This window comes from Ambystoma mexicanum, chromosome 6p (assembly GCF_040938575.1).
Source record: "Ambystoma mexicanum isolate Mex_15411 chromosome 6p, UKY_AmexF1_1, whole genome shotgun sequence".
Lineage (NCBI taxonomy): Eukaryota > Metazoa > Chordata > Amphibia > Caudata > Ambystomatidae > Ambystoma > Ambystoma mexicanum.
Genome location: NC_090935.1, coordinates 1,184,738,297 through 1,184,882,475, shown reverse-complemented (window position 1 = coordinate 1,184,882,475; position 144,179 = coordinate 1,184,738,297).

Below are 144,179 nucleotides of genomic sequence, written 5' to 3'. Positions count from 1 at the left end.
TATGCATATTTTCTATATAGTACATGTACAATTCTTATACATTCATATAAACAGATTAACTGACTTTTAGCTTGTATAACCTATAAAATGAACTTACTGTCATGTTTCCCATCTGCTATAATAAACTGTCACTTCCAAACCTATCTGTTATTTAATTTCTTTTTACACACACATTTGCAAAGCATGTTGAACTAACATATTTAAAGTAAAATATAAAGAGTGCACATAGTCAAACAAAATTGCATGCACACACTATGTTCAAATATCAAACAACAATACTTGTACAAAAACATAAAAAATCAATGTCTAAATGAACATCAGTGCTATATACAAACAAAATTACGAATTTGTTTTCTTTACAATTGCAGTGAAGACCACTCTCCTGAAAAGCAGCAGCAGAATTTGAAGTACAAACAACAACTAAGAAATAACCTGCTCATTCCACAAAAAAGTAAGTTAAATACCACCATAATATTTGTACTATCACTCAAACACACTGTAGGGTTAATTCATGCTATTTATGTGCCTATAAACAGAGATTGTGCATCATTCTGTCCACAAATCCCCATTTGTTAAAAAGAGATTTACAGGCAGAATGGCGCACAAATTCCCATTTTTCGGCGCACAAATGACATAACTCAGCCGCTAGAATTTTAATATTATAGAACAAACAACTGTTTTAATTGTATACCATTAGATTTGCTATTTGTGCTTCTCCTCACCACTAGCTTACTTTCTACTGTGATCTGAACCCCAGTTTAGTAGCACATAAATTCAAGAATACCCATCCCAACTACTTGTAGTTGCCCAATGCACAATCACAAACCATCACATACATATTTATCATCATACTCAGACACTCATGCACACAGCTCACATACATTGCAGAACACCCCAACCCATACCTTCTTTATTTTTTTCAACAGACCATAAAGAATGCCTACCAAAAATCAAGTCCGTTGAAAGCAACGCAGAAGTACAGCAAATGAAAATAGAAGTGTCCAAAATAAGCATCCATCTCTAGCAGAGTTTGTAAAAAAAAAAGTTCAATCAAAACAGCTAATACAGTCATTTAGCGAAACAAAACAAGCTTCAAGTTCAGAAACTTTGCCTCCTCTATCAAAATGTAAAACAAAACAGAAAACAATTAACAAGAATTCAGCTACCACTACTGATAAAACTGCTCCTATAAATCTTGATAAAGCGCCAAGTAAGCATACCAAAATAAGTATTTTAGCAAAAATGTTCCGCCACAGAGTCCTTCAAAATCTTATAAAAACAGGAGCGAAATCATGCACAACCCTTAAAACCTACTGTAGGAAATTAATCTTAGAAGCTTTGATAGACAGTGCAATCCTTCTCAAAAGAAAGTTATTTATTTTAGTGTTAAACAAAATGAAACCACTAACAAAACTAATGACTACATTACAAAAAAGACTTCTCAATAAACGAAATGTCAACAAAAATAACATCTTAAATATCTGTGGCGGTGAGTGGAGTCACACTACAAGCACAGAACCATATTTTAATGAAGCATACAAACAAAAGCAAACAAATACAATTGCCATACATAGCAGTGGACGAGGTTATGAAAAAGTTAATAATACCATAATGGAACAAGAAATACTGCTTACAAAAATATCCCCAGAAAACTTAGAATTACCTCTCCATTCAACTGAATCAGAACGTCTAGTATACAAATGGCCATGCACGTCAATGTGTAACATTCCCAAAAAATCTTTCAAGTCTTTACGCCAATTCCTCAATCAGTATGTGAAAGGCAAAGACAAAATCAAAATTAAACTACTGCAAAATATGGATACCTGTCCAGTGCGCAAGTACACAGGACTACAAGGACATTCATTGGCCTGCATTTCAGGACCTACTTGCAAAACCACCTTCCATCATATCAAAATGATATCAACACATTATTCAACTATAAGATATCTAGTCTATAAACTGTACTATGCTAAAAGTCCTGCTTTAGCACTAGCCAATTTAAATAACATTCTTCTACATGGTACCGCAAAAGACCTACTTGAAGAAATCGACTATATCCAGAAAAAATATTTTGGAAGTGAAAGGCACTTACAGAATGAAATAGCTTTAAAACAAATTAGTAACAATTATATGCATGGCAACCTTCTACTACACACATACAAAAAAGAAATATTAAAATTTAAAAGTACATCTGCTGAAGTACCAAACCATGTGTGTGTATGTTGCCGCAGACCTTTTTTTTATAAAAGTAACACAAAAACTGTAGACCTAACATACAAAATAGAAGACAATGAAGATTCTAAATGGTTTGAAATAGCTCTCTACCTTATAGCAGAAAACAAATATGAAATAACTGACTCCTTAATACTTTGCAGTTAATGCACTACAAAACTTGACAACAACCAAACTCCTTCACGTGCTATCACAAATAATTTCGAATTATTCCCACTACCAAAACCCCTACAACAACTCAATTTATATGAGAGCATCATAATTCAAACAGTGCACTCCTTTCAAGCAATAATACGCCTTCAACCAAAAGCAGCAAAATTACCTCCCTCTGAATTGGTGAAAGGCATTCGTGGAAAAGTAGTGTATTTATCATTAGATCTAAAACAAAATGTGCACACTCTGGGAGTGCAACGTCCAATGGAGCAATCTTTAATTATCTTAGTAAACGGTGTACCTACAAAAGACAAAAAAAAATGACAACAACTGGTAGATTTACATAAAGTTAGACAAGCCTTGCAAAATCTAAAAGACAATAATGAATACTACAAAGAAATTAATATTGAAGAAAACTTGAAGGAAACCACTGAAACAATTGAAGAGTCACCAGTAGCTGGTCAATTTGAGCTTCTAGATCATGCTACAGTATCCAAGACTTTAGACGTTTATACAATTCATCCATTGCACTCTAATGACACCGTATAAGATGCACTAGGAACGTACCAAATGCGACACACAAAAAGATCAAAAAAACAGCATATGGAAAAAAAGTATAGAAACACGTGCTTTTCCTCTACTCTTTCCTACTGGCAAAGGAGGAAGGTACGATGATAGACCTATTCAAATAACAGCATCAGAATACCGCTCGTTACGGATGTATTCTGAAGATCCCAGTGTTACCACATCACTAACCTGGGGCAGGGGGCGCACCTGTAGGTCCCGGCGCGCCCCATCCTGGCGCTTCTATCCCCGATACCGGCTGGGGGAACCGCGGCCTTTTGCGGCACTCGCCGCTTCTGGGTTTCCCGTGTCTCTGTTCTCGCGCATGCGCGGAAGGCCGTGTTTCGCCCTTCGCGCATGCGCCGTCCACAGAGTGCTTGGGAAGCCGCAAGCTTGCTTCCCAAGCCTCGTTCTGGGCACGGCATCACCCGGGGACAGCACGGCTTGTGTTCCAAGCCTCCCGGGTGCTGCCGGCCCTATTTTAGGGCCTGTATCTTGAAACTCACTGCGTCTCAACGCGGTTTGTTTCCGGATCGCGTCCTCGCCCCTGTAGCTCCTGCTGCTACACCTACCTACCTTAGCCTGGTTCCTTGCTTACTTCCTGGTTTTCCATGTTGGTTCCCTTGGGTCTTGGCCCTCCTCCTCTTTGGTCTCCCCTGGGTTCCCATCTTAGGCAGTCTTGGGTCTAGTCCAGTCCTGTTCTTCTCAGCCATTGCTTCTGGCCCAGTCCTGCCTTTTTGCCTGCTGCCATTTCCAGGAGCCTTTGCAGCACTCTGTTCTGGACAATCATCCCAGCCCTGCCTTTTTGCCTGCTGCCATTTCCTGGAGACTTTGCAGCTCTCTGCTGTGGACAATCATCCCTGCTCTGCCTTTTACCTGCTGCTATTTCCTGGAGCACAGCAGCCCTCAACTGTGGACAATCATCTCTAACCTCAGCCATTGCCATCTACCATTTCTTGGAGTCATTGCTGAAGTATTCATCTGTGGACAGTCTTCACTGTATCAAGAACCACCTTCCCTGACAGTGCTTGCCATGTCCCGACGTCACGAAAATCAGGGAAGTGCGCATTCGTGGCGTTGGGAGCAGGTTCACTCCTGACCCTGTTGATTCCAGGGTGAGGGTTGTGCCAGTTTTTCGCGTCACACCTTCTGCATTCATCAGTCGGACAGCCTGGTGACCTCACCAGGATCAACTACCAGAAGTTCAGGTATTCAGCGCCCACGAGACGCTTTCCTTAACAGATTGAGACACCTGCCTTCCGACTCTGAGATGGATGAGGCTCAGGAACTTCGGGAAGAGATGCGGGTTCTTCGGGCCGAGATGACTGCACTCCGTCAAGAGAACATTGGTCTAAGACAGATGGTGACACAAGGTTCAGGGGCTGCGCCGCAAGGTGAAGGAGCTATGTCCCATACCGCACCTATCAAGTTTGATGGTGATTCAAGACGTGTGGCAGAGTTTTGCAACCACTGTAAGATACATTTCCTCTTTAGAGCCTCCTATTTCAATTCTGACAAGGCCAAGATTGGATATATACTGGGAAATTTGACCGGGAATGCCCTTGCGTGGGTAGCTCCATTGGTGTCCGCCAATAGCCCCATTCTTAATGACTTCGCAGCCTTTGAAAAGGCATTTTTGGAGGTTTTTCAATCACCAAATCTGGCTTCCGCAGCACAGAACCAATTGATGGACCTTAAAACAAGGATCTATGGACATTATAGCCTACATAGGTCACTTTCGTCAATTGGCAACTGATTCTCAGTGGCCTGAAATAACCCAGAAAGCATTGTTTCGAAGAGGATTGAGAGAGGAGTATAAGGACGAGTTACTGCACATCCCAGAGCCTGCCACCCTGCATCAACTTGTAGAACAAGTTTTGCGCATTGACCATAGATTGGCAGAACGGAAGGGAGAGAGACGTCGAGCAGAGCGGATGTTCTCAAGATCACCCAACACTCAGACCGGAATTTCCGGGTCTTCGGACCCCAGCCCAGAACCCATGCAGCTGGGAGCCGTGAGGGGTCCGCTGTCCGAAGCAGAACGGAAACGCAGAAGAAGTCTAAGACTTTGTTTGTACTGTGGGGCCGCTGGGCACTACTTGGGTTCCTGTCCTCTACGCCCCCAAAGGAAGTCGGAAAACTAGAAGGCCTGTCGTCTGTAGGAAAGGCAACGACAGGTCCTTACTCGTACTCAGTCCTTTCTGACTTCAGTTCCTTGCTCCAGCCCATGCGACCGGCTGGCCTACTGGTTTTGAAGATCAAGCTGACATGGTTAGACAAAGAGGCGGAAGTTCTTGGTCTATTAGACTGTGGGGCTTCCGGAAACTACATAGACGAAGCATTCGCAGCATGTCATGGCATACCTTTGTTCGCCTGGAGAAGCGTCCTACCTTTAGAGGTGATCGATGGGACCCCTTTATCTTCTGGGCCAATTCATCAACAAACCATGTGCTTACTTATCCAGATCAAGGAACATGGAGAGAGAATCGCCCTGGATGTCATCAGATCACCCTGCTATCCAGTTGTCTTAGGATTGCCCTGGCTTCTTCACCACAATCCAACCACCAATTGGGGAGCTCGCACCTTGGATTTCTCTTCTGCTTATTGCCTCCGTAATTGTTGCTCGCCTGGCGTGCCTCAGAAGGATATCATCTCCATACCCCTTACGAGGAGTACTGGTCCACCAGGGTTTTGTTCACTGTTGCCAATCCCTCAGGAATACGCTGACTTTCAGATCATGTTTTCCGAGCCTGGGGACATACCTCTGCCACCTCACCGAACTTTTGACTGTTCCATAGATCTGGTACCTGGTTCTGTGATACCCCATGGGAAGGTATATGCCTTGTCCCTAACCGAGAAGACGGCCCTACAAGAATACCTGTCTGATTGCATCAAGAAGGGATACATTGCTCCCTCAAAATCACCTGCTGGTTTTCCTTTATTTTGTGTGAATAAGAAGGAAGGAACACTACGACCCTGTATCGACTATCGTCAACTAAACGACATCACACGAAAGGATAGATATCCATTGCCTTTAATTCGGAATATCATGGAATCTCTTCGAGCGACCCAGGTTTTTACCAAGTTGGATCTGCGAGGCGCCTATCATTTAATTCGAATCAAAGAAGGCGATAAATGGAAGACGGCTTTTAAGACTCCATTTGGGCATTACGAATACCGGGTCATGCCATTCGGTTTATGTAATGCCCCGGCCGTTTTTCAGCGCTTTATGGACAACATCTTTAGCGATTTGATCGGAATATCAGTTTGGGTGTACGTCGATGATATTCTCATTTTTTCTGCTTCCCTGAAACAACATGTGGGACACGTTCGGGAGGTGCTTCGACGGTTGTCCCAAAACCAACTGTACGCTAAAGCAGAGAAGTGTTCTTTTCATCAGAAAAGAATGGAGTTTCTGGGTTATGTGATCAGTGACACAGGTATCTTCATGGATCCAGCCAAGGTACAAGCCATTCAGAACTGGACTCGACCTTCCGACCTGAAGTCCCTTCAACGATTCTTGGGATTCGCCAATTTTTATCAGCAATTTATACCCCATTTTTCACAACTCACGGTTCCTTTGACTCAACTAACCAGCAGCAAAGTACCCTTTCTTTGGAACTCGCAGGACACCAAGGCCTTTGACACCTTGAAGCAAGCTTTCAGCACTGCACCCATTTTGCATCATCCAAATGACGAGATGCCATACATCATAGAGGCCGACGCTTCCGATTTTGCTGTTGGTGCCGTTCTCCTGCAGAAGGAATTCGGAACAGACATACAACACCCTGTGGCATATTTCTCCCGCAAGCTCTCTTCTAGTGAACAGAATTACGCAGTAATTGAAAAGGAGTTGTTGGCCATAAAAGCTGCATTCAAAGAATGGAGGCATCATCTCCTTGGGGGGCGACATTCTGTGGAAGTACGCACTGATCACCGTAACTTATTACTAAATAAGTTTAAGTTCTATAATTAAAAAGTATTTGAAGTCTCTTCAGTGCCGAACCTCTCGTCAAGCTCGGTGGGCCTTCTTCTTCTCCCACTACGATTTTCATATTACGTACATCCCCAGTGCTCAGAACTTAAAGGCCAACGCTTTATCCCGGTCTTTGGAAGAAGACGTAAGAAGTGAATGCACGGATATGCCACTAATATCTCCAAAGCATTTTCTATTCACACTTTCACCTCATCTCCAGACAATTCTACAGGACATTATATCTGATCCAGCACGGGAAAGTCTCCTGAGGCAATCTCAGATCACTGAACGTAATGGGTTGCTTTTCTATCAGAACAGGTTATACATCCCCACAACCTCTCTTCGAACTCTTGCACTTCAGGGGTTTCACGATTCCCGAGTGGGTGGACATCGTGGGGTGAGAGCCACCCGAGAATTGATATCCAGACAGTTCTGGTGGCCAGGATGGGCCGATGAAGTTGACCGGTATGTTAAGAGCTGTCATGTGTGTGCCCAGGTTAAGACACCTAGGAAGAGACCTCTGGGATTGCTTCACCCCACGGAGATACCTCCTTACCCGTGGCACACCTTTGCGGTTGATTTCATCGTTGAACTACCCCCATCGGAAGGATATACCTGTATCATGGTTGTTGTGGACTGTTTTTCTAAGGCGGCCCATTTCGTTCCATTTTCTAGGATACCCACTGCATCTCAGATGGCTTTGGCATTTCTTCACGATGTGTACAGGTTACATGGATTACCAGAAAAGATCATATCAGACCGTGGATCCCAGTTCTTGTCATCTTTCTGGCGCCAATTGTGTGGTCATCTTGGCATTCACCGAGCACTTAGTTCGGGTTATCATCCTCACACTAACGGCCAGACTGAAAGGACTAACCAGACTCTGGAACAGTACCTTTGGTGTTTTGCCAATGCCACCCAATCAAACTGGAAGACGCAACTGGTTTTGGCTGAAGTCTCCTATAACAACACGGTTCATTCTGCTACCAGTCTGAGTCCGTTTTTCTGTTTGCCTGGTCTGCATCCTAGGCTGGTGCCCTTTTGTCCCGTACGACCCAGTGCGGTTCCTTCTGCTGATCATCTTATCACTACCATCCAAGATCAACACTCCTTGGCACGCAGAACCCTGGCTGAGGCACAGGAACGCATGAAGCGACGGGCTGATAAGGGGAGGACCACGGAACCCGCTTTCCAGGTGGGGGATTTGGTTTGGTTGTCCTCCAAGAATTTACCAGTACGTAATTTACCTACCAAGTTGGCTCCCCGCTACTTTGGCCCGTTCAGGATTTCTAGGCGTTTATCTTCTGTAGCATTTCATTTACATTTGCCTCATTCCTGGCGGGTACATCCAGTTTTCCATGTTTCCATTTTAAAGCCATACGTGGTCGACACTTTTGGGCGGTCTCCCCCTCGTCCTGCTTCAGTTGTTGTCTGAGGTACCCCAGAATTTGAAGTGCAGGAGATTTGCGATTCGCGCATAAGACGGGGGGTTCTCCAGTACTTAGTGGACTGTGTCTGTGATCGCACTTGCGAATCGCGTAGTTATGTACATGCTCCCTGTCTGGTTCGTGAGTTCTATCACCGTTTTCCTTGGAAACCCGGGCCACCTGGCCTTCCTGGGAGGGGACATAGTGTTACCACATCACTTACCTGGGGCAGGGGGCGCACCTGTAGGTCCCGGCGTGCCCCATCCTGGCGCTTCTATCCCCGATACCGGCTGGGGGGACCGCAGCCTTTTGCAGCACTCGCCGCTTCCGGGTTTCCCGTGTCTCTGGTCTCGCGCAGGCGCGGAAGGCCGCGTTTCGCCCTTCGCGCATGCGCCGTCCACAGAGTGCTTGGGAAGCCGCAAGCTTGCTTCCCAAGCCTCGTTCTGGGCACGGCATCACCCGGGGACAGCACGGCTTGCGTTCCAAGCCTCCCGGGTGCTGCCGGCCCTATTTAAGGGCCTGTAGCTTGAAACTCACCGCGTCTCAACACGGTTTGTTTCTGGATCGCGTCCTCGCCCCCGTACCTCCTGCTGCTGCACCTACCTATCTTAGCCTGGTTCCTTGCTTCCTTCCTGGTTTTCCCCTGTTGGTTCCCTTGGGTCTTGGCCCTCCTCCTCTTTGGTCTCCCCTGGATTCCCATCTTAGGCAGTCTTGGGTCTAGTCCAGTCCTGTTCTTCTCAGCCATTGCTTCTGGCCCAGTCCTGCCTTTTTGCCTGCTGCCATTTCCAGGAGCCTTTGCAGCACTCTGTTGTGGACAATCATCCCAGCCCTGCCTTTTTGCCTGCTGCCATTGCCTGGAGCCTTTGCAGCTCTCTGCTGTGGACAATCATCCCTGCTCTGCCTTTTGCCTGCTGCTATTTCCTGGAGCATAGCAGCCCTCAACTGTGGACAATCATCTCTAACCTCAGCCTTTGCCATCTACCATTTCTTGGAGTCATTGCTGAAGTATTCATCTGTGGACAGTCTTCACTGTATCAAGAACCGCCTTCCCTGACAGTGCTTGGGGATCAGGGAAGTGCGCATTTGTGGCGTTGGGAGCAGGTTCACTCCTGACCCTGTTGATTCCAGGGTGAGGGTTGTGCCTGTTTCTCGCATCACACCGTCTGCATCCATCAGTCGGACAGCCTGGCAACCTCACCACGATCAACTACCGGAAGTTCAGGTATTCAGTGCCCACGAGACGCTTTCCTTAACACCCAGATTTAGACAAAATGTGGAATACATATTCCACCTACTCCTTAAAATCAGGAACCCACTTTCAAAATATGTCAGCTACACAATTATTTAAAAAAGTGCAACAAAAAGATGAGGTTTTACAATCATGTATTACAAATCTATTAGCAAACATGTGTGGTACTAAAGAGTACTGGTTCTGACGTCATGGAGATGTACCTTGTATGATAAAAAACCTTGGCCCCCCACTTGGTTTGTTACATTAAATTATGCAGAATATGCATGGGAAGATTTACATGATTTCCTACGCATATCAAACAAAAACAAAACAAACATAGACATACTAACACCTGGAGAACTTTGTTCTCTACATCCTGTTAATGTTTCAAGATATTTTCACCATCGCTTCATAGCTATGCTACACTTTATTTGTAATAAAACTGTTCCTCCCCTCGGAGAAGTGCAACACTTCTTTTGGAGAAAAGAATACCAAGCCAGAGGAGCACCAAATATCCAAATGCTTTTATGTATTAAAGATGCTCCTAAATTTGGTCAAGACAATGATGCCACAGTTTATTGAAAAATATGTCACTTGTGAAATTCCATCGGAAGCAACAAGTAGTGATCTTCATGCACAAATTTTACAATTTCAAAGACACAAATGTGGCAAATATTGTCGTCACAAATACAAAAACAAAGGGAAATACTACACGAAATGCCGCTTTGGTTTCCCTAGACAAGTTACAAAAACAGGTCAAGTAAACAACTCCATGTCTTCAGTTAGACATAGTGTTAAAGGTAAATCACCTAAAAATACATATTACATAAAAAGAACAGAAGAAGAAAAATATATCAATGATTACAATGCAATCATTGCCCACTTATGGAATGCAAACATAGATGTGCAGTACATTGCAGACAATTCCACAGCAGTTGCACGATATGTTACAGCATACTTAACCAAAGCAGAAAAAACAGAGCTCCAAGACCTCTGGAATGACCTGTCATCAGACAAAACACTGTCTCAAAAATTATACAGCTTGGGCATAAAAATGCACTCCCATAGAGAATGTGGCTCCTATGAAGCAGCAGATCGTTTCACCGGTACTGCTTTTTATGGAAAATCTGAAAATATGGTATGGCTAAGTCTTGGTCCTGCTAAATCTAGAAAAAGAGTTCTGAAATCATATGATGACATAGAAACAATAGCCAAACATGATACCCACAGCCAAGACATTTAAAAAAAACTATTTGCTGGGCACATAATACCCAAACAGAAGTACCACTTTGGAAACCATGTGTCTATACCACATAGCCCAAAACTTCACATACAAAAATAATATAAAACCCGATGAAAAAAAAGGTAGATACAGAGTGTCAAATTGTGAAGGCAGATTAGTACAACTCACCAAACCAAATTTAATTAATCATATCAAATTGTCATTAAAGACTCCTCAACATAAAGAACTATATTACATGTCCCTGCTACAACTCTTTAAACCATGGAGAAAAGAAGAATACATACTAGATAACTATGACTCCTACGAAGACGCTTTCAAAGCAAATGAAAGCACTATAACCGATGTAAACTTTACACACGACAAAACAATGTTGCACAATGAACAGCAACATGAAGAAGAACCCCAGGCCCAACTAGATAAGGACACACCTGACAGTAGTCAACCTTTTGTAACAGGAAGCCAAGAAGCAGTGGGACAGCCACTAATAACAAATGAGGCACAATTAGCTATGACGGAAGTAGAAAACACCATGTGTCAGTATGAAGATAAAGAAAACTTAACTATACTACAATCAAAACTAAACAATGAGCAATGTATCATTTTTCAAGAAGTAACAAAAGAAATTGCACATGGTGTACAACATGAAAACAAAGAATGCACCTGCCATAATTACAAACCTATACTACTGTACGTCAGTGGTGAAGCTGGTTCTGGCAAAACATTCTTAATCAAAATCATCAGCAAATTCCTTCAACAATTGACAAACAACAAACTGTCAGCTGTTGTCACTGCCCCCACAGGTTTAGCTGCCTACAACATAGGCGGTGTCACTTTACACCGATTACTACTCCTGCCAGTAGAACACCAAAACAAATGAGACTATTACAAACTTTCTACAGAAGCTGCAATGGAACTATGCAGAGTATTAAAACAAATGAAAATGCTACTAATAGATGAAATGAGCATGGTCTCCAACTTAATGTTGGCTTTGATTCACCTCAGATTACAAGAAGTACTCAAAACAAACTACGAAGAGCTCTTTGGAGGAAAACACATTATTGTTTTCGGAGATCTTCTTCAATTGACACCAGTGAAAGGTGAGCCTATTTTTAAAACCTTAGGACACAAACTCTGCCGTAAAACTGTTGGCAGCATAGGAAATGTCAACCTTTAGCAACATTTCCAATACAGAGAATTAACAAAAAACATGCGTCAATCTGCAGATCTCACTTATGCCAACATCTTAAAAAGTATTAGAGTTGGTATACTATCTCAAGAAGCACAAGCAACATTGAAAACCAGGCACATTCATGCACTTTATGGCGATAATGCATGTGCTACGGATGTTATGGAACAATTAGCCCACACAAGTGTCAATTTTAGGGCCTTAATGTCAACTCTTGCAAGCTGTTTCAAATTCAATGAAACAATGTTAAAAAAAGAAATGCAACCAATAATTGAAATTAGTGCCACAGACAAACTAGACATACATGGTATGACACTACCCATGTGTGAACAAGCCACAACAAGACTAAATAGTTTAGAAAATGTAATCTCCAACACAGCTGGATTGGAAAAAATATTAAAATTATCCTTAAATTGCAGAGTAATGCTTAAACGTAACCTTGACGTGGATCAAGGACTAGTTAATGGAGCACTGGGTACAGTTGTTGGCTTTCAAACATACCCACGTGACAACAACATTCAGTTTGTCAACATTCTCTTTGACAAACTTTCAGAAATGAAAAGGATAGGTCGCTCAACAGCTCGATTCCTTCTCTTCAAAAACATGTATGTACGCAGAGAACAATTTTCTCTAACTCTCGCATACGCAGTCACCATTCATAAATCACAAGGTCTTACCCTAGACAAAGCATTGATAGACATTGGTAACACAGTCTTTAAAGAAGGCACTATCACGCTTACGTTCACTTGACGGTCTATTTCTAATCAACTTTGATGCAAACAAAGTAAACGCTGATACTGATATTCTTTGCATTTTAGAATACAATAGACTTCGTTCACTATACACCCCCATCTAAAAACACATCCTGTTCCACAAAAAGTAAAATGTTGTAAAAGAAAACTAAATCAAACAGAAAGGCATCAGGATGTCACTGCACATCCTCCAAAGAGTAAAAAAAAACGAATACTTCATCAAGTACCACAAACAAAAAAGAAACTATTAGGGAAAGTAAACCAGATACTTCTTCAAAGAAGGAAGACAAACAAAAAAAAGCACTCAGATACAGAACTACCTGGTCCATTTAAACTTTCAAATATAATTGGTGTAAGTTGCTATGCAAATGTAGCCATGAATATTCTATTTCAATTACCACCAATTGTTGACAACATTTACTTACACAGCACAGACCAGTTTTGTTTGCAAATGTTTGTACTTCATAGAAACGCAACAAACAATCCTGACAACACGTATAGTGTTTATGGAATAAGACAAAAATTGGACTACTGTGCTGGAATGGTTAAATTCACTATAAACTCACAGGAAGATCCACAAGAATTTCTAATGTTCTTACTACAATTACTGGAAAACAAAAACATACCTATAAATGAAATATTACAGTTATGCTGCGGTGGTTGTGGCCAGGGCATAGAGTCTTGGGTGCATGGCCATACTCCCAATACTCTATGCCCTGGCCACAACCACCACAGCATATCACACCCATAGAGTCAAACATTTAACTATGCCATATGGGCACTTTTAATGTCCGTGAACATGACGTGTGTTCTTAGAACAGTTTCAATTTGCCCACGAACAGTACGGACAGGTATAGCGTCCTCAGGACACCCCCATTTCGTTTACTTACGAACATTTCAGAACACTGCACGTGTTCTTAGAACAGTTTCAACTTGCCTGCGAACAGTACGGTCAGGCATAGTGTCCATAGGACACACCTATTTTGTTTATTTATGAACATCCCAGGACACTTGATGTGTTCTTAGAACAGTTTCAACTTGCCTGCGAACAGTACGGATAGGTAAAGCGTCCTCAGGACACCCCCATTTTGTTTATTTACGAACATCCCAGGACACATAATGTGTTCTTAGAACAATTTCAACTTGACTATGGACAATACGGACAGCGTACTCAGGACAACCCCATTTCGTTTATTTACGAACATTTCAGGACACCGCGTGTGTTCTTAGAACAGTTTCAACTTGCCTGCGAACAATACGGACAGTCATAGCATCCTCAGGACACACCCATTTAGTTCATTCACGAACATTTCAGGACACCGTGTGTGTTCTTAGGACAGTTTCAGCTTGCTTGCGAACAATTCGGACAGGTCTAGCGTCCTCAGAACACCCCCATTTTGTTTATTTACAAACATCCCAGGACACTTGATGTGTTCTTAGAACAATTTCAACTTGCCTACGAACAGTACGGACAGGTATAGCGTACTCAGGACACCCCCATTTTGTTTATTTACGAACATCCTAGGACACATGTTCTTAGAACAATTTCAACTTGCCTACGAACAATACGGACAGCGTCCTCAGGACACCCCCATTTCGTTTATTTACGAACATTTCAGGACATCGTCTGTATTCTTAGAACAGTTTCAACTTGCCTGTGAACAATACGGACAGTCATAGCATCCTCAGGACACACCCATTTAATTTATTTACGAACATGTCAGGACACCGCGTGTGTTCTTAGGACAGTTTCAGCTAGCTTGCGAACAATTCGGACAGTTCTTGCATCCTCAGAACACCCCCATTTTGTTTATTTACGAACATCCCAGGACACTTGATGTGTTCTTAGAACAATTTCAACTTGCCTGCGAACAGTACGGACAGTCATAGCGTCCTCAGGACACCCCCATTTTGTTCATTGACGAACATCCCAGAACACTTGATGTGTTCTTAGAACAGTTTTAACTTGCCTACAAACAGTACAGACAGGTATAGCGTCCTCAGGACACCCCCATTTCGTTTATTTTCGAACATTTCAGGACACCCGTATTGTCCGCGGTCAGAACAAACACAACAGGGGTGCCTGCCACCTAAATAAATACAACATTTAACCCATCTCTTACTCCCCCACCCTCCCCAAACAGTCTTACACACCAAAACACTTTACTAACTAGTATTTTTCCCCCAAGTTTCACTGCGCTGTCCGCGGACAATACGAATCCAAGATGGCGGGCGTTTCCAAAAATCTGACGTTCTTCACCGTCCAATCAGTGAACATGTTGCATGTCCGCGGACATGACGCAAGCCGATTGGCCAATCAGGACACTGTCCGCGGAGCGAACAGGGAAGTGTGTCTGCGGACCTAACATAGATATCACTAATTTTTTGTGACCTACTTTTTGGTAATTTTTAAAAAAAACTACTGGATGGATTTTCACCAAATTTGCAAAAGCACACTTTTGGGACCAAGCCGCTGCTCCTGGTCCAAATTTGGTGGAAATCCGTCCAGCGGTTTAGGCTGTAGGCATGAGCAAAGTTTTTTCCCCATTCAGTCTATGGGAAAAAAAAGAAGTTTTGGGCCCCCCCTTTAACTTTATCCCCACCCTGGACCAAACCTCACCAAACTTTGCAAAAAAATTCAGAGTGACCCATATACATTTTTTGCAAAGTTTGGTGAGGATTCGTCCAGGGAGAGCAGAGTTATAAGCCGCCCAAAAAGGGCTCTTCCTATGGAAACAGCAACTTAACCATTACTGGCTGTCCTGGGTGTTAGTCTTAGTAGTGGCTGTGTAGTTATGGTTAAGTTGCTGTTTCCACAGGAAGAGCACTTTTTGGGCGGCTTATAACTTCGCTCCCCCTGGACGAATCCTCACCAAACTTTGCAAAAAATTATATGGGCCACTCCGATTTTTTTTTGTGCAAAGTTTGGTGATGTTTGGTCCGGGGGGGAAAAGTTATAGGGGGTTCCCAAAGCATCTTTTTTTCCCATAGACTGAATGGGGGAAAAACTTTGCGCATGGCTACATGCCAAACCGCTGGATGGATTTTCACCAAATTTGCGGCAGGGGCTTGGTCCCAAAAGCGTGCTTTTGTAAATTTGGTGACAATCTGTGCAGTACTTTTCTTTAAAATGACCAAAAAGTAGGTATTGTATTGTATTGTTTTTATTTGTAGCGTGCTCCCTCGGGCCCGGAGGCATCAGGGCGCAACTTAGACAGGTTACATAGCAAACATACATATATTCAAACTATAGGTTCAATGCAAAGTATTCAGAACATACAGCTATATACATAATTAGAGATTAAAGATTAGCGCGGGCACATTACAGACACCTCAGCAGTCAAAATTTCAGGACTGATTGAAGAGCCAGTCTTTTGTTTTGGCCTTGAAGGCACTGAAGCATTCTTCCGATCTAATGGTAAGGGGGGAGAGCATTCCAAAGCTTGGAAGCTAGGACGGGGAAGCTTGATCCACCCGCTTTTTGTAGTTTAAACCTGGGGATGGTTAAACAGTGGGTCTGGGCGGTTCTTTGAGGGCGGGTAGGTGTGTGGCGGGATAGCCGTTTGCAGAGATACAGGGGGTTAGGTTGGCTAGGCATTTGTGGGTGAGGCCTAAAGCTTTCAGTGAGATTCTCTGTTTGACAGGTAGCCAGTGTAGATTGAATCTGGATTCCGAAATGTGGTGGTTTCTTGGGATATTTAGAGCCGCTCGAATGGCGTTGTTCTGAGAGATTTTCAATTTGTGCAGATTCTCTTGGCTAGTTCCTAGGTAGAGGGCACTACCATAGTCGATTTTGGCCATGATGAGGGTTCTGGCCAGTGTGACCGTGTTTGGCATAGACAGAAATGGCCTGCAGGCTGCAATGAGTTTGCATGTGTATGCAGAGGCTGATCTAACTGCATTCGTTTGTCGGGCTAGGGATAAGGTGGCGTCAAGGTAAACACCTACGTTTTTTGTGTCTTTCGAGACTTGGATGATGTTGCCACCGATGATGAACGATTGGTAAGACGGTTCAAGTTTCCTAAGACGTTGCGTAGTGCCCAGGATGAGGAGCTCAGTCTTGTCATCGTTGAGGCATAGTTGGTGTTGTGCCATCCAAGCTTGGATGACTAAATAGACATCATTCAGGGCCTTGGTGTCAGCCAAGTAGTCTCCAGTGATGGGGATGAGTATCTGGGTATCTTCCACGTAATTCGCATAGGAGACACCCAGATAGTCAAGTACATCAAAGAGCGGTTTTGTAAAGACATTATAGAGAGTTGGCGACACGCAGAAGCCCTGGGGGACGCCACAATAAATGGGAGAGGGATCAGCAGCTGCAGATTGAGAAAAGACCTGCATAGATCTATTACTCAAAAAAGATTTGATCCAAGCTGTAGCTGACGGGGAGAAATGGGCGGCAGAGTGCAGATGCTTGCATAAGATTTGGTGATTGACCAGATCGAATGCCGCAGAGAGGTCGAGTAGGAGTAGCAGGGCCAGTTTGCCGTTGTCCTTTAGAACTTCAATTTGAGTTTTTAAGTCTAGTAGAGCTGTCTCAGTTCCGTGTCTGGGGCAGAAGCCAGATTGCCTGAGACCTAGGAGATTATTGGCTTCCAAGTACTCTTGGATTTGCAGGTATGCTGCGCGGTCAAGGATTTTAGCAAGAACGGGACAGTAGTAATGGGTCGGTAGTTGGTGGGTATGCTCGGGTCCAGGGAGGGTTTTTTGAGCAGGGGGATCACCCATGCGTCCTTGAGGTTGTCAGGGACTGTTCCTGTTTTAAAGGAGGCGTTAATGAAGGATGTGATGAATGGGGCCAAATCATGGGCCGAATCCTTAATGATTGGGGCAGGACAGGGATCACCCTGGCAGTTGGATGGTTTGAGCCTCAGGAGAATATTTTCCACCTCAGCAATGGTGAGTGGAGTGAAGGCAAACCGTTTGAGATTGGGTAATTCAGGGGAGAGGGCCCCAGATGGAATGGGAGGGCGATTGTCCAATTTCAGGCTGACTTGTTTAGCTATACTTTTAGATTGGAGCGTAGTGATTTTGCTCAGTAATGCTGCCTGAGTGTCAGAACACCATTTGCTATCTTTGATGCAGGTGTCGGGGGTAGGGGGGGTGACGGGAGTTTCAAGCTCTTTTAGGATCTTAAAGAGTTCCTTGGAGTTGGAGTCTGCTTGCAAGATGCGATTATTGAGCGACTCTTTTTTTGCCTCTATAATGGCTGCTTTGTAAGTAAGCGAAGCCAGGAAAAAATCGTCTTTGTGCGTGTCAGAAGGGTGACTTTTCCAACGATTTTCGGCACAGAGTTTGGTTTTATGGAGTGCTCTTAGCTGTGGTGTGAACCACGAGTTAAGGTGTGCCCGTGGTTTGGCCTTCCTCAGTTTGATAGGGGCGATGACGTCTATAGCTGTGAGCATGCTGGAGTTGTAAATGTCAGCTAGAATGGTGGGGTCATTGCTGGAGTCGATGGCTGTTTTAAGCGAGGGGAGTAGCAGAGGGAGAAGTTTCTCCTTGGTTATGTCCTTTTTGTTTCTGGTCGGGAGGGCAGGTGCTATCGAGGTCGGGATGCGAGGGGAAGCTTCAATATTAAAAGTGATGATGTGGTGGTCCGTCCATAGGCATGGGGTATTAGACAAGACATTAATATTGCAGTTAGAGCTGGCTAGCCAGTCAAGGGTCCTACTTTTGGAGTATGTGGGCTCTTGGATGTGCAAGGTGAAGCCAGAGTTAGAGAGGGCGTTTTCCAGGTCTAATGCAAAGGGGTCTTTGGGGTCGCCAAGTCCTAGGTTGAAGTCCCCAAGGATAATGATTTGCGAGTTAGTTTTTGCGTTGTCAAGGAGGAGGGTAGAGATTTCGCAGACGAAGGAGGGTGCGGGGCCTGGGGTCCTGTAAATTAGGTGAAGGGTGGCTGTTTGATTAGGAGTTAGTGAGAGTTTGACTGATAGTAGTTCAGCGGACTCGAGTTTGGTGTTTGTCGATATTCTTAGGTCGAGAGTAGTTTTGTGGATTATGGCTAGGCCACCACCTCTGGTGTGTGAGGTGGAGGTGCGGTCGCATCTCATGATGTCGAAGCCGGGTGGTATGGCAAGGGATAAGGAGGTACCAGATGCCGCATGTAGCCAAGTTTCAGCTACGGCAATGAAGTCGAGATCAGATGATATTATAAGGTCTGCAATGTCTAGCGCGTGTGCTGGGAGGGATCTGGCGTTGATGAGGGCGCCCTTGATGATTGGCAGTTTCACCTCCGTAGAGGGGGATTTGCTATTGGTGGGTGCAGTAGATGAGCATGGTGGAGTGTGTTGTGTTTGTTTGGGGAGATTACTACGGGTAGTGCGTATGCGGAATCTGGTGCCTAGTCTTTTGTTTCTGAGAGATAAGGTGCACGGTTGATTCGGAGTAGGTTTACTAGCGAAATGTTTCAGCCAGAGGGCTGGGTCATTAAAGTATGGGTTAATGTCAGTGTTGGGGTGCTGAAGGTCTGTGGTAGGAGTCATAGGTTCCACTGTGGGGGTCACCAAGCGCAGAGTTTGAGGGACAAGGCTAGGGTTGAAATAAGGTGGCTGATGGCTGGGGGTGTGTTGGCCGTATGAATGGCTGGGTTATAATTGCTACTTCAACAGGCAGGATGTGGTACAGTATGAAGAGTGCCCTAAGGAGCATGGTAGGTAGGCACCTAGGAGGAGGTGCGTCATGGTAGTAGGCAAATTGATTATACTAAGGCGGAGCAAAATCAACAGTAGGCGGGTTCGAGTTTCACTAGGCAATGCAAGTCAGCAGTAGGCCGAGATGCACAGGGCAGGGTAGCACCTAGGTTTGACACAGCGCAGTTAGGCTAAAAAGCACAACGCAGGGCACCATCTAGATTGCAGTATCACAGTTAGGCTAAAAAGCACAAAGCAGGGCACCATCTAGATTGCAGTATCACAGTTAGGCTAAGAAGCACAAAGCAGGGCACCAACTAGAATTGTAATGTCATAGTAGGCTAACTAACACAGGGCAGAGCAGCACCTAGATTTGACATAGCACAGTTAGGCTAAAGAGCACAAAGCAGGGCACCAACTAGAATTGTAATGTCAAAGTAGGCTAAAAAACACAGGGCAGAGCAGCACCTAGATTTGACATAGCGCAGTTAGGCTAAAGAGCACATAGCAGGGCACCATCTAGATTGCAGTGTAACAGTTAGGCTAAGAAGCACAAAGCAGGGTACCATCTAGAATCTAAAATTGTAATATTAGATAAAGTATCTAGGTAGTACATATTATTTTGCACAGATAATCAGCAGGAATTAACAGAGGTTCAAGGCAGGAAACACAAGTTAATATCAAATAACAGGTGAGCTTACCAATGGTACAGCCATGGGGCAGGTGATACAGCGGCGTGGTTTAGCACACAGGGATTAGGGAGTAGACAGTACAATGCTTTTGAGGCGCAGATTGGCCGTAAGGGATAGTTACGAGTGGTTGCTCATCGAGCCTCACGAATGTCTGATATAGTTGGTACGTGCCCATTCTACATAACCCAACATTCACAACTGGACACCCCCTCACGCTCCATGGCGCGAACAGCGTGCAAACAGGGGCCTTTGTATGGGCCTTCGTGTGGCCGGCGCTTCCGCCTGCCGGCGGATGTGTGGAGAAGAAGTTGGTGCTAGTATCCTAGCAACGAGGCCTCAGCCTCGGTTTCATGCCGCACGGCGCCCGGCATAGTAAGGTCAGGCGGGAGGGTCAGGCAGTGCGGGATCGAGGGAAGTCTGCCCGTTAGCAGCAAAATTTCGGTGTTGCAGGTGGAGGGAGGGTGAGGTTGGGGGTTTTAGGTCTTACCCCAAACAGAGCAGGTCTTCCGAGGCTGTCGATGCACGGTGCCGTAGATGTGGAAGCCAAAGCACGTGGTGTGCTAGAACTGCTTCCTGGATGCTGCTGCGCGTGAGGAGGGGCTCCTGCCCTCTCCTCGAGTGAGCTTCTGGCGAGATGACTAGGCTCCAGGGGCAAACAGCGGCCTTTGTATGGGCCTAAAAAAATTAGTGATATCTATGTCCGCTCCACTGTCACACTTCCCTGTTCGCTCCGCCAACAAGATACCGATTCGCTAAGGGGCTGGCGCCGTGACCCCAGACACGCGACATCTCTGCCGATTGGCTGCAGTGAGCCGTGTTCTGCGTCAGATTGTTTGGATGCGCCCGACATCTTGGATCCGCTGACAATCAGCAGTGACCAGCAGCAAAATGCTATTACGAAAACTGTTTTGCTCTGTCAGGGTGCCTGGGGAGGTTCAGACACTAAGAGATGGGTGACAAACTGTATTTGTTCAGGCAGTAGGTGTTAATGATGTATTCCCTATGCCCGTCTTGTTCGGGGTGTTTGTAAGTACAGAAAATGAGGGGTCTCATAAGGGTAGTATTTCAGTCCGTGCTGTGCGCAGGCAACTTGAAACTGTTCTAAGGACACGCGTGGTGTTAGCGAACATTGAAATTGAGTACATGCCGTAATTAAATAATTTTTTTCTATGGGTGTGCTATTGATTTGTACGCCGCCATGGGTGTGACATGATGCAGTGGTTGTGGCCAGGGCCTAGAGTCTTGGATGCATGGCCGTTTGCTATGCTACAAACTATTTCTTTGTTTTCTTTGAGTGTTTCCTTGTTCTTTCTGATTAATGTTATGTCTGTTGCCTTGTTGCAGATTTTTAACAACAGTTAGATAACTGTTGGCGTATTCTAACTGTGCATTTGTTGTTACGGATCTGTGGTATCCATTTATCTGTGTGGTTCTTATACACTCTTGGGCAGTTGGATACCTGTTGGCGTATTCTAACGGTTTATAGTCTTTTGCTTGATTTTTTGGTAATGTTGAAGTACACATTAGTTATTAAATTTTGGCTTTAAGAAGATTAAGTACGCATTTGTAAGATTAGCTGGCAATCTCTGCTTTAGAGTAATGGTGCTATCATTACATTCAAACCATCCACATTTCTTTTTAATGTATGCAGTGTAGTGACCTGCATTGGTTGTAGCTCCAGCGTGGTAGATTATAACTATTGTTGTAAAGGTTTTCTTTCCAAGTGACACTTGACCATGTGTGAATCCAGTCAGCTTGCAGTTGTTTTTGGTACCATCTGCATTATAACGTAGAAGCATAAGTATTATGTAGTTACTATGTGTTTGTATCAGTAAGGTGGAGCGATTGTCTGAATTGCACATAGTACATAATCTTCCATGGTTTGCATTCTGCCCAAGTTGTTGAAATAGAATGGATTCACAATTAGGTATGGATACATTCACAAATCGTTCATTTGGGATTTGTTCCTGTATCACATTGTTACAGAGAGTGCATGTATGTTTCCACATGTATGAAATCTGGAAGATTTCATTTATAGGTATGTTTTTGTTTTCCAGTACTTGTAGTAAGTACATTAGAAATTCCTGTGGATCTTCTTGTGAGTTTATAGTGAATGTCACAATTCCAGCACAGTAGTCCAATTCTTGTCTTATTCCGTGAACACCGTACGTGTTGTCAGGATTGTTTGTTGCGTTTCAATGAAGGACTAACATTTGCAAACACAATTGGTCTGTACTGTGTAAGTAAATATTGTTAACAATTGGTGGCAATTGAAATATAATATTCATTGCTACATTTGCATAGCAACTTACACCAGTTTCATTTGCAAATTTGAATGGACCAGCTAGTTCTGTCTGAGTGCTTTTTTCTGAGTACCTGATTTACTTTCCCTAATAGGTTCTTCTTTGCTTGCGGTAATTGATGAAGTTTTAGCTTCTTTTGTTTTCTTTGAAGGATTTGCCGTCAGATTGTGTTGCATTTCTGTTTGAATTAGTTTTCTTTTACCACGTTTTACTTTTTCTGTAACAGGATATTGTTTCAGATGGGGGGTGGACAGTGAACGCAGTCTATTGTTTTAAAAAATGCAAGGAATATCAGCGTTCAGTTTACTTGCATCAAAGTTGATTAGAAATAGACCGTCAAGTGTACATACGCGTGATAGTGCTATGTAGCTCATGCCATCTTTAAAGACTGTGTTTCCTATATCTATCAATGCTTTGTCTAGGGTAAGACCTTGGGATTTATGAATGGTGACTGCATATGCAAGAGTTAGGGAAAATTGTTCTCTACGTACATACATGTCTTTGAAGAGAAGGAATCGAGCAGTTGAGCACCCTATCCTTTTCACTTTTGAAAGTTTGTCAAAGCGAATATTGACAAACTGAATGTTGTTGTCACGTGGGTATGTTTGAAAGCCAACAACTCTACCCACTGCCCCATTACCTAGCCCTTGCTCCACGTCAAGGTTACGTTTAAGCATTACTCTACAATTTAAGGATAATTTTAATATTTTTTCCAACCCAGCTGTGATGGAAATGGAATTTTCTAAGGTATTTAGTCTTGTTGTGGCTTGCTCACACATGGGTAGTGTCATACCACGTACGTCTTGTTTGTCTGTGGCGCAATTTTCCATTATTGGTTGCATTTCTTTTTTTTAACATTGTTTCATTGAATTTGAAACAGCTTGCAAGAATTGGCATTAAGGCCATACAATTGACATTTTTGTGCGCTAATTGTTCCATAACATCAGTAGCACATGCATTATCACCATAAAGTGCATGAATGTGCCAGTTTTTCAATATTGCTTGTGCTTCTTGAGATAGTACACCAACTCTAATACTTTTTAATATGTTGGCATAAGTGAGATCAGCAGATTGCCGTCATGTTTTCTGTTAATTCGCTGTATTGGAAAAGTTGCCAAAGGTTGACATTTCCTATGCTGCCAACAGTTTTACGGCAGAGTTTGTGTCCTAAGGTTTTAAAAATAGGTTCACCTTTCACTGGTGTCAATTGTGGAAGATCTCCGAAAACGATAATGTGTTTTCCTGCAAAGAGTTCTTCGTACTTTGTTTTAAGTACTTCTTGCAATCTGAGGTGAATCAAAGCCAACATTAGGTTGGAGACCATGCTCACTTCATCTATTAGTAGCATTTTCATTTGTTTTAATACTCTGCGCAGTTCCATTGCAGCTTCTGCAGAAAGTTTGTAATATTCTAATTTGTTTTGGTGTTCTCCTGGAAGGAGTAGTAATCTGTGTAAAGTGACACCGCCTATGTTGTAGGCAGCTAAACCTGTGGGGGCAGTTACAACAGCTGACAGTTTGTTGTTTGTCAATTGTTGAAGGAACTTGCTGATGATTTTGATTAAGAATGTTTTTGCTGACTCAGCTTCACTACTGACGTACAGCAGTATAGGTTTGTAATTTTGGCAGGTACATTCGTTATTTTCGTGTTGTACACCATGTGCAATTTGTTTTGTTACTTCTTCAAAAATGTTGCACTGATCTTTAAGTTTTGCTTGTAGTACAGTTAAGTCTTCTATATCTTCTTCATAGTGACACATGGTGTTTTCCAATTCTGTCATAACAAATTCTGCCTCATTTGCTATTAGTGGCTGTCCTAGTGGTTCTTGGCTTCCTGTTACAGAAGGTTGACTACTGTCGGAAGTGTCCTTATCTAATTGGGCCTGAAGTTCTTCTTCGTGTTGCTGTTCATTGCGCAACATTGTTTTGTACTGCGTAAAGTTCACATTGGTGATAGCGCTTTCATTTGCTTTGAAAGCATCTTCATAACAGTCATAGTTATCTAGTATCTCTTCCTCTTATCTCCATGGTTTAAAAAGTTGTAGCAGAGACATGTAATATAGTTCTTTCTCTTGAGGAGTTTTTAATGACAATTTGATATGATTAATTAAGTTTCATTTGGTAAGTTTCACTAAGCTGCCGTCACAATCTGTCACTCTATATCTACCTTTGCTTTCATCTGGTTTTATATTCTTTTTCTATGCAAAGTTTTGAGCTATGTGGTATAGACACATGCTTTCCAAAGTGCTACTCCTGTTCGGATAGTATGTGTCCAGTAAATTGTTTTTTAAAATGTCTTGGCTGTTGGGATCATTTCTGGCAATTGTTTCTATGTCATCATATGATTTCAGAACTCTTTTTCTGAATTTAGCAGGACCAAAACTTAGCCATACTATGTTGTCTGATTTTCCATACAAAGCAGTACCGGTTAAACGATCTGGCACTTCATAGGCACCACATTCTCTATGAGAGAGCATTTTTATGCCTAGGCTGTACAATTTTTGAGATGGTGTTTTTTCTGATGATAGGTCATTCCAGATGTCTTGAAGCTCTGTTTTTTCTGCTTTTGTTAAGTAGGCTATAACATATCGTGCAACTGCAGTGGAATTGTCTGCAATGTACTGCACATCTATGTTTGCATTCCATAAGAGGGCAATGATTGTATTGTAATCATTGATATATTTTGATTCTTCTGTTCTTTTTATGTAATACATGTTCTTAGGTGATTTACCTTTAACACTATGTCGAACTGAAGACATGAAGTTGTTCACTGCACCTGTTTCTGTACCTAGTCTAGGGAAACCAAAATGGCATTTGGTGTAGTATTTCCCTTTGCTTTTGTATTTGCAATGACAATATTTGCCACATTTGTGTCTTTGAAATTGTAAAATCTGTCCATGCAGGTCACTATGTGTCCATTGTGAAGGGATTTCACAAGTGACATATTTTGGATGAACCGCAAAACAGTGGCATCACTGTCGTGGCCAAATTTAGGTGCACCTTTGATCCATAAAAGCATGTGAATATGTGGTGCTCCTCTCGCTTGGTATTCTTTTCTCCAAAAGAAGTGTTGCACTTCTCAGAGAGGAGGAACAGTTTTATTAAAAATAAGGTGTAGCATAGCAATGAAACGATGATGGAAATATCTTGACAGATTAACTGGATCTAGAAAAGTTCTCCAGGTGTTAATATATCTATGTTGGTTTTGTTGTTGTTTGATATGCGTAGGAACTCATGTAAATCTCCCCATGCATATTCTGTAACAAACCAAGTTGGTGGTCCAAGGTTTCTGATCATACAGCGTTCGTCTCTGTGCCGTCAGAACCAGTATTCTTTTGTACCACGCATGTTTGCAAACAAATTTGTTTTACTTGATTGTAAAACCTCATCTTTTTCTTGTACTTTTTGTATTCATTGCGTAGCTGACATATTTTGAACGTGGGTTCCAGATTTCATAATGTGTGCAACTCAGTAACATAGGGTTGCTAGTTCACTTTCAAAGAGTAGGTGGAATATGTATTCCACATTTTGTCTAAATCTGGGATCTTGCAAATACATTTGTAATGAGCGGTATTCTGATGCCGTAATCTGAGTGGGTCTATCATTGTATCTTCCGCCTTTGCCAGTAGGAAATAGCAGTGGAAAAGCACGTGCTTCTATACTTTTTTCCCATATGCTCATTGGTGACCCTTTGGTTTGTTGCATTTTGTAAGTTTCTAGTGCATCATCTATGCTTTCATTGGAATGCAATGGATGAATTGTGTAATAGTCCAAAAGAGTGGATACTGCAGCAGGATCCAGAAGTTCAAATTGACCAGTTTCTGATGACTCTTGAATTATTTCAGTTGTTTCCCTTAAGCTTTCTTCAATATGTATTTCTTTGTAGTATTCGTTATTGTCTTTCAGATATTGCAAGGCTTGTCTAACTTTATGTAAATCCACCAGTTGTTGCCAATTTTTATTTTATTTTGTCTTTTGTTGGTACACCATTTACCAAGACAAATACAGAATGCTCTATTGGACGTTGCACTCCTAGAGTGTGTACATTTTCTGTTAGATCTAATGGCAAATAAACTACTTTGCCACGAATGCCTTTCACCAAATATTGCTGCTTTTGGTTGAAAGCGTATAATTGCTTGACATGGGTGAACTGTTTGAATTATGATGCTCTCATACAAATTGAGTTGTTGCAGGGGTTTTGCTAGTGGGAACAATTCCAAATTATTTGTGAAAGCACGTGAAGGAGATTGGTTGTTGTCCAGTTTTGTAGTGTAGTAACTGCAACATATTAGGGATTCACTTATTTGGTATTTGTTTTCTGCTAAAAGGTACAGAGCTAATTCAAACCATTTGGAATCTTCATTGTCTTCTTTTTTGTATTTTATGTCTATATTTTTTGTGTTTTATTTGCTCTATTTCTGCGTTCCTTTCTACAGACTTGCATTTTGGTAGATATTCTTTGGGGTCTGTTGAAAAAAAGAAGGCATGGTTTGGTCTTTTGTACAATGTATGTGTGATGTGTGAATGTGTGCATGAGTTTGATGGGGAAGCTCTTTGTAGTGGTGTGTGAATGTGCATTGGGCTGTTACAATGATTTGGGAAGGCTATTTTTCTGTTTCTATACTACTACAATGTGCTTCATATGAGAGTACAAAGTGAGCTAGTGGTGAGGAGAAGCATTAATAGTAAACGTAATGGTATAAAATTGAAACAGCTATTTGTTTTCTAGTACTAACATTCTAAGGCTTCTGTATGTTATTTGAGCTCCAAAAACACAGGGATTTGTGAGCCATTCTGCCTGTTATTCTTTGTTTAATAAATGGGGATTTGTTCGTAGAATGGTTCAGAAATCAATGTTTGTTTTGGTGCGCAAATTAAATAAATAACCCACACTGTCTCTTTGAGGAACAGTAAGAATATAAAGGTAAAACTGTACTTACTTTTTTTTGCAAAATTACCATGCTTCTTCGGATTTGTCAGTGTATTTAAAGCAGTGATGTTACTGTACACGTTAATTTTGCATCTTTCGTCGGAGTATTCTCCTTTGATATCTCAACACAGTGCATGTGTGCATTTCACTTCACTATGTGCTGCCTTTGTATGTTATTTGCAGTATGTTAGTTGAACGTGATTCTCAAATGAGTACAATACTTAGTTTATGAAAATGCCTTGTTTTTTTTAAGCTGTGTTGTCCATAGCAGAGAGGTTTGTAAGTGATAGGTCATTATAGTGCATGGGAAAAATGTCACTACTTTCATATTATAAGTACGAATAGAAAAAATCGGGAGACCCTCAGAGGGAGATGTCACTACAGCAATCGGGAGCGTTTATTTTTCTCATACGATCGCATTGGAAGTAGCATTAATGTAGGCGGTACACAGTAAAAAATTGTGACATTTTCGAATGGAAAATCGAGTTTTGCGCTAAGTAGGGAGGATTGTTACATATGTATAGGTTATGCGGGAGACAGTAAGAAGTAGTGCGGTTTGTCAATAAAAAATCAGAAGTCTTGCACTTAAAGGGGGAGCGTTGGTATGTATTGGCTATGCAGATTTACTGGCATTAGTTTGTTTAAATAAAAATAATAAGGGTTGCACATGTTTTCTGATTAAAATATGCATACCTGTACTTTATACTCATGCATGTGCGCATGCATGGAGCTGTATGTAGAAATCCGCGACTCTTGCACAGTAGTTTTTGAAGTAGGTGCTTTGCAATGATATGCGACTTGCATTCAGAGTGATCAATAGTACATTTGATGTGCGAAATTTTGATGACGGAATTAGATGTAGAGATGTTGAATGTGATTGGTGGATGGTTGTGTGACTGCTTAGCTGTGTCCAATGAGGGAATGGATTCGCGAGTGATGTGGAAAGGGTAGAAAGACTGGCTAAGAGTTACGTGCCGCATGTAGACAACGCTTGACTGTGGGTAGGGCGTGTCACATACGGGGTTCTACAGCAAATCCAGTATAGAAAGGGGACTGTAGGCATCAACCAATCAGATGTTCACATTGCTCTTTTGTGTCAAAAGACGGTGCATATACTGAAGATGGCAGAGGTGGAGAGAGTCAGCGTTTTGGTGGTTGGCAACATTTTTGTCCATGGTTTACAGCACTATTCCGAAAGTAGGCATGTGGCACACAATTTCGATGTGAGAGGAGTGGAGGTGGTATGGAGCGCTGAGATTGATCTCAATGTTGTGGCAATTCTCCAAGTTTGCAGAGACATGCGTAGGATGACCACTCCCCATGTGGTACTTTTGCACTATGGTGCTTTCCATATGGGCTACGTGAGTTCACGTACTTTGTTGGAAGATTTGGAACAGTAGGTTCAAGCAGTCATGAACATCTTTCCAACTGCAAAAGGAATTTTTTCTGGGTTACCCCTTAGAGGAAAATGGGACAACAGTTCTGTTTTCTGTCCTGATCAAAGTATTGGGAGGTGTAACATCAATCGCGGCATGCATGCTTTCATGTTACGCGCTGGTATGTTTTTCTGCAGCCACGAGAACATTGTTCCCAGTAATGGGGCTTATTTTGAAGCAGATGGTGTTGCGTTATCTTCTTTGGGAAATGCCATGTTCTTTTGGAATGTAAGGCTTGCTTTGAAGAAGGTTCTGTAATGATTGAAGGAGTAAAGTAAGAAGACAAATTATTTTAAAAAAAACAAAAATAACATGTTTCTGTAAGGCATTTGGCCAATAAAAAAATGGCTCTTTTCACAGCCCACCCTAAAGGGGGAAAAGGGGCATAATATTTAAATGTAGAGTCGTCACGCTCTGATCCTCTAAGTGTCTGCGGACATGGCGGTAGTTTGCAGGCAGCGCGTATTACCAACAGGGATTCTGGGGTGGAGACGCATGCAAATGAGAATGTGCGAAGGTAGGGATTGGTCAGTAAAGTTCAGTGGGTGTGTTCTGAACGGATACATTTAGTGAGAACGTCTTTTCCCTGACAGGAGACCAGACAGCCATGGCTCTGTGTGCTCGAAAACAGAGTATATGGATTTTGGGAGACTCATGGATACATTGGTTGAAGGTGCATGCAGAAAGTTGAGGTCTATCTGCAGATCTTGGATTTCCTCATGTGGAAGTGCACTGGCATGGCGTGCGTGGAATGAGGTGGCTGGTCTTGGTACCTCTCTGTGCTACTTTACAGACAGAGCTTCATCCAGATATAATTATCATTCATTGCGGAGGAAACAGTTTAGGCCATGTCTCTGGAATTTCTTTGCAATTTGCAATGAAGGAAGGACTTGCGAAGGTCATGGTCCACAAATGGAGAAAGCGAGGCGCAATGTTAATAAGGCTGTTTGTGCCTTTCTAAGAGATGTTGGCATGTCCTCATTCCACAATGAAAACATTTTGTTTCGCAGCACTTTCATTTTTCGCAGAGATGGAGTCCATCTCACATATGCTGCCAATCATATTTTTCTTCGCAATGTACAAAATGCATTGCAGCCTTTTTTGGATTCATAGTCACCTATTTGGCAATCCGTTTTTTTCAATCTACAGTTTTTGAAACACAAAAAACACCACTGAAAGGCTCTTTTCAGAGCCACCAATTACTCCCAGCGAAAAGTGCATTGGTTTTGCTCCGCTTGCACCCTCCATTTTTGTGCATCCTACGACTGTCTGTGGACTTTTTGAAAAATGCGTGGGACCTACAACGGTCACTTGATAGTTCTATTGTTAAACTGAGAAAGGCGGCTCTGAAAAGAGCCTTTTTTGTAATTTTTGTTGTTTTACAGTTTATTGCTTTTGAGCACATGACACACTAAGAGAGGAGGGCAAAGGAGGTACGGAAGAGACACTAACTCTGGGGATAAGAAAGGGAGGGTACAGAGAGAAAGATGTAGGGTGGGCTTTACTTAGGTAGGGAGCAGTTCTTCTGGTGCTCCGTGACGGTAGCCTCAAAAGCACTTCGAAGACTCTCCCCTCTGCAGAGTACTGTGTCGCAGTACACACACAATATTGTGACCCTCAAAAGGTAAGGGTCAATAGCATCGCAAATGGCTTGTGAGGCAGCTGGAGGGATGCGCTCCCCCACAGGAGTGTCTCTTGTGGTGAGAGCATCGGACACGGAGGATGCTATGGAGGAACTCAATCTACTACGTTCTTCACATGGCACCACCTTGCAAATGTCCGCACTGTAGAATGAAGTTAGGTGTCGCTTCATGGTTGTTGTACCAAAGCTGTTCGCACCAGGTCTCCCACAACTCAGCACCAACTTGCACTGGTTACACCTGAACTGGTTCGCACGTGCTTTTGGTACGTTCCCATAAACGGTAAACAACCGCCACACCCACGACTCCCGGTGAGTGCTTGTAGTGCGCAGTTCCTCCACCTCATTCTCTTCTTCCTCTTCTTCCTCGCTCTCTGCATCCTCACCTGTATTTCCCTCTGCAGGCCCTTGGGGAGGTGGTGGGGGTGGAGGGTTTGGGGGGGTGCTGAGGCTAATGAAGCAACACTAGCCATGGATGCCATAAGGATTAGTTGGCTAATGTCCACTACAGCAGTAAAGGCAGCACTACTCAATCTGCTATAGCCAGAAGCACAATGAAGATGAGCTCGGGGGTGTGGCTATTTATAGGGGTGGAGGGGTGCGACTTGTGACCATATTGATCACTCAAAGCGTTGCAAAAATTCTAAACAATACGTTCAAAGCTAGGGCCATTGTATGGGACATGTGAAATGGTGATTTTATACTGTAAAATATTTCCCCATGTTTGTATAAGTTCTTTTGAAATGTTGCGCAAGCAGACAAACTGCGCAAATTAGTCCACACGCTCAGTGTGGGTGGGGTCACATGATGACGTCCTGAACACATCCGTGAGGGAAATGGGTGCCCGCTGGACAGCAAATGCAGAGTAACGGACGTGCGCATGTGTGCGGGTGTTCTACGGACAGTGTTCGGGTCCTGAAACTAATTAAAAGTGCGACACAAGTGACACGGACAGTTACGGACAGGCACGATGTTCGCAGTACTTATGGGTGTATTGTGCATGTGCGTACATGATCTGCTGACTGTACGGCCAGATACAGTGTCCTTAGGACACCTACATTTTTTTTTACTACGGACATGCCGGCCACCGCGCCTGTTATACGGACAGTTCCATCTTGGCTGCAGACGGTATGGACAGGAATAGTGTCCTTAGGACACTCCCATTTTTGTTCATTTACAGACTTCCCGGACACCTGGTGTGTTCTAAGAACATGTTTTATGTCGTTTGTGAGCAGTACGGAGAGGTATAATGTCCTTAGGACGTCCCATTCTGTTCATTCACGCAGAACTTGAAAAGATGGTGTGTATTAAGATCAGTTCCATCTTGGTTGCCATTGGTACGGGTAGGTGTATTGCCGTTACAACATCCATATTCTATTGCTTACGGCTAGCTCGAACAGGCGCGCTGTCAGCTGACATTTTAACTCTTTTAAAAAAAAGTTTTGCCTCAAATCCTTCCACCACAGCTAACATAAAAATACACACACACATACACATCAATCAAGAGAAATAGAGGGGGAAGCAGATATGAAACAAATATAGGGGAATTAGGGTTTATCACGGGCTGGTTGTGAGGGGATGATTTGTGAGGGGATAAAGGGATGGATGTTTCATCAAAACGTTTATTTTCTTCTTGAAGGTTTGGGGATGGTTCACTAGGAAATGGAGAAGGTGGGCACGTACAGGTGGGACAGTGATATCGTATTTTTTCCCTCACATATTCCTCCACAAATTGCCTTAAACTGTTAAAATTGTCATTTAGTATGTCCATTTTCACTTCTATCCTTTTCAGCCTGGCTTCCTCTGTGTTGTTTGTTGACCTTTCTTCTTTTTTTACCTGGTCTGTTAAAAATAAATATATATACATATATGTTCTATGCCCATAAAATACTGACGATTAATTTGCTTATGCAGAGTAGTGTGTATCATTATTATCGCTGTCTTCTACATTTCCCCAATCGGAAAATTCTCCTACAGCCACTCCAAAGTACTGCACATTTCTGTGTCAAAACAACAGAAACACATTATTTTTTCTGCCCCTCATACAAAAAAGTACACACACATATAAGAAAAATGAAGTTCACTTATAATTTTGTTGTAATTTGTCTTCGTTGTACTGTATGCATCTACTGTCGCTCCTGGTTGCACAGTTTCTGTGAGGTAATTACGTTGGAGGCATACCTTTTTTTGTTATGGTATAATCCATTTCATTCTACAAGGTCATTAAATGCATGGTTATTGTTTCAGACGTTTAGGTTACCTATTTATTTATTAGTACTTATAATGTCTTTATGTGTCCTTTTTCAAAGTTGTGCATTTTTCATATAACACAATACTACAATTTCAGATACCCCCTGACTGTTTGGGTACTGTTGACCTCGTCCGCGCCCGTCCGCAGACAGGCGCTCAGACCGTGCCTTTCAAATACCATTAGCCAGAGCGTTCAGTATGTTCTATGTTACATGTATATAAAGTAAGGAAATTATACTACATATCTCCCAAAATCACATGATAAAAGTGTATATTCAGTAAAAAAACTTTGTTAAAGGGATGTTATGGTTAAGTTGCCCTACTAAAAACCCGTAAAATTCACACAAAAAAAACTTTGTTAAGGGGACGTTATGGTTCAAAGTACAATCGAAAAAACCCTGAAATTCGACAGTTATGGTAGGCTAAGCAACCATAACTGCCTGCACCACTGTGCACTGCGTGTCCGGGATGTCTGCAAATAAATGAAAATGGAGGTGTCCTGAGGACACTATACCTGTCCGTATTGTTCGCAGGCAAGTTGAAACTGTTCGAAGAACACACGCAGTGTCCAGAATGTCCGCAAATAAATGAAAATGGAGGTGTCCTGAGGACACTATACCTGTCCGTATTGTTCGCAGGCAAGTTGAAACTGTTCTAAGAACACATGTTGTGTCCGGGATGTCCTCAAATAAATGAAAATGAAGGTGTCCTGAGGACACTATACCTGTCCGTATTGTTCGCAGGCAAGTTGAAACTGTTCTAAGAACACATGTTGTGTCCACGATGTCCGCAAATAAATGAAAATTGAGGTGTCCTGAGGACACTATACCTGTCCGTATTGTTCGCAGGCAAGTAGAAACTGTTCTAAGAACACCCAAGGGGTCCGTGGACATAATAAATGCCATGAGGCCTAGTTAAGAATGTTTGATTCTATGGGTGTGATCATAGTTAAAAATGTTTGATTCTATGGGTGTGATCTATGGGTGTGATATGCTGCAGTGGTTGCAGCCAGGGCCTAGAGTCTTGGGTGCATGGCCGAAGGCCGTAGGCCGCTTTGGCTTAAAGCGCTACATAAATTCAATAAACATAAACATAAACATAGAAATAGACCGTCAAGTGTACGTAAGCGTTATAATGCTACGTAGCTCATGCCTTCTTTAAAGACTGTGTTACCAATATCTATCAATGCTTTGTCTAGGGTAAAACCTTGGGATTTATGAATGGTGACTGCATATGCAAGATTTAGAGAAAGTGGTTCTCTGCGTACATACATGTCTTTGAAGAGAAGGAATCGAGCTCTTGAGCGCGCTATCCTTTTTACTTCTGAAAGTTTGTCAAAGAGTATATTGACAAGCTGAATTTTGTTGTCACGTGGGTATGTTTGAAAGCCAACAACTGTACCCAGTGCCCCATTAACTAGTCCTTGCTCCACGTCCAGGTTACGTTTAAGCATTACTCTACAGTTTAAGGATAATTTTAATATGTTTTTCAAGCCAGCTGTGTTAGATACAGAATTTTCTAAGGTATTTAGTCTTGTTATGGCTTGTTGATACATTGGTAGTGTAATACCATGTACGTCCAATTTGTCTGTGGAGCAAATTTCAATTATTGGTTACATTTCTTTTTTAACATTGTTTCATTGAATTTGGAACAGCTTGCAAGAGTTGGTATTAAGGCCATACAACTGACATTTTTCTGTGCTAATTGTTCCATAACATCAGTAGCACATGAGTTATCGCCATAAAGTGCATGGATGTGCCGGGTTTATAATATTGTTTGTGCCTCTTGAGATAGTACACCAACTATAATACTTTTTTAAATGTTGGTGTAGGTGAGGTCTGTAGATTGGTGCATGTTTTCTGTTAATTCTTTGTATTGGAAATGTTGCCAAAGGTTGACATTTCCTATGCTGCCAATAGTTTTACGGCAGAGTTTGTGTCCTAAGGTTTTAAAAATAAGTTCACCTGTCACTGGTGTCAATTGAAGAAGATCTCCAACCACAATAATGTGTTTTCCTCCAAAGAGTTCTTTGTAGTTTGTTTTAAGTACATCTTGCAATCTGAGATGAATCAAAGCCAACATTAGGTTGGAGACCATGCTCACTTCATCTATTAGTAGCATTTTCATTTGTTTTAACACTCTGCGTAGTTCCATTGCAGCTTCTGTAGAAAGTTTGTAATAATCTAATTTGTTTTGGTGTTCTACTGGAAGGAGCAGTAATCGGTGTAAAGTGACACCGCCTATGTTGTAGGCAGATAAACCTGTGGGGGCAGTTACAACAGCTGACAGTTTGTTGTTTGTCAATTGTTGAAGGAACTTGCTGATGATTTTGATTAAGAATGTTTTCCCTGAACCAGTTTCACCACTGACATATAGTAGTATAGGTTTGTAATTTTGGCAGGTACATTCTTTATTTTCATGTTGTACACCATGTGCAATTTCTTTTGTTACATCTTCAAAAATGATGTGCTGTTCTTTGTTTAGTTTTGATTGTAGTGCAGTTAAGTCCTCTGTATCTACTTCATAGTGATACATGGTGTTTTCTACTTCTGTCATAGCTAATTCTGCTTCATTTGTTATTAGTGGCTATCCCAGTGGTTTGTTGGTTTCCTGTTACAGAAGGTTGACTACTGTCGGGAGTGTCCTGGAGTTCTTCTTCATGTTGCTGTTCATTTTGCAAAATTGTTTTGTTCTGCATAAAGTTAACATCGGTGATAGTGCTTTCATTTGCTTTGAAAGCGACATCGTAGCAGTCATAGTTATCTAGTAACTCTTCTTCTTTTCTCCATGGTTTAAAAAGTTGTAGGAGGGACATGTAATATAGTTCTTTCCGTTGAGGAGTTTTTAATGACAATTTGATATGATTAATTAAACTTGGTTTGGTAAGTTTTACTAAGCTGCCTTCACAATCTGTCACTGAATATCTACCTTTGTTTTCATCAGGTTATATATGATTTTTGTATGCAAAGTTTTGGGCTATGTGGTATAGACACATGTTTTCCAAAGTGGTACTCCTGTGTGGGTAGTATGTGTCTAGTAAATTGTTTTTTCAAATTGTCTTGGCTGTTTGGATCATTTTTGGCTATTGTTTATATGCCGTCATATGATTTGAGAACTCTTTTTATAGATTTAGCAGGAACAAGACTTAGCCATACTATATTTTCAGATTCTCCATACAAAGCAGTACCGGTATTTTTATGCCTGAGCTGTACAATTTCTCAGATAGTGTTTTGTCTGATGATAGGTCATTCCAGAGGTCTTAAAGCTCTGTTTATTCTGCTTTTGCTAAGTATGCTGTAACATATCGTGCAACTGCAGTGGAATTGTCTGCAATGTACTGCACATCTATGTTTGTATTCCATAAGTGGGCAATGATTTCATTGTAATCATTGATATATTTTGATTCTTCTGTTCCTTTTATGTAATACGTGTTACTAGGTGATTTACCTTTAACACTATGGCCCTCATTACGACCCTGGCGGAAATCGCGGTGCTAAATGCACCGCGGAGCACGGCGGAAAGCTGCCGATAGCGCCATGGAGGTTGGCGGATTTTCCGCCCCATGCCGACCTTGGCGGGGCGGTAAATCCCCAATCCCCATTTTACCCTTCCCCATTCCCATTTTTGCCCCATAGGGTATAATGGGAGTGGGGAAGGCGTTAATTGCGCCACCGCAAAATACGGTGGCGTAATTAACATCAAGGTCCCGTAGCGCCATGGATTTCTCCGCCCGGAAAAACCAGGCGGAAAACGTTCCATGGCGCTACGGGAACTCGTAGTAGGGCGGACGGGTCCGCCGCGAATAACGCTGGTGTAAACCCACTCCGCCAGGGTCGTAATGAGGGCCTATGTCTAACTGAAGACATGAAGTTGTTTACTTCACCTGTTTCTGTAATTGGTCTAGGGAAACCAAACTGGCATTTGGTGTAGTATTTCCCTTTCTTTTTCTTTTTGCGACAATAATATTGGCCACATTTGTGTCTTTGAAATTGTACAATTTGTGCATGAAGGTCACTATTTGTCGTTTTTGAAGGGAGTTCACAAGTGACATATTTTTGGATGAACTGCAAACCAGTGGCATCACTGTCCTGACCAAATTTAGGAGCATGTTTAATCCATAAAAGCATGCAGATATGTGCTGCTCCTCTGGCTTGATATTCTTTTCTCCAAAAGAAGTGTTGCACTTCTCCGAATGGAGGAACAGTTGTATTACAAATAAATGTTCTCCAGGTGTTAGTATGTCTATGTTTGTTTTGTTTTGTTTGATATGCGTAGGAAATCATGTAAATCTTCCCATGCATATTCTGCACAACTTAATGTAACAAACTAAGTGGGTAGTCCAAGGTTTCTGATCATACAATGTACATGTCCGTGACGTCGCAACCAGTATTCTTTTGTACCACGCATGTTTGCAAACAGATTTGTAAAACTTGATTGTAAAACCTCATCTTTTTCTTGCACTTTTTGTATAAATTGCGTAGCTGACATATTTTGAAACTGTGTTCCTGATTTCAATATGTGTGCAACTCCGTAACATAGAGTTGCTAGTTCACTTTCAAAGAGTAGGTGGAATATGTATTCCCAGGATCTTAAGAATACATTCGTAATGAACGGTATTCTGATGCTGTTATTTGAGTGGGTCTGTCATCGTATCTTCCTCCTTTTCCAGCAGGAATTAGTAGAGGAAAAGCATGTGCTTCTATACTTTTTTCCCATATGCTCATTGGTGAGCCTTTGGTTTGTCGTATTTGGTATGTTTCTAGTGCATAATCTATGCTGTCTTTAGAGTGCAATTGATGAATTGTATAATGGTCTAAAATATTGGATAATGCACCTGGATCCAGAAGTTCAAATTGACCAGTTTCTCGTGACTCGAATTATTTCAGTTGTTCCCCTTAAGTTTTCTTCAATATTTATTTCTTTGTAGTACTCATTATTGTCTTTTAGATATTGCAAGGCTTGTCTAACTTTATGTAAGTCTACGAGTTGTTGCCAAATGTTTTTGTCTTTTGTTGGTACACCATTTACTAAAATAATGAAAGATTGTTCTATTGGACGTTGCACTACTAGAGTGTGCACATTTTCTATCAGCTCTAATGGTAAATAAACTACTTTTGCACGAATGCCTTTCACCAATTCAGAGGGAGGTAATTTTGCTGGTTTTGGTTGAAGACGTATTATTGCTTAAAATGGGTGTACTGTTTGAATTATGATGCTCTCATATAAATTGAGTTGTTGCAGGGGTTTTGGTAGTGGGAATAATTCTAAGTTATTTGTGATAGCATGTAAAGGAGTTTGGTTGTTGTCAAGTTGTGTTGTGCAGTAACTGCAAAGTATTAAAGGGTCAGTTATTACATATTTGTTTTCTGCTACAAGGTAGAGAGCTAATTCAAACCATTTAGAATCTTCATTGTCGTCTATTTTGTATGTTATGTCTATAGTTTTTGTATTAGTTTTATAAAATGTTCTGCGGCAACACACACACACATGGTTTGGTATTTCAGTGGATGTACTTTTAAATGTTTGTATTTCTTTTTTGTATGTGTGTAGTAGAAGGTTGCCATGTGTACATTTGTTGCCAGTTTGTTGTAAAGGTATTGCATTTTCTATGTGGCTTTCACTTCCAAGTTTTTTTTTCTGGATATGGTCAATTTCTTCAAGTCGTTCTTTGGCTGTACCATGTAGAAGATTGTTATTTAAATTGGCTAGTGCTAATGCAGGACCTTTAGCATAGTACAGTTTATAGACTAGATTTCTTATAGTTGGATGATGTGTTGATATCATTTGATATGAGGGAAGGTGCTTTTGCAAATTGGTCCTGAAACTCAGGCTAATGAATGTCCTTGTAGCCCTGTGTAGTTACGCACTGGACAGGTATCCATATTTTGCAGCAGTTTCATTTTGATTTTGTCTTTGCCTTTCCCATATTGATTGAGGAATTGGCGTAAAGATTTAAACGATTTTTTGGGAATGTTACACATTGACGTGCATGACGTCATTGGGATGAAAGAAGGACTTGGGAATGTCATGAATATGTTTCCAAATTCCTAAGTCATTTTTTCTCGTATTGCTCAGAGACAAATGTGGCTGCGTTCTTCTTCATTTGGTCCACAAATGGAGAAAGCGAGGCGCAATGTCAATAAGGCTGTTTGTGCCTTTCTAAGAGATGTTGGCATGTCCTCTTTTCACAATGAAAATATTATGTTTCGTAGCATAAACATTTTTGGTAGAGATGGAGTCCATCTTACTTATACTGGTAATCAGGTTTTTCTGAGAAATGTACAAAATGCATTGCATCCTTTTGTGAAATTACAGCCAGCTTTTTTGCAGTTTTTAAGTTTTTCAAATACAAAAAAAATACCACAAAAGGCTCTTTTCAGAGCCACCACTTACTCCCAGAGAAAAGTGCAATAATTTTGATAGGGCAAGCCTGCTCAATTTATTTCCCACTTCTATTTTTTTGACTGTAAAAGGCGGCTCTGAAAAGAGCCTTTTTTTGTTGAATTTTTGTTTTTTTGTTATTTTTTTGTTTTTTACACATGACACACTAGGAGAGGAGGGGAAAGGAGGGTAAGGAGTGACACCAACCACATGGATAAGAAAGGGTGGGTGGAGAGAGGAAGATGTAGGGTGGGCCGTACTTAGGTAGTGAGCAGGTCTTCTCGTGCTCTGAGACCAGAGTCTCAAAAGCACTTCGAAGTCTCTCCCCCCTGCAGAGTACTGCGTCGCAGTACATACACAAAACTGTGACCCTCGAAAGGTAAGGGTCATCAGCAATGTGAATGGCCTGGGAGGCAGCTGGAGGGATGCGCTCTCCCACAGGATTGTCTCTTGTGGTGAGAGGAGCGGAAACAGAGGATGAAGTAGAGGAACTCAATCTACTACACTTGTTGCAAGGTACAACCTTGCGAACGGCCCCACCGTGGAATGACTTTAGGTGTTGCTTCATAGTAGTCGTACCAAAGTTGTACGAACCAAGCCTCCCGCGACTCAGTACCATTTTGCACTCATTGCAGGTGACTTTGTTTGCACGCGCCTTGGATACGTTACCATGAATGGTAAATAACCGCCACACCTAAGACTCATGGCGAGTGCTGGTAGTAGGGACTTCCACTACCTCATCCTCGTCATCCTCTTCATCCTCCTCTGCATCCTCACGCCTGTTCCCCTCTTCAGGCCCTTGGGGAGGTGGTGGTGGTGGTGGAGGAGGTGGGGGTGGTACTGAGGCAGATGTAGCACCAGGTGGCAGTAGAGGATCCGTGGATGCCATCAGGTTTCAGAAGAAAGTCTGGATAATTGGCAGCAAAATGCACCTTGTTCTGTAAGGTAGCCAGAAACACAATGAGGATGAGCTCTGGGGTGTGGCCTTTTATAGGGGTGCTGGTGGGCGGTTCTCGGACAACCACGCTGTCTGCAGGCAGGACGAACACCCCAAAAGTGCTCCAAAAATTTGAAAAAATATGTAGAAAGTCAGAGTTATTGTCTTGGGCATGTGCTATGGTGCATTTCTAGTATAAAATACTGTGGATTGCCCCAAAAAGGTACTTTTAAAATGTTCGGGACCTGGACAGTGTCCGCATTTCAGGACACACGCTCAGCGTGGGTGCAGTCACATGATGGTGTCGCGAACATGTCTGCAAACGGAAGAGGTGTTCGCAGGACATCAAATGCACGGTAACGGTTGTGTGCATGCGCGCGGGTGTTCTACGGATAGTGTTCGAGTCCTGAAATTAATTAAAAGTGCGACACAAGCGACGCGAACACTAATGGACAGGCGCAATGTTCGGAGAAATCACGGGTGTGGTGCGCATGTGCGTAGATGTTCTTTAGGCAGTACGGACAGGTATAGTGTCCTTAGAACACCTACACTTTGATTAATTGGACATCCCGGACACCGAGTGTGTTCTTAGAACAGTTTCAACTTGCCTGCAAACAGTGCGGACAGGTATAATGTTCTTACGACACATCCATTTTGATTAATTGCGGACATCCCGGACACTAAGAGGGTAATTCATAGAATTACGCAGAAAAGTGTCGCAAGCGGCTGGCGCAGAGTGTCCGCGTGCGATTGACTGCGCCAGGCACGTGCGATAAAACCGATTTCCGCGCACAGCGTATTCATGGATTTCATGCTCCCAAACCAGCCGTGGTGCAGAGTATCGCAGCGACCCTGCAGCAGCGCCAGTAACGCCCCCAAGAACGCCCTCGCGCAAGGAAAAGCCAGCAAAATCGCTAAATCATCGCAAAGGGCTGCGCTAACTCTGGACCAGTTTACAGGGCAGCCAAACAAGGAACGCAAAGCGGGTAACGTGCATATCAGGGGTACACGTGAAGTCATACACGCGATTAGCCAGGGTACGTGTATTACAGGGGTACGCGGGAAGTTTAACACGCGATTGGCCAGGGTACGTGTATTACAGGGGTACGCGGGAAGTTTAACACGCGATTAGCCAGGGTAAGTGTATTACAGGGGTACACGTGAAGTCATACACGCGATTAGCCAGGGTACGTGTATTACATGGGTACGCGGGAAGTTTAACACGCGATTGGCCAGGGTACGTGTATTACAGGGGTACGCGGGAAGTTTAACACGCGATTAGCCAGGGTAAGTGTATTACAGGGGTACGCGGGAAGTTCAACACGCAATTAGCCAGGGTACGTGTATTACAGGGGTACGCGGGAAGTTAAACACGCGATTGGCCAGGGTACGTGTATTACAGGGGTACGCGGGAAGTTTAACATGCGATTGGCCAGGGTACGTGTATTACAGGGGTACGCGGGAAGTTATACACGCGATTAGCCAGGGTAAGTGTATTACAGGGGTACGCGGGAAGTTCAACACGCAATTAGCCAGGGTACGTGTATTACAGGGGTACGCGGGAAGTTAAACACGCGATTGGCCAGGGTACGTGTATTACAGGGGTACGCGGGAAGTTTAACATGCGATTGGCCAGGGTACGTGTATTACAGGGGTACGCGGGAAGTTATACACGCGATTAGCCAGGGTACGTGTATTACAGGGGTACGCGGGAAGTTTAACACGCGATTAGCCAGGGTAAGTGTATTACAGGGGTACACGTGAAGTCATACACGCGATTAGCCAGGGTACGTGTATTACATGGGTACGCGGGAAGTTTAACACGCGATTGGCCAGGGTACGTGTATTACAGGGGTACGCGGGAAGTTTAACACGCGATTAGCCAGGGTAAGTGTATTACAGGGGTACGCGGGAAGTTCAACACGCAATTAGCCAGGGTACGTGTATTACAGGGGTATGCGGGAAGTTTAACACGCGATTAGCCAGGGTAAGTGTATTACAGGGGTACGCGGGAAGTTCAACACGCAATTAGCCAGGGTACGTGTATTACAGGGGTACGCGGGAAGTTTAACACGCGATTGGCCAGGGTACGTGTATTACAGGGGTACGCGGGAAGTTTAACACGCGATTGGCCAGGGTACGTGTATTACAGGGGTACGCGGGAAGTTATACACGCGATTAGCCAGGGTACGTGTATTACAGGGGTACGCGGGAAGTTTAACACGCGATTGGCCAGGGTACGTGTATTACAGGGGTACGCGGGAAGTTATACACGCGATTAGCCAGGGTACGTGTATTACAGGGGTACGCGGGAAGTTTAACACGCGATTAGGCTGGGTGGGTCCTCACAGGTGTTCCCTGTACACCCTCCACGGCCCCTGCAGGCAGCCTACAAAACAGGGGACTACCCTGCACACCTGCTCATGTCCCCCTGCACCCCCACCCCCCCAGCAGTGCAGGGGCAGCCTCCACCAGGCCCCCACTCATGTCTCCCACCACCCCCACCCTCCCGCCACCAGGGGCAGCCTCCACCAGGCCCCCACCCATGTCTCCCACCACCCCCCGCCACCAGGGGCACTCTCCACCAAGCCCCCACCCATGTCTCCCACCACCCCCACCAGTGCCGGGGCACCCTCCACCAGGCCCCCACCCATGTCTCCCAACACCCCCACCCACCAGCACTGTGGGGCACGTGGCCAGCAGGCAGTCAGGCAGCAGCAGATGGCAGGTGGGAGCGTGCTCAGGGCTCTGGGGGGGCAGTAATTTCGCCTCCTGGCCAGGAGCGTGGTCTCTCGTGTGTGAACGCGTGGACAGCCTGATAGGTAGTGAAATCCCACACGTCAGCAAAGGCCCTTAGCGCGTAAACCCGTCAACAGCATATGCGCGCCTATAGTCACCTGCACGTGCAGGAAATTGTTGCGTGACACGTCCCAGTGTCAAAGCGTGTGATTGGTGAAAATGGATGTACACGTAGAAGTGACAAAGCGTGTGATTGGTGAAAATGGATCTACACGCAGGAGTGACAAAGCGTGTGATTGGTGAACGTACACGCCGCGTAAGTGACGCTGTACGTGTGGGCCTGTATATAAGGTACATGTAGAACACCATTTCCTTGTACGTGCTTTTCGTGGAGAGCGAGTGGGTGAAATCTGTACTTCTTGTCGTTTCACACGCGATTTACTTCACGGCGTTTCCAGTTCGTATTCCCTGTTACCTCTGACAGCTTTTTCTCTTTTTTCTCTTTTACTGGTTTACCTGGGCCTGTTCCCTCAAACAGTGTCCCCTTCTACTGTTGTCCTGTCTTCTCAGACAGCGTACACATCTTCTTTTGGCGGGGGTTTAGCCAGCCAAACGCGCTCATTCTTCACGCTCTTTTACCTGGCAGACGGTGAGTCACGCACGTATCCAACTTCTGTGCTTGCCCCGTGTGTTGCCTACCCCTTCAGAGGTCATTCTAGGCTGCGTGTGACACGCATACGTTCATTCTTGTGTTACTGGGTGCCACAGCGTAGTGCAGGTTTTTCTTTCTGCACACGTGGTCTAGGAGGGGTTGCGTGCACGTCATCTCCCTTTTTTGGGCCTCCTGTGCGTTGCGTGACCCGTCATCTTTCCCCAGGGGTTACAATCAGCCGTGCTAGAGCACTAGGGTACAATTACCATCTGGTACCCAACCCCTTTGACCCCCAATTGCCCAGGACAATTGTCTACAGCCACTCCCATACGCACATTAATATCAGTGCCATGGCTGGGAGGCGAGGATTCCGTAAGGGTGGCAAAGGTGGAAGAGCCACAAGTGGTGGCCGTGGTGGATCCGGTAGGGGACGTGGTCGTAACTTGCAGGGTGAGCCTGTCCCCCCATGTGTGGAGGACCAGTCAAGGGCACCCATCATCCCCCCCCCTCCCCCCCTCCCCCCCTCCCGTTGAGGCTGAAGTGGCTGACACCATCCATGCTCAGCCCTTGTTGGACCAGCCCATTGTGGCACCAGACCTGGCTGACTCCATGGCTGACTTCCAGGTCAGCAGGGCTACGACACGTGCGCTGGTGCACGTTGATGCCATCATGCCACGTGGATCTGGGGCAGCAAGGTCATCTGCTGCACCAAGGAGGCAGGGCGGAGTGGCTGCAGGGGCAGCTGCGGCTCCATCCACCCCAGCCCTCACACACCCAGCCAGGACAGTGTCGGTCCTAGTCCATGCTGCTTACATTCCCCCTGACACCATCACACTAGAGCCAATGCCTGCACCAACTCCCATGCTGAGTGTGCAATCCCACACTCCTGATACAGAGTCCACCAGGGCTCCTGCCCCTAGTGTCCAGAGCGGCGCAGGACACTCAGGATCACCACCACCTTCCAAGCGGAAGAGGAAGAGTGCTCGTCCGGCACAGGCTGATGCCCCAGACACGGCTACACAGTCCGGCCCGTCCAGGAAGCCCAGCTTCACGGATGACGAACTGAATGCACTTGTCGAGTATGTGTCCGGACATGACAACGAGATGGTCATTGTTGCAGGATCCAAGACCACACCTGCACAACGCCAGGCACACTGGCAGACCGTTGCGGACATCGTAAGTGCCCTTGGAATCGTGAGGCGCACAGCCAATGATTGCTATAAGCGCTGGAATGACCTAAAGCGCAGGGCAAAGAGTAAGCTGGCCTCAAGTCATGCCGCAACTCTAGTGACTGGAGGTGGGTCTCCAGTAGTAGACATGGAACTCACTCCACATGAGTCAGTCGCTGGGACCTACGTCACGGAGGAACAGATCCAAGGCGTGGGAGATCTGGCTGATTACGAGGCATTGTCCGGTGAGTGCACATGCATGTGTGTGTCATACATGTGCATGGTGTGTGTGTGAGGGCTTCTGTTTGGGTGGCAGGAGAGAGTGTGTGCGCCTCAGTCGTATGGGTCAGCCATGTGCTTCATGCAATACTTCCTGCGCAGCTGCATTTGGCCATAGCAGTATCCCTTCTGCCAACAGTAGACATCTAGCACAACTGCACGCCAGTTGCCCTTGAAGTGTCACCTTGACACAACAGATTTGCTTATTTTTCACTGTTCATTCAGTCAGTTTGTTTGCATTCCACCACTTTCACTAGGCATGTCGCTGTCCACTAGTCACATGTCTGACATGGGTATGGTAAAGGGGAGTGACTTTGTTACCTGGATATCATTTGTACACACATGTCCCTGTGCAATTTGACCATTACAGACTGGCAGCTCCAGGTGAAAAATCTGACCTGTTAGAATCAGAAAAGCTATTACATGCGGGAACTGGACTGAATGAATAGGTGCTGCCCTCCTCTCCATCTTCACTCAATAGCAATGGTACATGCCATCTGTGTGATGGCATGTGTGTTTCACCTGCCAATCACAGGCCAATGTGTGATGCCACTGCCAGGCAGCATGCAGAAAATTTGTTCATCTTCCATCTTGGTGTCATCAGTGTGTGCCGTTTGCCTGCACTTCATACGCAGTGTGGGTGCATGCATGGGAGGGTTTTAGTCATGTGGGACATGTCAATCAAGTACTGGTTCTCTTGCTTCTCAGCCCTCAATGTGTGCCATGGTGCTAATGCCTGTTTCCATTACTTTGTTTTCATGTCTTTGCAGGGGAAGACGCACCTGATACTGCTGGGGTTGTGGAGATGGTGCAGACCCAGGAGGTGTCCCAGGGCCGACCAACCACCAGTGAGGGACGTGGTGTGGTGGTGGGGGAGAACCCACAAGTGCTGCAGGTCGTGCTCTCAAGGGGTGTCTCTGGCTGCACCTCCCCCGAGCTGTACTCAGGTGTTGATTCGGATGAGACCTACGTGCCGTCGCAGGTGAGTGTTCCAGGGAGGGATTCTGTTCTGTCTCACCCACCTGCACCAGGGTCAGTACCCTCCATGGGGATGTCAGTGTTGGCAGCTACGCCTTCGGTGGTTACGGATGCAGGGTCACACTCCGCGACATCTGATCCTGTTCTTGGGCCAGCAGATCAGAGGGGGAATGCAGTCCTGCAGCCTCAGGCAGTGCCGGCACAGCAAGGCGCAGTTCGCCTTGCCCCAGACAGGTGTGGTGCCCGCCGACGTGGTGGCCGTACGCCACCTGGCAATACCGCATGGGAGCAATCCATTTACGGTATGGCTACCCAACAGGCTGCATCATCCGAGATGATGGCTCAGGCCATGGATAGGGTGGCCACTTCCATTGTCCCCCCAGAAAGGCTGATGGAGCGACTAGAGCAGGCAACTGACTCCATCTGCCAGTCACACAGGGAGGACATGTTGGGGTCCAACAGGGACAGGCGGGCGGCACTGGCGACTCTGCAGGAGGCCATCTCCATTGAGTCCCAGGGCCACAGGGAAGCCCTGAGGCAGGAGCTCCTACACCTCAGGACGACTCTTGTTGAGCTTGAGGCTTCAACACACCAAAGGACAGAACAGCAGCTGGAGCGTCTCACCCGTACGCTCTCAGCTGAGATGCAGGCAACGAGGGCGGAGGTCCGGGCATCCCGTGAGTTGTTGCATGGGGACCTCCGCACACTCATCCTCCAGAACCAGACCTACCACACCCGCATGCTTGCAGCCATGGAGGAGCAGACTAGGGCCTTGCGTGGGCTGCCTCCCATAGTGCAACCACCTCCGGATGCAGCTGCACAGGGTGATAATAGCGACAGCAGTGACACTCCCACAATAGGGTAGCCGTGTGGGCCATGAGCCCATGGAGGTGTTTTATTTTCCCAGGATCCACGCAGGTGGGTTCTGGTGTGCATCCTGTCCTCGGACCTCCTGGGTGGCCTCCCCAACCCCCCCGGGCCCATCAATGGCCATTTTTGATTGTTTCTTATTTTTATTTTGATTTTGATTTCTTTTATTCCCAATTTTTTTGGGAGGATCTGTTGGCTCCGATCTGTTGGCTCCGATCTGTTGGCTCCGATCTGTTGGCTCCGATCTGTTGGCTCCGATCTGTTGGCTCCGATCTGTTGGCTTCCGTGGTTCCTGTGGGCATACGCTGCATTGTGGCTGGGCACATGCAGGCTTGTAATGTATTTGGTTCAGATGCTTGGGTTTGAGTCACACACACCCCTCCTGCTTCCCGTTACCATGGGCTTGCAAAGGGTGTGCCCAAGTGACAGTGAATTACACAGTGACGTTGGACTCCCATGAGCTGTGTGGCCAGTCTGTAGTCAATACTGTGTATACATTCCTAGTGCATATTGCTGTTGTGTTGTACACTGCATGTTGCATTGATGTGTAACTCTTCTTCTGTGTCTACCTCCCAATTCGCAGGTCCCTTCCTCAAGTCCACACAAGGACCTCTAGTCTGGCGATGGGGACCATGTTGGCAGCAGTGCACCTACAACTCTACATGGCGCCAACACTGCACAGTTGGTAGTGGTGGGAGTGCAGGCATTTCCAGGTGGTGAGACTACTAATATGTTACATTTTTGATGTCATGTTAATGGTACTACGTGCTCAAGTATGTTGTTGGTCCGGCATTGCTGTGAGCATTTCAGGTGTTGCAGGTTTCTAATAGTGCCACTGTACATAGTGAGAGTGATGTCATGTTGTGGGGATTACTTTGTTTACCTGCAATTAGCATGACATGGCACGGTGTGTCGTGTGGCAGTGCTGGGGTTGGGTTGGCTGACATGGCACTGTCCTCTTGTTGCATTTTGCAAGTGGGTATTCATTTTAGCTGCTTCAATGTGTAACTTCACAAAACTGCATTGGTGGTGTCTGTGTGGGTAGGGATGCACACATTGTGACACTTCCAGGTGAACAATCTCAGGCTGACATGGAATTCCCGGTTCATTCTCCACACATTCAGGATCAGTGTCAGGTTGAGTCATCATTGATTGTCAGATGGAATGTGCCAGGGCAGTGTGCACTCCACAGGGGTGTGATTTCTATGTGAAGTAATTAGCCACTAGCTGTGTACGGGCTGCCTCCCCCCCGTGCCCTTTCCCCTCCCATGCGCAGCGGCAGTGCATGTGGTTGGGGATGTGGGGCCACCACCATGTCCACGGCCAGGCCCCGGCGTGTTGCAACGTTGTGCAGGACACATGCTGCCACTATGATCCTGCACACTACTGGGGGAGCGTATAACAGCTGCCCGCCAGAACGGTCAAGGGAGCGAAAGCGTGACTTCAGCACTCCGAATGTGCGCTCCACTATGCCCCTGGTTGTAATGTGGGCTGTGTTAAATCTTACCTGGGGTGGCGTGGTGGGGTTCCGAATTGGCGTCATCATGTGGGGGCTGAGAGGGTAGGCACTGTCCCCTGTGGAGGTGGGGATTGGTATCATTGGTGAGGTTGTGACCTTGCTCAGTATCCAACATGCATGCATGTGCAGTGGCATACATACTCACCAAGCAGCCATGTATCGCCATGCCGCCCAGCTTCTAGGTCCCGGCTTAGGGTGGACATTCGGTAAATGAAGCTGTCGTGGGTGGAGCCGGGATAGTTGGCATATACTGAGGTGATGATTCCCTTGGCATTACATGCTACCTGCACGTTGATGGAATGCCAGTGCTTGCGGTTCCTATAGATGTGCTCAGATGCCCTGGGGGGACGTAGAGCCACATGGGTGCAGTCGATGGCACCTAGCACTTTGGGGAATCGTGCCACTGCGTAAAAATCCAGGGCGGCAGCATGCCTTTCTGCAGGTGTTCTGGGCAGGTATATGTGCCTGCGGACTGATGGGCGTGCAGTCATGATGTTCAAGACCTGGTGTAGGCAGCGTGACTGGGTGGCCTGTGACACCCCACCCACTATGGCACTTGTCCGCTGAAATGATCCAGTGGCTAAGAAGTGCAGTACATTGAGGACCTTCTCCAGGGGGCTGAGTGCTTGGGAGCACAGGGTGGGTGATGTGAGGTCATCCTCCCACTCAGTCACCAGGTCCAGTATGATGTGTGGTGGAAACCTGTACCTCCCATACACCTGGTCATCAGGCATCCCGAAAAGGCTGGTTCTGGGTGTGAATATTCTGGCCCTGACTATCCTCCTCCTCCTCCTTTGGTAGCCCACTGCCACTGCTGCTAGGAACGGTATGTTCATCCTGGCGTCTGAGCTTGTTATTGTTAAAGTCCGCAATTTATGCTTAGCGCGTGTTCTAGGCGAGCGTGTGACCCGCGCAGCCCTGGAATCCTGTTCCCAGTCCAATAGCGTGTGGAAATTCACACGCACCACGGGATACAGCGTGTGACCCGCGCAGCCCTGGAATCCTGTTCCCAGTCCAATAGCGTGTGGAAATTCACACGCACCACGGGATACAGCGTGTGACCCGCGCAGCCCTGGAATCCTGTTCCCAGTCCAATAGCGTGTGGAAATTCACACGCACCACGGGATACAGCGTGTGACCCGCGCAGCCCTGGAATCCTGTTCCCAGTCCAATAGCGTGTGGAAATTCACACGCACCACGGGATACAGGTTCGCTGACGTACTTGCGTGTGTAAGTGGCCGCGCACCCATTAAATACACGTACATAGGCCAATCGCGTGTACGCGCACTTTTGTCCAATTACACGCGATGACACTCTGACGTGCAGTATCTCCACGTGTGCCCCGTCATCACGTCCTGAGTGGGGAACACCCGTGCGGGTCACGTCACAGACGCGCTTACGCGCTGAGGGACTCTGGTCCAATAGAATCGCGTATGCGTGCTGACGCGCTTACGCGCTAAGGGCCTTTCCTCGGATTTCACGCTGACGTGCAGGATTTTCACGTGCCAAATCACTCCGTATCAAGCTGGCCACGCGAAAACACACGGAAGCCCACGCTCCTGCCCAGAAGGCCGAGTTACTGCCCCCCAGTGCCCCGAGCAGCCTCCCACGTGCCATCTGCTGCTGCCTGCCTGCCTGCCTGCTGCCACCGTGCCCTGCCATTTGGTGCCTGCACATCAGCCATCTGCGGGGGTCCAGTTGCTGTGTCCACCCCTGCTGGAACTGAAGACTCCCGACTGGTATTACATCGCTCCACAGCCCAGCCCCAGGACCCAGTTGCCCACCCACACCTGCCTCTGGGGTTGCCATGTCGGGCACTTCCACATCTGGCACCAGTGGCAACCCCAGGCCAGAGGGGCAGAGGGGCACCAGCTTCACTGTCACCGAAGTTGGTGTCCTGGTGGAGCATGTCCTGGGGCAGTATGATGCCCTCTTTGGATCGTCCCGCGCCAGCAAGGAAGGACGGCAGAGGATCTGGGCCGACTGTGTGGTTGCCATCAACGCGGAGGGGGTGGCAACCCGCGACGTCCTGAAGATCAAGAAGTGCTGGGAGGACTTGAGGTCCAGGACCCTTGTGAAGGCCCGGCGCCTCGTGGAGGGGGGCCGGGGCCGCATGAGTACCATCCAGATGAGGGTCCTGGAACGCGTACGCCCAGCGCTCCACGCCCAGATCCTTGAGAGGGAGGCCCGTCTGGAGTTGAGCGGTAAGTGTCCATGCATTACTGTGTGAGACAGGGCATGTTGCGGTGTGCTGGTTCTATGATACTTGCCTGTATGTGTGCCATAGCCCATGTATGCATGTATGTGTGCAGGGACATCATGGTAATGCATGTGCGACCAGTGATGTGTGATGCACATGGTTGTTGCATGTGTTGATATGCCGCATGGGGAGCCCTAATCAGATTATGAACATGAGAGCATGCCAGTCTCTGTACCTGAACATGGGTGGGGGTGAGGGATGGGTGCTGATGCCAGGTACATATATGGTAGCCATGTCTGTGTGCCTGACCTGCGTGTCTGTGACTTGTGCATGCCATGGATGCATGACACATGTGTGTGACAATGCAGAGATTCAGTAAAGCAGCAAAATTACCCTTGTATCCGCTGTGTTTGGTGTGTTTGGGGCCAGATGGATGTGACTGAGGTGATGTGTGTGCATGTGATGGGCATGAGGCATGATGCATGTGAGTTACATATCATTGAATGTTTCAAGAGTCCATTGGACATGCATGGAAATGTCCATGACATGCACCATGCCTGTTACTGTGTGTGTTTTGCCTGGACTGGCCCATGTGTTGTGGAGGGACATGATGGAAGTGTACTTTGACAGTGGTGCTCATCTGCTATTGCTTCCTGTCTAGGGGACCATTGTACAGTGCCCTGATGCTTGTGTTCTTTGTCTCCCTCTACGCAGCGGCTAGTGAAGAAGAGGGCGGAGACGGCGCTGTGGAGCAAGGCGGCGGGGATGCCCCCACGGCTGCAGCGGAAGGGGTGGGTGAGCCCCCACAGGGGCCTGCTACGGTGGGAGACGGTGAGGAGCCATCCAGGTTGGTGGTTTGCACAGAGGAGGAGGAGGCCGCCACTGGGGCACACATGGGGCCTGGTGGGGGCATCCCTGCTGGTGCAAGTGGTGCAGTCCAGGGCCAGGGGCAGGAGGCAGCACAGGTCACCGTGGAGGGGCCTGTGCATGTCGCTGTCCCTGACCCTGTGAGTGCACCACCATGCACCAGCAGGGATGCCCCGTCCCAGGCCTGTCCGCAGGTAGAGGGGATGTCCATGTCACCTGACTCCCCTCCACCTGCGGACGTGGGAACCCCTGGCCGTGCGGAGAAGGTCCTGATTGGGGTAGCGTTGCGCACGGCTGCGATTCGTGATGCCGTGCGTTCTTCCCGGGAGGATCACGCACGTCATCACGAAGTGCACCGTGCCGACGTGGCCCAATTGGGATCGGCCATGTTCGGGGGTTTCCTGCATGTGTTGGCCAATGTGGCGGCCCTCTCCTCCTCTGTGCAGGCTATCCACCAGTCGTTCTCCTTGCCGTCTTCCAGCCCAGATGCCACCAGGGCCCCCTGTGGACCTGCCCCGACCAATGCAGCCAGCTCGGTGGGGATCCCATCCCTGCCACAGTCGGGAGTCAGAGATCCAGCAGGGGTGGACACCAGAGCAACTGGACCCCAGCAGATGGAGGATGTGACGGCATCATCGGGCAGGGCACTTGCACGACGGCGTCGGTGGTTTCCATCAGCCTGGATGCCGTCGTGCTGGCACAGGCAGTTGCGTCGGAGGCAGCAGCAGGCTCAACGTGGGAGGCATCATGGCTCGGGGCCATCAACATCAGGGGTGCAGGCATCGGCCGGAGGGCAGGAGAACCCTGGAATGGGAGTGGCTTCCGTGTGGGAGAGGTTGTGCCAGCGGATAGGTGCGGAGCGGCAGCGGGCAGAGGAGGAACGGCTCACGATGGTCAGGGCGGAGGACTCCATGCGGAGGGCGCTGAGGCGGGCTGAGTGCCTCGAGGGTCTTCGCAGGGAGTTTGAGCTTGACACTGCGTTATCCCTGCGGGACCTCGGGGCCAGGGAACATGCCCGCCTCCAAGCCATTGACCAGGAGTTCGAGGATGCCCTGGCCCATGACGACAACCAGTGAGCCGTCCGAATAGCCCGCTGCCTTTGTATATAGTTGTATAGTTAGGGTTAGGTTTCCTTTGTTTTTTTGAATTTTTTTTGGGTTGCGATTGGACAATGCACCACTTTTTTGTATATAGTTCCCTTTTTAGTTAGTAGTCAGTTAGGTTTAATTTGGTAGGGCTCATGGACCCAGGATTATCTTCTTGATTGGCTTATTTTAATTTTTCATAATTTTTTCTTGGACATTCATCTTGTTTTGTTTGATTTGCTTTGTGTTTTTTCTTATTTGCTGTTCAATACATATTATTTTTTTAATCTTCAATGTGTCGTATCATCTCATTGCTTTCAGGCATGTCATGTTGGGTGTTTTGTCATTCACTTGCAGCCATTGTGTGTGACAGACATGTGTTAAATTGCATTATTTACATTGGGGGTGTAACATGTAATTGGCTTTGATATGTGGGTGGGTGTGATAGTTGGTTGGGCCTTTTGGCAGGGGAGGATGGGCATTACGGACATGATTGGGGAATGTTGGGACCCAGGTGCAGGGGGGCATGGATTGGACATGGGTGGGGGCCTGCTGGCAGGTGCCCCACAGTGCTGGGGGGTGGGGGTGGTGAGAGACATGAGTTGGACATGGGTGGGGGCCTGCTGGCAGGTGCCCCACAGTGCTGGGGGGTGGGGGGGTGGGAGACATGGGTGGGGGCCTGCTAGCAGGTGCCCCACAGTGCTGGGGGGTGGGGGGGTGGGGAACATGGGTGGGGGCCTGCTGGCAGGTGCCCCTGCACTGCTGGGGGGTGGGGGTGGTGGGAGACATGGGTGGGGCCTGGTGGAGGGTGCCCCTGCACTGCTGGGGGGTGGGAGGGTGGCAGACATGGGTGGGGGCCTGGTGGAGGGTGCCCCTGCACTGCTGTGGGGTGGGAGACATGGGTGGGGGCCTGGTGGAGGGTGCCCCTGCACTGCTGGGGGGTGGGGGGGTGGGGAACATGAGTTGGACATGGGTGGGGGCCTGCTGGCAGGTGCCCCACAGTGCTGAGGGGTGAGGGGGGGTGGGAGACATGGGTGGGAGCCTGGTGGAGGGTGCCCCTGCACTGCTGGGGGGTTGGGGGGTGGGAGACATGGATGGGGGCCTGGGGGAGGGTGCCCCTGCACTGCTGGGGGGTGGGGGGGTGGGAAACATGGGTGGGGGCCTGCTGGCAGGTGCCCCAGAGTGCTGGGGGGTCTGGGGGTGGGAGACATGGGTGGGGGCCTGCTGGCAGGTGCCCCACAGTGCTGGGGGGTGTGGGGGGTGGGGAACATGAGTTGGACATGGGTGGGGGCCTGCTGGCAGGTGCCCCACAGTGCTGGGGGGTGGGGGGGTGAGGAACATGAGTTGGACATGGGTGGGGGCCTGGTGGTGGGTGCCCCTGCACTGCTGGGGGGTGGGGGGGTGGGAGACATGGGTGGGGGCCTGCTGGCAGGTGCCCCACAGTGCTGGGGGGTGTGGGGGGTGGGGAACATGAGTTGGACATGGGTGGGGGCCTGCTGGCAGGTGCCCCACAGTGCTGGGGGGTGGGGGGGTGAGGAACATGAGTTGGACATGGGTGGGGGCCTGGTGGTGGGTGCCCCTGCACTGCTGGGGGGTGGGGGGGTGGGAGACATGGGTGGGGGCCTGCTGGCAGGTGCCCCACAGTGCTGGGGGGTGTGGGGGGTGGGGAACATGAGTTGGACATGGGTGGGGGCCTGCTGGCAGGTGCCCCACAGTGCTGGGGGGTGGGGGGGTGAGGAACATGAGTTGGACATGGGTGGGGGCCTGGTGGTGGGTGCCCCTGCACTGCTGGGGGGTGGGGGGGTGGGAGACATGGGTGGGGGCCTGCTGGCAGGTGCCCCACAGTGCTGGGGCGTGGGAGGGGTGGGGAACATGAGTTGGACATGGGTGGGGGCCTGCTGGCAGGTGCCCCACAGTGCTGGGGGGTGGGGGTGGTGGGAGACATGAGTGGGGCCCTGGTGGAGGGTGACCCTGGTGGCTGGGGTTTGGGGGTGGTGGGAGACATGAGTTGGACATGGGTGGGGGCCTGCTGGCAGGTGCCCCACAGTGCTGGGGGGTGGGGGTGGTGGGAGACATGAGTGGGGCCCTGGTGGAGGGTGACCCTGGTGGCTGGGGTTTGGGGGTGGTGGGAGACATGAGTTGGACATGGGTGGGGGCCTGCTGGCAGGTGCCCCACAGTGCTGGGGGGTGGGGGTGGTGGGAGACATGAGTGGGGCCCTGGTGGAGGGTGACCCTGGTGGCTGGGGTTTGGGGGTGGTGGGAGACATGAGTTGGACATGGGTGGGGGCCTGCTGGCAGGTGCCCCACAGTGCTGGGGGGTGGGGGTGCAAGGGGACATGTGTTGGTGTTCATTAGTTCAAGGAGACATGTGCCTTTGCTGGGGGGCATGCCCATGTTGGGTGGGCTGCCTGCGGGACATGACCAGGGATGCAGGGTAGTCCCCTGTGGTGTGGGCTGCCTGCAGGGGCCGTGGAGGGTGTACAGGGTACACCTGGGAGGAGCCACACTGTCAAATCACATGTGGAACTTCCCGCGCACCCCTGAAATACACGCGCCCAGGCTATTCGCGTGTGGAACTTCCCGCGCACCCCTCAAATTCACGCGCCCAGGCTATTCGCGTGTGGAACTTCCCGCGCACCCCTGAAATACACGCGCCCAGGCTATTCGCGTGTGGAACTTCCCGCGCACCCCTGAAATACACGCACCCAGGCTATTCGCGTGTGGAACTTCCCGCGCACCCCTGAAATACACGCGCCCAGGCTATTCGCGTGTGGAACTTCCCGCGAACCCCTGAAATACACGCGCCCAGGCTATTCGCGTGTGGAACTTCCCGCGAACCCCTGAAATACACGCGCCCAGGCTATTCGCGTGTGGAACTTCCCGCGCACCCCTCAAATTCACGCGCCCAGGCTATTCGCGTGTGGAACTTCCCGCGCACCCCTGAAATACACGCGCCCAGGCTATTCGCGTGTGGAACTTCCCGCGCACCCCTGAAATACACGCGCCCAGGCTATTCGCGTGTGGAACTTCCCGCGCACCCCTGAAATACACGCGCCCAGGCTATTCGCGTGTGGAACTTCCCGCGAACCCCTGAAATACACGCGCCCAGGCTATTCGCGTGTGGAACTTCCCGCGAACCCCTGAAATACACGCGCCCAGGCTATTCGCGTGTGGAACTTCCCGCGCACCCCTCAAATTCACGCGCCCAGGCTGTTCGCGTGTGGAACTTCCCGCGCACCCCTGAAATACACGCGCCCAGGCTATTCGCGTGTGGAACTTCCCACGAACCCCTGTAATACACGTAGCCCGCTCCCCCAGGCCCGATCGCGTGAGGAACTTCCCGCGCACCCCTCAAATTCACGCGCCCAGGCTATTCGCGTGTGAAACTTCACGCGAACCCCTGAAATATACGTAGCACGCTCCCCCAGGCCCGATCGCGTGTGGAACTTCACGCGAACCCCTGTAATACACGAAGCCCGCTCCCCCAGGCCCGATCGCGTGAGGAACTTCACGCGAACCCCTGTAATACACGTAGCCCGCTCCCCCAGGCCCGATCGCGTGAGGAACTTCACGCGAACCCCTGTTATACACGTAGCCCGCTCCCCCAGGCCCGATCGCGTGAATAACTTCACGCGAACCCCTCAAATTCACGCGCCCAGGCTATTCGCGTGTGAAACTTCACGCGAACCCCTGAAATATACGTAGCACGCTCCCCCAGGCCCGATCGCGTGTGGAACTTCACGCGAACCCCTGTAATACACGAAGCCCGCTCCCCCAGGCCCGATCGCGTGAGGAACTTCACGCGAACCCCTGTAATACACGTAGCCCGCTCCCCCAGGCCCGATCGCGTGAGGAACTTCACATGAACCCCTGTTATACACGTAGCCCGCTCCCCCAGGCCCGATCGCGTGAGGAACTTCACGCGAACCCCTGTAATACACGAAGCCCGCTCCCCCAGGCCCGATCGCGTGTGGAACTTCACGCGAACCCCTGTAATACACGTAGCCCGCTCCCCCAGGCCCGATCGCGTGAATAACTTCACGCGAACCCCTGTGATGCACGTACCCTGCAAATCGCGTGTGACACTTCCCGCGCACCCCGGTATACATGCACACGTATTTTTTGTCAGCGGGTGTCCGTGTTTGTGGGTACCCCTTTGCACGTCATTTTTCCTGGAGGGCCACAGTATGGGACATTCATCATGGCAGTATATAGGTGCTATTTGTTGGCGCACCTTTTGGCGCACATTTCTTACAGCCGCAGAGACGCTACCGCCTCCTTTCTTGTGGCGGTCGTGTTTGTGCCTGTGCGCTGGTTTGAGCGTGCGCTTTTTTCCCCTATTCTATTCCATGAATACGTGTTGTAGGCGAGCGTGTGGGCGTTCCGCGCACTTGTGCCCTGTACTTCCCCCGTGACACCCACGTTTTGGCAAGTTGTTCCCCATTCCGAGTGTTACGCCCGTGTTCCGCCTACTTTTATTGCGTGCGCCGCGCTATGTGCGATTTTCGCTGTGGCCTGTGCGATTTTCGCTGTGACCTGGCGCACGCTGTTAGATGGCCTGTGCGCTAACGTGCGCCGCGCACTTTTTATCGCACATCCGCTGGTTTTCTCGCGCACGGCCTTCCATGAATCGACGTGCGCTGCTTTTCGTGCGATTTTCGCACGTTCACTGCGATTTTCGCTATTCCACTGCGATTCGCACGTTTATGCCCACTTGCGCCGCGCTAATTATTCCATGAATCGGCCTGTGAGTGTGTTCTTAGAACAGTTTCAACTTGCCTGCGAACAGTATGGATAGGTATAGTGTCCTTAGGACACCTCCATTTTGATTAATTACGGACATCCCGGACACTGAGTGTGTTCTTAGAACATTTTCAACTTGCCTGCGAACAGTATGGATAGGTATAGTGTCCTTAGGACACCTCCATTTTGATTAATTGATTGCGGACATCCCAGACACCGAGTGTGTTCTTAGAACTGTTTCAACTTGCCAGCGAACAGTACGGACAGGTACAGTGTTCTTACAACACCTCCATTTTGGTTAATTGCGGACATCCTGGACACTGAGAGTGTTCTTAGAACAGTTTCAACTTGCTTGCGAACATTACGGACAGGCATAATGTTCTTAGAACACCTCCATTTTGGTTAATTGCGGACATCCCTGACACTTTGTGTGTTCTTAGAACAGTTTGAACTTGCCTGCGAACAGTACGGACAGGTTTAGTGTCCTCAGGACGTTCCCATTTTTGTTTGATTACGGACATTCCGGACACCCGCGCTGTCCGCGGACAGCTCAACTGCTTTTTTAAAAAAAAAGAAAAATAAGAACTAAATTAGGACACATATAATAATTTTGCTTTATTATATATAGATGTCAAATTTATGAAAGAGAAGGGGAAGCAGAAACTGAGACAAACACAGGAGAATTGGGGGTTTCAAGAGGATTGATAGGAGGTGAAGAAAACGTTTTTGTTCATGTAGAGGGTTTGGGGATAATTGACTGGGATATGGAGAGGGGGGACAGGTTCATGTGGGACAATGGTATCACATTTTTTCTTTCAAGTGATCCTCCACAAAGTTTTTCAAATTGTTCAAACTTGCCATGAGCATGTCAATTTTTTCTTCCATGTTCTGGAGAGTCTTATCCAATATGTTTTGGTGTACTATTTTCAATGTTTGTGTGGTCTGTACAAAAAAAAAGATGTATATGTTAAGTGTATATAAAGTAATACTTATTAATTGGTTTATATAGAGAAGTGTCTACCATTAGGTTCACTATCTTCATACATTTCCTCACGTGGGAAATTCTCCTCAAGGCACTCCAAAGTACTGGACATTTCTGTGAGAAAAGAAAATCATATCACTTTTTTTGTATCTAATACAGAAATTTTACACATATATAATAAAAATAAAGTACACTTACTAGCTTTTGGTAAGTTGTGTTCTTACTGGTTTGTAGCTCTGCTGTTGCTCCTAGTTGTGCAGTTTCTGTGAGGTAATTATGTTGGAAGCCTATCTTTCTTCTTTTGGTATATTCCATTTTAGTACATATTGTATTTAAATGAATGGTTGATGTGTTACATAGATAGGTTACACTTCTTATTTATCACTTCATATAATGTGCATGTGTGCTGGTTTGTGAACTTGTGCAGTGTTCATATGGAATGATATAACAATTTAAGATTCCCCGTGACTTTTTGGGTACTGTTGCTGTTGTCCGCGTCTGTCCACGGACATATGAAGAGTCCACGGACATCAAATTCAGTAGCAGGGGTTCAGTAAGTTCAGTGTTACATGTATATAAAGTCAAGAATATTATGGTTAAGTTGTGCTACTAAAAACCTATGAAATTCAGTAAACAAGCTTTGTTAAAGGGACGTTATGGTTAAGTTGTGCTACTAAAAACCTATGAAATTCAGTAAACAAGCTTTGTTAAAGGGACGTTATGGTTAAGTTGTGCTACTAAAAACCTATGAAATTCAGTAAAAAAACGTTGACGTTATGGTTCCAAGTAAAACCGAAAGTTGCCAGTTATCGTAAGTTAAACAACCATAACTCGCGCTACCACTGTGCACTGCTAAGACTAACACCCAGGACATCAAAGATGACATCACAAATGCCATTGATGACATCACTGATGACATCACATGTGCATTTACTTTTCATAAAAATTCTGTCCAATGGATTCTTATAATAATGTTCATAAAAAAAGTGTCAAGGATCATTGGAATAAATATCATGAGCTACTTAGTACATTAATCAATACATTGATATAAATAGTATTCTATTATGAAATTCTATCAAGTATACTAAACTACTCATGTAGAAACATAGGCATTGCTTGCAACATAAATGATGGAGGTGCAATATTCATAATTTTGCCGTATTGAATACTGAAATGATATCTACTTTCTTATTACAGTTTTGCATACTGTCAAACATGTAATAAGTAGCTAATAAAACCTACTTACTACATAATTGCATTATTACAGACAAAACACAAATAGATAACAACACATACAAATATGAGTATATACAGGGAAAGTGAAGTAAGCAAAAAAAGCAGCAGTAGTAGCAGAAAGTGTTCATAACCTAACTGATTATCTTTATGCAGAGAAATGATTGCTCTATTTCAAAGGTGCTACTTACCCTATGTATATGTATCACATGATGTGACTGCACCCTAAGGAAAGTAGTGTGAGTACAATGTATACAAATATGAATATATACAGGGAAAGTACAGTAATAAAAAAAAAACGAACTATTAGAAAGTGCTGATAACTCTACTGATTATCTTCATGCACAGAAACCATTGCTGTCTTTCAAGGCTGGGTCTTCCCTCATGTATATGTTTCATATGATATGACTGGACCCTAAGAGAATTACTGTAAGAACATACTTGAGGGATAACTCTACAAATATAGTATCTTTTCAATTTGTATTTCCTGACTGTTACTGAAGAAAACCATGTGCCCTAGTTATGTCAGTAAAGGAAAAAAGGGGGAGCCAGACATGTGATGTCATCAGTGATGTCATCAATGACATTTGTGATGTCATCTTTGATGTCCAGGGTGTTAGTCTTAGTAGTGCACAGTGGTGGCGCGAGTTATGGTTGTTTAAATTACCATAACTGGCAAATTTCAGGGGTTTTTTGGTTTTACTTGGAACCATAACGTCCCTTTAGCAAAGTTTTTTTTACTGAATTTTATAGGTTTTCAGTAGCACAACTTAACCATAACGTCCCTTTAACAAAGTTTTTTTACTGAATATATACATATATATATATATATATATATATTACACAGCCACGCTAGTGGCTGTGTAGTTATGGTTAAGTTGCTGTTTCCATAGGAAGAGCACTTTTTGGGCGGCTTATAACTTAGCTCCCCCTGGACAAATCCACACCAAACTTTGCTAAAAAAGTATATGGATCACTCTGAATTTATTTGCAAAGTTTGGTGATGTTTGGTCCAGGGGGAGAAAAGGTATAGGGGGGGTCCCAAAATGTCTTTTTTTCCCATAGACTGAATGGGGGGAAAACTTTGCGCACACCAACAGGTGAAACCGTTGGACGGATTGTTACCAAATTTGCGGCATGGGCTTGGTCCCGAAAGCGTGCTTTTGTAAATTTGGTGCCAATCCGTCCAGTAGTTTCCTTTAAAACGACCAAAGAATATGTCTAAAAAAATGTGTGATATCTATGTCCGTTCTGCGGTTACTCTTCCCTGTTCGCTCCGCGGACAAGATGCCGATTGGCCAGGGGGGTAGCGTCATGACCGCGGACACGCGACATCTTCACCGATTGGCTACAGTGGGCCGTGATGTGCATCAGAATGTGTGGATGCGCCCGACATCTTGGATCCGAAGACAGCGCGGTCGCTACCAGAGGCGAAATGCCGTTTCAGAAAGTGTTTTGCTCTGCTACAGTGCTTGGGGAGGATTACAGAGTAAGAGATGGGTTAAATACTGTACTTGTTTGGGCAGTAAGTGTTAATGATGTGTTTGCCATGCGAGATGGTGTTTGGTAAATTATTTTGATCTCCTATAGTGATTGGGGAGGTTCAGAGAGTAAGAGGTGGACGAAATACTGTGCTTGTTTGGGCGGCAACTGTTAATGATGTATTCTCAATTGCTGCCTTGTTCAAGATATTTATACATCCAGAAAATGAGGGGTGTAATAAGGGTAGTATTTCAGTACATGCTGTGTGCAGGCACCTTGAAAATGATTGAAGGACACGCGTGGTGTTAGTGACCATTGAAATTGAGTGCATGTCGTTATTACATTACATTTTCATATGGGTCTCTAATTGATTAGTACGCCACCATGGTTGTGACATGCTGCGATGGTTGTGGGCAGGGCCTAGAGTTTTGGATGCATGGCTGTAGGCCGTAGGCCAAAGGCCATACTTCCAAAACTGTAGGCCCTTGCCACAACCACCGCAGCATGTCACAACCATAGATACACCTGTAGTATTGATTATAGATTACATTGTTGTTGGGAGTGTGTGCTGTGTTGGGTGCCTGGCCGAATGCCATGCACCCAAAAACAAAGTTATAAGGGCTGCAGGTATAAGCCAGTGCACACCAACACATTGTAATATCTATGGACATACAGCTAGGCATGCAGCCTCTGGTGAGATCAAGTGAAGCATACCACTCCTATCAATACACCCCTTCCACTGCACATCACTGAGGTGGTTGTGGGCAGGATGTAGAGTTTTGGCTGCATGGATGCAGGCTGTAGCCCATATACAATACTTCTAAAACCCTAGGCCCTGTCCAGAACCACCACATCATATTATAGCAATGCATACACCCATAGTATAGGTTAGCATGTTAGATGGTTTTGGGGAGGGAGTACAGTGTTGGATGCACCCAGAAACGACCTTATCAGCAGTGCAGTTATAAGGCAATGTATACGTATATATTCAAATGTTTGTGCGCACATATCCAAATGTCTAGGTCCAACCCACAAGCACTGCAGCATATTAGACAGGCACGTTAGTGGCTGTGTTGTTATGGTGCAGTTGCTGTTTCCATAGGAAGAACACTTTTTGGCAGCCTTATACCTGTGGTACCCTTGGACCGTTCATTACCAAAGTTTGCAACAAAAAATATCTAACACTCTGACTTTCTTTGGAAAGTTTGGTGATGTTTGGGGCAGGGGGGTGAAAGTTATAAGGGGCAGGGGTTCTCAAAATGTCTCTTTTCCCCTTAGATTGAATGGGGGAAAAAGTTTGTGCCCGCAAACATGTGGCTCTTTCCCTGATTGGTTGTAGAACAGCGTGAAATACGTCAGCTTTCTTTTGTGGCTCCCCTATCTTTTATTCATGTTTTACTGTACGCGCATATCGCCAGAAACTCATCCAAAAGAAGACAGCATTGGACTTGTCACACTCATATAATAGTATTTTAGAAGGTGACCTTTGAGGGGGGCAGAATGGGATGTGCAAGTACAAACTGAAAAAGTGGACTTTTCTTGTCACCAAAGTGATACGTTTAAATGGAAGTTTCTGCTCACTGTACCACGATTAATTACGGCGTGTGAGTTACAATGTTTTTGAAATTAAATTGCGGTCAGTCTGGCGTTGTAAGTTTACAAAACTAAGGACACCATCTGAAGTGTTTGCTGGAAACAGCACTTCTGGAGGTGTATGGGAGTAGCAGTTCCCATAATTGGATTACAATATGTTGCTTCAAAGAAAGAATGTATTTGGATTCTCAGTGAAGGCCACATGAGTTGCTTTTTCGGTTGACCGCTCAATACGCCTGCGCATCCGAGTGAATGTATAAGGGATAATTGTTTTTTGACCTTGACCGAAAGGGAAAGTTAGTAGCAATTCACGGAATGAAAGGGTTGAAAAAAATAGCAATTGATAAGGTTATGTTGTAAAAAGTTTGCAAGGGACTTGCAATATCAGTATACGAAGATTCTTCGATGTGAATACAATGGCATGTGACTTGCACAAACAGAATGGAGGCAGTAAATATTATGTAAGTTTATATTTGCCCACTCTACAGCCACCTGCGCTTTATTGTACCATTACCGCACATCTAATTGTGCTAATATAATTGCTGTATTATCTTTATGCACTGTTACATTTTTCCTGTAACGTTGAAGAGTGACCAGGTTGTACGTTTGTAGCTTATGAGTGTACTCATCCTTTTTTAGCATTAATATTTTTTATTTGAAATGATAACTTTGTCCTCATAGCTTTGGGTGTAACTTTGCACGTTTTTTTGGTATTCTTCGAAATGAGGAGACGTATTTTTTTTAATTGTCCTTAATAATTAATTTCATAAACGATTTGTCCTCTTCCTCTGTAGATGGTATTTTTTTTACTCTTACGGCTAGGGCGGCCAACTGTCCCGGATTTCGGGGGATTGTCCTGCAATTAGGTGCTCCGTCCTACGGTTTGCAGAGTGGCTGTGCGGAACGCAGGTTGTCCCGAGTTGCGTCGGAAGAACCCGCCTCCAGCACAGCCACTCTGCAAACTGAATGGGTCATGTACACAACACGGTGCTGCCGCCTGCTGGTTTTTTTATCCGATGGCTCTGCAGCCCTGGCTCCTTTTGAGCCTACGGTTGGAACTGTAATGATCTGACACCTGGCTTCATTGAAATGCTAATGCTTTGTTCCTGGGGTCGTGTTGGGCATGTTTGCAGTTAAAAAACGTGACCATCCCCTCCCAAGGACAACCAATTGCATTTCAATTAAGCCAGGAATTAAGAGCTATTGAAAAATAATTACATTTACAAAGGGGCGGGCCAAGTGAATGACGTGACGTCATGACCGCCTTGTGGGCAAGTGTCCCGTGACAGACTATCAAAGAGTTGGCGACCCTACTTACGGCACATGCAAAATGTCATCATTTGTAGCCTGCTACTATAGGTTCTCATGGAAATTAGTAACATTTTATTAACATCTCATGTTTGAACACGTACATTTGTGTTGTACTTTGCACATTTTCTGTGTCTTTTTTGAAATTTTTTGGTAGAGGTTGGTTATTGATACTTACTTTCTGTAACTTTTCCCGCCTAGGGACATCATGCCATACTGTGTCTGCCATGGTTTTCAAATGCCGAGTGAGGGCTTCTTTGGACGGCAAATGCAACTGCTGGTGAGCGGTTGCCTGTCCATAATAATTATGTGGAATGAGACTTTAAGCCCGATGTCACTGTACGCTTAACTCGCTATTCGGAGCAATGTCACTTCATTTATGGTGCTGTAGGCTCCAGGTCATGACGACTTCTGGGAAATAACTGTGGAAACAAAGCGACTGCTTCAACAAAGAGTTAAAAAAAAATGGTATGGCAAAAAAACAACATGCTCCTCTTCTTCACCATTTCCAATGCCGCCCTTGCAAGCATTGTTATGATCGCATTGAAAATGGGCTTACTCCGATGGACTCTGCCAGTTTGTTGTTAAATAAACCTACTTTGCAAACTCTATAATGTTCACGTTTTCTTTTACCTTCCACTGTATTATTTCCAAATGTAAGTTATTAGGTTGTACGTCGCAGTATGTTTATTTACAAATGTTGCGTCACGTCACATACTTGTGCTTTGAGCAGCCTACCATGGAAAGGGAAGAGGACGTATCTATGCAATACCCGGCTTCCCTTTCTATGGCGGCGTTCTTGAAAGAGGATTTTGTTTTTTAATCCAAACTGCCAAAGCTGCCCCGGATTACAACAAGTAGGCGTACTTTTCAGTAGCACACGTTACTGCTTTCCTAATTTAGACTATTACTGGCAAAGATTATTTAGCCTATGTACTTTACTGAGAAATATGCAGTACTTGGAGTATATGCCAATTTATTTTTTTCTTACACTGTGAAAGGCTGTTATTAACGCATTATTTCCTTTGTTTACAGGCGCCTTTCTTTGCTGGCACGGCAGGCAATAAGGCAATTTGCGAACGGCAATGAGCAAAAAGGCAACAAATGGTAATATGGGTGGGTAGAAGTACGGCAACAAATCTTATCCGTTTGTTATGTGCAAGGTAGCACCACTGTTTCTTATGCTTTCACATTACACCACTGCTGCTGTTTCTTAGGGAGGAAGAATGCCTTTAGCTTATGTGTTTTTCAGATAACTACAACTTTTGCTACCGATATATAATGTGTAGTGCATTGCTAATCGCTGCATACCAATACATGTTGGGATTGTGTACGGCAAATGTTGGAGGTGGACATTGCTACATGATTATAAAATGTATTTCCACACTGCCCACGAGGAATAGATCGTACAGTTAAGTTTGTACTGATTCTAGGACATGTCACGGTGTAGTATGCCAGCATACCTTCATGTGGCATTTTTGGCAAGGTGTATACTGTTTACCAAACGACCTTTGCTAAAGGGACGTTATGGTTACGTTGCTCTCCTGAAAATCTGTGACATGCAGTACACAATTTATTTCTTAACAAGTCCTTATACTTACATTGTCCTACTAAAAACCCGTACAATTCACTAAAAAAAACTTTGTTAAGGGGACGTTATGGTTAAGATGCGCTACTGAAAACCTGTGAAATTCCCTAAACAAACTTTACAAACGTGCCATAATTCAAACGTGCCATTATGGTTCCAAGTAAAACCGAAAAACCCTTGAAATTCTCCAGTTATGGTAAGCTAAGCAACCATAACTCGCGCCACCACTGTGTCATTGATGACATCACTGATGACATCACATGTCTGGCTCACTCTTTTTTCCTTTACTGATATATCTAGCTCAGTAACAGTGAGGAACTAAAAATTCCAAAAATTAGTATATGTGTACACTTATACTTCAAATATGTTCTTAAAGTAATTTATTTAATGTCCACTTACAGCATATAAAACATATACAAAGGGGAAAACAGTCTTGGACGACAGCAACGCTTTCTATGTATGAAGATGATTAGTAAGGATATCAACACTGTCTTATAGTACTGTTGTTTTTTTACTACTGTACTTTCCCTGGATATGCTCATATTTGTACACATTGCACTTACACTACTTTCCTTAGGGCCTAGTCACAATATGTGATAGTTATAAATAGAGAAGTGGTAGATTTGAAGCAGAGCAATAATTTCTGTGCATGAAGATAATTAGTTAGGTTACTTCACTTTCCTTGTATATGCTCATATTTGTATGTGTTGTTGTCTGTGTTTTGTGTGCAGTAATGCAATAATCTAGTAAGTGGGTTTTATTATGTACTTATTAAATGTGTTTCACAGTATGCAAAACTCTAATAAGAAAGCATTTATAATTTTAGTACTTAACATGGGACGATTATTAACATTGCATCTCCATCATGTCTGCTGCACACTATGTCTATGTTACTACATGTGTACATTAGTATATTGCAAAACACTTCATAATGCAATGCTAATTGGATTAATGCATTGCTTAATGCACTACGTACCTCATGATATTTATTCCAATGATCCTTGACACTTCTTTTATTAACATTACAATAAGAATCCCTTGTACAGACTTTTCATGAAAGGTACATGCACATGTGATGTCATCAGTGATGTCATCAATGACGTTTGTGATGCCATCTTTGATGTCCTGTGTGTTAGTCTTAGCAGTGCACGGTGGTAGCGCGAGTTATGGTTGCTTAGCTTACCATAAATGGGGAATTTCAGGGGTTTTTCGGTTTTACTTGGAACCATGACGTCCCTTTAACACATTTGTTTTCACTGAATTTCATAGGTTTTTTTTGTAGCGCAACTTAGCCATAACGTCCCTTTAACAAAGTTTTTTTACTGAATTGCATAGGTTTTTAGTAGCGCAACTTAACCATAACATTTCTGTAACAAAGTTTTTTCACTGAAAATGTAGATAATGTAAATTTGATAAATGTTTACTAGGATGCCCTTAGTTTATATACATATAACATAGAACATACTGAACCCCCTACCTGCGCTAGTGGTTCTGATATCCGCGGACCATGCGCCTGTTCTTGGACGGACTTGGACAACATCAACACTATCCAAAGACGCAGGGGGTAGCTTACATTGTTGTATCATCCAAAAAAAACATTAAACATGCTCAAAAAGCAGCACATAAATAAATTACAATCAATAATGAATAAAAGTCAAACTGTGTATGTAAGACACTAACAGTCCAACTACATAGCATATGCAACGTAGTGGAATATACCAAAACACAATAAATATGCCTCCAACAGAATTACCTCAAAGAAATCGCACAGCAAAAATCAACAGGACACCTACGCATTAGTAACAGCAAAACTTAGCAAGAAACTAGTGAGTACACTACAATTATTTTATATAGTTATAAACTTTCTGTATTAGGTACACTAAAATTAATATTTATTTTTTTACACAGAAATGTCCAGTACTTTGGAATGGCTGGAAGAAAATGTTCCTCTGCATGAAATGAGTGAAGGCAGTGATACTAATGGTAGACACTACACTTTTCTATATAAGCCAATGAATAACCATTACTTTATGTGTACTTAACAAATCTTTTTTTTTTTTTAACAGACCATACAGACATTAAATACAATATACCAAGGGAGACGTTAGAAAATCCTCTGCAGCAAATGGATCTAAAAATGGATCTGTTTATTAAAAATGTCATTCTTTTAAAAAGCTTTCTGGAGGACCATATAAAAGAAAACATTAAGGGGCTGATTCATGGAATAAATGTGCGCCGAAAATCCTGGCACAAGCAGGCGCAAGCTGGTGCAAGTGTGAAAAAGCAAGCGCACGCGCACACATGCGATTCATGGAAGGACCTGTGCGTGTTTTCCTCTGGATGTGTGCCAAACCCGTGCATGGCGCACACGGGCTAACACATCATTGCAACATCCAGAACGATGTGCGCGAAGCGCACAGCGAAAGCGCACAACGTTAGCGCACACACCAAAAAGGGGGCGGAACACAGGGTGTAACTCGCAGAATGAGGAACAACGCGTGATAATAACGGCGCAACTGGGGATGTACTGCTGGGAAGTACACGGAACGCCCACACACAGGCGAACCACACGTATTCATGCAATCAAATAGGGCAAGCCCGCGCACAGCCAAAGACACGCACTGACCTAAACACATCCGCCACACGAAGGCAGGCCGCAGCGTCCCTGCGCATTACAAAAGTGTGCGCAAACAAAAAACACGTATATACAGCTATGCTGAATGTCCCATTCAGTGGCCCCGTAGGATGAATGACGTGTCATCCAACGCACAGGCGTCCCCGAAAAGCAAGAAAAAGAGATAAGCGACCCCTGGAGCCAACATGCGTTTTAGAAAACACACACAGTACGTGTGGCAGCCAGGAGCCCCAAAAATACGTATGCGATCAACACGCAGGCTAGTATGCCCGTGAAAAAAGGGGTACGTGACAAACATGGACACCCCCAGTGTGAAAAATAGCATGTGCGACTCACCGTCTGCCTTGCGTGTAGAAGAAGAACGTGTAGCCAACACCCACCCGCTGTGAAGTAATCGTGTGTGAACCCCAATGCCTGGAAAACACACACACCCCTTTCAACGAAAAGCATGCACAGAGCGATGGAAACCCACGTGGGACCCTCAACCCGTGCCAGGGAAACACCTGCGCGTGTTATGTCACATATGCGCCTACGCGCTAAGGACCTTTCCTCAAATGACACGCTGACGTGCAGTTTTTTCACGTGCCAAGTCACTCTGTATCAAGCTGGCCACGCGACAACACACAGAAGACCACGCTCCTGCCCTGAAGGCCATTTTATTGCCCCCCAGGGTCCCGAGCACGCTCCCACCTGCCATCTGCTGCTGCCTGCCTGCTGCCCACATGCCCTGCTATTTGGTGCCTGCACGTCAGCCATCATCAGGGGTGCAGTTGCTGTGACCACCCCTGCTCGAACAGAAGAATCCCGACTGGGACACCATCGCTCCACAGTCCAGCCCCAGGACCCAGTTGCCCACCCACACCTGCCTCTGGGGTTGTCATGTTGGACACAACACCATCTGGCACCACTGGCAACCCCCAGCCAGAGAGGCAGAGGGCTACCAACTTCAGTGCCAGTGAAGTTGGTATCCTGGTGGAGCAAGTCCTGGGGCAGTATGATGCCCTCTTTGGAAGTTTGCGCGCCGACAATGAAGGACGGAAGAAGATCTGGATGGACATTGTGACTGCCATCAATGAGGAGGGGGTGGCAGTCCGCGACATTCAACACGTCTGGAAGCACTGGGAGGACTTCAGGTCCAGGACCCTCAACAAGGCCCGGTGCCTCTTGAAGGCAGCGGATGCCAAGGGGTGCCGGATCCACCTAACCAACAACCAAATGAGGGTCCTGGAACGTATACCCCCAGCGCTCCACCTCCAGGTCCTTGAGAGGCAGACCCGCCTGGAGTCGAGCGGTAAGTGTACATGTGTAGTGATTGGACGCTGTGCATGTTGAGGTGTGGCAGGAGTGTGCAGGTTGTACATATGTCTGTGTAGGGCCATGTATGCATGTGTATGTACAGGGAAATGAGCCTGCCGCATGTGAGTCCTCTCATGTGTGAGACACATCTATGGTGTATGTGTTGGTAAGCATGCTTGGCAAATGCAGGTGTGGGTGCACACATTTTTGAATTTCTGTGTATGTACTGTGGCATGGTTGGTTGTGGTCTAACACATGGATGCTGCTTCCACCTGCATGTATCGGCACTATTTACATTTGCATGTGTGTGTATTTGACAAGTGTGCAACTGATACACCATGGATGAATGTGACACTTACATGTAGGAGACTGATTGCCAGATATGACATGGATGGGGATGATATCACAGCGACAGGTGGTGGAGATGTACAGATGCATGCATGTCTGGTGGCGTGTGTGCATGTGTTCTGCACTCCCTGTATTGCATGTGACGTCAGGCTCACCTTCAGCTGCTCATGCTGTTTGTGTATGGATGTTGCTGCCTGGTGCACGATTCCTGTTGATGTGCTTTGTGTGTGAGTTGAAATGATATATGTGTTTGGGAGTGTGACGGCATGTTTGAATTTTGACACTGCCACTCATGTACAACTGTCATGTGTGTATCAGACCATTGTACAGTGCCCGGATGCCTGTGTTCTATCTCTCCCGGTCTGCAGTGTCAACTGATGAAGAGGGCGGAGACGGTGCTGTGGAGCAAAGCGGCAGGGATCGCACCACCAGCCGGAGACGCAAGGCCCAGCTTCCCTCCCATGTTGTCATCTCATCGGGGGGTGAGGAGTCTGGTGCCGCGTCCGTAGCCGCAGCTGCCGAGGGTAGGTCCAAGAGGTGGAGGTCAGAGGTGGACTCCTCGGCAGCAGAAGGGGCAGCTGAGACACCACAGGGTCCAATGGAGGAAGATAGCACAGAGTCATCCAGGTTGGTGGGGGGTTTGGTTGAGGAGGAGGCCATGGAAGGGACAAACACAGGGTCTGGAGGGGGGATTCCACTGGTGCTAGTGGTGCAGTCCAGGGGCAGGGACAGGAGGCAGCACAGGCTGCAGCAGAGGTGTCTGTGTGTAATCCTGTCCCCGATCCTGTGACTGCATCATCCCGCACCAGCAGGGATGCCTACGTCCAGACCCGTTTTCAGGGAGGGGATGAGCGCACAACAACTGGCCTTCCTCTCCCTGCAGATGTGGCAATCCGGGACCGGGTTGAGCCTGTCCTGGCTGGGATGGCGTTGCGTCAGTGGGGCATGCGAGGTGACCTGCAGTGTTTTCGTGAAGACACTGCAAGTCATCTCGGATCCTTCTTTGACCGTGTCAACCTACTGGGACGGGTCACCAGGACTGGATTCCTCCGTCTGCTGGACCTTCTTCCAACCCCCTCCTCACCTGAACCCCTTATGCGCCAGTCGTACTCCGTGCCATCTTCCGGCCCATGTATCACCTGGGTACTCTGTGGAGCTGCCTCTGACCCAGCGGCCAGGCTGGTGGAGGACACATCCCTGCCAAGGAGTCGGAGGTCCAGCAGGGGTGGCCACACCAACAACTGCACCCCAGCAGGAGGAGGACGTGCAGGCATCTAGAGCCAGGGCACAGGCACAGCAGCAGCAGGCTCAAGATGGGAGCGATGATTGCTCGGGGCCATCAACATCAGAGGGGCAGGCATCAGCCGGAGGGCAGGAGGACCCTGGATTGGGAGTGTCTTCTGTGTGGCAGCGGTTGGGCCAGCACATAGATGCGGAGCGGCGGCGGGCGGAAGAGGCACGGCTCACGATGGTCAGGGCGGAGAACTCCATGCACAGGGTGCTGAGGCGGGCCGAGTGCCTCGAGGCAATTCGCAGGGAGTTGAGTTGGACATGGCATTATCCCTGCGAAACCTCGGGGCCATGGAACAGGCCCGCCTCCAGGACATAGAACAGGAGTTCGATGATGCCCTGGCCTGGGAAATCGGCAAGTGAGCCATAGGACTTGCCCGCCGCCATTGTATATAGTTAGTTAGTGTTAGGTTTCATTTATGTTTTTCTTTCATTTGGGGCGCTTGCACTATGCCCCACCTTTTTGTAGATAGTTCTTTATTAGGTAGTTTTTTTGGTAGGTTTCATTTCAATGGTTGGGCTCATGGATCCTGGAATTGTAATTTGTATATAGTTGAACAGTGGATTTATCGTCATTTTATTTTTTTCTCACCATGGAGCAATGGATTGCACTTATTTCTTTCCCTTTGGATTTGCTTTGTTGTACGGAGACTTTGGACACATTTTCATTTGGATTTATTTGGATTCTGATTTCATATTTTTTTTAATTTTGGAGCATGCTGAATTTTATTTCTTATTTCCATTATTGTGTGTTTTCATTTGATTCACTTCATTGTGTGTTCAATACATTTTTGTTTCATACTTCAATGTGTGATATTCTCTCATTGGTTTCATGCATGTCACAATGTGGGTTTTCACATTCACCGGCACCCATTGTGTGTGTGTGATGGTAATGTGTTGATGTACATACATGCCATTTGGGTTGTTTCATGTAATGGGCATTTCAATGTGGGGTGGATGTAATACTTGGTTGGTTCTTTGGGTAGGGGTGGCGTGCGGTGGGATTTGGGTGGCCATGAGGGCCATGATTGTGGATCATGATGACGTGTTGGGGGGGACATTAGTCGGGGCCTGTGGCAGGTGCCCCTCACTTCCGGGTGGGTGGGAGTGCAGGGGGACATGAGTCGGTGCTCACTGGTGCATGGTGACATGTGGGCTGGCTGGGGGGCATGCCCAGAGTGGATGGGCTACCTGCGGGACATGGCCTGGGGTGCAGGGTAGTCCCCTGTGTTGTGGGCTGCCTGCAGGGCCTGGGGAGGGGGCACACCTGGGAGGACACACACTGCCAATTCACGTTGCGGCACCCCAGGAATACACGTACCCCTCCCGCGGCAGCGACAACATGTGTAAAACTCCCTGCGCACCCCTCAGAATACACGTACCCTGCTCGCACTAGGCCTATCGCGTGTAACACGTCCCACGCACCCCCGGAATACACGTACCCCACTCGCACTAGGCTTATCGCGTGTGATACTTCACGCACACCCCTGAAATACACATACCCTGCTTGCACTAGGCCTATCATTTGTAACACATCCCGCGCACCCCCGAAAATAAACGTACCCTGCTCGCACTAGTCCTATTGCATGTAACACGTCCCGCGCACCCCCAGAATACACTTACCCCGCTCACACTAGGCCTATCGCGTGTAAAACGTCCTGAGCACCCCAGAATACACGTACCCCACTCACACTAGGCCTATCATGTGTAAAATGTCCCGCGCACCCCCAGAATACACGTACCCCTCCCGCGGCAGCAAAAACACATGTAAAACTCCATGCGCACCCCTCAGAATACACGTACACCGCTCACGCCAGACCTATCGCATGTAAAACATCCCGTGGACCCCAGAATACACGTAACCCGCTCGCACTAGGCCTATAGCATGTAAAACGTCCTGCGCACCCCCAGAATACACATACCCCTCCCGCGGCAGCGAAAACGCATGTGAATCTCCCCGCGCACCCCTCAGAATACACATACCCCGCTCGCACAAGGCCTATCGCATGTGATACTTCACGCGCACCCCCCAAATACACGCAGGCACCCCATCCACCCTGGGCATGCCTCACAGGCAGCCCACGCCACAGGGGGGTGATTTTTCTATGCTATTTAGCTGGCGCGAGTGGGGTTCATGTATTCAGAGGGGTGCGCAGAGAGTTTTACATGTGTTTTCGTTGCAGCGGGAGGGGTACGTGTATTCTGAGGGGTGCGCAGGGAGTTTTACACACGTTTTTGTGGTTGGGGGCTGTATGCTGGTCCACTGGCCTTTGCGCCATGCACTGGATTTGTGCGCTGGTCATGGCGCATGGGGCGGGTTGGGGGCATAACTGGCACTGCTGCAGGGTCGCTGCTCCACTCTGCGCCACGGCTGCTTATGGATGTTGAAATCCATGAATACGCTGTGCGCTGAAATGGGTTTTGGCGCACGAGGCTGGCGCAGACTGCCGTACGCGCACACTGTGCGCCAGCTGCGTGTGCCACTTGTGCACGGAATTCTGTGAATTACCCTCTTAATATCATTGTCCCACATGTACCTGTTCCCCCTCTCCATGTCCCAGCCAACTATCCCCAAAACCTCCCAGCAGGAAAATTGTTACAATGAGACTTCAATTCCTTCCTCCCCTACCATCCATCATGTCCAAACCCCCTAATTCCCCTGTATTTATTTCATTTTGTGCTTCCCCCTCTCTTTCATAATGTTTATAAAATATTAAGGATGATGTTAGTATATTCCTGTGTCTTATTTTTCTAAAAAGGCAGTTAGGGTGCCCGCAGACTGCGCGGCTGTCCGGGATGTCCTCAATTAACCAAAATGGGGGGTGTCGTAAGGGCACTATACCTGTTCGTATTGTTGGCAATCAAAATGGAGCTGTCCTTAGGACACACAAGATGTCTGCCTGTCTGAAATTAACCAAAATGTGGGTGTCCTAAGGAAACTATACCTGTTCGCACTGTCCTCAATCAAGATGGACGTGTCCTTAGGACACACAAGATGTCCGCTTTTCTGCAATTAACCAAAATAGGGGTGTCCTAAGGACACTATAACTGTTCGAATTGGCTGTAGTCAAAATGGGTTGTCTGCAGAACACTAAAGACGTCCGCATGTTCGTAGCTATGCAAAATAAAGTGTCCTAAGAACATTCCCTCTGTTTGCATTGTCTGTAACCAGAATTAATATTTCGAAGAACACATAGCCTGTCGCCCTGTCTGTAAACTTTTGACACACATTTGTTTTGTTCGGGGACCTGAACACTGTCCGTAGAACACCCACGCGCATGCGTAGCACACACTTGCCCCAACAAACATTGTGGCTGTCTGCCATTGTCTATCGCACGTGTTTCGCACTTTTAATTAGTTTGGGGACTGGAACACTGTTCGTAGAACACCCGCACGCATGCATAGACCCGACACCACGCATTTGGTGTCCTGCAGACAGCCGTCCTATTCGCCAACGTGTCCTCAACATCATCATGTGACCGCACCCGCACTAAGCGTAATGAACACTGTCCGGGCCCCCGGACACCTAAAAAAGTGTTTTTTTCAGCAATCCAAGGTATTTTCTTAAGAAAGTTCACCCTTGCATATGTCCCACACTATGGGCTTCATTCTGAGTTGGATGGTAGCCATGGTGCTATTAGCGCCATGGCTGCCTCCCATACTGGGTCCGGGTCCGGTCGGGGACATTACTGGGACATTCCGACCTAGGCGGACCCGGTAAGTCCCCATTTCAAATGCCATTCCCCATTCCAATTTGAGCCCCCATAGGGCTCAATTGGAAGGGGTAAGGTGCTAATAACGGGCCCGCCAATTCCGGGCCTGTTATTAGCTCCAAGTTCCCTTAACGCGTCCCATAAAGAACGTGTGGTCAGACCACACAGCCTTTATGGTTCCCGCTAAGGGACCTCGGAATTGGGCGGTAAGGGATTACCGGCACAGGTCTCCTTAACGGTGCCCGGAATCCCTTACCGCCCAACTCGGATTGAGGCCCTATGTCCCTGGCGATCTGCATACTTTTTGGATTTTTTTTAGCCCTTTCTTGGTGTTTGAAATGTTCGTGGACAGCGCTTGTGTCCGCGAAGTGCACCCCAGCACCCCTATAAAAGACCACACGCCTGAGCTTCTCCTTATTCTGTTTTTGGGCTGCCAGGATAGAGACTGCTCCTTTTTGCATTGGATTGCTCTTGCTCTATGAAACAGCTATCCTGATGACATCCATGGCTGCTGCTGGTATTACTGCTGTCTCAGCAGCACCCCACCCCCTCCACCACCAACACCTACCCAAGGGCCTGCTGAGGGGAACAGGCATCAGGATACAGAGGAGAGTGATGAAGAGGATGAAAAGGATGAGGTAGTGGAAGTCCCTACTACTAGTTCTCACCATGAATTTTGGGTGTGGAGGATATTTACCACTGCTGAGGGAGTACCAAAAGAACGTGCACAAAAGGTGACCTGCAATCAGTGCAAGATGGTGCTGAGTCGTTGGAAACCAGGTTTTTACAGCTATGGTACTACCTCAATGAAGCGACTCCTAAAATCATTCCACGGTGAGGCTATTCATAAGGTATTACCTTGCGATAAACGTAGTAGGTTCAGTTCCCCTGCAGCATCCTCTGTTTCCGCTCCTGCCACCACAAGAGACACTCCTGTGGGGCAGTTCATCCCTCCAGCTGCCTCGCAGGCCATACATGATGCTGTTGATCCTTACCTTTCAAGGGTCAAAGTATTGTGCATGTACTGCGACGCAGTACTCTGCAGGGGGGAGAACCTTCAAAGTGCTTTCAAGACTGTGGTAAAGGAGCATGAGAAGAACTACTACCTACCTGAATAAGGCCCACCCTACATCTTCCTCTCTCCAACTGCCCTTTCTTATCGCTGTGGTTGGTGTCCCTTCCTTACCCTCCTTTGCCTTCCTTTCCTTGTGTGTCATGTTTTAAAAAAACAAAAAATAAAAGAACAAAACCCCACCAAAAAAAGGCTCTTTTCAGAGACGCCTTTCACAGTTCAAAAAGAGAAGTGTCAATGAAATGCGCAGGGCCCTGTGCATTTTGAGAAGTCCACAGACTTCTAAAATCTGTGCAGTGCTGCCCTGTCACAACCATTGCACTTTTCTCTGGGAGGAAGTGGTGCCTTTTGTGTTTCGAAAAATTCAAATGGCCAACACCTATTGCAAAATGGATTGCTGTAATTCCAAAAAAGGTTGCAATGCATTTTGTATATTTCGCAGAAAAATCTGATTGCCGGCATAAGTAAAATGTACTCCATCTCTGCGAAAAATGTGTGTACTACGAAACATAATGTTTTTTGTGAAAAGAGGACATACCAACATCTCTCAAAAAGGCACAGACCGCCTTGTTAACATTGTGCCTTGCTTTCTACATTTGTGGACCAAATGAAGAAGAAAGCAGCCACATTTGTCTCTGCGCAATACAGGAAAAAATTACTCTGGAATTTTGATAGATGTCCAGACTTTTCCAAATCCTTCTTTCATTGCAAATTGCAAAGAGGTTCCAGACACATGTCCTAAACTGTTCCCTCCACAATGAATAATAATAATATCTGGATGACACTTTGTCACCAAAGTAGCACAATGAGGTACCAAATCCAGCCACTTCATTCCACGCACTCCATGCCAGTGCACTTCCACATGAGGGAATCAAAGATGTACAGCCACTCCACAGCGATCTGCATGCACCTCCAACCAATGTATCCATGAAACTCCCAAAATCCATACAATCTCCTTTCTGAAACACACAGCCATAGCTATCTCCTCCCCTCTCAGGAAAAAGACTTTCTAACAAACTCTCTGCTCACACATCACACCCAGTAAACCCTATTGACCAATCCCTTGCTGTGCTATGTCTCATTTGTATCCCTCTCAACCTCAAAAATCCTGTATCTACGGACAACCTCAGTGTCTCCAGACACATTGAAAAATCTGAGCGTGGGGTATTAAAATTTAAATAGTGTGCCCCATTTCCCCTTTGAGGTTGGCTCTGAAAGCCTTTTTTTGTTTTTTGCAGATGCTTCAGAAACACATTTTATTTAGTATTTTTTGTTTTTTTATTTCCTTATTTTCCCCCAAAAATCTTCACATTAGCTTCTCCAAAGCAACCCTTATGTTCCAAAACAGCATGGCATTTCCCATAAAAGATAGACATGCTATCTACTTTAAAGTAATCAACATTACCAGAGTCAATGTTCTCATTGTTGCAAAAGAACATGCCAGTTCTAGTCATAAAAGCAAACATGCCTTGGTTGATTAAGCACCTACCAACATTTTGTTGAGGACAAAAAACAGAACTATTGTCCCATATTGCCCTAGGAATCAAACCAGAAATGATCTTGGAAGTAGTTTCATTACCGCCTGAACAAAGTTTTGCAGATCTTCCAACAAAGTAGGGGCACTGACATAACCCAAATACACCACAGTGCAGGACAACCATATTTGGACTGTTAATCCTAGCCATATCTTGGCAAACTTCTGCCAATGCCTGCAAATTGAAACCAGGCACAGTGCTCCACACCACCTCCACTCCTTTTACATCTAAATTATTTCCCACATTCCTACATTTTGCATACTGCACCAAACCATTCACAAACATATCTCCAAGCACCACCACCCTGACTTTCTCCACCTCCACCATCACACAGCCTCTCTAAATAAGAAGCAGAACCTCAAGTCCTGATTGGCTAATCCTCAAAATACACTAACATTTCATGCTCAGAAGCCCCAGATTTGGCATGTCCTGTCTGCGAACAGCTGCGGTGTCTGCAGAGCGTGTAAGTAACACTGGGGCAGCCCTTCTACCCTTTGCACTTCACTCTCTGCACCATTACCTCATTGGCTACTGTTAAGCAGTCACACAACCATCCACCAATCACATGCAAGACCTCTACATCTAACTCCGTCATCACAATTCAGCACTTTAGATGTACTGTTGTTCACACCGAGTACAATTGCGTTGTGACTGCAAAGCACCTACAGCAACTACTAGCAGATTCATGCACATCCACATGCATGAACACAAAGTACAGGTATGAATAGTTTTTGCACAGTACATCATACATGCCAACATTCCAACCCACCTGGGATGGACATTTCCTCCGAAAAATCGAGAGACAACATTTGGGTCATAAGAATGCATTGGGCAAAGATGTAATTTCAGCAGGAGGAATCGGGACTCTCCCGCCGAAATCGGGAGGATTGGCATGTATGGTACATCCGTTGTATAAATGCATACAAACAGAGTAACTGCCACTTACCCAGTGCAACCTGTAAAACAAGCTTACTGTCATGTCTCCCATCTACCATGATCAAGTGTCACTTGCAAAGTTGTCTGCTCTCCAAATTTTTATTTACCCTTATTATTAACTGCAATGTTCAAGCTGTTATTTTCTTCATTCATTCTATCATTTCTGTAACCACTGCCACATATTTAACCACATTTCAACCATGATAGCATTTAATGCATTATAGTGCATAAGATGAACATGCAATTTCCTTTCTATACATTCTGCATATTTCACATACATTCTATCATTTCAACTTCCTTTACAACTGACTATATTAGTAATCAGACGCAACACACACAGCTATCTAACAAAATGTCATTTCATGTTACAAGATGGGAGAAATAACAGTATAATTATGGAAAAAGGCTTTCTAGTGTGTTATACAATGACATGCAGCCAGGATGAGTACATGCATCTTTATTTATGCACACAGATAGCCAATATCATTTTAAACACCACTGCCTCTACAACTCTTCTACCAATCTAGACAGCTCTCTCATTCCAGCTGGTTGCCCATTCTGTGCTAGATTTCACAACAGCATTCAACTATGCACAAGTGCAGTCATATCTATCACATCATCTACAACTATTTACACTGTTGTAAAGCATGACATACAACATCTCCCTCCTTCCCTTCAGTCTGCAACACAAGCACCAGGGCCTTCCTTGCAACCCTTACTTTATTTCAGACTCTCCCATCTCCAAGCACCACCAAATCACCCAGTACTTACTGAGTAATAACCTGCTGACCCCATCAAATTCTTCTGATTTATTTCCCACACCTTCACAAATACATACATTGCATACTTTTCCATACAGTTCCTGCCATTTACCCTGTAAAAATAGCAAAGTATACGATTATTTCTTCCATCTCCTAACATCCAATAACACTGCCTTACAAAGCCAAGTGTGCTCTATGCGCTTACTATTGTACTCATTTCTAAAGCACATTCAACTAACAGATTCTAAATAAAATATACAGAATGCACATAGGCAAAGAAAAGTGCATGTATATGCTATGCACAGTTATCAGAAAGTACTACTACTGCAAAAACAAAGAAATCCATGTCTGCATTAACAACAGTGCTATTAACACACATATTTACTAACTTCTTTCTTTCACAATTGCAGTGAAGTCCACTCTCCTGAAAAGCACCAGCGTCTGAAGTACGAACGAGAACTCAGAAGAAACAAACTCTTTCCATCCAAAAAAGTAAGTGCAATACTGCCATAATGTTCTGACTGTTACTCAAACACTGTAGAAATCTAGCATTCTAGAACAAACAATTGTATTAACCCTACAACATTAGATTCAGTATCAGTGCTTCCCCTCACCAGCTCCATACTTTCTAATGCAATCTGAACACCAGTATACTAACACACAAATGCAAGAATAACCTTCCCAACCTTATGCAGCAACCCATTGCACAATCACACAAACCTCTACATACATCCTTACCATCATACTCCCTCATGCCAAAGCACACATACACTGCACAAGACACCAACCCACACTTTCTTTTTTTCTCTCCAAAAGACCCCAAAGAAAGCCTACCAAAAAGCAACTCCGTAGGAAGCAACGCAAAAGTAAACACAATCAAACTAAAACTCTTCAAAATAAGCATCCACCTCTAGCAGCATTTGTACAACAAGTTCAAACAAAACAGCTAATACAGTCATTAAGCAAAACAAAACAAGCGTCCAGTATAGATACTTTGCCTCCTCTTTCAAAATGCAAAACGAAAAAAGAAAGTTATTGACAAGACTGCAGATACCACTAGTGCTAACACTGCACCAATAAATCTTGATGTAGCGGCAAGTAAGCATACCAAAAAAATTCTTTTACAAAAACTGTTCCGCCACAGAGTCCTTCAGAACTTTATAAAAACAGGAGAGAAATCACACACAACCCTTAAAACTTACCGTAGAAAATGAATCCTAGAATATCTCATAGACAGTGCAATCCTTCTCAAAAGGAAATTATTTATTTTAGTTTTAAACAGAATGAAACCAATAACAAAACTAAGTACTAAACTACAAAAAAGATTTCTCAATAAAAGGAATATCAACAAAGATAACTTCACAAACACCTGTGGAGGTGAATGAAGTCACACCACGAGCACAGAACCATATTTCAATGAAGAAGCATACAAACAAAGGCAAATAAACCCAATTGCCACACATAGCAGTGGACGAGGGTATGAAAAACTTAATAATACCATTATGGAACAAGAAACGCTTTTCACAAAAATATCCCCAGAAAATTCAGTATCACCTGTCCGTTCATCTGAACCAATACGTCCAGTCTACGAACGGCCATGCACATCAATGTGTAACATTGCCAAAAAATCTTTCACATCTTTACGCCAGTTCCTCATTCAGTATGTGAAGGGCAAAGACAAATTAAAAATGTAACTACTACAAAATATGAACACCTGTCCAGTTCACAAATACACAGGACTACAAGGACATTCATTAGCCTGCATTTCTGGACCTATTTGCAAAAGCACCTTCCATCATATAAAAATGATTTCAACACATGATTCAATTATAACAAAATCTGGTCCATAAACTGCACTATGCCAAAAGTACTGCTTTAGCACGAGCCAACTTAAATAACAATGTTCTACATGGTACATCCAAACAACTACTCGAAGAAATAGATCATAGCCAGAGAAAATATTTTGGAATTGAAAGCCACTTACAAAATGCAATAGATTTACAACAGACTACCAACAACTGTACAGATGGCAACCTTCTATTACACACATACAAAAAATGAATACTAACATTTAAAAGTACATGTGCTGAAGTACCCAACCATTATGATGTGCTATGATATGATATGGTATTTATAACGCGCCTATACACAAGTGTTTCAAGGCGCGACGAGGCAGTGAGGGGGGACATAGGGAAGACAGACAACGATCCTACTAGGCCAGGTCTCATTCAGATCGCGCAAGTGCATGGGAAGGGGGAAAGGGAAAGTGCTAGGGGCAAGGGAGAGGGGAAAGTGCAGTACATGGGATCGTGGAATAATAAGATAAATAATAAGGGGCCAGCTGGTGGCAAGTGCAAGGTAAGTGCAGAACAAGTGCTCGGGGGAGGGGGCTGTAGGGATACAGAGACAGTCCCAGGGTATAGTGGTTGCCAGGGGTGCAGTGCCGGGGGCAGGTGGCTGGGCCAGGGACCAAGATCAGTGAGAGTGGCCCAGTGCCGTTTTCAGTGCTGTTTCAATCAGGAATTTAGCAGGGGAGAGGGGGAGAAAAAGCAGAAGCAAAGAGGAAGGTTTTGAGGTGCTTCTGGAACCAGAGATGGTTCTCCTCAAGTTTCAGGGAGGCAGGAAGGCTGTTCCAGAGGGAGGCCCCTACCGCGGAGAGAGATCTACCCCCAACTCATTGCTTGGAGAAGCGGCTGACCCTGAGGGAGTTGGAGGCGGATGAGCGAAGAGCTCGAGAAGGAAGATATTTAGGAAGGGAGAGTTGAAGGTATTTCGGCCACAGGCTCCAGAGGGCCTTGTGGACAATGCAAAGGGTGTTGAACTTAATCCTCGTAGCCACTGGGAGCCAGTGAAGAGATTTCTGTCCTGGAGAGATATGGCCCCTGAGCTTGAGGCCAAGAACAAGTCTTGCAGTCCTGTTCTGGATGAGTTGTAGAGGGCAGAGAGTAAAGGCAGGCAGATTTAGATAGAGGCTATTACAGTATTCCAGCTTATAGAGAACCAGGGCTCTGGAGACAGTGAGCTTCTGGGGAAGGAGAGGAAAGGAAGAATACCTCTAAGGAGGTGCAGCTGGTAGTGTGACTTCTTAGAGACGTCAGAAATGTGAGGAGAGAAGGAGAGTGTGGAGTCGAAGATGACCCTGAGGTTTTTTGCCTTGCAGGTATGAGCAGGAAGAGGGCCTAGAGAGGCCGGCCAGAGAGCTGCAGGAAAGGAGGGAGTGGGTGTGCCAATGAGTAGAATCTCAGTCTTAATGGCATTAAGGCAGAGGTCATTGGCAGCACACCACACCTGGATAGCAGACAGACAGTCCGAGATGAGGGAAGAAGAGGAGGAGGCCGAGGGTAGCCTGAAAATGAGCTGGGTATCATCCGTATAGCACTGAAAGTTGGGGCAGAGAGCAGCGATGCGGTGTGCAAGGAGTGCCAGATATTGGTTGAACAGCCAGGGAGAGAGGTTAGATCCCTGGGGGACACCACAGGTAGAGAAAAAGATGTCAGCGAGGAAGGACCAAAGTTGGACCTGGGAGGGTCGATTGGAAAGGAAAGAAGTCAGCCACGCCAGAGCCTGACCAGTGATACCCTGGTTATCACAGAGACGGTTGAGCAGGATGGCATGGTTGACAGTGTCAAAGGCAGAAGAGAGATTAAGCAAGATGAGAACACACAGAGTGTTAGAGTCAAGGTCGGAGAGCAGGTCTTCACGGATGTTCAGGAGAGCAGTTTCCGTGCTTCTGGCCGCTCTGAAGCCAGACTGATGGTCATGAAGACAACCCACAGATTCAGTGTGGAGATTAAGCTGGTAGATGGCCAGTTTCTCCAGGAGCTTGCCCAGGAAGGGAATGATGGAGATTGGGCGATAGTTAGCTGGGCAGGAGGGGTTGGAAGAGGGTTTCTTAAGAAGAGGGTGCAAAAGGGAGTGCTTAAGGTGGGATGGGAAGACTCCAGTGTCGAAGGAGTGGTTGCAGAAGTCAGCCAGGGCAGGAGCCAGGGAGTCGATGTGGTCCTTGATAGTTTTGGAGGAACAGGGGTGAACCTGTTTTGACAAGACTTTCATAGATTGGACTTATCTGGAAACCTTGTCAGCAGAGAAAAGGGGAAAGGCAGAGAAGGAGGGAGGTGGTGAGGCTGCAGGAGAGCCAGAGAAAGAGCAGGGAGTAGGGGGAGGGGGCGGTAGGAGGAGAGTGAGGACAGGATGTCCTGAGTTTTTGAAATGAAGTGAGAAGCCAGTGCTGCGCAGAGGGCCTGGGAGGGGACAGGAGAGGTAGAGACTGCGGCAGGATTGGTCAGTTCCTTGGAGATTTTAAAGAGTTCAGCCGAGTTGTTAGATGCTGCAGAGATGTGGACTTGGATGTGAGCTCTCTTCTTGGTGAGGACCGAGAGCCGGTATTTTCTTTGCAGCAGGCGGCAGGCCAGTTTGTCAGAGGATGAACTTGAAGCACCCCATTTCCTCTCGGCCACCCACCCTACACTTGCGTTTTAGGGAGACGAGGTCTGAGTCATACCAGACATTACACTTGGCTTTGGGCATCAGGTGGATTCCCATGACAGGGGCAAGGATATCAAGAGTATCAGATATAGAAGAGGGGAGCGAGGAGAGGGCTGCATCAGGGTGAGAGTCAGCCAAAGGGGGAGGAGTGGGTGAGAAGTTGGCGGCAAAAGCCTCAACTGACACACGCTTCATGGGTCGGATGACTGAGAAGGTGGGTGGCAGTGATGGAGGAGGCTTGGCCTGAGGGGTAGGGAGGGTGAAGTGGGAGGATAGGAGAAAGTGATCACTCCAGGAGAGAGGAATGGAGAGAGGGGCAGAGAGGGGAAGGTCTGAGGAGATCAGAGCATCGAGAGTGTGCCTTGCAGAATGAGTCGGGCCAGAGGGGAGAATGGTTAGTGAGAGAGAGTCACAGTGGTCACGAAAGTGTCCAGAGGGGGGACAGGAGGCATCCAGGTGGATGTTGAAGTCTCCAAGAAGGAGGAGTTGAGTGGTAGAGGCAAGGAGTGAGGAGGAGAGGTCCGCCCACTCAGAGAGGAAGGGAGAAATTTGACCAGGTGGCCGATAGATAGTAGCCACAGTAAGGGAATGGCTAGGGGAGAGAGAGAGCCTGCAGACGAGGCATTCAAAAGAGGAGTAGGCCTGCGTAGGTGTGACAGAGGCTGGAATCCACTCGGGGAAGATAAGGGCTACACCCCCACTGGAGCAGTAGGGCCTGGGTGCAGAAAGGATCTTGTAGCCATCGGGTAGGAGCATCTCAAAGCTGGTGACAGAGCTGGCCGTGAACCATGTCTCAATAAGACCGAGGACATTGAGGTCAAGTTCTTCGAGAAGACGGCAGAACTCGGAGGAATGCTTGACAGCGGAGCGAGAGTTAAGCGTGGCAATGTGGAGAAGGTTTCCCTCCTTGAAGGACTTCCGGGGAGGGGTACAGATCAGAGGTACGCCCTGCCCAGGTGTCGATGGAGCCTGAGAGGGGGCAGAGAGGGAGGGGGAAGGTATGGTAGCCAAGGAAAGGGGAGGGGAAAAGCAGTAGGAGAGAGGAAGTTAATGAGGCGCGGGAAGCGTCTATCAAAGAGGTGCAGGTTGTCCTGTGGGCCTTGGACCAGGATGGTCCCATTAGAGTAAACATTAATGATGACTTTGGAGTAGAGGAAGGAGGACAGGAGGGCGTCCCAACGGGTGCCACCATTAATGGGAGAAGAGGTGAAAGGTGAGAGCACAGAGATCATATGAAGGGGCCATAGGTCCGGCGAAGGCACGACAAAGAGGATGTCAGTGAGAGTTTCCTTGGAGAAGGCACTGGTGTAGGTGTCAGCAATAGGGAGGCCTGGGTTGGAGACCAGGATTTCCTTTTTAAACTTCTTCCTACCAGATTTAGTGAGGAGGGCAGGATAGTCAATAGAGAAGCAGTTCGAGAAGATAGGAGAGACAGAGAGCACCATAGAGTAGGTGGGAGAGGAGAGAGGTGAAGGTACTGGAGGAGAGCACTAGAGTAGGCAGACAAGAGCGAGAGGCAGGCAAGTTGCACAATAGGACAGGATGACACCACTCAGACTTACAGAGCTAAAATATTGCGCAATAAGATAGGAGAGATGATGCAGAGAAAACGAGAGCGGGAATCCTGAATAGGGGGAGGAATGGCCTGGGTTACACAATGCAATTTAAATACTTAGCCAGTGCATATTATACAGAATAAAAAGACACCTACATTTGAGAATCCTGAATAGAAGAAGGGCCTAGGTTAAAAAGACACCTAAATTTGAGAATCCTGAATAGAGGGAGAAAGGCCTAGGTTACACAATGCAATTTAAATACTTAGCCAGTGCATATTATACATTTGTGTGTATGTTGCCGCAGAACTTTTTATAAAAATAGCACAAAAACTGTAGACATAAAGTACAAAATAGCAGACAATGAAGATTCCAAATGGTTCCAATTAGCTCTCTATATGCAGAAAACAAATACAAAATTACTGACCCCTTAATACTTTGCAGTTACTGCACTGCAAAACTTGATAACAACCAAACACCTTCAAGTGCTATCACACATAACTTGGAATTATTCCCATTACCAAAACCCTTGGATTAACTCAATTTATATGAGAGCATCATAATTCAAACAGTGCACCCATTTCAAGCAATAATATGCCTTCAACCAAACACAGCAAAACTACCTCCCCCTGAATTAGTGAAAGGCATTCATGGCAAAGTAGTTTATTTGCCATTAGATCTCAAAGAAAATTTACACACTCAGGGATTGCAACGTCCAATAGATCAATCTTTAATTATCTTAGTAAATGGCTTACCTACAAAAGATAAAATAATTAGGCAACAACTCGTGGCCTTACATAAAGTTAGACAAGCCCTGCAGTATCTAAAAGAGAACAATGAATACTACAGAGAAATTAATATTGAAGAGAACCTGAGGGAAATCACTGAAATAATTCAAGAGTCATCAGAAACAAGTCAATTTCACCTTCTAGATCCTGCTACAGAATCCAATATTTTAGACCATTATACAATTCACCCATTATACTGTAAAGACACCATAGATGATGCACTGGAAATGTACCAAATGTGACAAGCCAAAGGATCTCCAATCAGCTTATGGGAAAAAGTATAGAAGCACGTGCCTTTCCTCTACTCTTTCCTACTCGAAAAGGTACGATGATAGAGCCACACAAATAACAGCATCAGAATACTGCTCTTTACGAATGTATTCTGAAGACGCCAGATTCCGACAAAATGTGGAATACATATTCCACCGTCTCTAAGAAAGTGAACTAGCAACTCTATGCTATGGAGTTGCACAGACATTGAAATCAGGTACCCATTTTCAAAATATGTCAGCTTTGGAATTACTACAAAATGTGCAAGAAAATGATGAGATTTTACAGTCAACAACTACAAATCTTTTAGCAAACATGCGTAGTACAAAAGAATACTGGTTCTGACGTCATGGAGATGCACGGTGTATGATAAGAAACCTTGGCCCACCCACTTGGTTTGTGACATTAAGTTGTGCAGAATATGCATGGGAAGATTTACACGATTCCCTACGCATATCAAACAAAAACAAAACAAACCTAGAAATAAAAAGACCAGGGGAACTCTGCTCTCTAGATCCTGTGAATGTTTCAAGATATTTCCATCATCGCTTCATTGCTATGCTACACTTCATTTGTAATAAAACTATTCCTCCCCTCGGAGAAGTGCAGCACTTCTTTTGGAGAAAAGAATACCAAGCCAGAGGAGCACCACACATCCACATGCTTTTGTGGATTAAAGATACTCCTAAATTTGGTCAGGATAGTGATGCCACTTTTTTGCAGTTCAACCAAAAATAGGTCACTTGTGAAATCCCTTCACAAACAACACATAGTGACCTTCATACACACATTTTACAATTTCAAAGACACAAATGTGGGAAATATTGTCATCGCAAATATAAAAACAAAGGGACATACTACACCAAATGCCACTTTGGTATCCCTAGACCAGTTTCAACAACAGGTCAAGTAAACAACTTCATGTCTTCAGTTATACATAGTGTCAAAGGTAAATCACCTAGGAACACATACTACATAAAAAGAACAGAAGAATCAAAATAAATCAATGATTACAATGCAATCATTGCCCTCCTCTGGTATGCAAACAGATGTGCAGTACATTGCAGACAAATCCACTGAGTTGCACGATATGTCACAGCCTACTTAACCAAAGCAGAGAAAACAAAGCTTCAGGACCTCTGGGATGACATATCATATGACAAAACACTATCACAGAAATTGTGCAGCTTAGGCATAAAAATGCTCCCTCATAGAGAATGTGGCTGCTATAAAGCTGCGGCCTGTTTAACCGGTACTGCCTTGTATGGGAAATCTGACAGTATAGTATGGCTAAGTCTTGGTCCTGCTAAATCTAGAAAAAGAGTTCTCAAATCATATGAGAACATATAAACAATAGCCAAAAATTATCCCAACAGCCAAGACATTTTGAAAAACAATTTACTAGACACATACTACCCAAACAGGAGTACCACTTTGGAAACCATGCGTCTCTACCACGTAGCCCAAAACTTCACATACAAAAATAATATTAAACCATGTGAAAAGAAATGTAGATACATAGCAAATTGTGAAGGCAGTTTAATGAAACATACCAAATGCAGCTTAATTAATCATATCAAATTGTCATTAAAAACTCTTCAGCATAAAGAACTGTATTACATGTCCCTGCTACAACGTTTTAAACCATGGAGAAAAGAAGAAGAGTTACTGGATATATATGACTCCTATGAAGACGCTTTCAAAGCAAATGACAGCACTATAACTGATGTAAACTTTACACAGTACCAAACAATGCTGCGCAATGAACAGCAACAGGGAGAAGAACTCCAGGCCCAACTAGATGTGGACACTCCTGACAGTAGTCAACCTTCTGTAACAGGAAGCCAAGAACCACTTGGACAGATATTAATAGCAAATGAGGCAGAAATAGCCATGACAGAAGTAGAAAACACCATGTGTCAGTATGAGCAATCTACAGAAGACTTTGCTGTACTGGAATCACAACTAAACACTGAGCAGCGTAGCATTTTCCAAGAAGTAGCAAAACAAATTGAACATGGTGTGCAACATGAAAATAAAAGCTGTACCTGCCAAGATTACAAACCTATACTGCTATACGTGAGTGGTCAAGCTGTTCAGGCAAAACATTCTTAATCAAAATCATCAGTAAGTTCCTCCAGCAATTTCCAAACAACAAACTGTCAGCTTTTGTAACTGCCCCCACCGGTTTAGCTGCTTACAACATCGGCGGTGTCACTTTACACCGATTACTTCTCCTTCCAGTAGAACACCAAAACAAATTAGACTATTACAAACTTTCTACAGAAGCTGCAATGGAACTACACAGATTTTTCAAACAAATGAAAATGCTGCTAATAGATGAGGTGAGCATGGTCTCCAGCCTAATGTTGGCTTTAATTCACCTCAGACTACAAGAGGTCATCAAAACAGACTACAAAGAGCTCTTTGGAAGAAAACACATTGTTTTCGGAAATCTTCAATTAACATCACTGAAAGCTGAACCTATTTTTAAAACCTTAGGGCACAAACTGCCGTAAAACTCTTGGCAGCATAGGAAATGTCAACCTTTGGCAACATTTCCAATACAGAGAATTAACTGAAAGTATGCAGCAGTCTGCAGACCTGACATACGCCAAAATTTTAAAAACTATTAGAGTTGGTATATTATCTCAAGAAGCACAAACTATATTAAAAACCAGGCACATCCATGCACTCTATGGCCATAACTCATGTTCTACTGATGTCATGGAACAATTAGCACACAAAAATGTCAATTGTACGTCCTTGATGCCAACTTTTGCAAGCTGTTCAAAATTTAATGAAACAATGTTAAAAAAAGTAATGCAGCCAATAGTTCAAATTGCCTCCACTGACAAACTGGATGTACATGTTATGAAACTACCCATGTGTCAACAAGCCGCAACAAGGCTAAACACCTTGGAAAACTGTATCTCTAACATAGCTGGTTTGGAGAAAATATTAAAATGATCTTTAAACTGTAGAGTAATGCTTAAAAGTAACCTTGGGGTGGACCAAGGACTATTAAATGGAGCAATCGGTACAGTTGTTGGATTTCAAACATACCCACGTGACAACAATATTCAATTTGTCAATATTCTCTTTGACAAACTATCCGAGGTTAAAAGGATGGGACGCTCAACTGTCTGCTTCCTTCTTTTCAAAGAAATGTATGTATGCAGAGAACAATTTTCTCTAACTCTAGCATACGTAGTCACCATTCAAAAATCACAAGGCCTTACCCTAGATGAAGCATTGATAGATATGGGTAGCACAGTCTTTTAAGAAGGCATGAGCTATGTAGCACTATCACGCTTGCATACACTTGACAGACTATTTCTAATCAACTTTGATGCAAGTAAAGTAAATGCTGATATTTCTTGCATTCTAGAATACAATAGACTGCGTTCACTCTACACCACCCATTCTACCCCCATTCTACAAACCTATTTTGTTCTGCAAAAAGCAAAACGTTGTAAAAGAAAACTACTTCAGACTCAATCTATCCAGGACTTCACAGCAATTCCTCCAAAGAAATTAAAAGAAGGTAATACATCATCAAGGACCACAACCAAAGAAGGATCTACTGCTCAAAGTAATCAACTACCTCTTCAAAGAAGCAACGCACACTCTCAAGAAATGACTTGGACACAGAACTGTCAGGTCCATTGAAATGTTCAAATAAAACTGGTGTAAATTGCTACGCAAATGTAGCAATACATTTTCTATTCCAATTGCCACCAATTATTGACAACATTTACTTACACAGTACAGACCAATTGTGTTTACAAATGTTAGTCCTTCATAGAAATGCAATCAACAATCCTGACAACACTTACAGTGTTTCTGGAATAAAGCAGGAATTGGAATAATGTGCTGGAATAGTCAAATTCACTATAAACTCACAAGAAGATCCATGTCAAAACTACCAACTTCCCCTTTTCTTTTGCCCAACTCCTCCTCACCTGAATCTCCAGGGGATCCCGTAGAAGTCGACCAGTCGTGTCTTCTTCGATACTTTTTAGATTCCGTCTTCTCCTTGATCTTCTTTTGACGTAAATAAGGACGTGGCTCCTCGGAGGCCACCCTGACCGGATGGGAACCAAGTCCGGTGATCCCCCAGGAGCCAGTCCCAAAACTTCAGGGAAAAAGCCGTTTGGCAAAAAACCCTGTGTAGCAGGTCTTTTCTCTTGTCAGAAAGGAGTATCTGTGAATTCCGCTGTGACGAAAAAGGTCTTTAAAGGTGGATATGTTCTGAAGACTTTGAGGCAATCAAAGGACAAGACCAGTAGTAGTATGGAGAGACTTGAAGTTCCAGCAGGCACCACAGGAGACAGACAACCCTTTTTGAAGAGGACTCATACCCAGAAGACGCCGTCGAAGGTAGACGTTGTCTGGGTAAACCGCAAGATCCTAACGGCACCGTAGAAGGAAGAAGATGCGTAGGACCAGCGGCTCCGTGGAGGCTCCGGTAACCGGGGCTTCGGCACAGAACTATAATTATAGCGGAGAAAGAGTGCAGCGGAAAAAAGAACTGGAAGTAGACAGAGTATCGGACAGGCGAGAAGGAGCAGAAAATGTGAAGGTAGGAACAGACAACCGAAGAAAAATAGAAAAGAAACTCCTGTGAACTTACCAGAGAAAACCGCTGTTGAGTATACACCTGAGAGATGTAACACCGCGAGTGGAAGCAGAAGGGTAGAAAAAGGCTTAAGGCAAGGATAAGGAGGTAAGGTCTACTGTAAACAGAGTAGTACGAGCAAGGGGCAATGAACAAAGTTTAGAATACAACGATGATACAACGCACCGTTGTTACTGTGCGTGATACGTATATACGTTCCGGCCGCCATCTTGGTGAGAGGCTAGACCGTTAATTAGACATAGAAGGCAACCATGCTAGGTGTATCTCCACCTATACCATAACTTCCATGGCTGGTGCATAACAGTATGCCCCCTTTTATGCCGGAAACCTCCCGGCTTACCCGGAAACAATCTGTGGAACTTCTTGATTAGTTCTGGGGCATGTAGATGCGATCTAGGTTCCAAAGTTCTTTCGGAATTTGGGTAACCCTTCCAATGGACCAGATATTGCAATGTTCCCTGTTTGTAGCGTGAATCCATCAATCTGGCTACCTCGTACTCTTCAGGAATCAGAGACGTCTTGATGTCCTTCTTCCTAGTTCTTCTGTGAAAAGGATCCTCGATATGTTCCTTCAACAAGGAAGTGTGGAATACTGGGTGTATTCTACTGAAACGAGCAGGTAGCTTTAGTTTGTATGCCACAGGATTGATCTTAGTCTCTATCCGAAAAGGACCTATATATCTTGGGGTGAATTTGCCTAGTCTCGCCCACCTGAGTAAGTACCTGGTGGATAGCCAGACTAACGACCCTGGACCCCATTGAGGGACTGGTCTTCTTTTCTTGTCCGCGTACTTCTTGGAGTTTTTCCTGCTCTCTTCCAAGGTATGTAGTGCAGAGGTATGTAATTGTTGGATCTCAGCCAAGGCTTTATCCACAGACGGTGCCTTGGTATCGATAAATCCGATCTTGGGGAAGGAGTGAGGGTGATAGCCGTAAGTACACAAAAACGGACTCATACCGATAGAGGTGTGATAAGTATTGTTGTAAACAAATTCTGCCATGGGGATCAAGGAATTCCAATCGTCCTGTTCCTTATTACAGAAACAACGGAGGTACTCTTCAAGAGTGGCATTGAGTCTCTCCGTCTGTCCATTTGACTGCGGGTGATAACCCGACGACATAGCTCTATGAATTCCTAGCTCCTTACAAAGTATGGACCAAAACTTTGAAGTGAACTGTACGCCCCTATCGGAAATGATCACTCGAGGTAGTCCATGTAGTCTTACTATGTCTCTAAGAAACACAGAGGCAGTTTCTGCTGCCGAGGGTACTCCTTTCAGAGAAGAGAAATGGGCTTGTTTGGAAAACGAATCAATCGTTACCATCACTGCTGTTCTTCTTTTAGAAGAAGGTAGGTCCACAATAAAGTCCATAGAGATGTTTTCCCAGGGACGAGTGGGAAGCTCGGGTTGTTGTAGTAAACCGATGGGTTTCTGCCTAGATACCTTTGCACTGGCACAAACTGAACAAGACCTGACATATGACTTGACGTCAGAATTCACCGAAGGCCACCAAAAACTTTGTGTAAGTAGCTCATATGTGGCTTTTTGTCCTCTATGTCCAGCCAGAGGAAGATCATGACATAAACTGAGTGCTTGTTGTTGAAGCTCTGGAGAGGGTAGAAAAAGAGCTGACTTCTAGAACCATAACCCTTTTATCTCTTGCAGATCCTTGGAAGCAGGTGTCTGTTTAGTGCATGTTTTATAACCTTCCTGTACCTTTTGGAGATAAAGATTGATCGTGGCTATGAATCGTTGTTTGGGTAACAACTTCTCTATATTGACCAACGCCGTCCTTTCCTGTCCGGATTCAGGCCAGCTTCTGGAAAGAGCATCAGCCACTCCGTTCAATGTACCTGGTATGTAAGTAATCTGGAAATCAAAAGTCGAAAAGTAATAGGCCCAGCGAGCATGACGAGAGTTATGACATTCCATCTGCTGAAGGACCTTTAAATTTCTATGATCGGTACGTATGAGGAATGGATTGGTTGCTCCTTGTAAGAGGTGTCTCCACTCTTCACAAGCCATTCTCATGGCCAACAACTCTCGCTCGAGCACAGAATAATTTCGCTCACTGATGGTAAGCGTTCGTGAATAGTAGGCGATAGGGTGTTCCTGTCCTTCCTTGTCTTCCTGCAAGAGTACCGCTCCCAGAGCGCCACCGGAGGCATCCGTCTCAACTATGAAAGGCTTCGACTGGTCGGGTTGTATCAGAACAGGTGCTGTGGTAAACAGTTCCTTTAGTGTGGCAAATGCTTTCTGGACCGCTGGATTCCAGGAAAAAAGAACACCCTTCTTAAGGAGTGAGGTAAGGGGTAACACTATCTCAGAGAAATGTGGTATAAAGCGGCGATAGAAATTTGCCAGACCGAGAAAGCGTTGAACCTCCTTGACAGATGATAGATCAGGCCATCTAAGAATGGCCTTAACCTTATCTGGATCCATCCGTATACCTGTAGATGAGATGATGAATCCAAGATAAGGTATCTCTGTAACCTCAAATGAACACTTCTTAGGTTTGGCGAACAGATCGTTCTCTCTTAGCCTGCGAAGAACCTCTTTAACCTGGGTACGGTGTTCATGTAGTGAGCTGGAGAATACCAGGATATCATCCAGATAAACTACAACAGATATGTTCAGCAAGTCTGAAAACACCCGATCCATGAATCTCTGGAACACCGCTGGGGCATTAACAAGACCAAAAGGCATTACGCAGTACTCGAACAACCCCAACGGTGTTCGAAAGGCGGTCTTCCATTCATCGCCATGACGTATCCTTAGCAAATGATAGGCTCCTCGTAAGTCAATCTTAGTGAAGATTTGTGAGTCCCTAACAGCCTCTAGAATATCCCTGATGAGGGGCATAGGGTATCTGTCCCGAACAGTAATACGGTTCAATCCACGATAATCGATACAGGGACGGAGCTCTTTGGTACCTTTCTTAGCTACGAAAAACAAAGATGCACCGCCTGATGATTTTGACCGTCTTATCAGTCCGTTGCTGAGGTTGGATTCAAGATATTCCTTAAGTGCAGTCCGTTCCAGTTAGGACAATGGATACATTCTTCCAAAGGGCAAGGGTACGTCTTCCTTAAGTTCGATGCTGCAGTCCTCAGGGCGATGAGGTGGAAGGAGTTTGGGCAGGACGTCTTCAAATACATCCTCGTATTCCTTGTATTGCATCGGAATAGCTGATATCGTCAACTGAGGTTGAACTACCAGGTTGGCGGATTGTACCTCTGGGTACGGAACCTTGATACAGACTTTGCTGCAGAATTCGGAATCGAAACTCAGTCGGTTGGTACTCCAGTTGATGCACGGGTTATGAAGTCTCAACCATGGTATTCCCAGTATGAGAGGAAAGTGTGCTGCTCTAATCACATCGAAAGTAATCTCTTCGTGATGGTTACCCATAGATACTCGCATGGGTAGCGTCTCCATGGTGATAGGTCCAGAGGATAAAGGACAGCCATCAACTCCCTCTACTGGTATTGCCTTCTTCTTGGGTTGGAGGAAGATCATATTGTTCTTAGCCCAGGTAATGTCAATAAAGTTGCCTGCTGCTCCGCAGTCTAACATGGCTAGAACCGAAATACAACTTCCAGTTGTTGTGGTTAGTGATACTCGGAAAATCATTAGACTGTTGTTCTCTATTCCTTTCCCAGATCCTGTGGGGTTGCAAGGACTTGTGCTACTCTCCCCGTTACCTCCCTTGCAGAGGGACGAGGTTGAGCGTTTCCCGAACGTCGGGAAGGAGTCTCGGTACAATCCTTCAATTGATGTTTGGGAGAACCACAGTACATACATAAGTTCAGTTCTCGCCTGCGTCTTCTTTCGTCTGATGTCAAAGGTCCACGAGTAGCACCTATCTGCATTGGTTCCTCGGTGGAGGTTCTTTCCCTCGGAATTGAAGGAGGGTTATAGTTCAGCTGGCCTCCTCGTGCTCTCTTCCTCTCATGACGTCTCTCATTCATTCTGTATTCGATCCGTAGCACCAAGGTTACTAGTTCCGCAAAAGTGTCTGGTCTGGCTACTCGAGCTAATTCATCCTTTATCTCATCTTGGAGACCTCTACGGAATATTGTCTGCTGAGCCGTTTCCGGCCATCCAGCCAAGGTAGCCAACCCTTGGAATTGAGATACGTAGGATTGTACATCTTGATTTCCTTGTCTCACATCCAACAGTGCCTCATACGTTGAGTACTGGACTTCTGGTCTCTCAAACCGTGTCTGTAAATTGCGAACAAATAAGGCATAGTCATTCACTGACGGATCGTCAGCCGTCACCAAAGGTGTTGCCCATCTTAAGGCATTGCCTGTCAGGTTGGAGATCAAGAAACCTACCCGGGTTCTTCCGGACTCGAAGGTTCTTCTTCTAAAAGAAAAGTACACAGAACAAGAATCCAGGAAATCCTTTATGCCCTTTGGGTTTCCGTCGTACTTGGGCATGGAAAAAGGCATTGCCGGTAATTCACCTCTTCCTTCATCCCTGATTGCGGCTTGGTTACGCAATGTTTGGTTCTCAGCCTGGAGTGCTTGCATATCCACTCGTAGGTTTTGGATGGCATTACACATCTCCTGTATCTGTTCTGGAGTAGCCATCTTGGTACTTTTTTGGCGTTGTATACTGTCAAAACTACCAACTTCCCCTTTTCTTTTGCCCAACTCCTCCTCACCTGAATCTCCAGGGGATCCCGTAGAAGTCGACCAGTCCTGTCTTCTTCGATACTTTTTAGATTCCGTCTTCTCCTTGATCTTCTTTTGACGTAAATAAGGACGTGGCTCCTCGGAGGCCACCCTGACCGGATGGGAACCAAGTCCGGTGATCCCCCAGGAGCCAGTCCCAAAACTTCAGGGAAAAAGCCGTTTGGCAAAAAACCCTGTGTAGCAGGTCTTTTCTCTTGTCGGAAAGGAGTATCTGTGAATTCCGCTGTGACGAAAAAGGTCTTTAAAGGTGGATATGTTCTGAAGACTTTGAGGCAATCAAAGGACAAGACCAGTAGTAGTATGGAGGGACTTCAAGTTCCAGCAGGCACCACAGGAGACAGACAACCCTTTTTGAAGAGTACTCGTACCCAGAAGAAGCCGTCGAAGGTAGACGTTGTCTGGGTAAACCGCAAGATCCTAACGGCACCGTAGAAGGCAGAAGATGCGTAGGACCAGCGGCTCCGTGGAGGCTGCGGTAACCGGGGCTTCGGCACAGAACTATAATTATAGCGGAGAAAGAGTGCAGCGGAAAAAAGAACTGGAAGTAGACAGAGTATCGGACAGGCGAGAAGGAGCAGAAAATGTGAAGGTAGGAACAGACAACCGAAGAAAAATAGAAAAGAAACTCCTGTGAACTTACCAGAGAAAACCGCTGTTGAGTATACACCTGAGAGATGTAACACCGCGAGTGGAAGCAGAAGGGTAGAAAAAGGCTTAAGGCAAGGATAAGGAGGTAAGGTCTACTGTAAACAGAGTAGTACGAGCAAGGGGCAATGAACAAAGTTTAGAATACAACGATGATACAACGCACCGTTGTTACTGTGCGTGATACGTATATACGTTCCGGCCGCCATCTTGGTGAGAGGCTAGACCGTTAATTAGACATAGAAGGCAACCATGCTAGGTGTATCTCCACCTATACCATAACTTCCATGGCTGGTGCATAACAATCCACAAGAATGTCTAATTAGTTGCTACAAGTACTACAAAACAAAAACATACCTATAAATGAAATCTTACAGATTTCATACATGTGGAAACATACATGCACTCTTTGCAGGCATGTAGTACAAGAAGACGTTCCTAATGAACGCTTCATGTATGTATCCATACCTAACTGTGAATCCATTCCATTTCAGCAACTTGTACAAAATGCAAACCATGGCAGATTATGTACTACCTGCAATTCCGATAATCGTTCCACCTTACAAATACAGACACAAAGTAAATACGTAATAGTAATGCTTTAACTTTATAATGCACATGGTACCAAAAACAACTGTAAGCTGACTGGATTCACACATGGTGAAGTATCAGTTGGTAAGAAAACCTTCACAACAATAGGTTTAATCTACCACGCAGGTGCCAAAATCAATGCAGGTCACTACACTGCATATATAAAAAAGAAGTGTGGATGGGCTGAATGTAAAGATAGTACCATTACTCTAAAGCAGAGATTACCAGCAAGTCATGTAAACGCTTACTTAAGTTTCTTAAAACCAAAATTTTATAACTAATCTGTGCATGAACATAAACAAAACGTGAACTTCAAAATTAGGACTAGTTAGAACACGCCAACAGGTATCTAACTGCCCCAAGAATCTGCAAAAAAGAAACCGATAAATGAATACCACTAAAATTGAACAAGAAATAAACAGTTAGAATACGCCAACAGGTATCTAACTGTCCCAAAAATCTGCAACAAGCCAACAGATAGATGAATACCACTAAAATGAAAAAGAGATAAACAAATAGTATACACCAACGCCTATCTAATTGGAACCACTTTCAAATGAAAAACCATACACCTATTCAATTCCTCCTATTGAAATCAATGAAAGACATATATTGTACCACAATGCTCATTACCGTGGAACACACACCTCCAACTGCAACACAATGCTGCCATCTAAAATAAAACCCACCTTCAACAATACCAAGCTACACAACTCTACACCTAAAGAAACTAAACAACTACAACTAAGCAGAAATAACTCTGTACCACACCTTAAATGTGCCCTACTCAATGTCCGCTCGCTTACCGATCATGCTCTTGAAATTAATGACCTCATCTTAAGCCAGGACCTAGATATATTAGCCATCACTGAAACATGGTTACACGAGGCCTCTGGCCTAACCATAACCTTAGCCCTACCCACAGACTACTCTATCCTTAGAAAGGATAGACTCTTACTCTTACAAATAGGAGGTGGGGTAGCTCTAATCTAAAAAAATGCTCTACATCTTAGGTCTATACCTCACCCCTGGGAGGGTAATGCAGACATCCTTTCAGCCAAATTGTCACTCTCACCCAAACACACCATCAATATTCATGTTATTTTTTGGCCACTGGCACTCCCAACAGACTTCCAAGGTCACACCACCCACTTACTCAACGAAAACAAAAAAAACAAAAACCCTACTCCTAGGAGACCTCAATTTAGGATTTAATGACCAAAATGATAAAGCCACTATCTCATTCAGTAAGGACCACTCAGATTTGGGTTTATCCCAGAAAATCTTGACCCACTCCAAAGGCCGAACCCTGGACTGGCTGGCCGACCACAATTGTGATGCCACCATCACGTCCAACACTGTCTACCCCTGGATAGACCACAGCTGTATTCAATCCACCATCAATTCACCATCCCTACTGCCCCTAGTACTAAAACTACTACATGTCCACCTGTCACCTTAGCAAGAAGCTCAAAGAAATTAACGGCGGAAAACCTCTGACCCAATCTGGACATCCCATGCCTAGCACCCCCATTCTCAGAAGACCCAAACATCTTAGAGGACATACTTAAGGACACCCTTACTCTTGCAGTCAATACTATTACTATAAAACAAGAAAGAAAAAAAGGTAGTTCCACTCAAACGCTTGGTTCACAGAGGACCTCCAAACATTATGCAAAAATAAAAGACAGGCACAAAAAAACTTGCAGGCAAACCCCTGTGACTACACTAAAGACCATTTTAAAACAAAGGCCAAAAAATACAAAGACGCCATCTTCAAGGCCAAATCTGGAGCGTATAACTGCCGAATAGCTGATGCCAACTCCCAAACCAAAGAACTCTTTACCCTCTTCAAAAAACTCACAGATCCCCCCATCTCCACCGACGAGATTGTTAAAGATGAAGCATGTTGCACTAGCATTCAAGCTGCCATGCAAAAAAAAATAGAGCTCCTGCAAAACAAAATTTTAGACCACTACAATGCCCTTTGAAACAGAACCAGCCAACTCAGACCCTGACCATCAGCAAAAGTATCAACTTCCCTAAATTCCCTTTCAAAGAAGTCTCAGAAACTGAAGCCAAAGACATCCTCAAACATCTGAAGCCTTTGCAATGTAAAGGCGATGAGTGCCCCCCTAAGATCATCAAGGAGTGAGCTGAGCCACTTAATCCACTTTTGACTGCCTTCATCAATGCATCCTTTAAAACAGGCATTGTCCCAGACAGCCTCAAAGAGGTCTGGGTGCGTCCCCTCTTAAAAAAGCCTACACTAGACCCTTCACAGCCTAACAACTAAAGGACTATAACAACTGTCCCATTTCTCCTTAAAATATTAGACAAGGCTGCTCACAGCCAGATGTAACTATACCTAGAAACCAAACCATGGTAGGAAAAAGACAGTTGGGATTCCGCAACGGGCATGGAACCAAAACTGCACTGCTGGATCTAAAAAATCAAATCACTCAAATCATGGATAGTGATAAGCCCACCCTCCTACTCCTCCTAGACCTCCCTGTGGCGTTCGATCTCATGGATCATAAAACTCTCACTGCACACCTCACGCAAGCAGCACATTTCTCTAACTAAGCAGCTTCATGGATCACCTCCTTCTTAAAAGGGAGAGCTACGAAAGACTTCTCAAACATAGCTAATGCAGCCCCCACCATCATCCACTGCGGCGTCCCACAGGGTTCTTGTATTGCTTCTACGCTTTACAATCTATTCACAAAGCCTCTTTTTGATAAACTGGATGCACTTGGGATCACATACACTAACTATGCTGACGATACCCAGGTGCTCCTTCCCTTAACTGGTGCATATCACCAAGATGCTGCAGCCCTAAGGGAAATCTACTCCACTATCCAAGCATGGATGGCCACAAATGGACTTTGCCTCAACGGGGATAAGACTGAGATTCTTATTCTTGGCCAAAAGGCCACTCTAGCCAAACTAGACAGACTGTACTCGAACTTCAACATCGACAACTGCAACATCCCAGTCCTATCCTCTGTCAAGACCTTAGGGGTCCACATAGATCCAGCACGGTTTATGAACAAGCAAGTCAGCGCCATTGTCTCCTCCTCCACTCTAAGTACTAAACTTATTAACACCATAAAACCTTTCCTTACTAAGGAAAACTGTCTCTCAATAGCCAGAGCCACCATAGGAGCTAAACTTGATTACTGCAATGCGCTCCTAGCCGGCAACTCCACCAAAAACTTAAACAGACTCCAAATCACCAAAAATAACTCACTAAGAGCCGCCTTAAGCATTCCAAAAAGAGACCACATCTCACAAGCAAGAAAGTCTTCTCACTGGCTCCCAGTCAAAGACTGCATCACATTCAAAATTCTCACGACTACTCAAAAATGCATTAACCTCACAGCACCGCCCTATCTCTCAGGCACACTATCCATATCCACCTCATCCAGGCCCACCAGAACCTGCTACGCCAACCAACTCACTGTTCCGCGCATTAACAGGTCCAGAGCAGGAGGGATAGTCTTCCCATATCTAGCTCGAAAGCTTTGGAATGCGCTCCCCACTGCACTTAGAGCAGAAATGTCTCTCCTTGCCTTTTGTAAAAACCTCAAAACTGCTCTCTTTAATTAACTGCTTTCTGCCATCTCTCCTCCCCACTACACCAAATCTTCATGTTTTTCAAACTGTCCTTTGCAGATTGTACATTAATTACGCCTGTATATTTTGTATATGTAACTAAACTCTGACCACTCTTTGTAACAAGTGCCACAATGCCCCCGGGCTGTTGTGCACTCTACAAATTTGAATTAATAAATAACGTAGAAAGGTTTTATTTATTTATTTATTTATTTATTTATTTATTTATTTATTTATACCTTTTTTCAGGAAAACAAATCAATCCAACAGTAATAATGCAAGGGTAAGGAGTTTATATGTCAATTCATCAATTTTCAGTTCAGAATACCTTCCCTCCAGTCCATCTCGATTCAGCAAAGCATAACGTTGCATTATCAATACATCAGTTAAACTTTAACTAGATCATGAACAATTCATTTATCAACAATCAATTCGAGAACAATACAGTCATGAACAAACAGAACAGTGGAAGAAAGGAGAAAGAAGAAAGAAAAAAAATAAAATAATAATAATCAGTAAGTGGAGCCTGTACAATTCATAGCAATATCTGCTTAGTGCAAGTTCGCAGTTTCAAGTCTGTCAGGAGTTCATAAAGTACCTCATCAGTTCTGGCCTGAAATATATCTGCTCCCTATCCTCCACATAGTCCAAAAATGGAGTCCAGATCCATCTGAACCGCGATAGCTTCCCTTCTAGCATAGCAGTGAGCTTTTCAAGACCCATCAACTCCCACACCTTCATCCACCAGTATGCCACCTGTGCTCCCTCCACCGCTTTCCAAAATCGCGCCCTGGTGATTCGTGCCGCAGTGAGTAATTGCGCAATTAGTGCTGCTCTAGACCCCGTCATCGGGAAGGACCCATCTTCCGGCACGTCCCCCAGGACCAGTACACGCGGGTCCAAAGGAAGCAGCATACCCGTAACATCCTTGATCTTGGAGCGGACCTCTAACCAATAATCCTGGATGACCGCACAGTGCCACCACATATGCCCTAGATCACCTTTTTCTCCATTTCTCCACACCCATGCCAACATGTATCCGGATACCCAGGGTTCATGGCATGCAATCTAGTCGGCGGGAAGTACCAGCGGAAACATATCTTAATTTCATTTTCTTTTACCAATGTACATCTGGAGCTCTTGTGGGCCCTATACCATATGCGCTGCCACGCTTCTTCTGGGATCTCAACCCCCAACTCTCTTTCCCATGATAACATGTAGGGGAGCTTTTCACTCTCAGAGACATTTTCTAGAAGGCCATAACAAGCCGCCAGCTGTAAGCGGATTCAATTCAACACTACAGCTAAGTCAATGCCTAGTCTGGGATACTGAATGGAAACCCTTATTGATATATCTTTACGTCCAGTTAATGCGTTCTGGATGACTACCCCTATATAACACCCCTCTCTTGGAATCCCCCTGACCCCACTGAGCCAAGAAGTAGTTCTGTTTTGCAAGTTTAAACGGTTTATTTGATAATTTAAACAATATATATATATCACACTTTATAATAAATTAATAATTGAATATCACACTTAATCTGAGCAGTAATCAATAATGGATAGTCCGGCACTATCACACTTCTTTATAATCAATGATGAGTGGTTATAGGATGGATACGATAGCAACAATACTTTTATGGTTTCAAATGGATGCAATGTGGAATGAAATGCAGTACAGAAAATAACTTGATAGGATTTCAGCAAAAGACAATGTAATCACTTTCTTGGACAATTCACCCCCCCCTTAATGCAATGTAAGGAGATGAATAGAATGGGACTCAGTTCTTAGGAATGCAATCAAATAGAGTTCAGTTCAATTCCCCCCCAGCATCTTATACAACAGATAGGAGTTTTGGAACACAGACCCAAGTGCTTTGAATATGGTGACAATGCAGTGAGAAATATGCTGAAAATGCTTTAAATTCCCTTCAGGAGGTTCAGGGTGAGTGGTATCTAGTTAATATTAGTCCAGGCTCGCTTTAGCAATGATTCAGAGATGTTGATTAAGAGGCAAACGAATTTTTAGCAAGGAAAGAGATGACTGCTGATGGTTACACGTGGTTGGATTTTTAACCAAATCGCAAATCGCGATAAAATTCACGAGTGCGAGAATCGGGATCACGGCAAAAGTATACGGAGTAGCGAGTCGGTTCTAAGCTTGTTGAAAAGCTGAGATTCTAAGCTTTCAGAGGAAAGTTAAACCAAGTTCCTAGCCCAAACGGTTCCAGAGATACGGACGATTAAATAAAGGTAGTTTTTCGGATTTGAAATTTTAAAAGTTCAAAGCGACAGGTTACAGCTTGCAGATAGAAAATGACAGGTGACAGCTTTGCAAATGACAGGTGACAGTTAGGAGGCAGTTCTGGTTAGATTAAAATAAATTGAATTATATTATTTTAACTAAGAGATTGGTTCTGCACAGTTCTGCTAGGTACTCACAATATATTTAGAAATAGGCCTCGCCACGAATCTGGTCAGGTTTTGGACTGGACTCCGGTCTGGTCTTGGCACTTCACAGTGATCTGGGTCAGCTCTCTGGTTCTGCTAACAGCGGTCTGGGTCAGCTCTGCTCTGCTGGTCTAGCCTCTCTGGATTCTGGATACTGCTCTGCTTTCTAGGTACTGCTACAGGTTCTGGAGATTGATGGATTTGAAGTCTGGATCTCTGGATGTGAAGTCGTCGATCAGCATGCTCCGCAGCAAATGGAATTGAATGTCCTCTCTAGCTTCTAGTGGCTCTTTTTATGTCTTTTGAAAGTGTGTGTGTGTGCAGCAGCACTAGCCAGCCCCTCTCTCAACTGCCCATTGGTCAAGCTTTCCTTTCTCTCATGATTGGGGAAAAGAAGTGGAGTGTCAGAGCGATGTCATTATTTGGCCTGTAGAAAGGACACTCCCCTGTCAAATTGCACACACATCTATATTTGATCAAAAAGACATATTTCATAGATACACAGTGGTTTGAAATTACATGCACCCATCACATATCACATGAGGTATACCCTGTTCAAACTCTGCTCTTCCTGGGGGCTTGCATTCAGAAATGGCAACCTTTGGTGCTTTTTAGTGGGTTTTGCAACATCGGATTTTTCTCCAGATTTATACACATGTACACGGCCTGTCCATACATACTCCAGTAAATGACCATGTCTCTAGCTTAAACACAGAGTCTGTAGTATACATAAATAGCAGGGTTTTGCCCCAGAACATCACACAAATTGGAGTTTGGGCTTGAATCGAAGGTACATTTTTTAAATGAAGGCTCTCAAAGTTATACATTCCTGTCATTTGATTACAAAGAGTTATCAGTGTTTCTGTAAAATATATATTTTGCTTTCAATTCAGTTCTCAGAGTGTTGGAGTCCGCCTCCAAGACTTGGGTGGGTCAGTGATCACATGTGTCTTCTGGCAGGCAGGCCTTTGTTGACAGGAAACAGTCAAAATCAACATATCCTATTCAAGGGCAATAGCCTATTGTGTGGTCTCCAGGAGGTTGAGGTCAGCAGACCAGGGGGTCACTTTGCATTTGGTTATTATGACCATGTGATATCCTGGGCTGTGGTGTGAATCTCTTGAGGTGAGAGGGTTTCCCAGGCTTCTGGCCTCTGGGAACAGCAGGTGGCTAATGTTTAATTAAAATGCAGCCTTTGAAGTCAGCTGAGTCAAATCCCTTTGTCAGCAACTGCACTTAGTTCTCCTGTCAGAGTTTAGACCGCTAGCGCCGCCTTGAGGATTTTGTTGGTACGGCATCCATTTTTGGGATCTTTCTTGGATTAATGCATTCCAAACAGGAATGGTTCTTACATGGTAGTAAATAATCCTTGCTTAACATTGTTTTGATGGGGCTCCTTACAGTAAAATGGTTATGTGGAACCCTACAAAAGGGTTGAATCTTTAAAGTGGTCCGGTGAGCCATGATTTCAGCAACTTTTTGACATCAGTAACAGTGGATTTTGTTAACAAAGATCTTTCTTTACACTGGTGGGTGGCAAGTGAGGTAACCATTTTGGTGTGCGCACAAACTGTGTGGTTCTCCTGGATTCTGGTGCACTTGTGGGCTTTTTGGCCATCTTGGATTTTCTAAGCCCACAGCACCAAATGTTGCAGCATGATAGCTCAAACGTGGGTCAGGACACCCAACAAATCCCCCCACGTGACTGCCCTTTGAATTTGAGTCGATGGGGAGTCGGGTGCACAAGGGTTTTGACCCACGCACTGGTCTGTCCGCATAATCTTCTTCCAATTCTGCAAATGGCACAGTTCAGCATCTTTTCCTCCATCTGGTACTGATCGATCGGTTCTCCTCGCCGGTCCTGATGGGAATATTGGGCGGTACCCTGGGCCCCTTGCGTCTCTGCTCCCGGTCTCCGGATCGTCCTCCCTGGCCAGTCTCAAGGTTTTCTTTCTCCTAGGACGACAAAGGAAGAGCGGCAATACCTATTCATAGACATTTTTCCCCCACCATTGATATAGTGGGGTGGCATATAAATTTATAGTCAAAACATCAGAACATGCACATTTCTTTTTGCATTCAAAAACGAAAACACCCACATTGAGAAACTCAGAATTTGATAGGCGATATGTAGGATATTTTAAGTTAGAACTGAATTAATCTGAGACAGTACCCTCTAGGATTCCAGAGGATTCCTCCAGTTGTTGCAGAGTGTGCCTGGGATGGCAACACTTTAGCTGATTTATATGTACCCATTTGTCTTCCCCCTCTGCCAAACCACCTTTGGGGATGCGGATCTTGTAGGCCACAGGGGTGATCTTGTCTATAATTTCAAAGGGTCCCTTCCATGTAGGCAAAAATTTTCGCTGTTTGCCCTGGTTTCTTTGGAAATTGTATAGATAGACCCGGTCCTCCACCTAATATTCCTTCCTGGAAGTTTTCAGGTCATAGTGGGTCTTCATACTCTCAGCTGATCTTTCTAGATTCCGCTGAGCATAGGCAAAAGCATGTTGAAGGTGTTTCCTTAAATTCTCCACATACTCATGAGTTGTGGAGGCATTTATTAGTGTCTGCTCTTGGGTCCTGTAGAGCAAATGCTGCGGAAGCACCATCTTGCGTCCAGTCATCAACTCAAATGGTGACATTTTGGTTGCAGATGAAGGGGTAGATCTGATGGCCATTAGGACCAGAGGTAATCGGATATCCCAACTTGGCCCAGAATCTGCCACAAACTTTTTTAAGATGCTCACAACTGTCCGGTTGTAGCGTTCTACTGCTCCAGAAGAAGCTGGCCTGTAAGCAATGTGTAGCTTTCTCTTGACCCCCAGTATCTCCCACATCTTTGTCATCACTTCACTGGTGAAGTGGCTACCCCTGTCTGACTCAATCCTTTGAGGTAGACCAAAACGGTAAAAGATGTGGTTAATCATCAGGGCAGCTGCTGTTTCTGCCTTGCAGTTTGGGGCTGGGAGACATTCCACCCACTTGGTAAACAAGCATGTAATGGTCAACATGTACTTGTTTCCTCTAGTCGAGCGAATCACAGGGCCTACAAAGTCGATTTGCAAATCTGACCATGGCAGTGTCATCCCCCTCTTTTGGAGAGGCGCCCGGTGTGTGAGGGATGTTGGCTGAAATTGTGCACACACAAGACAACCCTTCAAGTATTGTTTGAGGTCCTGGCCCATGTGTGGCCAGTATGCAACCTCTCTTAAGATTTCCAGTGTTGTGTGAAACCCCCTATGACCGGCGGTGGCCGCATCATGGGCGTGACTTAACATCAGGCTTCGGAATGAGGTAGGAACCACCCACTGATCGTGGCCAGCTTTGGATTTGCTTACCAACAAACCGTCTTGGATCCGGAACATTTTTGGACATTTCATCAACACTCTAAGGTCCTCTTTCCCGTTGTAATCGGTATCCGTCAGGGGAAAGTTCTCAGGGTCCTCAATGTGTTGGTAAAATTTACCAATTATTGGATCCCCCTTCTGAGCGGTAATCAAATCAGCATCAGGGGTCTCCTTGCTCCATTGGGCAGTTGACAGATCATTGTGAGCATTTGTCTGGGACCTAGTGATAGCAGTGACCTGGATTTCCCCCAACAGGGACTCTATTTCTATTAGATCCCCTTGGATGGCCCCGGTTTTGGCCAGCTGATCAGCTAAGTCATTTCCAGTTTTGTCTGGTCCCTCTAATTTGGAATGAAACTTGATCTTTTTCCAATAGATGGTCATCTCATTCGAGGTGACCAGATCGTCAATGTTTTGGATCAACTTCCCATGTTTCAAGGGTTTGTTGTTAGCACATAACATGCCTCTGGTTTTCCAATTAACCAGGTGCTCCACAAACTCGTTCCGTACATAATCAGAATCTGTGATTATGACCAGTTCGTGGAGTTGATGTTGGACAGCAGTGAGGATGGCTTGATGCACAGCCATCAATTCTGCCACCTGACTACTTCGGGGACCAATTTTGTATCCAGCGGAGGGTTCTGGAAACTCCTTCACCCATGCATTCCCTACGCCAGCCACCAGTTCTTTCTCCCCGTCGTTGTCAACATGGTAAGAGCATCCATCCACATAGACAGTGGGCATTCCCTCACACTTGTCTTCTTCAAAGACTTTGTGTGGGGAATTAAGGTATGCCTCCGTGTTGTCCTTGATCTTTAGACTTTCGTCCTCGAGACAGTTTTCTCTGGCACAATCATGCAAGTCAGCCAGACCTTGCGCGAGGGGACTCTTCTTGTTTTGGCCATATCTGACCTCCACAGGAAAGCCTTGCATTGACAGAATCCAGGAAGTAATTCGGGAATTACTCACATTCCCGGCTCGGATTCTGTCACTTTGGAGATATTGCAGAGGCTGGTGTGGAGTCTCCACTATGATGTGTTCCCCCTGGATAAACAGGCGGTAATTCTTCAATGCCCACACCGTTGCCAAGAGTGCCTTCTCACAATCGTTGAATTTTTCCTCCACAGAGGATAAAGTTTTGCTCGCATAGGAGATTACTTTATTGACCTTGTCATGCTTTTGGTATAATACTGCTGTCAAGCACGTATTAGAGAACCCCGTCTCCAGGAAGAACTCCTTGTTCCTGACAGGGTAAGCTAGGCAAGGCGCTTGTGAGAGGCTTCTTTTGAGTTGTTTTACTGCCTCGGCTTGTTCTGGACCCCATTACCACTTGACCCCCCCCCTTCAGGAGATGAATCAGGGGTCTGGTGATCTCTGCGTAGCCTTCAATGAACTTTCTGCTGTAATTAGTCAGTCCAAGGAGGCTCCTTAGTTCCCGCAGAGTTGTGGGGTCTTTCAGTTTTTGGAGTGCTTCCACCTTCTTTTCCTGGGGACAGAGACCCTGAGGAGTAATCTCATGCCCCAAGAAATTAACACGGGTTCTACACCACTGTGCTTTCTGAAAGGAAAGTTTTGCTCCGGCGGCCCTCAACTGGGTCAGAACATAACAGATCTCTGCTATGTGTTCCTCCACAGATGAACTTTTGATGAGAACATCATCTACATAAGCCAGGTTACCCCTCGCACCCAGGTCGGGCATGGCCTTATGTAGGAAAATGTTGAATTCATTGCCGGAGTTGAGGTATCCGAAGGGAGTCCGGGTCCATGTGTACTGCTGACCCCCAAAGGTAAAAGCCAGCTTGTTTTGGTCCTCCCTACTGACAGGCACAGTCCAGTTTCCATTGGTCAGGTCTATTGCAGTGAATACCTGTGACCCCTGGATCTGGGCCAGCCCTTGGTCAATGTAGGGCAGAGGCCATCGGGAAGTATGGACCCGTTTGTTGAGCTCCCTGAGGTCGGCGCAGAGTCTCCACTGGCCGTTTGGCTTCAATATTCCCAGCACCGGATTATTGAAGGTGCTGTGGACTGGACGGATTATTCCCCACGACTCAAGGTTCTTAATTATTTCAGTAAGGGACTCCATTGATGCGAGAGGCAAGCGATATTGCTTCACAAACACAGGAGTCATGCCAGGGTCCGTGGGGATTGTTGTTGTGTGGATGTCAGTGCGACCACAGTCATATGAGTCTACCGCAAAGAGATCTTGGAAATCCAAGAAAACTTGTTTCAACTTTTGCTTTTGTTCCAGAGTCACACAGGCATCAGTTAGGTTGACTCTCTCTTCCACCATCTCCCTGAAGCCTGGAAAGACTTCTGGTTTGGCTATCTCAGCGGCCTCCTCCAGCTGGGTGGAGAAGTCCCTGGTCAGAGTGCTGATTTGGACTGGAGGCTTCAGGTGGGAAAGGCAGCCCTCATGGACCTGGAAAATCACCTCATCCCTCCTGAAGTCACAAGTCACATCTTCCTTACCATAAGGGCAAGAAGTGTACACCAGGAAGTTCCCCCCATGGCGGGTAAAAATCCTGTCTGGTGTTGTATCGTCCTCACTGTCACTGTCAAAACAGTCCTTGGGGATTGGTCCTAACAGTTCATTTCCTAAATCGATGGAAAAATGTCGGTCATCAACCGCCATTCCAATAATGGTGCCTGCGGATAGAGTAATACTCTTTAAGTCGCTGTTATCCACCTCTATTAGAATGGTGTCATGTTCTATGTTGACTAATGGAGTTGGGTTTACCCCCAACCCTTGCTGTTGGAGAGAAGCATTTAGGTGTATATAAGCATCAGGGTTTTTCAAATGTTGTCCTCTTTTAACTTTCACTTCCAGGGAGAATTGTCGGGTCCTTTCTGGGATGGTGACTTCCTCTTTGATCTGAATCTCAACTGCATAAGGTAGCAATTGAGCTGACCTAAATGCTTTTTCTGGATCATCAAAGCCCATGGGATTATCCGCTAATCGGGACCAAGCTTTGAAGTTTATTAGGTCCAAACTAATGGCAAATCGATCGAGAATGTCACTGCCTAAGTAAAAAGCAGCAGTGACGTCTCGCACGACCCAACAATTGTGGACTATGCTCTTGTTGCCAATGGAGATTTTGAGCATACACCTGCTTGGCAGGAGATGTTTGGAATTGGGTGCTTCCAGGTCCATTTCCCATTTGTCTATCAGTTTGAATGTGGGAATGGCTGGATCTTTTGGGAGTTGGCGGAACATGGCTTCGCTGATGAAGCTCTTACCGTTGTTCACACACACTCGAGCGAGAACAGAGTCCTTCCCATCATTTAACTGAACAGGGATGAACAACTGCTCTCCAATTTGCAGAATATCAGCTAGGCTCTGAGCTGATTTCACATCTTTCTGGACCATAGGAGTGGGAGTTTCTGATTGTGGATTAGTAAAGAATTTCAGGGTGTTTCCTTCCAGTGTGGAATACCACCTTAAACTGGAAGGGAGGTTGATTTTCAGAAATAGAGAGGACCCCCCATCACCAGTCTGTTGTCCTACTGCTATTACTGTCACGTCTGGAATTTGGTTATTCTGGAAGTGGAATTCTACTTGGTCAGATTTTTGTTCAACCATGTGGCATGTGCCGTTTAAACTAACATGGTTGACACTCTGTTTTAATTTTATTGGTCGGCTAGTCTGGGTCCAGAGGACCTTGTTTACACAATCTATTAGGGGTGTCAACCTTCTCAGGAGGTCATTCCCTAGTAAACAAGGGGTGCCCTCTGGAGTCACTACTATGACAGGGTGTTTCACCTTGTGTCGCCCAATTTTAATGTCCAAGTCTGCAGTCCCCTCAACGGGAATTTCCTTCCCGTCAAAGTTCTGCAGTTGTCCAGGAAGAGAGGTGAAAGGAATACGGTAATTCTCCCCCCTTCCCGCATTTAGTTCCTCAAAGGCCCTTTTGGACAGAAGGGTAGCTTGGGATCCAGTGTCCACCAGTGCCAAAATTGTACCCTGCCCCTGTACTTGTACCGGGGCATAGTATCTTCCCTCCTTCTCCTCAAGGGGGCACAGATAATGCACATTTTTGGACAACTGGTGGGCTAACTTTCTGGTTTTGGACATTGCTAGAGAAGAGATTTGGGCAGAATTCTGTGGAGAGTCTTGGGAATCTGAAAGAAAAAGTTGGCAACTGGAGATCAGAGCCATTGTGGGTTCCCCTGGTTCCGGTTCTGGGCCGCCCCCCCCTTTTTGGAGGCAGTCACCAGGATGGGTTTGAACCAGGGGATTTTGGTATTGTGGGTTCTGGGATGAGATGATGGGCGGCGGTAGCTCAGTCTCCATATCTCCCCAGTCTGGATTGGAATCCCTTGGGACCCATTTTTCTTTGGGAGGAGTTCCCCCATCTCTGAAGGAGAAGATCCTTTTCCCAGGATCCTCTGGGGATCCCTCTCCTTCAAATTGGAAGATCTGTATTTCTTCCACAAAACGGGTCTGTTTGGGTCCTTTGTTTCTCCTACCCCCCCTCTGCTCCTTGGGAGGCAGGCTTTCAGGGGCAGGAGATTTTGTTTCCGGTTACTGGTTTTCCAGGGGCTGTTTACAAGTTGGGAAGGAAGCTTCCTCCAAGGTTTTACACCCCCCTTCCCCTTGTGCCTCCTCCCTGGGAGCCGGTGTGTTATCGGTGTGCTGCCCCCGTCATTAATCTGGAGTACCAGGTCCAGAGTTTGGGGCATTCTGCGGTGGCACGCTCATCTGAGGGTTCTGTTGAGCCCTCAGTATGTGGCCCAGATCCTGTGCCATATTTTGGACCTGGCGCTCTAACTGGGAAACCCGCTCAGGCTGATACGGGGCTCTATTTTCTCCCCTGGGCTGATCCCGGGAACGGTAGCTATCCCTTCTCTGGTAGTACCCCTGGTTGGGAAGATTTTGGTACCCCTCCACCCTTGGCCTCCCCTCTCCCGGATTAGGTTGTCTGAGCTCAGGGAATTGGGGAAAGAAGGATGGATGATTTTGGGGCTGGAATTTGGGTGGATACCTGGGGAAAAAGTTCTGCCCAGGATTTGGAGAATTTCTGCCCTCCTGTGGGAAGTTGGGAGGGAAGTTCCCTGGGTTAGGTGCTTGGCTGGATCCCCCCCTTTGGGCTGGAGGAGTCCACACATAACCCAGGATTGGTCGGTTTCCCTTGTAGCGGGGAGTTACATAGTCAGGGGAGCGGGGGACCCCATTTGTGGGACTACCTCCTCCACTCCCTGTCTGTGACTGGCCCGAGGGCCTTCTGGGCTGTGAATTATTAGGTGCAGGTAGGTTTTTAGGCCCCCCCATCTCCAAATCCAAAACGGGGGTGACCTTTACCTCTGCCACCTTGGCAGCAGCAGGGGTGCTGTTGGTTTTGGGATTTCTCTGGGTATTGCTTTTATTTTCTATGGGCTTCTGCACCTCATAGATCCGGGTAGCCTGTTCAATGACCCAGTCTAAAGATCTTTTCTCATGAAAATCTCTCACGAGCTGGGTCATTATATATTTGGGCAAGGCATGGAAAAATGTATTGACAAATTCTCTGCTGTCTGTGCGCACCCTTCTGGTGGTCTGCGCAAAGGCACGTTTTAGGCCTGATCCTCCCCACATTGCAAATTGTAGGCCGCCTTGCGAGCCTCTTGAGGATTTCTGTGAACAGAAAAATGTTTCAAGATGGCCGCCTTATAGGTGGACCATCTTAAATGATTTTGGTCCTCCAGCCCCGCAAAGAAACTGGAGTATTCTGGTGAGAAGGTCCACTTTACATATTGAATACAGCTTTGGCTGTCCTTCAAATGGAAAGTCTCCATCATTTGCTCGTAAAGCTCCAAGTGTTCCCAAACAGAATACTTGGCGTTCTTGTGATAAGGCGTGATGACACTCCTTATTGCCTTTATTTGCTTCAATGGGTCCTTAAGCAAGGCCCTTTTTGCCTTATTGGCCTTTTTGGTTCGGGTAACCCTGCTCCATTCATCCTCCGACTCAGAAGCGCTGCTCCCAGAGGTTCTTGTCTGATCTTCCAGGTTTTCCCGGATTCTGCGAGCCTGGGAATGGCTGGCAGAATGTGGGGACCTGGTCTCCTGCGTCCTGCGCCATTGAGAGGAGTCTTCAGATTCCTCCTTGCTGCCAGGATTTGATGGGTACCCCCCCACTGACCTAACTGGGCAGACGTTTTCAGGATGCCCTTAATGGGCCTATTCTCCTGGGGTTCCCCACTAAATTGCACTGTGCTTGGGTGCCCATCCATTCCCGGGAGGTACTGGCCTATGAGCCCCATGCTTCTGGCTGGATAGTAATCTGCCATCCCTGTGGCCCGGTGCTCATGTGCGCCAGGAGACATGGGGGTGGCAGAGTCCAGGGACTGAGAGAGATAAAGGCCTCTGGTACTAGGGCTCCTGAGGTTATGCTCAGGAGTTTCCCTTTCCCAGCGAACCTGGTCTCTATCCGCCCCTGCTCCCTGTTGCAATGCAAGAGCCTGCGCCTTCAGTTCCTCAGTTGAGGCCTTACTAGACTCTATCAGTCTCTCCTGCATCGCTACCTGTTGTTGGAGCCTATCATTGTGCTGGCAGAGAGCCTCATTCTCTCTCTGCATTTCCTGATTGGTCCTGGAGCACTGGGCCAGTCTTTGCTGCAGGAGGGTTACCTCCTGAGTCCCCTCCCTACTGGCCTGCTCCTGTCTTGCCAGAGCCTCCTCCATCCTCCTGGTGTGCTCTAGCAAGTCCTGGTGTTCTTTTTGGAGGTCACCCAGTCCCTGGTGGGCCAGGTGATTTTCTTCCATTTTTCTTCTTAAGTGGCAGACTTCCTGGCCTAAGGTGTCCCTTTCCTGACCAAGAGCTTGAATTTGTGACACCAGGTCGTCCCTTTGTCTTTGGAAGGCACCAGCTTTCTGGCGCTCCTGATCAAACTCTGCCTGGGTATCCAGGTCTTTCAGGATCAGTTTATTGCTCTCCTCTTTCTCTCTGTCTAGTTGGATTTGCAGGGTGGCTACCTGCTCTGTGCATGCCCTGTTGAAATTGATCTGTTGCTCCAGCGTTTTCTGGCTCTGCAGTAGGGAGTCCAAACTGTCTTGGCGTTCCTTCTGCAAAGCCAGAATTCTGGTATCCTGGTCTGTCTTTTCCTGTTGCAGTATATCCATGTCCTCTTTTATTTTAATGATATACTGCCTACTATCATTTTCTGACTCCTGGCTCCCCTGCAGCCTCTGCTCAGAAGAGACCAGGTCAGATTGGACCTTCTCTAATGCCATCTGTCGCTTATTTGCCAGATCTTGGCTTTCAGTACATTTATCCTGCATGTCTCCCATATATAGGTACAGGTATGCCGCTATCCTAACCATCTTGTCTTGTTCATCCTTAGCTTTAGGAGCCACGTATAGTTCACTCAGGGCCACATGTAAGGGACCCTGATCTCTCCATATATCTGACCCTGTTTCAGTGACCTGTTGCGTGATGGCCTGCAACCAGACCATGCGGTCCTGGTGAGTCCACTCACCTCTCACAAATAACTTATGTAAGAAGTGCTCTCTGGCTATTTTCATGTCTACTAAGGTCGTCATTCTAGAGATTGGTCTCTGTCCTTACTTACAGAAGTTTGTATTTTATTTTTGCAAAACAGACCTTTTCCTTAGAGCGTTCCTTTGAGGAGTGCTTTACAGCGTAACACAGCGTGATGATCCGACCGGATATGTGTATCTGGTCAGCTGGCACTCTGTATTAATCTGCACAAGTGATAGATCTAACCCAAACGTCCGGCTCGAGCCCCCAATTTGTAAGCGGATTCAATTCAACACTACAGCTAAGTCAATGCCTAGTCTGGGATACTGAATGGAAACCCTTATTGATATATCTTTACGTCCAGTTCATGCGTTCTGGATGACTACCCCTATATAACACCCCTCTCTTGGAATCCCCCTGACCCCACTGAGCCAAGAAGTAGTTCTGTTTTGCAAGTTTAAACGGTTTATTTGATCATTTAAACAATATATATATATATCACACTTTATAATAAATTAATAATTGAATATCACACTTAATCTGAGCAGTAATCAATAATGGATAGTCAGGCACTAGCACACTTCTTTATAATCAATGATGAGTGGTTATAGGATGGATACGATAGCAACAATACTTGTATGGTTTCAAATGGATGCAATGTGGAATGAAATGCAGTACAGAAAATAACTTGATAGGATTTCAGCAAAAGACAATGTAATCACTTTCTTGGACAATTCACCCCCCCCCCCTTAATGCAATGTAAGGAGATGAATAGAATGGGACTCAGTTCTTAGGAATGCAATCAAATAGAGTTCAGTTCAATTCCCCCCCAGCAGCTTATACAACAGATAGGAGTTTTGAAACACAGACCCAAGTGCTTTGAATATGGTGACAATGCAGTGAGAAATATGCTGAAAATGCTTTTAATTCCCTTCAGGAGGTTCAGGGTGAGTGGTATCTAGTTAATATTAGTCCAGGCTCGCTTTAGCAATGATTCAGAGATGTTGATTAAGAGGCAAACAAATTTTTAGCAAGGAAAGAGATGACTGCTGATGGTTACACGTGGCTGGATTTTTAACCAAATCGCAAATCGCGGTAAAATTCGCGAGTGCGAGAATCGTGATTACGGCAAAAGAGATACGGACGATTAAATAAAGGTAGTTTTTCGGATTTTAAATTTTAAAAGTTCAAAGCGACAGGTTACAGCTTGCAGATAGAAAATGACAGGTGACAGCTTTACAAATGACAGGTGACAGGAGGCAGTTCTGGTTAGATTAAAATAGATTGAATTATATTATTTTAACTAAGAGATTGGTTCTGCACAGTTCTGCTAGGTACTCACAATATATTTAGAAATAGGCCTCGCCACGGATCTGGTCAGGTTTTGGACTGGACTCCGGTCTGGTCTCGGCACTTCACAGTGATCTGGGTCAGCTCTCTGGTTCTGCTAACAGCGGTCTGGGTCAGCTCTGCTCTGCTGGTCTAGCCTCTCTGGATTCTGGATACTGCTCTGCTTTCTAGGTACTGCTACAGGTTCTGGAGATTGATGGATTTGAAGTCTGGATCTCTGGATGTGAAGTCGTCGATCAGCATGCTCCGCAGCAAATGGAATTGAATGTCCCCTCTAGCTTCTAGTGGCTCTTTTTATGTCTTTTGAAAGTGGGTGTGTGTGCAGCATCACTAGCCAGCCCCTCTCTCAACTGCCCATTGGTCAAGCTTTTCTTTCTCTCTTGATTGGGGAAAAGAAGTGGAGTGTCAGAGCGATGTCATTATATGGCCTGTAGAAAGGACACTCCCCTGTCAAATTGCACACAAATCTATATTTGATCAAAAAGACATATTTCATAGATACACAGTGGTTTGAAATTACATGCACCCATCACATATCACATGAGGTATACCCTATTCAAACTCTGCTCTTCCTGGGGGCTTGCATTCAGAAATGGCAACCTTTGGTGCTTTTTAGTGGGTTTTGCAACATCGGATTTTTCTCCAGATTTATACACATGTACACGGCCAGTCCATATATACTCCAGTAAATGACCATGTCTCTAGCTTAAACACAGAGTCTGTAGTATACATAAATAGCAGGGTTTTGCCCCAGAACATCACACAAATTGGAGTTTGGGCTTGAATCGAAGGTACATTTTTTAAATGAAGGCTCTCAAAGTTATACATTCCTGTCATTTGATTACAAAGAGTTATCAGTGTTTCTGTAAAATATATATTTTGCTTTCAATTCAGTTCTCAGAGTGTTGGAGTCCGCCTCCAAGACTTGGGTGGGTCAGTGATCACATGTGTCTTCTGGCAGGCAGGCCTTTGTTGACAGGAAACAGTCAAAATCAACATATTCTATTCAAGTGCAATAGCCTATTGTGTGGTCTCCAGGAGGTTGAGGTCAGCAGACCAGGGGGTCACTTTGCATTTGGTTATTATGACCATGTGATATCCTGGGCTGTGGTGTGAATCTCTTGAGGTGAGAGGGTTTCCCAGGCTTCTGGCCTCTGGGAACAGCAGGTGGCTAATTTTTAATTAAAATGCAGCCTTTGAAGTCAGCTGAGTCAAATCCCTTTGTCAGCAACTGCACTTAGTTCTCCTGTCAGAGTTTAGACCGCTAGCGCCGCCTTGAGGATTTTGTTGGTACTGCATCCATTTTTGGGATCTTTCTTGGATTAATGCATTCCAAACAGGAATGGTTCTTACATGGTAGTAAATAATCCTTGCTTAACATTGTTTTGATGGGGCTCCTTACAGTAAAATGGGAATGGGAAAGGGCACCCGTATCTCCGCCAGACTCTCCGGGGTCTCCGTCGATGCCATACCCACCGATTTACTTGTATTCACCACAAATCCTGAAATTTTTTCAAAACTGGACAATAGGCGCATCAGGGGTGGGATGGACTTAGTTGCGTCCTTCAGGAAGCAAAGCAGGTCATCAGCGTATAACGCTATCATATGGCATTGTCCTGCGAATTCAAAACCCACGATCTCCCTATTTAAATGGATATGTTGTGCTAAAGGCTCTAAGGCCAATGCAAAAACCAAGGGGGACAGGGGACAACCCTGCCTACTGCCCCTGTATAAACGGATCGCTGGGGTCATGTTTGCGTTAACTTTAACTTTAGTGGAGGGAAACTGATAGTTGGAAAGGATTAACCTTAAGAATCTGGAGCCAAACCCGAATCCCTCTAGCACCAACTGTAAGTAACTCCAAGACATACTATCAAACGCCCGATGGGCATCTAATGATAACAGCGAGAGTTTACCTGGCAGTTTTGGGGCCAGAGCTATCAAATCTATTGTCCGACGTATATTATCTTGAACCGAACGATTCTGTATAAACCCTGTTTGATCTTTTTCCACTAGTGCCGGAAGAACCTCCCCAAGGCGCCCTGCTATCACCCTGCTTAGTATTTTCGCATCCGTATTTAGTAGAGTAATTGGTCGGTAAGATGCGCATTCAACCGGATTTCTCCCAGGTTTCAGAATCAGTCGTAGTGGAATCTGCCATTGACTCTGAGATCAATCCCATTGTCCAGATATTATTAAATAGTTTTGTTAAATAAGGGGAAAGCTCAGCCCTGAAGATCTTATAGAATTTATTCGAGAACTCATCAGGTCCTGGAGCCTTACCCAGAGGAAGGGAGCGAATCACGTTTTCTATCTCCTCCCTTGTAATTGGCTCCTCTAAAAGCTCACGGGTTGCTTGAGGCAACTGTGGCAAATGCGCTTCTCGTATGAAGCCCTCTGCCATACTAACATCTGTCTGGTGGGGGGCAGAGTGAGCCCTAAAGTACTCCTCCACTACATGAAGTTTCTCCATCTCAGATGTGACCCTCTTCCCTGCCCCATCCACAAGTGCCTCTATCCTATTGCGGCTCGCCCGTTGTTTCAACTTGGCTGCTCACAGCCGATTGGCCTTGTTACCCTTAGAATAGTAGTATTGCTTAACTCTCATCATACCATACGCCGCTCAGCTCATATGATGGGCCTCGAGGGCTCTCTGGGCTATCCTCACCTCTCGTTTCCGACGCTGAGTAGGTCTACACCTATGTGCCTCTTCCCTCTCCCGGAGCTCCAACTCCAGCTAGGCTTGTATTTGTTTCCTGGCCCTACCCTTCTCTGCAGAGTAAGCAATTACCTGTCCCCGGAGCACAGCCTTCGCTGCATCCCATATCTTTGTATATGGCAGTGCCTCTGTCTCATTCTCCTTAAAGTAAAGGTTAATAGCCTCTGAAATACATGAGCGGAACTGGGCATCCTCTAGGAGGAATTCGTTCAATTGCCAGGATCGTGGTGGTCTTGACTGGGCCTGAAAAGAAGCCAATGTGAGTAGGACCGGGGCATGATCTGACAATGCCTTGGGCAGTATATCTATGTCAATTGTTTGAGCAATTAACTTATCGGACACTAAGAACATATCCAACCTGGAAAATCCCCTGTGCACACAGAATAATATGTGTATTCTCGCTCTTCTGGATGACAGAATCTCCATGCCTCTATAAGGGAATGTTCCTGCAGAAGCATAGTAAGTGCCAATCAGTACTCACATTTTTGAAAACATATTCCCTAACCAGCCCACATACCACAATCAAAATGTTTGGTAGCATTGTAGTTATGCTGCGGTGGTTGTGGCCAGGACCCAGAGGCTTGGGTGCATGGCCTACAGCCTACGGCATTCGGCCATGCACCCAAGACTCTAGGCCCTGGCCACAACCACCACAGCATAACACACCCATAGAAACAAACACCTACCAAATGGCCACTACCCAAAACATAATACATCCACCTCAAAACTATGCACTTCAAGTAACATTCTAAAAAATAATTAGAACCAACGTACAAACTCTTCAATACATACCCTCTTCACACAATGCTCTCCTAACGACCAAAAACCAACATCATACTAAACTAAAATAGCCGGTAGTGTGTCTAGTTTGTCCGCGGACAACCGCAAACACATCACGGCCTTCTGCCACCTAAACAAATACAGCATTTGACCCATCTCTTACTCACCCACCCTCTCCAAGCACTCATACACACCAACACACTCCCCAAAATAGGATTTATGCTCACTTCCAGTGCATGTCTGCGCATCCAATATGGCGGGCGCATCCAAACAATTGGACGCACCTCACGCCTCATCCCAGCCAATCAGAGAGCAGGTTGCATGTCCGCGGACATGATGCAAGCCGATTATCCAATCGGTGTCCTATCCGCAGAGCGAACAGGCAAGGGTGTCCGCGCAGCGGGCATAGATATCACTAATATTTTTAGACCTACTTCTTGGTTGTTTTTAAAAAAAAAAAAAACTACTGGATGGATTTTCACGAAATTTAAAAAAGCACACTTTCAGGACCAAGCCGCCACACCTGCCTCAAATTTGGTGAAAATCCGTCCAGCGGTTTGGGCTGTAGGCGCGACAGAATCTTTTTCTCCGTTCAGTCTATGGGAAAAAAAATACATTTTGGGATCCCCCCTATAACTTTGCCTCCCCTGGACCAAACCTCACCAAACTGCAAATATATTCAGAGTGTGCCATATGCATAAGTTTGGTGAGGATTCGTCCAGGGGGAGCGATGTTATAAGCCGCCCAAAATGTTCTCTTCCTGTGAGATGAGCAAATTAACCATAACTACATGCCCACTACCTCAGGCCATGTAAATGTCATATATATATATATATATATATATATATATATATATATATATATATATATATATATATATATATATATATATATAACATGGCCACGGTAGTGGCCATGTAGGTATGGTTAAGTTGCTGTTTCCATAGGAAGAGCACTTTTTGGGCGGCTTATAACTTCGCTCTCCCTGGACGGATCCTCACCAAACTTTGCAAAAAAAGTATTTGGGTCACTCTTGCAAAGTTTGGTGAGGATTCGTCCAGGGGGGGCAAAGTTATAGGGGGGTCCCAAAACTTTTTTTTTTCCCATTTTGCTCGCGTCTACAGCCCAAACCGCTGGACGGATTTTCACCAAATTTGGACCAGGAGCAGTGGCTTGGTCCCGAAAGCGTGCTTTTGCAAATTTGGTGAAAATCCGTCCAGTAGTTTTTTTTAAAATGACCAAAAAGTAGGTAAACATTTTTTTGTGATATCTGTGTTCGGTCCGCGGACACACTTCCCTGTTCACTCCGTGGACAGTGTCCTGGTTGGCCAATCGGCTTGCGTGATGTTCGCGGACATGCAACGTGTTCGCTGATTGGACGGTGTAGAGCGTGAAGCGCGTCAGATTTTCGGTAGCGTCCGCCATCTTGGATTCGCGGTCGTCCGCAGACAGCGCGGTGAAACTTTGTTCAAAATTTGTATTTAGTAGAGTGTGTTGGTGTGTAGGAGTGTTTGGGGAGTGTGGGAGTGTATGAGATAGGATGAAAGTTGTGTTTTTTATGTGTTAGACGTTCTTTTTGTGTTTGATTTGTCTGCGGACATCACGGGTGTTCTGAAATGTTCTAAATAAACTGAATGGGGGGTGTTCTGAGGACTCAATATGTGTCAGTCTTGTTCGCATGCAAACTGAAACTGTTCTAAGAACACTCGCAGTGTCCTGAAATGTTCGCAAATAAACAAAATGGGGGTGTCCTGAGGACGCTGTCCGTATTGGTCGTTGTCAAGTTGAATATGTTCTAAGAACACTCGCGGTGTCCTGAATTGTTCGCAAATACACAAAATGGGGGTGTTCTGAAGACGTTGTCGAACACTCGCTGTGTCCTGAAATGTTCGCAAATATGAATGGGGGCTGTGGCTGACAAGTTGAATGTGTTCTAATAACACTCGCGGTGCCTTGGAATGTTCGCAAATAAACAAAATGGGGGTGTCCTGAGGACGATGTCCGTATTGTTCTCTGTCAAGTTGAATGTGTTCTAAGAACACTCGCCGTGTCCTGAAATGTTCACAAATAAACAAGATGGTGGTGTTCTGAAGACGCTTCTAAGAACATTCGCGGTGTCCGGGGAATGTTCGTAGGGGGTGTCCTGAAGACGCTGTCCGTATTGTTCTCTGTCAAGTTGAATGTGTTCTAAGAACACTCGCGGTGTCCTGAAATGTTCGCAAATAAACAAAATGGGGGTGTTCTGAAGACGTTTCCAAGAACACTCCCGGTGTCCTGGAATGTTCGTAGGGGGTGTCCTGAAGGCGTAGTCCGTATCGTTCGCTGGCAAGTTGAATGTGTTCTAAGAACACTCGCAGTGTCCTGAAATGTTTGCAAATAAACAAAATGGGGGTGTCCTGAGGACGCTGTCCGTATTGTTCTCTGTCAAGTTGAATGTGTTCTTAGAACACTCATGGTGTCCTGAAATGTTCGCAAATAAACGAAATGGGGGTGTTCTGAGGACACTGTCCGTATTGTTCATTCTCAAGTTGAATGTGTTCTAAGAATACTTGCGGTGTCCTGAAATGTTCGCAAATAAACAAGATGGTGGTGTTATGAAGACGCTTCTAAGAACACTCGCGGTGTCCGGGGAATGTTCGTAGGGGGTGTCCTGAGGACACTGTCCGTATTGTTCTCTGTCAAGTTGATTGTGCTCTAAGAACACTCGCGGTGTCCTGAAATGTTAGCAAATAAACAAAATGGGGGTGTTCTAAAGATGTTTCTAAGTACACTTGCGGTGTCCTGGAATGTTCGTAGGGGGTGTCCTGAAGGCGTAGTCCGTATTGTTCGCTGGCAAGTTGAATGTGTTCTAAGAACACTCGCAGACACTCGCAGTGTCCTGAAATGTTCGCAAATAAACACAATGGGGGTGTCCTGAGGACACTGTCCGTATTGTTCGTTGTCAAGTTGAAAGTGTTCTAAGAACTATCGCGTTGTTCTGAAATGTTCGTAGGGGGTGTCCTGAAAACGCTGTCTGTATTGTTCGCTGGCAAGTTGAAAGTGTTCTAAGAACACTCATAATGTCCGCGGACATTAAAAGTTTCCATAGACCATAGTTGAAATGTTTGACTCTATGGATGTGATATGCTGCGGTGGTTGTTGCCAGGGCATAGAGTCTTGGGTGCATGGCCAAGACTGTATGCCCTGGCAACAACCACCGCAGCATATCACATTCATATTTGCTTATAACTTTGGGTGAAAAACAAATGTATAAGGAACAAAGGTATTAGATACTATGGATGTGATATGAGGCTATGGTTCTCCTTATTATTGTATACTTACTGTTTGGTCTAGTAACGGGAGTCCATGTTTTTCATGTTCATTTCTGTGCTAAAAGAAAATAGCATGTTAGTATTAGTATTTTGTAATGACTTATTACATTGTATAATCAATATACTTTTTTTTTGGACCCTCATATTTAGTATATTACAAATCAGAGTACTGTGTAATTTGCTCAGTTTCTGTATTTGTTGCTAAAATCATTGGGTCTGTGGGAGAAAAAAAAATCCATGTTGGATAAAAAAAAAACTTTTTCTGTTATGCTACAGTTTATTTGTTTGTTTGTTTTCAGTGTTCACTTGTTGTTTCTGGCTAATGCTTTATACTTTGGCTTGTTGTATTTTTTTGGAGCAGTAACATATTATTTATTTGTTTTGATATTATAAAATTTTGGAGCAGTTAGATACCAATTGGCGTATTCTAACTGTCTATTTTTTTGATATATTTTAGTGGTATTGCTTTATCTATTTGGATATTGTTAAATTTTGGGACAGTTAGATACCAATTGGCGTATTCTAACTGTGTATTTTTTGGTCTAATTTAGTGGTATTGATTTATCTGATTAGTTGTTGTAGAATCTTTGAGCAGTTAGATAGCTTTTGGAGTATTGTAACAGTTTATATTTTTTTACATGTGATGTAATACACATGTGATGTAATCAGTGAGGTCATCAATGACATTTGTGATGTCCTGGGTGTTAGTCTTAGCAGTGCACGGTGGTGGCGCGAGTTATGGTTGCTTAGCTTACCATAACTGGCGAATTTCAAGGGTTTTTCGGTTTTACTTGGAACCATAACGTCCCTTTAACAAAGTTTTTTCACTGAATTTCATAGGTTTTTAGTAGCGCAGCTTAACCATAACGTCACTTTAACAAAGTTTTTTCACTGAATATATATATATATATATATATATATATATATATATATATATATATATATATATATATATATATGCTTGTGGTTTATGGGGCAAAGGAGCAGTGGGTGGGGAGGGCTTTGTGGTAAGGGTGGTAGTGAAGGGGGAAAGGGAGGATTGGGGGTGGAGTAAAAAGTCAAAGTAATTTCGATGATATAAATTACCACAAAGTAATTTATTTTGTGGAAATTACATGGACCCGTGTATAAGCCTTCTACTCATACAACAGGAAATATTTGGAAGGGCAAGCAGAACTAGGACTCCCAAACAACATTATGAAATAGTCATTCACACTGCCGTAATTAGATGTATAAACATATCATTTGAAGCCCTGGTTATATTGAATAATGCCTACCCATGTGTACTTTAATATTGTAACGTTCTTGTGTTGATGAACAAATGCACTTGTGAAATTCATTTTGTTCTGCAAGCTAAGCAAGAGAGTTGTCAAGGGCTTCTTTGATCCAATGTTAATTGACAGTGTTTCACATCTTGTTTCTAGTTCCATCAGTGAAATGCTGTCATTCTTACTCAATGGGCCTCATTATAAATCAGGCGTTAAGGGGTTAACGGCGCCGTAAACGGCGCCGACCCTTAACGCCTGATTACAAGGCCCCTTAGCGCCATGGTGATATTAACACCTGCTTTTTGCAGGCGTTAAAATCCATGGCGCTAAGGGACCATGGTGCTAATTACGCCACCGTAATTTACGGTGGCGTAATTAGCGCCTTCCCCACTCCCATTATGCCCTATGGGGCAAAAATGGGAATGGGGAAGGGTAAAATGGGAAATGGGGATTTACCGCCCCACTCACCTTGGAATGGGGCGGTAAATCCGCCATCCACCATGGTGTAAACATAGCTTACACCATGGTGGTAATGGTACGACCCAGGCGGTAACTTACCTCCTGGGTCTTAATGAGGCCCAATGTTTTTATGATACCTTGCTGGCCACCGAAAGCAGAAGAAAATGTTGATTTTAGCACAACATATTCAGCTTCATTACAAAGGGTTCCTCTATAGCTGGAAATAGTTTCTGAAATGTTCTATTTTAATATTGTAATGCTTATCCATAGCCTCCATAGCCTCATTTAATTCTACGCTTCTCATATACATGTTTAGTGATTCATAATATGCAAATGCTTGTAATATGTTTTGTTATGTTATGTTGTCTTATACCACACACCATTACCACCACTGGGACAGTATTCAGGCACTCACGTGGCTCTGCAAGAAAGAGGGTGGGGTGGATTAGTGAGGGCAGAATAATAGAATAGGTCTAGAACCAGGAGAAACTGGCGTCTATGTGTGTTGGTTTGCAGATGAATTGATTACATGTACTGGCTTGTTGTATCCGTAAATGTAAGGCCCAATGCCTGGGCTGTTTGTTTTATGTGAATGTAATTATGTTGGGTGTGTGTGTTTGTGTGTTTCGTGTGTAGTTTGGACCATGCACACTGGTTTGCTGTATCCGTAAGGGGAATGTCCAGTGTCTGGGTTGTTTGTTGTATGTGGGTGTTTGTTATGTTGGGTGTGTATTTTTGTGTTCATGTGTAGTTTGGCTGGTAGTTGTGGTTGTGCACACTGGCTCATTGTATCCACAGGGATAGGGTCCAGTCCCTTGGATTGTTTGTTGTATGCAGGTGTTAGATATGATGGGTGTGTGTTTGTGCATAGTTTAGCTGGCCCATAGGGCATGTATGGTCCAGGGGAGGTGTGTTGGAGGGGAGCAGGAGATGGGTAGTTGGTACGTTCGAGACTCTAAAAGTTCTTCCAAGTGTATCCTCAGAGCTCATATAGTTGTAACTCAATGATACCTTTCAATTTCCTACGTGCAATACAATGCCCACCCCCACCACCCCACCAAGCTCAATAAGCTAGCCACTCCCACAAATTCCTCTAAATTCAATACCGTGGCTACTCCCACGAGCCCCTCACTGCACAGCAAGAATTACCAGATACAAAGTGTGCTTCTGAGTACAGCAATATTGAACAGCTAGCGTGCCATATGGCTAATCTTCACAATTCTATCTTAATGTAACACATGGCTAGTCTTCACAAATCTATCTAATGTGATGCATGGTCATCTTCCAAATTCTATCTAAGTGTGACGCATGGCTAGTCTTCACAAATCTATCTATATGTGACACATGGCTAAACTTCACAATTCTATCTAAATGTGATGTATGGCAGATGCTCACACATCTATCTAATGTGACACATGGCTGGTCTTCACAGATCTATCTAAATGTGATGTATGGCAGATGCTCACACATCTATCTAATGTGACACATGGCTGGTCTTCACAGATCTATCTAATGTGATGCATGGCTAATCTTCACAATTTTATCCAAGTCTGACGTATGGCTAATCTTCACAAATCTATGTTATGACACATGCCTAATCTTCACAGTTCCATCTAATGTTATGCATGGCTAGTTTTCACAAATCTATCTAATGTGATGCATGGCTAATTTTCACATATCTATCTAGTGTTATGGATGGCTAATCTTCAGAAATCCATGTAAATGCGATGTATGTCAAACCTTCCCAAAGTGTCTATTGTAACATGTTTCCTGCCCCACTATACATCTAAGCTCAACACCTTTTCTGTTCCCAAAGTACATCTAGGTGTGACACATTTCCTGCCCCTAAAGTACATCTAGGTGCAATACATTTCCTGCTCCCGAAATACATCTTAATCCAACACGACGTCTGCCCCTAAAATACATTTAAGTGTAACACATTTCCCACCCCAGAATTCATCTAAATGTAACGCATTTGATGCCCCAAAATATATCTGAATCCAACATGATGTGTGCCCAGTCATACATCTAAGTGTAACACAACATCTGCCCCTAACATACATTTAAGTGTAACACATTTCCTACCCCAGAATCCATCCAAGTGTAATGCATTTCCTGTCCCAAAATACATCTGACGTCTGTCCCCTAACATACATCTAAGTGTAACACATTTTCTCATCTCAGAATAGAGCTAAAGAGAGATTAATCAAGTATTACAATTAAAAGGAAATCCAGTGGTAGGATCGTAGGGTTTTACCACAGTACAGTAAAAGCTGTACTCCCCACCCAGACCAGCTTACTTGTCTGTTGCTCTAGGTTGTCTCGCTGGGTGCTCAAGGGTGAAGAGGGGCACACAGGGAGATGAGATGCCCAGAGACATGGGGTAATTTTAGGGGGGGACAAGGGTGTTTGTCCACCCCAACTTTCATGGCACACCATTTTGTCCCCATTCATTTGGGTGGGGCACCTTTTCTTCAGATGTCATGTCCCCCTGAACATTTTCAGCAAAGTTACTCCACTGCCTAGAGACAAGCAACACTTTGCACCTGGATCTCAGCCAGCTCCCCGGGCATGGCCACCATGGGATCCTCCCTGACGGAGGCTACTTCCTGGAATGATCTGCCAATCATTGGCCTCGGTGGGCACGAGTGTGGTGGGGAAGGACAGGGGAGAGAGCTGGGGAAGGAGGCGATCGGAGCCTGGCAAAGGTGGGAAATGGGCTGGAGGGTAAAATAAATAAATAACAAAACAGGTCCAGAAGGCGGGTGGGAAATGAAAAGCTAAGGGCAGTGGGCAGGAAATATATATAACAGTGCAGGCAGGAACTAAAATAAATAAATAAAGCAGGTGGAAGATAAAGAAATCGATGCAGCATGGATTGGACCACTTAGCATGATGTATGGCAGATGGGAGGGCACAACCTGCTTCTTAGGGGCTTGATACAGCAAGGAGAGACCCATGGCCTTGGTGCAAGTGAAGAGTTGTCCCTTCATGGAAAGATCTGCCAATCACTGGCCTCGGTGTGCAGGAGTGGGGTGGGGAAGGACAGAGCAGGGAGTTAGGGCAATGAGGCAGTGGATGCTGGGCAAAGGTGGAAAATGGGCCTGGAAAAGTCATAAATAAATAAATAAAAAAACAGATGCAGGCGGAGGGCAGGAAATGAAAACATAAGGGTGATGGGTAGGAAATATAAATAATTTTTGGTGCGGGAACTAAAATAAATAAAGAAAGTGGGCGGGAGATAAGGAAATCTCTGTGGTGGGGATTAGGCCCCTTACCATGATGCAGGGCACAGCGGGGGAGCACAACATGCTTATTAGGGGCTTTAAACAGCAAGGGCTTATCCTTAGACAACATTTGAAGTCATTTTCTATGACCCCTGAATTGTAATAGAAGGATTAAAGACAGGTGTCACACATTAATGCCTGTCTAAACACCTTCCTTTCTGATATGTCCTCAAACCTGGCTATTTACTGCATTATCCTGAAAACTCCCATAAAACTTCAAATCCCCACTACGAGCATATGAACAGTCACTCCAGGCAGTGCCAGCTGCGTTCGCAGCGCCATCAACCTCCAAGCACCTGGCGGTGCTGGCTGTCTTCGTGCCAGTACTCTGTCATATACTTATGATGACGTTGTTCCCCGCAAGCACCACTAGCAGAATCACAGCCCTCATATATGTAATGACACAGATTTGATGAATTACTGCACCTGGCATGTATGGGAAAACAGGCAAATCGCAAACATAGTGGTAAAAGCACAGCGGTGTGATAGAACCACCACATTTTCATGGCAGGTTGTGCCTCCATGGCCACGTCCCGAACAAGCAGGCTAGGTGGGGGTCCCCCATCCAACACTACAGGGGTGCAATCAAGAACCAGCCCAGCATTGCACTGGAAGTAATGGGGGGATGGGCAGGTATTTCATATGTATGAACCATAGGATGGGCACCACATGGTAAAGGTACCTTCTTGAAATATTCAGTAAGTGTTCGATATCTGGGTAGACTTGCCACCATATCTGCCTAGAAGACTCTGGAAGTACAACCCCTGCACCTCTTGTGGCAAACAGTTGGAGCATAGACTGTTGCTAACCATTTTCTCACAGCCGGAAGAACTGACAGAAGAAGTTACCTGAGCGGACACCCAAACAACAAAGCACCATTGACCTCAGCAAGGTATGTATAACACACCACTGGCCGCAGACCCTGGCTATCCACACACATCAGCATACAGCAAGGACTATGACAAAATGTGGTTGTGCCCTTCACATAATTCTCTGCTTTCCCACACCAGACTATGCCTCAACACTTCTGACTGCAGAATGCAGCACAGGCCTATTGCAAATTCGGGCACGCTGTGCAGATAGTGAGTCACTAGCACTCACACCATCTCCCATCTTCTCTCAGCACCCATACACATGCCTGATCACAGGGGGTTCCTATGTACCGGAGCCTGGCCGGCCCTCCTAAGCCTTTTTTGGCCAAATGCACACATGCATACTATTCGTACTCCATGACCTCTAACACTCTGGACTACGGTGTTCTGAGGGCATTCCCACTAACAGCGCATTGAGACTATAATCATGGAAAAGGTGCTATACAGATGGGACATTTTTCTTTTGTTTTGAAGGGGAGTGGGGCACCAAACAGACTAGCCATGTCCGTCATGCTCCCCGTTGCACTTCAAAACACCACATGGCCAGCTTGTATTACCTTGCTGGTGTTATACCAATGGATTCCTGTCAAATCTGCAATTTTTTTACAGCTCGTAAAAGAAGGCGTAGTCAATAGGAATTACTTTTAAATGGGTCCTGCAAGTTTATCTTCCAGGAGACATTTAGACTTTTTCTGACAGAGAGGGGAAAGGAAGATGTGTAAAAACTGTGGCCCTAATTCACAGAGCGATTTTCCAATGGGGGTTTGCCATTAAATAACGCTTCTGTGAATTAGATCCTGTATCTGCCATGTTTTTACATGTTTATTTTCCAGCACATTTCAGAAATTATGAATATTGCAGGAAGGGGATCATTTTTCTCTTAACTAGACATGTAATCAGCCTGCTCTGTGAAATATCCCATTTATGGAAAATCACCTCCACTGGAGGCCACATCAAGAAAAATGTGAAGTGAATTGCTTACAGGGAACCAACCACCAATGTATTTACTTTTGAGCTTTTTGGTTCCACTGCTTGTAATTTGAAATATTTACAAAGCAACACTGAAGAGTAACGCCTTAACTCTCCACTTTATAAAAAAGTTTACCCTGCTTGAAAATTATGTTTTTCGGACAGTGCTTACTAATGGATTCTTATAGAATCCACCTTATCATTAGCAGGTGCAAATGTGAGGCGGATTCCATTCCATAGACAGCGATTCATTTTAGCCCTTCATTAAATTCTCAAGCAGACGTAAAACGACGTTTTCACACAAGATGGGGGAGGAAAGCATGGCAAAGAGGTTGACTCAGCTCCATTCCCCGTCTCCTTGCATGAGATCAGAAATGGGCTGGAGCATTAAATAGAGGCTAAATGTAATGCCCCTTTCTTTTGAGCTTCCGCTTAATGGACCCTTCATTTGAAAATTAGCATCACTGTCTTTTATCCTTACTACACTTTCTGAAATCAGAATTTGCTTTAAAGAATAAAATCGCAACACTACTTGACTATAATACGTTTACATATGGGAGTAGTGTTGTCACTATAGGCGCTCATTCCCAGATGGAAACCAAATGGAATGCAAACCGCTATGTGTCAGATTTCTATGGAGCAAATCCACTCACTTTTTATCATTATTTCACTTAAAACGCATTTAAGCTATCGCTCACAAAAGTGACTTTTGAAAGGCATGGCCGTGATGTCATTTCCTTTGTGCTTGGCTGCATCATTTCCTGGCATCAGGCCCACAGCATCTCGTGATATTCGTGCGGATTATTGTACTGGTCCGCATAAATGCATCATCGATATTTTTAAATGGTGCTTCACAAAACAAATACAATTATGTCGAAAGAAATGTATATACGTCCAATACATTTGCACATGATGGATTTCAGTTTGCATTGGGGGTTTCACAGGTGAAGGTTTACCATAGTGAATGATCTCACTGTAGTTGAAAATGTATAACATATCTGTGATAAAATAATCTCAAGGTAGTCCCTGTATGCAACAATAAAATAACAGTAACTGAGGTGTACTTTCTTGTGATGCTATTTTATTAGAGCTATGTTCTTTGCCTGAAATACATTAGCAAGGCAGACCATCCTTGTGCTATGTTGCTTGTAAAACCTGTGGGACAAGCGTGAATCCCAATGTTTTATTTTTTTCAAATATTGCCGTTTGGCAGTGCAACAGGAATGACATGGATAATAGGCACTGTGACTGAAAACAGACCCATCAAGCCATCTTGCCCCATTCCCATCTGCACACTCCCAGGGCTGCAAGGGAAGGCACACCATCAAATCGTTGTGTTTGGTCTGATCTACAGATTAATGAAAATTAGATTGATTGGCCTCAACCTCATAAATCTGCAACCTCTTTTCCCATACATTACTTAATGGGAATGCCCTCATGTACCCTGATGTGTATCCATGCCTTTACCTCCACACCGTGAAGTGCCAACGTTCCCTGCTGTGCCTCTACTTATTCCAATGTTTTCATTAATGTTACCAAATTACATTTTTGGGACTATACTCCTTGACAATGTAATTGGTTAACATGTATTTATTTCTTTATTGGTCACTTGTTAGGCCCTTATACAATTAGCAAAACTATTTGAAAACGCCCACAGGGCAAAGAAGGTGTGGAGAGGGGAAGGTAGACAATGAATTACAGCAAGGATAAATAATTGTATTCATTGTACAAACAAATCAAGAGATTAAAGGGAAGGGGAGATAAACCTACTATGCCTTGTGAGTGTTGTTCAGAATGTGCAAGTGCAGAGTGGGGAGGGAAAGGTGCTTTGATGTTCGAGAAGTTCTCAGGGTAAGTGCTAAGAGGAGAAGAACGCAAGTGCAACCACTCATGGGTAGAGTGAGCCTCAGTAAGTGCAGCAGAAAGACAGCGCCTTGGATGAGAGATGTCGGGGGTTAAGGCCCCGAGGACACCAAAGAGCCCTGCACATCATTCACACTGCTGTAAGATTAGCAGGGAAGAGAGGAGGAAAAGGAAGAGGTAAAGCGAAAGGTCTTGAGGCAAACAAAAAAAAAGTACCATCCCATAAAATATGCCTTTGAATATCCCTCAGCCCCTCGTTGATCAAGGCCCCAATCACATTGTGCCCTATGTTTCGTTCTGTCAGTAACTTTGCACCACATGTTATGGTAAGTAGCCAAACATGTGAGTCCTTCTTCTGAGGACAAACATGGCTCAAATAGCCGGTTCTGTGGGAAGGTGTCCAATCATTAGGGTCTACATTAAAGTTTTAGCTGAGTGTGTCTTGTTGGGAGGCAGATATATACATCATCCATAGCTTCTGCCCCGCCCTCAATCCAATAACGCACAGGTGAGACACTTTACTCAGACAGCCATACTGCCATTATCCCAGGCATGTGAAGCAAGACATAGAGAGCATCTGAGCTGAAGATGGCAAAATCGGTTAAGTGTATGTTGTACCATCAATATGCGCACACACTAGACACAAAGTAGATATGCGATCCACATGAATAATATGTACACTAGGTCAAATGTGCATTTTGACATGATAAACATTAACATATCAACCACAAGAAATGAAGAACATAACAGAACCAATGTATAAGCTGAATGCAAAAGGAACGACACGCAAGTATAGCTCACTAACATAGAAACCAGAGTGCAAAAGGGCAACCATCTTCTCTAAAATGGACATGAAGCATGTTTTTAAAAAGACAAAAGTCTTGAGAGATCGAAAGGCTGGATTCCTCAGAAATACAGAGCTGTGCATAGGTCAGGAAACAGTAGTTAGTGCCAAGGCCAGAAGGAGATACGTTGGATGAAGATACTGCCCAATTAACTCAAGTGAACAAGAGCAAAAGCAACCCTTGTTATTCGAAGACCACTACACAGTGAACCAAATGGACCCCATGCAGGATAACTCAAGAGAGTCCCTAGGCAGCAGAAAACATGGCACACGCATTAATAATAGCTAAAATTCCAATAATTAGGAGGTCATTTCACTTCATAAATGGTCCTCTAACATGTGACCTGTAACTAGAAGGCACTGGCTATTCTTTAGGTGGCAGCTGAAGATAGGACACCCGTGATACTCCCTAAAAGCACACACCGAACAAAGGGCAATAACATAGAGATTGCTGAGTTCATGGTCTAACGAATAGGGGATGGTAATTTCTTTCATGAATGGAGACCTCTCTCCCCCTACTAGATGTCCGGCGCGTATCTTGACGACCTATCAAATGTCCAAGCTTGGTTAGCAAGAAGCCAACCAATCAAATCCCTTAGTGTCATGCCGCATACCATGTAGTATGCCAGCCAATTAGTTTTCTTAGAAGTGATGTATTTTACCTTTATCAATATGGGGATGGTCTCAGGAGGAGCCAACAGATATCATTTACCTAATTAACTGTGTAACTGTATTATCCATATGTAACCACATCCCTTAACCAATCCCAATTCCCCATAGGTTTTGTCAAATTGTGATGATGTATGATGCCAGAAATGATGTGTCACAGGCACTTAAAGTGCTGTTTTGTTTAAATTTGATGAGAGACTCAAGATTGTAATGTTTGTATGCTGTCTCTGCTTTCATTGGATGATAATAAAGCTGACCTTTGACTTGAATCTTGTCAATTTCATCATTGAGTTTGACTTGGAGTAATTACAGTGCCTCTGGCATACCTGGGACTTCTGGGTCCTGCTTAACAGGTGGCAGCAAAGGAGGGTTGGCTAACTGCCATCAGAAGTGTCAGCACAGTCCCTGCCACGTCCTCCCGAGACTGCAGAGGCAACCTGTGGAGAATGAGAACACACACAACAAAGACGTGTCAACGGGATTCTTCTTTGAGAAAGTCCTGTCCCAGCAGCCCACCTCCTTGGGGAGTGGAGAGTTGCAGGCCGATAGAGGAGACCAGGTGCAGAATACATTCAGCAAATGTAATTGTGACATTGGCTAGGCAAACCGGGGATCGGGGGGCGATTTTCCTATATTGGTAAAATTTTGATGATATGAGGAGATTGAGAGGAGATGAAAAAAAATAACTTCTGACAAGGGTTGGGAAAGACTGCATAGTAAACCTCGTTACAGGGTACACATGAAAAGAGATGGGTAACCTCACCAGGAGCTGAGAAAACATCTTTATTGTATTGCATTCAATTGTGGAGTGATTGCTAGCACCAGCCTCATGTTGTAAGATAGCTAAAGCTTTGTAGAGGTTTATCTCCTTGTATTTGTGTAGGGCACACAATTCCTCATCCAAGAGTTATTTGCAAGGTGGGGAGTGTGCGATGTATTGCATTCTGACACAGACCACATTTTGTAAATGAAGTATTTTAGCACATAACTCGGGGAGAAAGCACAAATTCTTGTCCGCTTTTAACCCACAAGCTATTGTTATTTTGTGAGTGTCTCAATGGTCTCTTAAAAAAAAGAATTGCCAATATAAAAAGACTTTGAAAAAGAGCTGGTTGCACTGCCTTCACTTAGCCTTGTTTGCATTACATAATCCCTAGGCTCGGACCATCACCTGACTCCAGATGAGCTGCTGAAGGGACGCAAGATTCCCATGCTCATTGATCCTCCCACGCAGGCTCACACTGATGCAGAAAATGCAGCCACTTTGTTAGGAAAGGAAATGCATGATTATTTGACAGCGATGACAGTGTCTCTTAAATGTTTGTCTCAACAGGTGTGGCGGGGGGTACAAGGAACGCAGATGAAAACATCGAACAATCTAAGACTGATACCTTATGAAGACAACCTTTGCTTTACCCGGTCAACTGAATACTATGCAGGAGTTTTGTCAGAACATTTTTCAAACCCTGCTTTCAAGGGCCATTCATCATAGAAGTTGTCACAGCATCTGCAGTAAAAATAGAAGGGTGCTGAGCCTGAATCCACCTCCATGATGTCAAGCTGTACAAAGGAGACACCCCCATGTCCTTGGATGTTGAACCCAAAGGTGAAGAAGTTCAGTGACCTCAAACGCGAGCAGTGACAAGAGCCAATCTACAGTGGCAGCAAGTACAACTGGAATAAAGATAAAACAATATTTCAGCACGAGAACCTTTTTCCTAGCTGACATTCTTTAAAAGAGGCACTCCCACTTGTATTGTTCGGTACCTCTCATTCCTAGTGAAAAACTATTTTCTTTCAGGAACCTGGAACAACGAACAAGCTGCTCGATTTTGTAGAAATAGAAAAGCACTTACAATTCTTATGACAATTCTTTCATTTAACTAACAAAAGTTGCCCTGGTAAGAAGAAGGGCCTGAACATTTACTGTGGTAGAACCATCCATGCATTAAACACAATCAGATATTCTTTCTTGGCACAGAGAGGGAATTATGTACCAAAATATTTACAGAAAGTAGATTTGTTGACCATTATGGTAGTAGTAATGTTTTTCACATTTTATGGTCTTTATTTCCTCTTTTTGTTTTGCATTAACACACCTGATCATTTATAATATGGCTAAACCATAAGCATAACCCCGGTGGTAATGACAATTGAAATAACGCCCAAGCAATTCTCTGAAGTGAACACACAGATTAAAAGGATAGATAGAAGTGTGCTTGATGACTCAATGTACCTGAGTAAATATATCGATAATTTGGCTCATGCCACCAATAACCAGTGGTATCAGCATATGTGCAAAGTGGGGAGAGAGACATCTGTTGAGAGTTGTTTTGTGTGTGCTCCATCATACATTATGCCATGAGTGTTTCCAAGATATTTGTAGCCACAGAAATAGCAGCACACACAGATCATTGACTAACAAATGTAGCACTATGCACCACTAGGGGGCAATTTCAAGGAAGCTATGCCACACTGTGATGGATTTAAAAAAAAAAAAAAACTTTCCCTCATGAGGATAGTTATATAAAAAGAAAAGCAATTGTGAATGATACCAAAATAAAAAGTACATTGATACAGTATACCCTCGAAGGCCGAATAGAGGAGAGGCCAAGAGAACAGACCAGAAGTTGCTGCAATGCACAAATGCAGCAGAAAAAGACATACCTGGGTGCTGGGAAAGACCTCTCTTACTAATATATGGACAAGTGTTCACATCAGAAGGATGGGTCGAAGGGATGATGGGTTGTAAGGTGCAAACACTGCCAACAGTATCCATATAGATGATGTGTGCCTCAAAGAATGGATTAGAAGTTCCCAATTACTCACGTGGTTAGAAGAGGAAGCAGGACCCCTACCCATAATACCACTGAGGAATACTACCTTATGATTCAAACATTTTGTCACAATAATAGTAGGAGGAAAACCAAGGGTGCAAATGCGTTTTTGATGTGCCAGGTGTTAGGGAGAATGCTCATAAATTTTAATTTCCCTTACCTTTCGAGACCCCCAGCAACTTTGCTGGATTTCTAGGATTTAAAATTTCACCTGGAAAGATTGTGAGCCTTTTTTCCCACTCATATGTGTATTTTGATGTGTGTTTAACTTTGTGTTCTTTGGATATGGAGTTTTAGACAACTCCATAGGCATCATCTTTTTCTTGTGTGTCAGACAGCACCTTCAGTGCAGTGGCACAGGGATGTCTTTCAGCATTCCCAAGATTTAAATACCTTCTCTGGTTACTGTCTCCCAGAGCATGTAAAGTTAAATTGACTTTGCTAGTCTCTTTAAATTTATAGAACCAGCACACACTATCTTCCTGTAGAGTGCTGGAGGGGTTGCCTAGCATCCTCTGTGTCTAAACACTCATGTAACACTCAAATGTTACCCTTTCCTCTAGAAATGGCTGGTGGCAGTGGTTTAAGAACGAACTACCATGACTTTTCCCGACCGCGACCACCAGTAGCTAACAATCGGGTCAGCCATGTTTTTCAATATGGCACCTAAGACCCATCTGTAAAAAAAAACATCTTTTTTCGCTGTTTCTTTTAGGAAAGTGTCATGATGCCTACCCCCGGGCATCAGGACAAAGGGCCTCAGCTCCGGGAGCAGGCATCCAGACATTCGTTTAAACCTCAGCAGCCCCGGCAAGGGGCTGTCTGGGTTCAGTCCTGGCGCCTTAGGCGCCAGGCTCATCATAGAAATCAGTCCTGGCACCATAGGCGCCAGGCTCATAGAATTTACTTACCTGATGGAGACCATGCTGCAAAAGAGTCCAAGCCTACATGAGGCCTGGATGGGACTATTTTTTGTACTCGGGCGTGGCTCTAGGGAACTTCTTACCTGGAACTACTTTGGAGGCTATTTAAACCACACCCGAACAGCAGCACATACTTTGCGTTATTCTGTATCCAGCAGCGTGACGCTCACCGTGCCTGCAGCCAGCATCCAGTCTTCTGCCACGACCACGTGCCTGCAGCCAGCATCCAGTCTTCTGCCACGCCGCCTCGAATCCAGAGCTCCTAGAATAAAGAAGAAGAAAAGGACAAGGTTAGAAAACAAACTTATTTCAAATCCCTCACCTATTTCTGGAACCATTTCATCTCCGGACCTGGAAAGTACATCAGTCCTGCACGCGTCGCTTTGCCAGCTCCAGCACGGCGCCATACTCACCAGTTCTCACAGCATCTTTCGATCCGGCACTGTCTTCATCATGTCTTTGCCGTAATCTGGCACCTAGGGGACACAAGAAAAAACAAGGTGAGCCAAGGGTATCAACAAATACAACCTCTTACCACAATAGACTTACCTGATTTACCACCTGCGATATTATTCCATAACTCTCCACATCAGCAGTTACGAGACCTTCTTCTCACGAACTCAGTTGCAACTTAAGGAAGGAATGGGACAAGAGTGAACATCGGCACATTGAACTCTTCGAACTTGATACTTACCAATCCCGCCAGGGACTTCAGAGTCAATACTTACCGGAACTCTCCCAACGCCTTCAAACCAGTGAAGTAACTGGTATCTACGCGCCCCTGCAAGACACACAGGATGGAGAGCTCATCTTTTAGAACATAAGGTGAGGTTACTAAGGGGATATCGGAGGTGATTAGTGGGGGAGAGCGAGAACAGTTGGAAGGCCATCACTAAAACCCACAGGTGGTTAATCCCTGTCTCCACTTGCAGGAAAATACTTCTTCGGGTCCAGCAGACAAGACTAGGCGGGCCAGTCCAGACAGTCATCTCTGCACTATGCATCACGTTGAAGGAGACCGCAGCTGTCCGGGTCCGATCGACACCCCTGTGGGGTCCAGGTGAGCATAACAGAAAGGTCCTTCTAGTGTTTGTCTCTGTGCACCAAACCAGGTTTGGTCTCTTTGTTCGATGGCCTTTGGCTGGCTTCAGTGCCGAGGCCCTCCTCTGGCATCTGGGTGTCTGGGGTGGACAGGATGTGAGCACTCCCTGTGCTTAGTCTCCTAGGAGACCTTTATGCACTCTGGCATGACTGGCTGGCTGATAGTCCAGCAAGGACAGCCACCCTGCTTGGTGAGTGACAGCTAGGCTGGAATGAATGGCAGAAAACTGTTTAAAAGCAACGCTCTGGGACTTGGAAGGCAGAGTCGACCACTGGAAACAAAGAACCAAAGACGAGCTGAAGGAAGACAACTGCTGCAACTCCTGGACCATTGGTTTGCCCGGTGAAGCACTGCTGCAGGTCTGAATTGACTAAAACTCCCTCGACAGAGGAGCCCCTTCAAGGACGACTTCTTCCCTTCAGCTGGTGGGATCAACCAACTCTCAAGCCACCTGGACACCGTCACCATACTGGTAGAATTTTCATCAGAGTGCTGTTGAAAACTGGATAGCCAGTGAGAAGGATGCCAGTTTGTGGACTTTATTCCTACTTCTTGTCCCCACGACTGAAGCTCAGGAACAGCGAGATCTGCAGGAACTGCAGGAACAACTGCCTCAGCTACAGCTTTTCTTCATCCATAAGCTACTGTGCAAACGCGGTGATGAAATCCTTTCTGCCTCAGTGAAAGTTTGTGAAACTTTCCCAACTTTAGAGTCTTGTTCGCTCCTAATCTGACATATAATGCTTTTTTCTGGCAAAATACTTCGAAGAACATTGGCAAAGACTTTACCGTTTACTACCAGAACTGTGCTATCCTATCCAAGACACTGAACCATTGACTTTGGCCAAGGCCTAATGAATTGAATTGCCTCTTGTAGTGAACTGAAACTATTTGCCCAGCCTCTGAAAGTAAGTGTTCTTTGACTCGTATATCCTTTGTCTTTCTACCCTTTTTGAAAGTTACTGGAGTGGCATTTTGCTCCCACTTCAGGGGAGCCTAACTTGTTCAGAAACGTATTGGTTGTGTTCTGTGGTGTATGATAGTGCGATATTGAGCTGCTTATTACTACTGGAATGTTTTCTAACTAAATGTGTAAATAAATGTAGATTTTTCTACCAATAAACCTTGAGTAAGTGTTTGTTTGAACTACTGTCATTGCTAGTCCTTTGAGTAACATCTTGTACTGCTCACATCCCTCTTGAGATAAGTCTGGCTGCCCAGCCAGAGCTACCACATAGCTGTGTAGTACAGGCTTGTACCAAAGGGGAGAGTGTGCTTATACCTGTAGTCTTAATTGTGTGTAGTATCCCCAACAGTGGTGACAAGTGGTGAGGATAAAGTATAGTTGTTACATTTAGAGTGCTGCTATTACTTTGTTCAAATAATCTTCACAAGGCTAAAAACCACTAGGAAAGCAATTGTTTTATCATACCTAATATGGATAACTAGAGACAGGAGACACTAGTGATTTTAACAGTTGATCAACTGAGAGAAATGCGTAAAGCTAGGAACCTCACTGTTAAAGGCAAAAATAATTAATTGATAGAAACATTGTTGGAATGTCAAAGTCAAAAAAATAGGTCTGCAGTACCTACGTCTGATGCACATGTGGAACATGATGATGAGGATGATAATGTTCCAGAGTCCAACTCAAATGTTATTGAGGAGTTAGATGAGGCAGAGGAGTCTAAAGATGTATGCCTCACTTTACCTCTACCTGCTCTTAGGCCTCAACCTTTAGCCACAGGGACCATACCAGGTCCAGTACTGAGTCCAGAGTTTGTCTCTCTTGAGAGGATGAGACTTGAGTTAGAATTCAAAAGGCTCCAAGCACAAACTGAAAGTAAACATCAACAACTTAAACTAAGGGAAATGGAATTACAACATGCTCTTTAAATGAAAAAAATGTCTCTTGAGAATGGTTCTCTCCTAGAGTCTTCTAGGTCTTCCAGTCCTCCGAGACCTTGCATGGCCAAAGATGCAGTAAGTATGTATGAGGTTAAGCTTGAGATTTTGGATTGGTTGGCTGCTTTTGAGTATAACTATGTGATTCAGGAAATTACAGGGAATTAGCTGATTCCTTGGCTTTTGTCTAGGCTACCTCTGGTTGCAACTATTGTTGTAATGGAGGTGGGGGAAATAGACAGGATGGAGTATGAAAATGTGAAACTAGCTTTAATTGCTATATTTGGGAAGACCTCTGCCCAGTACCTTAAGAGTTTTAGGACCCTCAAAAAGCATGATGGTTCCCCTTGGGCTACCTGGGTGTGTGAATGTTTGAAACACTTAGATGGTTGGGTTAAGGGTTACAGAGTTAACACTTATGTAGGTATGAGAAATCTGTTCATGTTAGAATCTATCTGTGATGCCTGCTCTCCTAAGCTGAGACAGCACTTGGCTGACTCTAGGACATTGATCCAAAGAAGTTAGCAAAGGCTGCTGACTTGTGGGTTGCCAACAGTGCTACTCACAAGGATTATGGGGCTAGTCAGAAGAAGGATGAGGGAAAGCAGCCCAAGAAAGATAACAAAGAGCATTCCAATACCTTCACTCCAATAGAAGGCCACAAACATAACAAGGGTAAGCCACATGGGAAACCGAATCAGGCTAGTATACCCTCTGGTGCTAACCAAGAAGGAGGTCAGGCCAAACCCCCATTCATTAAGACATTTGGAAAATGTTTTACTTGTGGGTCAACTGACCATGTGAAAGGGGATCCCAGGTGTAAAGGTAAACCTTCAGGGATCCACACTGTCTCCTTAGCCTTCTCCCCAGAGGAAGAAGTACAAATGGCAAGTTGAAACATTCACCTACTGGCTGAGGAAGCCATGAATGTCTAAGCCAGTGTTTCTTTAGTGTTCCTGGGTCTGTGGGAACAGCAGAACTTAGATGTCTACAATTCCATTCCAGACAATACTAAAGTGTATTACAAAGACAGTGTTCTTGTAAATGTTCAGGAGACCCCTGCCATCAGAGACACTGGGGCCAGCATTACTGTAGTGGATGAATTTTTTTTCAAGGGTCTATGCACAAAAAAATAGCAACTCTCTCCTCGTCCACAGCCTACGCAGCTAAACTTATCCTCTTAGCCGCCAATTTCTTACCCCAACAAATTGCATAACCTTGGCCAGAGCACTGATTTTAACGAAATTGGACTACTGTAACATCCTCTTCCTAGGAACCTCCAAAACCAATGTGAATAAACTCCAACTTTTACAAAACAAAGCCCTTAGAGCGGCTCTAGGCATAAAGAAATACCACCATATATCTAGCATCAGAAGAGAAAACCATTGGCTGCCAATTGAAGCAAGAATCATCTTCAAAACATTCAGCACAGTCTACAAATGCATCACCAATAAAGCTCTAGCTACCTCAACAACACTATCAAGAAAAATACCTCCTGCAGGACATTGAGATCTAATAAACTGGCCCTCTTGGAAGCTCCTCACTACAAATACAGTAGAGCAGGAGGAAGTAGCTTCAAAGTCCTAGACCCATCGCACTGGAACGGACTAGCCCTTAGCATCAAAAATGAGGACTCCCTACCAAGATTCAAAAAAGCACTGAAAACCTGGCTATTCAATAAATATTAACCCTCACCAGTCCTACTCCACCTTAGTACTAGAATGCTTCAAATTACCGCCTTTCTTTGAACCAAAACACTAAATGTAATCCCATGGCCGGCATGTACCTCCAGGGGTCACCTCTTGACCTGCAACCAGTGTTCAAACAAAGTGTGACCTACTACTGTGACCGACTGTATCTTAGTATAAGAAATTTGATCCCATGACTTATTGCAATTCAGGATAAAAATGTTCTATATGATTGTAACAGTAACACTGTATAAAAATGCCACAATGTATATGAAATTGTGCCGTGATACCCGCGGGTCTGGGCGAGTAACAAATGTAATAAATAAATAAATAAATAAGGTAGAGGATGTTGCTAAGGCACCAAAATACCTTACTAAGCTTGCTTGAGGCCATGTCCAAATGTGTCCACAGTTATGAGCTCTCATCTAGAGCAATGACATGACTGTAAAGATACCTGTAAGTGTGCAGAGTAAAGTACCTGGGAGAGTCCCGTTGGGGAATGACTTAAAAACTCTTGTAGTTGTATCAAGCACCCCCAGGCCTCCCAGCAAAAGGTAACAAGAGCAGACAAGGAAAGCCCGAGAGAGTACCTTAAGAGGCTCTCAAGGGGAACTTATAGAGGACACTTTAACCCCCAGGCCACAGGATTTACTGACTGCCATTTCTAAGAAAAAGGAGGAAAAGGGGAAACCTAAAACCTCAAGGAAGAAGCCAGCCAACACTCCTTTGCTACTTATAAGGACATCCCAGAGAGGACTGTCCAAAGTCACACCTGTGACTCCTCCACCAACTGAGGCTGAATAAGAGGAATAACCTAGTGTGGTTGAATCAGCTGCTGAGGAATCAGAGCAGGAAGAGGACCTTGCTCCTGTTGGAGATCTGGTTCCTGCCGACCATCCTTAGCTGCAGTCTTTAATGGTAGAAGGTGGACCCTGTAGTGTAAACTTCAGCAGAGGTCAAAGGGAGTGTCCACCTCTTGAAGGTCTTCACCAACAGGCAGCTTCCCAGCTGGAAGGGCAAGGGTCAGGGAAGCATAGGTTGTACTGGGAAGATGGCCTCTTCTACAGTGAGCCTACTGAGTCTATTCCAGGGGACTACAGAAGATTTGTAGTGCCTCTGGAAAGCAGACAACAGTTCTTACAGTTATCCCATGAGATTCCTATCGCTGGTCACTTGAGTTTCAAGAAGACTAAGGAATGACTCTCTCTTTATTTCTACTGTCCTTGATTGGGGTCGATTTAGATCAATTCTGTAGGAGCTGTCACACTTGTCAGACATCTGGCAAGATTGGAGCCAAGAATGTGGCACGCTTGGTGCCTCTCCCAGTGGTGGGAGTCCCTTTTGAGAGGGTAGGAATCAACATTGTTGGTCCCTTAGACCCTCCAACTTCTTTAGACAACAGGTTTATCCTAGTTATAGTAAACCATGCTACTAGGTATCCTGAAGCAATACCTACGAGGACTGTTATAGCTCAGGCTGTTGCTAAGGCCCAACTTGGTATTTTTACCAGGGTAGGTTTTCCTAAGAAAGTCATCTCTGACAGGGGATCCAATGTTATGTCCCACTATATGCAGGCCATGTGGAAAAACTGTGAAGTTACTTACAAGTTCTCGACTGCCTATCCTCCACAGAAAAATTGATTGGTTGAGAGGTTTAACAGAACAATGAAGAACATGATAGGTGCTTTAGAGGAACCCCTTAGAAGAAAGTGGGACCTTCTACTGCCATGCCTTCTATTTGCTTATAGACAAGTCCCTCAGGAAGGAGTTGGATTTAGTCCCTTTGAGCTTCTCTATGGCCATCCAGTTTGATGTCCCTTGGCCCTAATTAAGGAGGGGTTGGAGAGTGCTCCTTCCCCCAAGCCAGTGAGAGTCACTGACAATGTGATTGGTCTCCGAAGCAGAATGTCACACATGATGGCAGAAGCATCAGATAACTTAAAAGAAGGTCAGGTTCTGGTGAAGCATTGGCATGACCAGAAGGCCAACATGGTTGAGTTTACTCAAGAACAGCAAGTTTTAGTTATGGTACCTACAAGGCAGAGGGCCTTACAGGACAGGTGGATAGGACTCTTCAAGGTTGTGGGAAAACTTGGAGAGGTCAACAATCTGGTGGACTTGGGCAATCGTAAGGAGGCTCCCAGAGTTGTTCACACCAATCGTCTAAATGCTTATGTCCCAAAACCAGAAGTAGGAGCTTTGCTTCTAGCTTCAGCTCAAGAGGAAGAGGAGACTGAACCTCTACCTGACCTACTCAGAGGACAGCCTTTAGATGAGAAGATAGAAGGAGCCCATCTCTCTTCTAATATGACACTGGAACAACAGGAGGAGTGCAAGTATCTGTTAAATCTGTTTGCCTCCCTGTTTTCACTATCACCAGCCATGACCCCTTGGGGCCAGCATGAAATTCTCACTGGTGACTGTTTACCTGTCAAAAGCAGAGGTTACAGATGGTTGTAGGACAAATGATCGAATCTAAATGGTCGACAGGATAAATGGTCGACACCAAAAGGTCAACAGGGCAAATGATCAAATGTTTTTTATTTTTTTCACTTTATTTTTTAGGGGGGGGGTCCCGCAACCCGCTTTTTTTTGCTTACAATCACTTTTTTCCCTAAACGAAAACCTAAAAAAATATATATAACTAAAAAAAAAATTTGATCATTTGACCTGTCGACCAAATTGTGTCGACCTTTTGACTGTCGACCCTTTGTCTGTCGACCATTTCACTAGACACCGTTACAGATGTCAGATCATGTAAGAACCCACAGAAAGGAAGAAGTCAACAAGATGCTTGATCTCGAGATAATAGAACCATCTACCAGTCCATGCTCTAATCCAGTTGTACTAGTGCCAAAGGCAGGATCCAAGGAGTTGAGATTCTGCGTGGACTATAGAGCTCTTTATGCAGTGACAAAGACGGATGCCTATCCTTTACCAAGGACAGATGATCTGGTGGACAAACTTGGTTCAGCTAAGTACCTCAGTACATTTGATCTCACTTCAGGCTATTGGCAAATAGTATTGACAGGCCATGCCAAGGAGAAACCTGCATTCTCCACCCCAGCAGGCCTCTACCAATTTAAGGTAATGCCTTTTGGACTAAAGAATACACCTGCAACATTCCAAAGGATGGTTAATCAAGTTCTGAATGGGATGGAGGACTTCTGAATGGAATACTTGGATGACATTGCAGTGTTCAGCCCTACTTGGAAAGAACATGTTGACCACTTAGTATATGTTTTGCAGGCTCTTGAGCAGGCCCATCTGACCATAAAGGCGAGTAAATGTCAAATTGGTCAGAGTAAAGTGGTCTACTTTGGATATGAGGTAGGAGGAGGTGAAATCAGGCCATTGCCTAGCAAGCTTCTGTAAAGCTACGAAATCCCTTCTCTTTACATAATGTTCCATCTATCAGCTATGAATGACTAACCCAAGACCCATTGCATAAAACTGTACTAATGCATTTATGTACTGATTCGCAAATGCGTCCCACAACTGTTACCACCTGTGTAATTCTGTAACTAAGTTCTTGCAAGTATTGCACCTCAATGCCTGTGGGCTGCTTGCGCACTATATACATGTAACAAACAAATAAATAAATAAATAAGGTACAAGCTGTACAAAACTGGGCCACCCTGAGAGCCTGCCTAGGCTTCACTGGTTAGTATCGGAACTTCATAGAGAACTATGGGACCAGAGCATCTCGCTTGAATGTGATCTCCTCACCCGAATTTCCCAAAATGGTCAGGTGGAATGAGGGGTGCACTGAAGCATTTGAAGGACTTAAGAAAGCCCTTTGTCAAGCTCCAGTTTTAAGTGCTCCTGACTACAAACAAACCTTCATTGTGCAAACAGATGCTCCCAATACAGTTATAGGTGCAGTTCTGAGTCAGCTGGATGAGAAAGGTAGGGAGCACCCCATTTGCTTCATCAGCAGGAAGCTGAA